The sequence below is a fragment of the Brassica napus genome, chromosome A2 (genome assembly GCF_020379485.1).
Source record: "Brassica napus cultivar Da-Ae chromosome A2, Da-Ae, whole genome shotgun sequence".
In the NCBI taxonomy this organism is placed as follows: domain Eukaryota; kingdom Viridiplantae; phylum Streptophyta; class Magnoliopsida; order Brassicales; family Brassicaceae; genus Brassica; species Brassica napus.
This window is the reverse complement of record NC_063435.1, coordinates 6,147,757-6,267,916: the sequence shown is the minus strand read 5'-3', so window position 1 is coordinate 6,267,916 and position 120,160 is coordinate 6,147,757. Positions and strand designations below refer to the sequence as shown.

Genomic DNA, 120,160 nt, shown 5'->3' with positions numbered 1-120,160 from the left:
GTGCTTCTTACCTCTTAACATGTGGTTGTGCTTCTAGTGTTTTATGCATGTGTCTTTCTGTTTCGTGGTCTTTTGGTGATTATTGTTCTTATGATCCATTTTTTTGGTTCTTTATGTTGGTGCTTGATCGCGTTCCTTTGGATTCAACATCTGAAACTTCTGCTTCTGAGTTAAAACTGAAAAACGTTTTACTCGTCTCTCTTGCTCTGTCATTCCGATTCATTTTCGTCATCCTTGTTCTCCGTAAACTGGTGGAGTGTTGTGCGCCATTGTTTTCTGATGCCTCAATTCATTCAATCCGTAATCATCGAGTACAGACTTTGCGAATTCTTCATGTTTTGTTTTTTTCATCTAAATGCAAAACTCTACACCTTCTATTGTCGGCGTTGAATACATATATGTTTTTCTTAATCCAGTTACCAGAAACAATAATTACTGGATCCATAAGATCTCTGAGAAAGATGAAGAATAAGATGAAGAAGATAGATAGATAGATAAAGAAGATGAACAGACAGACAAACCTAGTTGTAAAGTAGTTTGTTAGCAGTGACATGGCAATTCCGAGTTGATGACATGGCGGATGACATGAAAAATCGGTTAATCAGCCAACAAACGAATATATAACTCAGCCTACGTAAATCAGCCCTCATGTACAATGTAAGTTAGCCGAACAGTGGATATTATTTCAGTAATTAATCTTTTGATCCAAAAGCAGCCGTAATTAGGATGAAAAACCATAAATCAGCCGTATCGTCACATAAATCAGCCGTCAAACAAATGCTTTCTAGTAATTAATTTTTCGCTAATAAGTCAACTGTAAATAAGCTGAGTTACCGTTAATCCATCATATTACAGTTTATTAAATATAAACTCAGCTGTAACAACGTCTCATTAGTCAGCTGTAAATTAAATAACTCAGCCAGTTGATATTCATTAACTCAGCCGGGCAAACATAACTCAGCCGTGTCTTAACTACAACTCAGCCGAATTTTATAGAAATCAAACCGCCGATGTATAAGTCAGCCGCAACTTGTGTTTGTAAGTCAGCCGTTTTCCCATAAATCAGCCACATTTCTCCAAAATCAGCTGCGTTTATTAATTCAGCCGATACGTAGCAATAAATCAACCGTAACGATGTATGTAGTGATTTACGGCTGACTTATTGAAAACACGAAACCGAATTCCTACGTAGCAGCGAAAAGTAATGGCATTCTTTTAACTATATTTTTTCTGATAATGTAAAAAAAATGGCATGCTTGATATTTAAAAAATGTCAGTAATAAAAAAAGATTTATATAGTTCTAGTCAATTGTCCTAAAATCAATTATGTTTAAGTAAACTTCCCTTGTTTATGTTTGTGTGTATCAAACAAACAGTTGGTCGTAACTTGTGTTTGGCCCCACTGTATATCTTATATATATATATATATATATATATATATATATATATATATATATATATTATAAGTAAACTTCCCTTGTTTATATATATATATATATATTTAAGTCAGCCGTAACTTGTGTCTGGCCTCACTGTATATCTTATATATATATATATATATATTTATTTTATTTTTTTGGTGTGTATCAAACAAAATATTAACTGAAACTAATTGGTCGAGGAATCATATATGTATGTAAGTCCTTTTGAATGAACATGAACTATTTAAACTAGGACACGTACTTTTGATAACCTTGGACTATGAATTGAAATACTATGTGCTTGTTTCATGGTATTGTGACATATATACAAAAATAAAATGTATATATACTACCTAAGGAATTTAAATATACTGTAGAATATACAAAATGAGAAACAGATAATTATATCTCCAAAAGCAATTAACAAAATAACCAATAAATCTTTGTACAACTAGTAATATTGAAAAAATAAACTAGAAACATATCTTTTATTTTCTAAAATAGGATATTTATTTCCAATATATAGATATATGTACTTACATGCTTATATTCTAGATTGCATAGAAGCTTCATCAGACGTTCGCTTCCCGCTTCGGAACCATAATCGGAATCAGAACTTTGTGGAAGCTTACGGAATCTCGCTTCCAAAACGTTTCCAAAATATTTTCAGTAAAAGCATGTTGGAAGTTTACGATTTCGTTTTGGAATCATGCTTCTATTTCTTTAAGACACAAATGCCATAAATAAATAAATATAGAAAATTATATATAGTTTTTGATTTACATAAAATCCAAATTTTAATAGTAAAGAAATAGAAATATTCAAATATTAAAACTAATACTATAAATTGTCGTTATTCATTGACATTTTTATTAAAGATATAACATATATTCAAATATACTGTGTCAATTATTTATGAAGTACTAAAAATAATTAATATAATAATTTCTTTTAAACTTAGTTTATGTGTATTTTCACATTTTTAATATGAACTCATTTCAAAATTGTTATAAATAAATAAATATTTTATTTTAAATTTAAATCATATAATTATTTTTCCTAATTTTTTTTTAATTTTTTTCTTATATTTTAGTATGTATATGTATATATATATACGTATATATAGATATACGTTTCGAACACATACATGCTTCCTAATTTTTTAGAAAATTTCACTTGTGCGCTTCCATACGTTTCTGATTCCACGTACCCGGTTCCTTTTCAACATACCGCTGCTTATATTACTGTAAAAGAATTGTTATATTTGTTAACTAATCATCTCTAATATAGTAAAATAGAAATGTTGGAAACTACAAATGTTGGAAATGTTGGAAACCACAAACAAAAGCTTTCGCAATTCATCTGATTAGCCAGATGATTTTTTTGTTCCAAAAAAAAAAAGCCAGATCATTTTTTCATTGATTGAGAAAAAAATCATTCATTTTTTCATTGATTCAGAAAAAAATCATTCTTAATTCATGAGACAGCACATATAACTTGTACACTTGTCTTCTTATGTGTGACATTTTCATTTATATATAAAACATTCTCGATGTTTTTCCATCGCTGATCTTATTAATATAGAAAAATCACATATGTACTACTCTTAATGTTTAGTATTAAAACTTATCAGATATCATATCTAACTATTTTCAATTGTTATACTTTATTTTATAGCTTCTTTCTCGGTACATACTTGTTTTTAAAGATTTTTTTCACTATTTAAGTTTTCTGTAGATTTTTTGCTATTATTTGATATATATATATATATATATATATGTATATATGTGAAGATCACAATGAGTTGGAACCTGGAAGAGTTTGGAGTTGCTTCTTGGACAACAATGTCTCTTCTTTTCAATCAATTCGTAGAACTCTTTGTAAGCTTTTTACTAGTCACTATCAACAGAATCCAAAGTGTTTTGCTATGTTTCCTTGTGATAATTCTCTAATTTCAGGTTGATGAAGAAGGAGAAGAAGATCACAAGGCTCGCTTCGTCTTCGCTTCATCTCCACAGAAGCAAACCCCTTATATGATACTTGAAGGTGACAAAGTAGGAGAGTCTTCTTCAGAAGCGGAAAAAATTGTTATGAACTTCAAGTTACTTGATCTGAGAAAGGAAGAGATCATCGAAGTTACACACAAGACATTTCCAAAGTTGTTGTATGAAGGGTCACGAGTAATTGGAAGCTCACGTGGCTGGACAGCTTTTATGAGCAAACATGATGGAACTGTCTATCTAAGCAACGTGTTCAATCTAGCGTTTTCTAGAGTCATTGCTCTGCCTTCACTTTCTGATCCTTTGCGTCTTCGATCCACTGCAATCGTAAATGTCTCTATATCTTCTCCTCCTGACCAAGATGATGGTTATGTAGTGTTCGTCAAGTTCTTAGGCAGTAACCTCTATTACTGTAGGCCTGATCGGGTCTCACAATGGACACAAATGGATATTGAAGGATCCCATGTAAACTTATGTGACGTCATTTATTCCCCAAGAAACCAAATGTTGTTCCTTGTTATAATAGGAGCAAGTTACTTGCTTTCTTTTGATGTCAACATGGAGAGAAGGTATACGATTTTGAACTTGAGAAATTTGCCAAAGATGCCACAATCCGAGTGGGAGTTGTTGGCTTTGTGTTGCAAGAGTGAGCACATGGTTGAGGCGCCTTGTGGCAAATGTTTCATAGTGAGACGGTACTACTTATAACTTGAATAACTAAATTAACTAATTAAAGACAATAACTAACAACATTTCGTGCAGGTATGTGGAGACATATGACAACAACGGGATTATATTCAAGAAAACCAAGCGATTCATGGTGTTTCTGCTAGATAAAAAAGTGAAAGATGGAGAAATTACTGCTAGATACACTAAAGACATTGGAGATCTCTGCATATTTTTTGGTACTAATGAAACGTTTTGTGTGGAGGCAAGCAAGTATCATGGACTTAACCCTAACTCAATATATTACATAGGATATGGCCTTGGTGTTTACGATATCGGTTCGGGAATATTCTATCATTTTCCTTCATATATGCCTCTCAATTCGCCTCTTTGTCTCTTACCCATCTTATCTAATCCTCATGTTTGATAAGATTGTGATAGTTTTTTCTCTTCATATATTCTATCATTTTCCTTCATATATTCTATCATTTTCCTTCATTTTTTTTGTACACCCTTTTTCGATGTTTGATAAGATTGTGATAGTTTAATGGTAACCTTTTGGACTTGGCGTATACTACGTCAAGTGGTTAACAAAGTAGACTGTAACAAATGATCGATCCACATTCTGGTATTAATCGGAAGATTTTTAAATTAGGTTAGGTAAAGTGATACATTTTTAGAATATCCACTCTGAGATATTATTTATATTTTTCTTGTAACCGACGAGATAGTATATATAGTTTATAATAAAAATATGTTTTCAAAAATAAAAATAAAACTTGGCCAATGCCGTACCGGTTCTTTAAGGTTTTATAAACAAGAAAACATGTTTTGTTCATTTACCTCAAAGTTCAAACGACATGAAAAGACAAAAGTTGGAGGAGTTACAAACTCATATTACGAGTACCACGCCATCTTTTATATTTAACATGTTTTTTGCTTACATAAAAAATCTAAGTGGAACTAATAAATTTTTACTGTTCACCAACTTTTTTTTAACATACGTTTATCAGGTTCTTCAGAAATAACAAATTTAGGAGATAAACAATTTAATCTCTAAAATGCTCAAATTAGAAGAAATAAAAAAAAACAATTTTTTTTTGCTGCAACTGATCATCCAAAAAGGAATATGCTGAATAAACAAAATATGCTGAATAAGGAATATTTATTATGGAATAATAAATAGAATATTGAATGAAATATGATACAATTTTTGAAAATAGTAATGGGATAGTGAATTTCATTCATTTTATTCATTCGTTTATAATGTGGAACAGGGGGGGGGGGATTTTACAAAAGACTTTTCGAATATGTATGATTGTTTTAATTTTTTATAGGAAATGAACAACTAAACTATACTGTCTCCTTAGAACAAAATCAAATTTTGTCATTTTAGATCTTTACTACCCTTCTTGTATATAAAAAATCATATCAATATTTTTACAATGCAAAAAAATAAAGGAAAAAAAATAAAAAGTGATGTAAACACGTATGTGCATGTAAAAAAATTATTTTTGGATTCAAAAGATGTTTGGAATAATAAGTTTAAAAATGGTCTAAACGTAATTTATCATCTATGGTGATTTAGAATTTGCAATCAGCAGAAAACACAATCATCTAATGGACATAGAATACGAAATATACCAGTCCAACTAGTACTCCAGCTTTAAGCTTATCAATCTACAACAACACCCACCACAAGTAATGTGTTAAATCCATCAGAGAGAAATCAAGTTCATGTTTAAAGATTAAAGGTGTTTAAAGATTAAACCTGTATACTCAATAATCTTCAAATAAATCATAAGGTTTTGAACTTCATCAATCTGATATAGAACCGTTTTAAGCTTATCACCACCAAGATTAGCACTTACGTTCATTCTTATCATTGATGTAACCTTCGGAGCTAAACCCATGGATCTGGCCACCGAATCAAGTGGGAAATTTGGACGCATCGAATCGATTCCACTCTAACCGTAAAGCAGTTTCTCGCAATAAGCATCAACTTGGTATCAAAGAAAGATCAACTTGGTGATTACGACATGTTTCTTTGGATCTGTTTCACGTTGAGGGGCGGAAACGGTGGCTGATGCAGAGACGAATGATCGTCTCCTCGTGGGTTTCGCATTGGTGATCTGATGAGACTGTCGATTCGAAGGTTGATGAGTAGGTTTGGTGGAGAAGCACGGAGAGAGATGATGATTGAAGCGCTCTTTTAGTAATAAAAATTAATAATAAAATCTGTTTCTAATTAGTTTATTTAAAATATAAATATTGTATAATTAGAGAGTTAAAATGGAATTAACATTAATATTAATTCTAAGTAGACAATAATCCATAAAATGATTCTAAAGGGATAATAGATAAGTTCTTTTGTTCTTTTTTGACAAAATTCTTTTTGTTATTGTAACTAGTAAAATTTAATGGAATTCTATGGAATCAGAGCCGGACCTACATTGAAGATAGGGGTGTCATTCGACACATGTAAAATTATAAAAATTAAATCTGTAAGTCTAAGACAAGGAGTTACTCTAGTTGTTTTGGTTAAAGTTTCTAGGTTTGACATACATTAAACTAGATTCAAGACTCCAATATGTTCATTTATATATTTTATTACTATTTTCTCATAAGTGAGTAATTATAATTTTGATAACTTTACATATATTTTGACACCCATAAAATAAAACTGGATGGAATGATGCACTTCACACAAATTTATCACATTCCAGTTGTAGAATTTTGTTTTATTAAAACCTTTTAATCGTCAATTTTTGTTGATTAGCAAATGAATCAATTCAATGAGAAAATGCACCCTAAAATTATATAAAATATGATTTTGAAAGAAACTCAAACCATTGAGAGGCGATCGGTAATCATCTTCCTCTACATGTACAATCCCATCAATTCTATCAAGATTGGTGATTGGGTTTGCTGGGAAAACTTTTGGACCAGCAAGATCCCGGTGTTGCAGGAAGTGCATGGTTTAGCAGACTTACATCCAAGATATCACTTTCTAATTCCAGCTTCATAACTCTTGTGTTACATTCCACCTGATGTTCAATATCTTTGCAGGGAAAGAGTTATTAGAGTATCATATTGAAGTTTTCGGATTTTTCTCAACCAGATTTCACGATTTTGGAGTCAGCTTTGATTTGTGGACTTTCTATATTTTTATGTTTTATAATAGTTGTACCATTATAGTAACATAGAGCATCTGCATTGTTGCGTTTCTTCAAGAACGTCTCTGATCGTTATTATACTTTACATTTTAAGATAATTTGATTATGCATTAAAATTAAATGATGTATAAAAAGTTATGCCAATAAAACAAAGACAAGTGTAGACAAAATCTCTCAGCTCCCTTTGGTAATCTCTAATGATCGATTCTGACTTTTTTCAATGCCTCTCTCCTACCTTTCAGTTTTTAATTAATATTTTCTATGAGAGATTTTTGCATGTACCCACCAATGCGGATGGACGCATAACGGAACTAAAGAGACCTTAATGCTAACCACACATGGATTCATTTTACCATAGTCAATAGAAAGTTGGGACTAAAACGTTAGTGAAGACATCCACGTGAGGTCAGCATTAAAATCTTTCCTAATAATTTAAAGATTGTATATACAGTATACGTAGCGGCCGAGAATGTGTCACAAACGAGCAAGAAAAACGTGAACTGCATAAGACAAGATGGTCTTATCGGTGGCAGTATTATATAGAAAACACGTTTAAATTTTAATACTGCCACTAAAAGCGACAAGAGTTGACCCCTTTTGCAATTTTAACCAAAATATCAGTCACACAAATATTCATATATACTTTAAGACGTTGATCATATCGTGACTTTTGAGTTTCGACCAATATTATGGATCATGAGAACGTATGTAATATCATATAAATATTTCAGTAATGTACCTTTTATAAAATTAATTCATGACCCAATAGTATAAACATATGATGGCCTTTGGCTTGTTGATAGGTGTGATCCAACAACTAGTTGATAGGTGGACCTTTTTATCTGTTTTTATAAGTTAGATCACACCTATCAATAATTAAACATTGGGGACGTTTGTCCTCATATATGCTCAATGAACTAGTTTGGAAAACATACGAGAGTTCTTCTTATTGATCTTTAAATGTCTCGCATATTTAAGTTATCTAAAACTGAACCTAAGGGAAAATGTAACATTCAAAATAACTTGATAATGTAAGCTTTGTTAAGTTGATGAGTGGCCTGAGGACTAATCAATCCTCTCATGTCGGTTCGAATATACATATTTAGGAATTTCGAACTCCGACGAGACGGTTTCTTTTCCCCACATAGATAAAGGCTAGGTTGTCGATGTAGAATGGTTTATTTCATCAAATTCCATGAAAAATATAAATTTTTGTTGATTTTTAATGGTCATTCTATTTCTTAAAACTATCACTGATATGGACACATATATGGCAGAGCCTACCGTGGCTAAAGCTGGTAAAGCTAAAACTTTAGGCACCAGAAAATATTACATATTCTTAGAGCATCTCCATTGGGTTTTCTACCCATTAGAGTTCTAAACATTTATATGTGTGTATGTATATATTATATAAGTGTATGTAAATATGGGAACTATTTTTTGGGGAAGAACCTCATGCAAAAGTTCTAAGAATCAGATTTTTAAAACCTTTGCATGAGGTTCTTCCCCAAAAAATGGTCCCCACATTTACATACACTTATATAATATATACATATACACATATAAATGTTTAGAACTCCAATGGATGGAATCCTCCAATGAAAATGCCCTTAGGGAATCAGTGACGCAATGTGTATTTGGTGCGGGGGTAAAAGTGCTCTTAAAAGCTTTATTTTGCTTTAGGTGCCATCACACATTGGTCCGAGCCATTGGCATGGTCGTGGTTTCTTCTTGGAAAGACAAGACTGTTTCCCCAAATGAATGGTAGTGATGCGTCCGGTTGAATTCACGTTGTTTCTTTTATCAAAAAATTGTAGACGTGTGCTATATAACTTAACTAGATGATACTCCGCAATGAACGGTAATATGAAAAGAAACATATTAAGGAAAAGCATGGAATAGGGTGTACATATATAATTTTTGTTGAAATTTATCAAATAAAGTTAATATGATCAATTTAAATATTAAATAATTACTTTACATGATTCGTGGTTCAGGTGGATATAATGTTTTAAATCGATTTTTGTGTACATTACGTGAAAACCGGAATCCAAATAATTGCAAACCAACTTTGCGATTTGAATAGTGCTTTGACGTCTATGCTAACGATGTATTATCGGTACAGCTTTGACACTAAAAACATATATATTAAAGTTGGTGATGTAGCGGAAGCTTTTAGAAACAAAACTATAATTTGAGAATACTTTTTCATTGCTTAATCAAAAGCTCTTTAGAGTTTTAGAATACTTTTCTCAATAGTTTATTGAAACATTTTTTTAAAAACTCGTTTTATTAATAATCAATCAACTGATATAGCAAAAACTTTTAGGGATAAAATTAAATCTGTTGATTCTAAGAGTATTTGGAAACTAGGGTTTGAGAATACTCTTCTCAATGCTTAATGAAAAGTTTTTTAAGATTTGAGAATACATTTTTTAGTGGTTTTTATACAAATATCTTTATGAAAACTTCTTTTATTAATCAAATTAAAATTTGTCTACAACTCTAGGCATACGAAGCTATTTATATGAAAATCAGATAACCTTACAACTATTTAAAAATCCTTAAGATAATTTTAACTAATTAAGATAAATACCAAAATAAATTATAAACTATATAATTAATATATTTGGAATATATTTAAATATATTTCTGCATCAGATGGCACAAATATGTTACTTGAAACGGTCCAATTAATTTACCTAGCAAGTTATCTGTATTATTAAAGAGAAGTACCAATTAAAAAATACCCCTAAGTTTTCTAACTTATTTACACTTCGATGCCACTGAGAATTAAATTAAACTATATATTTTAATGCTTGTCTTTTCCAGTTAAATTAATGAGTTTTCCTTAATCAAATTTAAATTTAATGTCATTAAATGAACCTACCTATTTTAATGCTTGTCTTTTTCAGTTAAATTAATGATTTTTCCTTAATCAAATTTAAATTTAATGTCATTAAATGAACTTAAAAATATATCATATTTAATGTAACTTATTACGGACGAGTACAGCTCAATAATGAACTAAAATTTTATTTTTACGAAAATGTGAATCACTTGACGTATATAATATTTAAAATATATTAACTACAATATAAAAAAATGCATATAACCTACCTATAGTTTAGTTTGAAATGATCATGCTCAAATTTTATATAGTCAACTTACATCATGCACCGATCGATGTACAATATTCAAACCACCTATTGATTTTTTAAGCTTTATAAAAAACAAATCAATAAATACAAACTCAAAATCTAATATCGTCTATTAATCAAAACATAATATCTTTAGTGTCTATCTTTAATGTATTTATTAAATATAGAAATTGTAACCATAATTACACTTATTATAAGAATAGATTTGATTTCAATCAATTGATTTATTAATTCGGTAATTGATTTGCTTGCAGAAGAGGAAACAATAAATTTAAAATTTGTAAGAATATAAAGATATAGAGATTCCAACCAATTGTCTATATTTGCGTATGATTTTCGCATAATAAGCTTCAAATTGAACATTGAAAAAGATAGAGATATTTTTTATCTTTTACCGACACAGAGCTTAAACAAAACAAAGAGTTAAATACAATTTGTTTGTTACACTTCCCGGAAAAAAACGGTTATAACATGGATTTTCATAATATGGTCTTTTAACATATCATTTAATAATTATCTTGACATAAAACAAAGACTATAAATAATTTAATATTAATAAAATTATGAAATTATTTACAATTTGATGACTAATTCATCGCCCTTTTTATATGTTAAATTTTTCATAGAAATTTTAAAATCATTGTATTTTCTTTAAACATGTATAACTAATTTATAATCTTTTATGCCATACTAAGTCATAATATAATATTTTTTTCATATTTTACATTAATAACCATTATTTTTGTATATCGTCTACAATTCTCTAATTACGTCTATTTGTTCAATTTTTATATGATATTGAATATTCGTCACAAATAGATGATTTAAGACGCCAAAAAAAATATTTACTTGGTGAATATAATACATCAAATATTTCAAATATATCATTTAGTTAAATAAATAACCGAAAACCAAAAATTTATACACGACCAGGTCAGGATCTAGTTGTATTTATTACATTGTCTGTAAGGTGAGTTGTCGTGATGACACGTCCCCATAAAAAACAATGTTACAACTTAAATAATGATCTTCGATTGATTAATATATAGATGATATATGTCTAACCGCATTGAATATGAAAGATATTGTTTTACTAATTGTAAATGATTTAATTGAAATGAACAACTATATATACAAGTACTAGGGTCGGCCCGCCCTACGGGCGGGATTTACTTTACTTATGATATATGTAACTATGTAATTGTATATTTTCATTGTGTGTGTTTTTGATAAGTTTTTGCAAGAGAATTGTATAATAACGTATGTAGTTTTTAATAATATTAAGGTGTGCAAGGATTAGAGATTATGTATGTTAAGATTAATTATGTTTGATTTCGATGTTTGTGTTTATATTAATAAATTGCTGCCTATAACTTATCATATTGGGTGGATTAGGTGTAGGTGTTCTTGTTTTTTTTTTATAATAATTATGAATTCATAGTTTGTTGGATAATTGTGAATTGCTATATTTTTGGTTTTCAAGAATAGGTTAGTGGTTCTCATAATTATCAATTTGTACGAATGCATTCGTTACGTTTTATATTAGGCTGAATATGATATTTAAAACTGTATAAAATATTAAAAATATAAATATATTGTTTATATTATAAATCAACACTTAAATGTATAGTTATAATATCATTTCAAATATTTTAATTCGTCTAAGGTCATTACCTAGTTGTAAAGAAGATAAGAAAGTTACAAATTTTGAAGTTGAGATATAGTATTTGTTTACTATTTTGTAAATAGTTTGATTTTTTGTTAGTTTCTTATATTTTACAGTTTTAATTTAATATTTTGTAGTTTTCTATAAATGAATACTATAATTTTTAATGTGTTTTTGATGTAGTTAATTTTTATATTTAACTATTTAAAATAAGGTTATATTTTATGGAACCAAAGATAGCGAGTAATAGTAAAGAAGATGAAGATAGATATAAATTATTTTTTTTACGTTGTTGAACTCTGTTTATTTTAGGTTGGGATGATGTAATTTTTTGTTTTTCTAATACTTTCTTTAATTTATTTTTTAAAACTTTTGATAATCTTTATAAATTTTGTTTTTTGCATGTATGAAAATATTAAAAATTACAATAAGTATATGTATTTTGTATTTTATTATATGAATTTTGAATAAGATTATATGTTGGGATGATGTAATTTTTTGTTTATTCTAATACTTTTTTAATTTTTTTTTACTTTTGATAATTTCTGTAAATTTAGATTTTGTATGTAAATATGATGTCACGATAATATTAAAAATTGCAATAAATTTATGTATTTTATATTTTATTATATGAATTTTGAAAAAGATTATATGTTAACATATTTATGCCAATAAATTAATTTAATTGAAAATGAACCCATTCTTAAAAATATTTAAAAAACATTCACTTCCTGCAACATTGATACTGAGAATTAGGTTATTTTCCCGTGAAAACTTAGAAACAAAATAACTTATCTAAAATATATATAAAAAGTGAAATAGATTAATTGTTTTTCTGTTCATTCGATAATGAGAATATATTTTTAATATGATAAACAATACAATCTGTGTTATTTACAGAATCATAACACACCGTACACAATGAAGCCACTTTTATATTACTAATTCTTTATTTTGTCCTTGACGACAATGACAATTCTTAGTGTTAAAAATAATCATTAATTTTGGTCATTCTTTTCTTTTTTTTTGAACAAATAATTTTGGTCATTCTTCTTCACTTATTTGTAGGGTAGAACGTGAAGCTTTTATCTACCATCTACACAGTTCAGCTTCGTCTTGAGCATAGTACTAAGAGAATATAGCTGAAGTGTTAAAACTCATCACACAGAAAATGATACAAATATGCGTAAATCGCTAGAACATATTGCTTTTCTGAGCTTCACTTAGCGATCTTTTAAGAAGCCGTAGGAAAATCAAAAACTCCATACCAGTTTTCTTAAGTAGCTTTTCCGGCACCTCTTTCTTCTCCTTGATTATATCCGTAGGGCCTAAAAACTGAGCTGATTCGTCTAAAACATTAGCCTTGTCCACATCCTATCCGTAACCACCATATTGTTCTGTTTCTATGTTATACTCTGCAACCACAACAAAAAAAACAGGTCAGGGCGATTCCAAGACCACAGCTCTGTTATGTCGAACCAGATTATCCCATTGAAACATCCATAATCACAACTCGGCTTCTTCCTGGATTGAAAGCGAAAAACCCATTTGATATGTGTCAGTAACTTACGCTTTAAAGAATGTATGTTTGTCTTCCATTTGATAAGACTACTGATGTAGCTAGTGTAACCTGCCATTGCACCATGAACAACGCTATGGGCAAGAAGTATACAGTCAACATTGTTTGATGCATTTCTTGAACAGTTCGAATCATGTATGTACGATCTAAAAGCAAGAAACGAATAAATGAGTTTGAAAGGAGTACCTTCGGAGGGAGTAATACGATCTTCTCGGTTTCGACATAAAGCTCTAACTATCGGATCCACGCTAGTTAAAATATAATAATACGATCTTCTTGGTTTCGTCTTGGTTTGTAATAGCCTTAGTTAGAGCTTTTTTCTTCGTCAGCTTGATTTGAACCTCACAACTTCCACCTCCCATTCAACAGTTTTCAAACCCTCTCTTTCTTCCAGAGACTTCTCTTTTGGTTCCTGCTCATGATCATCAAGATCGAACCTCACCGGCACTTTTGCTCAGGCATCTTATTATTCTTTAACTGAAACCTCACAACCCTGAGTGGGTTTGACCTTCTTTCTAAGCCGGAGGGATTTGTCAATCTTCTTGGCATTGTGCAAGCAATGGGAACCACAGCCATGTAACTTCAAAGCTTAGCATCTCAACCAATGTAGCTACTATGCCGGCTATCATCTCTATGCCTTTGTTTCCCTGATCAATGCAGAGATTGAACAATGCTGACACAGCTGCTCTCGGGTCCCGTTCAAGAGAAGATTCAATAAAGCAGGCATTGTACTGCCTATTATGATCTTGTTCTCACTCACGGAACTCTAAACAGTGTCGCTGCTATGTCTACGCGATTAGTTCTCATATGATCGATTGCTCTTCCGCTGATGGATCATAAGCATTTCAAAAACAGAGCAGCCATCATCTCTCCATAATCAAGTAGAATTTTAACGTAAGGTTGAAGAGAAATGGTACCGTTAAGAAGACGTGTGAAAATGCGGTTAGATTCAGTTCGACTCCAGGTTTCAGAGACAGAAGCAGAACCTGATACATCATATAATCATAAATATATTTAGCTTTATGCTCGATTCAAAAAAAGTTTTTATCAGAAACTTATCCATTTACTTACTGTTTTGTGATGGTTTCATTGAATCCTTCAGCACCTTCTCTTCGGACTTCTGACCCAATTTCCCATCGAACCAAAAGAACTCTATTCCTCTTCTTCTCAAAGGAATCTCCAGATGATGCAAAAACAAAGTATATTTGGGATTGCTGTGAAACCGTGAAAACTCTTCCTATTTCTTTACAATATCAACACTGAATAACCACTCCGTTGGGCATGGATAAGATTTTTTTTCTTCAGTAATATCCTGCAAATTGTTTAAAACTATCATACAATAATCTACTTTTTAAAACAAAAACATTGTTGAAAACTAAAATCTACTGAAGCAAAAATCTTACATATGAGATTTAACTCAAATGATAAGATTTGTAAATCTTAAAGGAAAAAGTTGGGTTTGTTCTTTTAAATCCCCGGAGCTACCTTGGCATCAAGGAGAGCATATCGACGCCCATAAAGATCTAAGAAGAAATCCAAAAGAATCGGTTGAATGTAGCCCGTAACAGTTCCGGTTTCCCTTTGTCAGCGAGAAGAAATCCCCACCGCGCCTGACGTCTCTCGCCTCCCATAACCGCAGCAACTACCAGATTTCAAATCAGAAAGAAGAACTTTCGAGTTAGCCATTTCCCCATGAATCAACAGATCAAGAATATGATTTTGAGAGGGGAAAGGCTTACCTTTTTATACGCTCAGTGACACCGCCTTGCCGAAGGGAAATTCGCATTCAAGGCTAGATATGGTTGATGGAGTTAAGAAGATGTTTAATGCGACGAATCTGTAACTGAGAGCGTTTCGGTTGATGAGAAATAAGATCAGACGACGTGATCGAAACGCTACGAACAGATTCATCAACTCGAACTCAGCAACTTGATGTCTTCAATGGCGGAGATGAACCCTAATTTTCCTTTGGACATGTTAGAAGATAATTAGGGATGAGTTTATTCAGCCATGCCAAAAACCCACAAAATTAACAGTAGCCCAAAAGAAACGTTGATTCCTTTTAATGAAACGCAGCGTTGGACACGTGGAAGACTGTGGGAGCTTGACTTAGTGACGTGGCTCTCTCAGGAGAGAGGCACATTTTTATATATATATATATAGATCTTCTATAATATTCTTCATCTACAAAATATAAAACAGTAGCATTTAACTATATATAAGTCATTTTAAGCCAAAAAAAAAACTATATATGTCACTATTCGACGTCTACGATAATATACTCTCTCATCCACGGTAGTGGTACAAAGTAGTCACCTACTCACCTGCTAGCTAAAAAGGTCGACGTCAATTTAATCCTGGTTCTGAACTGTCACGTTGATGTGTTTACTTATCCCCATATAATCTTGAATTTTGTTTTCATAAATTATTATGTTATCAGTAAATAAACACTCTTTAACCTTTTGGTCATCAACTTAAATTTCGAAATAAAAATATATACTACAAACCTCAATTTTTTCAACCCCTTTTTTTTCTTTTTAGTTTTGTAACTTTTCTGTTTCTTTTGTAAATAAGGGTACAAGTAACTGTTTCTTAGTAGTATTTTTTTTTTACCTAGAGTTGTTTCTTAGTATTATATTTCATTATTTCATTATATTTCATTTGACTTTATACAATGTAGAAGAATGAATAGAAATATAAAGACTATTGGATATATAATGCCTATTTATCATTTATTTCCATATATTTTGTATTTGTTTATTTCTCACCATTTATAAGATCTGAATTTCTATTCAAAACCTAAGTTTGGAATAAAATTCTATTCAATTTTTCATTTTATAATATAAAATAAAAATGATTTACTCTAAAAATAGAGTAAATAATTGTTTTTATTCCTCACTCTGCAAAACGAAGTATGGTTGAAGTAAAACTCAACTTCAAAATAGAATTATTCAGTTTTGAAATTAAAGAAAAAAATGGAGTAATGGTCGAATCTAGTGAATTTTGTAATTCTTTTACGTAAAACAAGACATAAAAATATAGCAACTGTCGTTGAGTAAGAGATTGATATAAATTTTACCAATTAGCCTTTACACAGAGTTGTTCTGCATGTTACTTACATCGTACCCATGTTCCTGTTTCTTATAAATACAAACTCTTTTCTCTCTTTCTCCTTCGCACTTGCAAAACCAAGTTTTCATTCTTTCTCGTAATTCTTCTTGCATGGCAATAACCCTTTTGTCTCACGAGGTATCGGACCTCTGTATCGGCAAACCGCCACTACGTTGTCTCTCAGCTGTCACAGCCACCGTCGCTGACGCCATCGCTGCTCTCAAATCCTCCGACGATCCTTTCCTCAGCCTCTGGAGCTGTAATCACGACGAAACCAATGATGATGACGACAACAAGAAGTGCGACTGCGAGTGTTTGGGTAAGATCTGCATGGCGGATGTGATCTGTTACCTGTCTAAATTCGACAACAAGGTTTTGTCTCTTTACTCCGCTTTCAATGCATCTGTCTCTGTTCTTCTCCCTAAATGTCGTTCCATCGTCGTCCATGTCCAATCTTCATGCAAGTATGTGTGACAATACATCAAGATCCAGGCATTGCAATGGGTTTCTTGTTTCTGTTTTTTTTTCTCTAGTTCACGAAATTCAAAATTTGATTTTGGTTTTGATGTTTCAGGTTAGCTAAAGCCATTGATCTGATAACCGGAGGAGCACAAAATCTGATTGTTCCGATTCAGACAAAGAGAGGACAGCACAAGGTTCCGACCCGAAACGCTGTCGTTTCGCTCACCACCACAACAACAACACACAAGAACAGCCGCCAGTTCTGCTGGATCACCCAAGAAGACATCATTAGATTCTTTCTTGGTTCCATCAGCGTCTTCTCTCCTTTAACGTCGATGTCTATCTCCGAACTCGGCGTGATAAACAGTACACGCGCTTTCCTCGCCGTGGATTACTACTCCTCAGCCGCCTCTGCCATCACCGCCATTTCTCTCGCCATTGCCAATAATATATCCGTCTTGGTTGTTGATGGTGGATGCGATGTAGTAGAATATCCACGTATAGCTCTAATCGGCGAGATTCTGCCGATGACACTCGCGTGCTGCGATGAAACCGCCGCGGCAGCGGTTGCTACACTCTCCGCCGGCGAACTGGTGACGTACATTGAGGGTAGTGGTCCGCTGGAGAGTCACGTAAGGGTCGTCAGGAATCGTCTTGAAGAGAAAGGGATGGTGGGTTTGATCTCACTCGTCGATTCCTTGTCGGGGTCTTCTTTGTCGGATGAAGAATCTCCCACGGGGAGAACGAAGTCATATGGTCGGTCAGTGAGTAGAGCGGCGAGGATGGCTAGGAAGTCGGTGGCCATAGTGTGTAATCGGGAAAGCTCGTTAATGGCGGTGATGATACAAGCGATTGCTCACAGGGTAAGCTATGTGTGGGTGGTTGATGAAGATGGTTGTTTTATTGGTATGGTTACTTTTGTTGATATTTTGAAACTTTTCAGAGTATTTTTGGATGATTAAAACTAATCACCATCATCATCAGTTTTACTACTTTTTTTTGTTAGGTTTTGCATAAACAAATCCATAACAAAACGTTGTATGATTTTTTTTTTGTGTGAAAGATATGTCAAAAGTTCTTGAAGAATATTTCGGTTTGTGTGTTCTTAAATCTGGTTTTCAGATCTCCGTGACAGTCCTAAATCTTGATTTTCAGTTCATAGTCTCTCTTACCACATGGACCATCGTTTGATTATAGAATTAGAGAACAAAATAAATATAGCTAACCAAGTGATCTTTAACATGATCATATGTGTTTTGATTATGTGTACATATTTGTTTTGAATCAGTAATAATGTTTGTAGACCACGTGCATCAGCTGCAATTTGTGTCTCACGCTAATCCTAAACCTAAAGAATGCAAAAGTTGATGAGTCTCTGTCTAAAAGCTTTGTGAGAGTGACATTATTGAATCTAAATGAAAAAAATAGAAACAGAAAAAGCCATCAAGTATGCGTGAATCGTGATGTTGATTTTTAGTAAATGAAAGATTGATTCTCTTTAGTTAATTAGTACACACTTGACTTTACATTTGTTTTTTTATGAACACACACTTAACTATTAAGATCCAGCTACATATGTCCAAAATTTTGGTATTTGATTTGTACGGCTTGGTGCTAAGTGATACATGTTTGGTCAAATGCCACATGATATTAAAATCATCCATTGCGTTTGGTACTATGTTTTAATATGTGATCTCGTGCGTTTTTGTCTCGTTTAGTCGTTTTGATTGTGAAAGTTGACGGTTTAAAAAAAGTTGAAAGTTGGTTGAGTAATGAAACACTACTATTAGGCGGAAAACATATTTTTAAGATTTGGTGAAAAATGCAATTTTACGATTTCGGTGGATAAAACACAATTTTGTGGGTTTTAAAGGAAACCATTTTTATTTTGACGAGAAAATGAGATTTTCTGTTCTCGTTGTAAAAATGTTTTTTTTTTCCGATTGAGAATAGCATATAATAATTATAATAACTAATTTGATTAATTTTATATTTTTATTAAAGGTATGTAAGTTCTTTTTAGATTTTGAAATTTAAATATTGCATTTAAACTCTAAATTTCTTTTGCATTTCATATATCTAAATATTATAGATGTCGTATCTAGATGCTAATGCAATAGTGTTCAAACTAGCAACATTTTAATACTAGTATCCAAATGTAGCTTTTGGATACGTAAACGAAAATGGACTTAATCTATACATGCACACGTATGGATTCAAATTTGTACTTGTTAAAGTTGTGACTGCGAAGTAAGCCTTATGTGGATCCCTCCTCAAATCCATTCGGCTTTTGCTTTTTTACTTTCCTTTTTCTGTCAGCGGCTTTTTAATTTCTATTTTTAATGGATTTGCAACGTTCCCCCAATATAACTACAAAAATCATAATTGTATAACGAATTAGCAGATTAAATAAAATAAAGGGAAATTTCAAGACCTCATATTTCAATGCAGTTGATGCCTTTAGGTAGCTTCAGTGTTTTGAAACCGATATGGACCCGCGGTTGAACCGGAAAATCTAGTGTTCCATAAAAAAATCAATTTGAATTTTGTGAAAAGCCCAATATTTAGAAACCCGCAAAAACCACTAAAATCCAGAATCCGAGACCGATTGAATCAATAAATAACTTTTACTTTTTGTTTTAGTTTTAGTTTTTATTTAGATTATGTTTTATATTATATTCCAATTAAAAAGTTAGGTGCTGACAAAAAAAAAGGTTAGGTTTTCCTATCATCCTAAAAATTCAAAATTTAAGATTTCAAAATTATAATTTTATTAAAATTACTTTTTGGTCAATAACAATTTGAAATCTTTCTAAGTTATGGGTGCTTGGAGAATGAAACACATACTCTCTCCAAAAATCTAAAGTACCAAATAGACTTCTAGAGAAATTTTCTAGTCAACGCATATGTTAATTTTGTAATGACTAATTGTAAGTTTTTCATAGAAGATTTCTAAAGACGTTTGCTAACTTTTCTTTGAGAGAAAACTTTCCGAAAATTTTTCATAGAAATGAGGTTAGTTTTACAATTGATCAAAACTGTGCAGAAATTCAACTTTCTTATAGAAAATTTCTGGATAAGTCTATTGTGAATAGGCTTCTAGAGAAGTCTACTTCGCCCAAAAGTCTACTTTCAGAAAATTTGAGTAAACTGGTGGAGATATCGTTTTATTGTTACGGTAAGTCTTTGAAATGTCGCAAGGAGTTTACTAAAGTCAATATTGCAATTTTCAATGAGATTATAGAGGGTTAGAGAGTTATGAAGAGAAATACATATTACATTTATTTTGTAGCCATCCAGAAAAAATAAACAATGTGTAAATTTTTCAAATTTTCAATTAGGTTAAAAAATTGGTGTAGAAAACTTCTAACAAAATCTGCTACTGTATTACAATTTAATAGAATTCTCCACAAATCTACTAATGTATTATTTACATTTAGTATACTTCTGAAGAATCCTCACAATCCTAAAGTTATAATACGTTTAAAAAAAAGATAGTATTTTAGTGCATAACTTCTTAGCAGATTTCTTAAGAAATCTCTTACCCTAAAAAATAATATTAAATAATTTAATTAGATAACAAAAACACTGCAATAAACATCAAATAAACATCTAAAGTGTTTAATATATGCAAACTAAACACTTATATGTCATATTTTAATTTAAAAAAAATGATTCAAAATTCTAAAGCCTAAACCTAAAAATATACATTCTTGAACATATTTTACCAAACTCTAACTAATGGACAATCATGACTTAAAATCTATATTCATTAATCCACATGAAACACAATTTTAAATTGACATGATTAAAATTGTTTATATTTACATGATTTCAATTTATTTTTCATCAAAATATTTCTCAATCTTTTATAAATTAATATTAAAATTAAATACATGAGTAGATTTTCTGAGAATTCATTGTCTCGAAAAGAATTCCCAAAACTAAAAATGTTTATATTTTTTTGTTTGATCATAAGAAATAAAAAGTAGTTATAATTTCATTATCATTTTAGGTTATTTTTCCATATGATTGAATATGAAGTAAATATTTACCATATAAATTTAAGTTTTAGGTTATTTTGACAAATTGCCAAATAATTATATTCCCTTCCTTTACTTTCTAATTACATTTATTAGTTTTTCACACACATTTAAATAAAGTAATACTGTTTTAAGATACATATAATAAAATAAAATTTTATAAAAAGATAATATAATTGTGTAATTTCACTAAATATTATGAATTGATAATTAGTTTCTCTAAAATTTGTATAAAATAAATATAATATTATGTTATTAATTTTCAAATTTAAATTCATATATTAATTTTATTATAACTGTGTTTTGTAGAATTAAGTTTTAAAATACATTTACATTAAATAATACTCCCTCCGTTTTTTAATATAAGTCGTTTTACAGCTATGCACGTAGATTAAGAAAACCATTAATTTCTTATATTTTCTAAACAAAAAAATCATTAATTATTTACTTAACCACAATTCAACCAATTGAAAAATAGAAGATATATTACCATTGGTCATACAACATTAATTATTAATAAATTTTACATAAAAAACCGAAAACGACATATAATTTGGAACAAAATTTTTTTTCTAAAACGACATATATATTAAAAACGGAGGGAGTATATATCTAATACCTTAAAAAACTAAATAATTTATGGGAAACAGTTACATTAACAATGTTTAAATTAAAAAAATATTTTAAACTAATGAAATATCGTATTTATATTATTATTAAGATATAGAGGCTTTATTGTAAATAATAAGAACCGAACAAATGACCAGAAAAAGAGTAGTCAAAAGCGGGACCCATAGGAGTGAAAAGTGGAGAGTATCATGTGGGGAGAAGCTTGTCTTCGGGTATCTGTCTGAATCTTCCCTCTCCCTTTCCTTTGCTGTTTCTTTTTCTATTGTCAACATTTATTCATTATTTCCATCTGGTCGGTTTATGTTTGTTCTGCTTTCTACACTGAACAAATTAATAATTTTAGCTATTCAAATTCATACTCACCTTAGCAAAACACTCTCTCTCAGTCTAAGCGACCTGTATCGGCGTTTCACTGTGTTCCTCTACCGCTGATTAATTGGGACTCACCACTAACTTTTCAGTTGCTCCGGTGATCGCTTTAGAGACACTTACACCGGAGGCGTTACGGGACTGCGGGTTCCGACTTTATTGGAGTCCACAAAAGGAATGTGAAGAAGTTGCAAAAATCAATCCTGAGTGTGAGAAATCAGATTTAAGAAAATGGGAGAAGGAGACGACAATGAAGCAGAGTCAAATGAGAGATCGTTGGCCTTATCACCTACTTGGTCTGTTGCTATAGTCTTGTCTGTCTTCGTTCTTGTTTCTTTGATCGTTGAGCGCTCCATTCACCGCCTCAGCACTGTGAGTAGTACTACCCTTCTCCATTTCAAATCACTTCCTCATGATCTTGAACCTTATTTCTTGACTTTTTGTTACTGTTCATAGTGGTTAAGGAAGACAAAGAGGAAACCTATGTTTGCTTCTTTGGAGAAGATGAAACAAGGTTCTCTTCTGATTCACCAAAAATGAAACCTTTATGTGTTTGGTTTTCTGAATAAATTTTTTTTTTCTTTTTTTTCAGAGTTGATGCTGCTTGGCTTCATCTCACTTCTTCTGACAGCTACCTCTAGCACAATAGCCAACATCTGTCTCCCTTCAAGTTTCTACAACGACAGATTTGTTCCTTGTACACGTTCTGAGATTAAAGAGGAAGAGCTTGGAAACGAATCATCTGTCAAGAGGAATCTCTTAACCAAATCCTTCTTCTTCAGCATCTTTAAGAGAAGAAGGTTGGAAGGCATTCACCATCCTACTTGCAGCGAGGTTGTTCCATTAATCAATACTTAAATGACTCTAATCTTTAGACATTTTAGAGTCTGCTGTTCATTTCTTAGAGATTTTGTATATTCAAAATCTGGCAGGGGCATGAGCCGTTTGTTTCATACGAAGGACTTGAGCAGTTGCATCGCTTCATCTTTATAATGGCGGTTACACATGTTACTTACAGCTGCTTGACCATGCTCCTTGCTATCGTTAAGGTAGTATCTCTTTCTTCAGCTCAAGTTCTAGCTCATTTGCTATTAATAATTGTTGATTGGCCTGCTTTTCTTATCCAGATTCATAGTTGGAGGATCTGGGAGGATGTAGCTCGCATGGATCGTCATGATTGCTTAACTGGTGAGACCAAATTTTCTGTCTTCATGATCACAGTATTTTTTTAGCATTGATGCTGAGTTTGTTCAGTGATGTGGTTCAAGGACTTTATTGTTCATGTCTCAAGTGAGATAAGATCTTTTTTTTTTTTTGGGTGGCAGCGGTGACAAGGGAAAAAGTATTAAGAAGGCAAACAACGTTTGTTCAGTATCATACATCTGCTCCTCTGGCCAAGAATAGATTGCTTATATGGGTGGTTCGTTTTTGGATCTCATGGAGATATTGTTGGTTCAGACAGACTGAGATGTCTTTGTTCTTGTGCTTGCAGACATGTTTCTTCAGGCAATTCGGACATTCTGTTGTTCGTTCTGACTACCTTACTCTCCGGAAGGGATTCATTGTGGTGGGTGATAACTCTGTTCCATATGAATGTTTCAGTCTCAGTTTCAACAGTATATGAACTTTTTGTCTCTTTAATGAGCAGAATCACCACCTCACATTGAAGTACGATTTTCACAGCTACATGATTCGTTCTATGGAGGAAGAGTTCCAAAGGATCGTTGGTGTAAGGTCAGCTCTCCTACTATTTTAGCAAAATCATATCAAATAAAATGACTGAATAATATTTGCTTCAATGATCCTCTTCAGTGGGCCGCTTTGGGGGTTTGTAGTTGCTTTCATGCTCTTTAACATAAAAGGTATGACTAAACAAATGTGAGCAATCTTCATATTGTATTAGATTTAGTTTTAAATATTTGCCTCTTGATACTGCAGGATCAAATCTCTATTTCTGGATAGCAATCATACCTGTTACTGTAAGAACTACATTTTCATATCAAGCATTGCCTCTTTCTGTTTCTGAAACATCATAGCTTCCCACTTTTTTTTGTCAGCTTGTTCTTCTGGTTGGTACCAAGCTGCAACATGTAATAGCAACTTTGGCATTAGAGAATGCTGGTTTAACAGAATATCCTTCTGGAGTTAAGCTGAGACCTAGGGATGAACTTTTCTGGTTCAATAAACCAGAACTACTCTTGTCCCTTATCCACTTCATCCTATTCCAGGTTTGACATAACTCATCATCAAACCACTTTTGTATTTGTAAAACTTGCAGCTTATTTGCTTTCCATCTTCCACAGAACTCTTTTGAACTGGCTTCATTCTTCTGGTTCTGGGTATGACAAATGAACCATACATTGAATTGATTTGAGCTTATAAGTTTGTTTCTTCAACTTAACAATACATTTTTTTTTTCATTCAGTGGCAGTTTGGTTACAACTCTTGCTTCCTGAAGAATCATCTCCTTGTTTACTTCCGACTTATTTTAGGGTAATAAAACCCTTTTTTTTCCTTCACAAAGTAGTCTCAAGACTGTTTACCAATTGATTTTCTCTTTGTAGGTTTGCTGGACAGTTTCTATGCAGCTACAGCACACTCCCACTATATGCATTGGTTGCTCAGGTAATTGAGAAAGCTTCTTGACTATAGATAATATCTGAAAACTCCCTAGAGGATATAATGGATAGTTTAATCTGTTTGATTCCTAGATGGGAACGAACTATAAAGCGGCTCTGATACCTCAGAGGATAAGAGATACGATTCAAGGTTGGGGGAAAGCGACCAGAAAGAAAAGAAGACATGGTTATTACGGCGATGATTCGACTGTTAGGACAGAAACAAGCACGGTTGCATCTATTGAAGAATATGACCATCAAGTGCTTGATGTTGCTGAATCTTTTACACAACAATAGAAAAAAGGAATTGAGCTTGAGTTGCAGCCAATCCAACCTCGTAATACTTCTGCTTCTGCAGCTAATGAATCTTCAAGTAGAGCTGGAACACCTCTTCTTCGACCTTGTGTCTCGATTTCTTCAGCAACGACCCCAGAGCTAATAGTAGAACCTATGGAACCACTCTCGAGATCATCTTCATTGCCAGTGAGAAGAGAATGATAAGATGAGTCACGGTTCTGAAGATTGGTTTAGAGGAGTACAAGTTTGTAGGAGTAATTTCAGTAGCAAAACATAAGGTCCTTCCTAGCTCCGAGCTGTCTGAATGAAAACATGTAGATTATAATTGAAAAGGTTCACATTCGCATTTGAACAAAAGAGAGTACTTTCAATTATTATGTATGTATTTAATGTACATGCAATCATTGTTCACGAAATTGTTGTCTCAATAAATTTAAAATTATTATGAAAGAAAAAGATACATAGAAGCTAGTTAAGCAATACATGTTTACTGCATAATCCTAGAGCTGAACATGTTTACTCGTGACTCGGCTTATACTCGTTTGCTCCGTACTGTCTTGAAAAATCAAGTATTTGGTAATTCAAATCGGATAACAAGTCAAAAAATCTTACTACTTGCAAAAAAAAAAGGCAAATAACAAGCGTGTTATATTTATGAATATTTGTCCCGTAACTTATTTTATTACTTGTTCAGTGTTCTGTTACATATTATTTGTTGCTCATTCTAAACAATATTTATTAACTGTTTAAAAGTACTTGTACCTACTAACATAGTACCTATTAATCCTTGAAAATACTTGTTACCAGTATAAAAAATATTTGTTACATATATTTTGATTTCAAGTACTTACATGTAATCAAATAATCTTGACAAATACTACATTTTGGCAAGTAACAAATCAAATCAAGTAATTTGGAATTACTAATTTTGGAATTTTATGTATAATAAATATTTATTTCAAGCAAGAAAATACAAGTATCAAATCAAATTTTTTGAATCTCTTTTCAAAATAACATGTTGTGCTTTGATATTTCCAATATAATAATAAAATTCCTCTATATGTAATGATCATAAATATTCCTTATAAGCTGATGTTAGAAATTTAAATTATATATTATTTACATTATTTCAAATCTAAAAATCAAACAAATAAGTGTAATACGTGTGTAATTGTTTTTCATATACTTTTAATTAAGAATAAACTACTAATCTTCGTGAAGTAAAATGTTTTTAGTTCAACAATGCAAAAAATAGTATGATGTATAAGCTTCAAACTGAAGGAACAAATTTGAGGAAACTAATTAGGTTATAAACAGAGAACAATAAAATTAATCTACAAAGAGAAAGAAAAACAGATAAAAACAACAAAAACACACAGAAATTCACTAAGATGAAGAGAACTTTTGAAAGTGGATGGAAATTTGCTAAAGACTAGGTTGTTAACAAAGCTGCAGTCAAAAAGTTGTTGGCCAAGGAAGTACTTACAAGTAATCAAATACTCTTAACTATTTGTGAAAGTTGTTACTTATATTGCTATTTTTTTTCTCAAGTTTATCTTTGATTTTGCTATAAATTTTCTTTAATTTTAACTAGAGTTTTTAACCGCGCTACGCGCGGATAAGATATTATATGTATTTTTCAATTCTAAAAAAATAATGTATAATATTGTATTATATTATTTAAAGAATATAAAATAAGACTACATAACATAAATTTTTTTTTTAATTTTCTTTGTGAAAATCATTATGTTGTTTGATTGTTGTACTTGATTCGCATATTTGCATAGATATATGTGATAGATGAATAATTATATTTTTATTATCAGTAAATAATATATATTTAATATATAATATAAAAAATAAAATTATTTACTTTTTAAACAAATTTGTCTCATGTTGGGGATTCGGTTATAGACATATCATATTCGAAGGAGACATTTTTACAGTTATCAATCTTCTTAACAATCAAGAAACAAATCTGAATATCAAAACAATATCTCATACGAACTATTTGTGGAATAACTGCTCTGAAGAAATTAAATTTAGACATCAAAAAGGACTGGAAATGGATGTGCAGATGTGTTATATAAGTGAGATTTACAAAGTACTATTCATAGTTCATATATCATTTATGTCCATCTTATTTTTTTGTCCATACTTTCTTAAACATCTTGAAATAACTAATGCTAATTAATAATAAACTTTTGGCAGACAAAAAAAAAATCAAATTTGTCTAATTATCACTTAATTTGTCTAACTGATTTATGTATTTCTCAATTCTAAAAAATAATATATAATATTGTATCATATTATTTAAAGAATAGAAAGTAAGACTACATAACATAAATATATTTTTAAATTTTCTTTGTGGAAATCATTAAGTTGTTTGATTGTTGTAATTGATTCACATATTTGCATAGATATTTGTGATAGATGAATAACTATATTTTTACTATCATTAAATAATATATATTTATTATATAATATAAGAAAAATAAAATTATTTTATTTTTAAACAACTTTGTCTCATGTTGGGGACTCGGTTATTGACATATCATATTCGTAGAAGACATTTTACAGTTATCAATCTTCTTAAAAGTCAAGAAACAAATATGGATATCACAACAATATCTCATACGATCTCTTTGTGAATAACTGCTCTAAGGTAATTGAATTTAGGCATCAAAAATGACTGGAAATAGATGTGCAGATGTGTTATCGAAGTCAGCTTTACAAAGTACTATTCATAGTTCATATATCATTTATGTCCATCATATTTTTTTGTTCATCATTTCTTAAACATTTTGAAATAATTGATGCTAATTAATAATAAACTTTTGACTGGCAAAAAAAATCAAATTTGTCTAATTATCGTTAAAATATTTTATTAATATTGTCTAAGAAGCTTTCAAGTGATATCATAGTTTAATTTTTGTTAGTTTTTTTTGTTAATTTTTAGAGTTTTTTGTATTTAAGATTTTTTCCATATTAAGCTTCTATTTCTTTCACTGAATTGATATATATATATATATATTATTTTGTTATTAATGAAAATACACTTTTAAGTAATTTAATTTAAAATAAAATTATATATTAATTTGTTGTATTCTAACAATTTGATTGATTTAATTAATTTTCTTTGGTGGATAACTTAAAAAGTTTTCATATGAATCAGGAAAATCAATCTTATGTTATTATATTATATTTATTTGTGTATATAGACTCTATATATAATGCTAGTGTAATAAAGAAATAACATTATTTTTTGTAACTTCAAAAAGATACATTATTACAATTTGAAATTAATCAAAATTGAATAAAATGGTAATTAAATATTTGTAAATCTAATTGTTTTTTTTATCTTGTTTAGTTGGATTCTCATGAAAAGAAATCGATAGGTTAAACAAATGTTTCAAAATTTGTTGTGTTATTTTTTTGTCTATAAATTACAAAATTTATTGAATTGATATATTTAATTATTGCACCCTTAAATAATATTTTAATAAGACATTAGAGAACTATGTTTTGAGTTGTTTTGTCAAAATTGTACAAAAATCTATGCTTTTTCATATTTGTCACGAAAATTTATATGTTAAATTTACTTTTACAAAATTCTTAACTTTGTCACGAAAACAAAAATGTTTGATTTTTCATATTTGTCAATGTTCTCACACTTTTAAAGAATATATTAGCTTAGTCACTTACTTATTTTTTTTTTACAAAACAAAGTATCGGAGTCTTGAAAGTTAAATTCATATTATTGTAATTGTATATAAGAGTTTGTGATTACATACTTAGTGATTCTTGTATATGTGTTCAAGAAAATTTCAATAGCTTAGTTGTAACTGCCCTATATTAAAGTCATAATAACCCGGGTTCGATCATTTCCTTCGTATTTTTTTTCATTTTTTACGAAAAAATAAATGAGATGACGTGGCAATTTCGGGCTCTCTGATTGGTTGATTTTTCTATCCTATGTGGACACCCTCTCCATGGCTTATATTTGCCTTTTAGTATAGTATAGATATTTCATTAAGACAGAAAGAAAAAAAGACAGCAATTAATCACACTTACTTAATACGCATTATATTATTTCTTTAACTTAATTCTTGAAAGTAGTTTTTACTGAAGTTGAAGCTTCAACTTCATCCCTTCTTCTTTCCACCATCTTCTTTATTTCCTCTACTACCATTTATTCCTTCATATTTCTATACGCATGTTGACTCTCCACACAGATAGCTTCTTTGTTAGCACAAAAAACTTTTCTAACAGGCTCCCACAAGTTCATTCTCATGTTGACCTTTTTTTTATTTTTCTCTTTGCAGTTTATTTTTCTTTGAGTTATTTTCTATCTATTTATAACCTAAGAAATTTCCATTAATGTACTGCTTCAATTTAAAGTAATATACTTTTCATTTCGTATGTTTACACTAACCAAGTTAATTAGTCTCTTTTAACCTGTTTGAATTATAGTTGCTAAATTATAGTTGTTAACTAAAGAGTTTGAACCTGTTTTTTTTTATAACTGCATTTTTCCATTGTTAAATTTACAACAACAAAATTTAATGTTAGTTTTAATAAACCTATATATAAATTTTTTTAGCCAATCTATAAAACTCAGATTTTTTCTATGATAATATAAGTCAATAATTCTTATTTATTTAATATATATATATATATATCATAGACTTATCTATCTATTTATAACATAAGTAATTTCCATTAATGTATTGCTTCATTTTCAAGTAATAGACTTCATTTTTGTCTGGTTAATTATGTTAATACAAATTATGAGAAATATTACATAAATATATTACAGCCGACAATTCTATCTGCCTTATTAGGATTACACAGTGTTGTCTATATTTGTATTTGCTTTTAAATATAAATATAAATATATATATATATATATATGTTTTTGCTTTTAATTTTCTTAAGTTTTTTAAATTTTATATTTAACTCTTTTATTGATTTTATAGTAAATGGTAATGTAAAGATAGACGAACGGAAAATATTTTGAATCAAAATTCAAACAAAACACATGTAAGACATGTGTAATTGTATTCATATATTTTAAATTAAGAAACTAGTACGTAATTTATCATAAAGTAAACATTGTTAATTAAACCAAACAAAAGATGGTATGATGTATAACTTCAAAAATAAGCAATACATTTTGAGGAAACTAATTAGATTATAAATAGAGACAACATTGTGTAATTACAAGAAGAAAAAAATCACGAAAACACATAGATAATTGAAAAAAAAAATATCAATATAACAAAGAAGGAATGTTGAGATTTTGTTAGAGACATTTGCTAACAAAGCAATATTTATAGAGTCGGGCAAAGAAATCTACAGCGAGATAGCGACATATTATTTCAACAAAGGTAAGTAACTTAGAGTTATATTAAACTTAGAGTTAACTTTTTAAAAAGTTTTTAATAAATGACTACACCATGAATTGATCGTATTCTAATTTATTTGCTTTTGGTATAATTTTGATCCATGGTATTTTGCTTTCTTGGAAGCTCTATCGAGGGTTAAATCCAGGGACTTTGCCTGGTACTTCTTCTCCGACAGAGGCAATCAGTACCGCAACACTAATAAGCAGAGCCGGACAACTAGTTCTGGTTACTGGAAGATAACTAGTAAATCATCGTGAAGTAAAGTGTTTTAAGTTCAACAATGCAAAAATAGTTATGCATAAGCTTCAAAGTGAAGCAACGCATTTGGAGAAACCAAGAAGGTTATAAATAGAGACATAACACAGTGAAATTAATCTGTACGGAGAATTTAAAAAAAAAAAGAGAAAACAACACAAAATCACTCAAAGATGAAGAAAATTTTGGAAAATGGATGGAAAATTGATAAAGATCAGATTGTTAACAAAGGTGCAATTAGGCAAAGATGGCTACAGTAAAGCCTGTAAATCAGTCATAGGTGAAAGTAAAAGTAAGTAAATTTATTATAATACGATATATAGTTAGATTATCAATTAATCATATATAACTAACAGTACATACAAGCTAGGCATTGCATGTTTACTACATAATGCTATTATACATCTCTTAAAAATAACCATAGTTGTGCTTTGATATTCTCAATGTTATCATTGAAATATTTTACTATGATTTCAGATCAACCCACAATTCTTTGTTATTATTTTATTTGGAGTGCAGTTCTTCTTCTACAACTATCTAATTTTGTTTATAATATTTTTTTGTTTTACATTTTTTTTATTTTCTCAAGTTTATCTTTGAATCTGTTTATATTTTGCTTATATTTTGATTTTTGCACTTACCGGTTTCATTGATTTCGTGTTTAATAGTGATGCTAGGCATAGACTAATTGATGTTTTGTTTTTATTTAATAATTAACTCAGAAAGATGGACAAGAAACTGAAGGAAAGCATGCAGTAAAGTTGGATATACTCCCTATGTATCATTTTAAGAGGTGTTTAAGGTTTTTGCACATATATTAAGAAAATACAAACTTTTATGTATTTGGTTTTGGTTAAATAAAATAACATTAAATAAAACTAATTCAACCAATAAGAAAAAGATATAGTATTTTTATAATTGGTCAAAATTTTTAAATGACATTAAATTTCACCTAGAATTGTGAAAACATCACTTATTTTGAAACAAAATCAAAATCCTTAAACACTAGTTAAACTGATACAGAGGGAGTATGTAGTATTCTTTAAATATTGTTTCATAAGTTAAATTGTTAAGAATACAACTCCCAATAACACTAATTTTAATAGATTTGTAGAATCTTTAAAATATAAACTTTTTAAATAACAAAAGATTTGTATAGGATTATAGAATCATCATACCAATAGCAATAAATTTTAGAAAGAATATGAAAATATTTAAGCCAATAACACTATATTATTTATATATATATATATATATATATTCTTAAAATCATTAAAAATCTATTTTTTACTAATACTTTCTAAATAACAAGTTTTTCACAAGGGGGGCGGATCCACAAAGAAAAGAAAAGTGTCAAATGGCACCTAAAAATTTAATAAAATGTGTTTTGTGCTTATATTGCTTATAGAAGTAGTAGCTCAGATGGTAACTTCTACCAAACAAACCCCAAAAATTCTAGGTTCCAATCCATCTTGACCATTTTTACATGTATTTTTCACTTAAACAGTATATTGACCGCATTTAGAATTAAGGCTAGGTCCGCCACTGCTTTCCACCATCATGCTTCGAGAGGACCTCTTCATGTGCTTCCTCCATTGAAGAACATGCAAACAAACTTCACCATTCTACCTACTCAAGAGATAACATGCAGAAGTCCAAACTGAAAAACCATGGTGACTGATTCTGAATTGGAATGAATAAAAGATCCACCGAACGAAGCCGACTGAAAATTAATTTATTTTGTGCGGACAATCTGCGGACCCGTCATGGACTCTATCCACCCACCCGCAAGCAGCATAGGTTTCACCCGCGAGACCCGCAAATTTATGGACATGAATTTGCTTGTTCATACCTGCCCGTCGTGGGTCTTCAATAACTGTCATTCCTCAGATGTAACACGAACATCATCAGCACTCCTTCTACTCCATGTTATGTCAAGCACGAACAAGCTCTTTTTTCATGAGCTTATATTCAGAACGTGAAAACCTGATGCATACTAAACTTTCAATCTCTGATGCATACTAAACCTGAAATCAAAGAATTTGAAAACAATAATTCTTCTAAAAAGATAAGAGTGAGTTTTTTTTTTTGCAAATGAAGAGCAAGTTATTTTGAGCTTTTTTCATTCCAGTGATAACTGATTCTAGAGTTTTGTTGATATTCTTTATGTATGGTCTAGGTTGCACGGGTACGTCACTTAGCGGCCGTCTCACGTACTTTTTTTTAGCAAAACCAGTATCTAAACAAATAATTTTGTTTTAAAGTTTTGAAGTAGCGTTCCCACCGTATCTATACTACATACAGTAGAACTTTTATAAACTAAAACTCGATAAATTAATAATTTCAATTTCGCTGGTCCCAACTTAGATCTGTTCAAAATTTGACACAAATTGATAAAATAATATTTTTTTTAGAAAATTTTATTTAAATATATGATCCTACTAAAATTATAAATTAATAATTTATATGTATACATATTTTATATATGTAAGAACCTATTATTATATTATTTGATGAGATTTAGTAATATTATATCTTAAACCACATTTAAGTTCTATGCAATATATATTATATACACCAAATAATACAATTAAATTAATATAAGTGTCAAATTTTTAAAAATAACAGTTAATGTCTATATAGTAAAATCAAATATTTTTCTTTTCTTAAAATAAAAAATCTACAGAATTTTTTTGTAAATTAATATCTTTATAAATTAATAAAATTTCAAAGTCCTAACATTATTAATTTATAGAATTTTTACTGCTTGTGTTCAAAAAAAAAAATAGAGGTTTTACATTATTTACTATTGGTTTACTATATTTAAAAATTGGATTAACAGACTGTGTATGAACTTAGTCAAGTAGTTTAAATAAACTTTTCATATATATACATATGTACATATTGATCGGATTCACAAATATAAACCACCACTAATAATAAAATGGTTCCATAGTTATAACAATGTTGAATATGATCTATTATATTCATGATTGAATAGGGTTTATAAGGTTTCATAATCATAACAAGTTAAATTTTATATAATATATATTCATATATAATAAAGTAAACTGAAATTAATATGGTTTTAAAAATATAAGCCAAAAATTTGCATATGGGGAAGATTATAAAGATTGGATTTTTGGTTGTTGATTATTTCAACGAAATTTTTTTTTGGTAGAATGTAGTAGATGGTAATTAGTGAAGCTCTAAATTTTAATTATTATGATAACTAATGATAAACCCATTTAAAATCATGACTTTCTAAAGATGATCCAAAAAATCATATATGAAATAAATCACGAATTTTGTTTCAATAAGATATATTTCCTAAATATGAATTTTGAAGTTTTTAATTTCTAAAAATTATTAATATAATGATTAAAGTCTAACCGAAATAATATTCTAACGCTTTTACTATATTTTATAGTTATCAACATTTTAATCCACAATTCTTGGTTATTTTACCATTATACAAGTTTTTATTTTCCTATTATCCAAATTCGTTTTAACATATCTATTTTATTTTACTTTTGTTTTGTTTTACTACCTCTTCAATTTTTTTTCTTTTATTTTTTTAATATTTAATTATTTTATTGATTTTATATTTAATCTATACTATTATTTACGAAGTAAATTTTTGGAATCGAGCTCTCACGTTAAAAGCTAGAGCGGTTAATATCGTTTATACCCTTAATGAATCAATTATATAAATTAGTCAAAAATAAAAACAAATTTTAATCCTATCTGATTAAATAAATGATTAAAATTAATAATAATCAAAATTATCTAAAATATAAATAATTAAAAATGAATTTCAATAAAACATAAGATAATTCTTAAATATATATCTAAAATAATATTCTTTTATTATAAAGTATAAATTTTAATGATTGATCTATTTTTTAAAACATAATTAATAATTTATTATACTGGTTTTTGATTTAATAATTATAAACTAATAAATATCTTTAAAAACACTATGCCCGCATGTGCGGACATAATACCTAGTAGTAATGATAAACATAGATGAACTGAAAATACTTTAAACGTAAAATTCAAACAAACACATGTAAGATATGTGTAATTCTATTCATCTATTTTATTTGCACAAATAATAGTGAAACCAAAATTTGTCCCATCCCTCATTATGCACCCACTAAACCACCGATCAAATCCCCGTCAAAACGTTTTACCCGATTTTATTATTTTTTCTAATTTTCCTTTTTGATTACTTATTACTAGGTGTTTTACCCGTACATGCGGGCATAATCATCTTACGAATATTTATTATTTTATTTCTTTGTTTCTCAAAATTTATACCAGTTATGTTGAAATTTTAGTCAAATTATTGAAAAGTAGATCCCACTTTTTTCTTTTAAATTCTCCATGGAGGAAAAATTTATAAGAAAAAATTTCTCTAAGCAATTTTGATAAGGAAAAAGTTGAACAAAAATTCATATTTTTTTATTGTTTCAATTCCTCAAATGAAATTTTATTTTTTATTTTATTCATTCTCTAGTGGACACCAACTAAAGCTATATTATTTTACGGATTAAACTTAAACTGGTTTAAAGTAAAAGCAAGAAAATTTGTTTTGAACTCAGTCACAAGTTAAATTATTATTTATAATTTTAAATAGTTAAATCAAACATGAAATTATTTATATATATCAAAAAAACATTCATCAAACTATGTACTTATCATTGTGTTAAAAGTTTTAAACACTCATATATTAGAAATAGTTTATAAAATATATTTATATAAATATTTTTGTTTGACTAATATTTAATTATAAATTATTTTATATCTTAATTTTTTAAATTTATAATAAAAATATTGTTTTCAAATAGCAACACAATATATATAAGAATTCTCTTAACTTTTAAATATATTTTCACAATTTTATTATATTAGTTTATAGTTAATTATTTAATATAACATATAAATTTAATATTATTAAAATAAAATACTTGTTTTATTATATATAAAATTAATTACGGGTTTTGTGAAAATTAATAAATACTCTGTTAAAAAGTAATAATAATTTAGTGATCTATATAAAGGCTTAAAATCTAATAAAATATGACAAATAAGAAAATAAGAATTTTAATATAACATATAGATTTAAATATTATTAAATCAAAATTTATTTTTTAATTATATATAAAATTCATTACGGATATTGTTTTAATTAATAAATTAGTGATTAAGCTAAAAATTATTGATAAATCAATGACTAAGCTAAAACCTAATAAAAACATGAAAAATAACAAAATTGACTAAAATCATGGAAAACATGACAAATAAGCAAAATCAAAATAATTATATATTTAATTACATATTTTATAGTTATATTATTTAAATTAATAAATTATGGACTCAATTAAAACTATTAATAAATTAATGACTCAGCTTAAACATAATTAAAACATGACAAATAAGCAAAATTACTTAAAATCATGGAAATAATGACAAATAAGTTAAATCACTTCATAAATAATAATATAGATAGATTAATAAATTAATTAGAAATTTCGAAATAGTTATATTATTTCAGTTAATCAATTAAATATTTAATTTTAAAATAATAAGAATATGACAAATAAGCAAAAATTATCTAAATCATGGATAATGTGACAAATCAGGAAAATCACTTCATAAAGCTTAAGAATAATAAGAAACTTTTGAAAGTTAAAATTTTATAATTACAGTTCCAGTTAGAAATTTTGAAATAGTTATATTATTTAAATTAATAAATTAATTAGAAATTTTGAAAATAGTTATATTATTTAAATTAATAAATTAATTAATTAAACTAAAACTAATAAGAATATGACAAATAAACAAAATTAGATAAAATCATGGAGAATGTGACAAATCAGAAAAATCATAGTTATATTATTTAAATTAATAAATTAATTAGAAATTTCGAAATAGTTATATTATTTCAGTTAATAAATTAAATATTTAAGTTAAAAATAATAAGAATATGACAAATAAGCAAAAATTATCTAAAATCATGAAGAATGTGACAAATCAGCAAAATCACTTCATAAATAATAGTATATATATTCTCTTTTTCCTCACCTTGCTTTCTTTTAGTTTTTTTGTTCATCGGTTTTACTGTTTTTAATTTATTTTTTTGATTCTTTGGGCCAGCTATCATATTATTATTAATTTTTCTTACGTTGCATTCTTATAGTTTTTTTTTAATTCATTGGTTCTTTGGTTCTTTTCAATTCAAAATCAATTTTGTATTTAGTAATTTTTTTACCAAATAGTTTTGGTAGCTTGATAAATCATTTCTCTTCCTTTAATATATTTTTTTGGTATCATTTTATTAGTTTCTTTTCTTCTTTTGAAATATATAAAATTTATATAACATTATCAAATATAAAAAATATATACATATATATTTTATTAAAAATATATTAATTAATTTATTATTTTTTGTCTCCACTCAAAATATTTTCTAGATCCGCCACTGAATTGCTAGGTAACCTTAGTTTTCAAGAACACGAATCTTTACAGATTATTGGGTATTTAATCCAAGAAGTGAAAAATTCATCAATATTACTGGCAAGAAATTCCCAAAAGTATTGTTGGACGGATGCAAACTGCTTGGAACCTCACGTTGCTGGGCAGTTTTCATGAGACACCCTGATTTCACCATACATCTCACCCAAGTCCTTAATCCTTGGTCTTCAGAGTCATCTCCCAAAACCATTACCCTGCCTCCATTTACTGGTCACCTTGTTCTGCATGCCGAAATAGTCGGAAATGTTTCCTTGTCCACTTATCTTCCCAACCAAGACGATGATTATATAGTGAGTTTCACCTTTTTTGGATCCAAACTTTGTTACTGTATGCCTAATCGAGATTCAAACTGGACGATTATCAACATTTATTTCTCCTGCGAAATCAACTCTAGCATCATTTATCCTCGGAAAGACCAGTTTTCTACCTCCTCACTACAGGATGTGCCTACATACATGGCTGCCTTGGATCTCAAAAAGAATAAGAAGAATCCCAAATTTATGAGGTTTCAGTTTGGGGACTTCCCTTTGATACCACAATATATTTCTAAAATTTCAATCTTACCAACACAATATCAATTGATTCTACCTTTTGTGAAGATTTTTTAAGACAAATTATATATCAAAAAGAAAAAAATTGTTCGAAGTTTTGAAGTTATGATGTAGAGTTCCAACCATATCTATACTACATATTTACTATATTTTAAAAATTGGATTAGTAGACTGTGTATAAACTTAGTCAAGTAGTTTAAATAAATTTGTCGTATATATATATATTGATCGGATTCACAAATATAAAACGCCACTGAAAATAAACTGGTTCCATTGTTATATCAATGTTGAATATGATCTATATTATTCGTGATTGAATAGGGTTTATAATGGTTTCATAATCATAAACAGGTTGAATTTGATATAATATAGATTCATGTATAATAAATTAAACTGAAAGTTATATGGTTTTAAAAATATAAGCCGGAAAATCAGAAAGATTGATTTTTTGGTCGTGGATTAGAGCAACGAAAAATATTTTGGTCGAATGTAATAGATGTTTAGTTAATGAAGCTCTTAAGTTTAATTATTATGAAAATTAATGATAACCCCATTTAAAATCATGACTTTCAAAAATATGGTCTAAAAATCATACATTGAATAAATCACGACTTTTGTTTTAATAAGAAATATTTTCCTTAAACTCCAGATAAATGAATTTTGGAGTTTCTAATTTCTAAAAATCGTTTTTAATATAATGGTTAAAAGTATAATTGTAATAACATTCTGATGCTTCGATGATATTTTATAGTTATCAACATTTTGACTCATAATTCTTTGTTATTTTACCATTATATTAGTTTTTATATTCAAGTTATCCAAATTCATTTTAACATATCTATTTTATTTTCCTTTTGTTTTGTTTTATTTTTCAAGATTATATATATTTTTTGCTTTTAGTTTTCTTATAGTTTTAAAATTTTTATATTTAACTCTTTTATTGATTTTATATTAAATAGGAATGATGAACATAGAAGAAGTGAAAAAAATTCAAACCTAAAATTCAAACAAACACATCAAAGACATGTGTAATTATATTCATCTATTTTAAATTAAAAAAATAGTACGTAATTTATCATAAAGTAAACATTGTTAATTCAAGTATTCAACCATGCAAAAGATGGTATGATATATAACTTCAAAAAGAAGCAATACAATTTGAGGAGAGTAATTAATCAGATTATAAATAAAGCGATGCTCTGTTTTCTTGCCCTTTTAGAATCGGGCAGTCATTGTCAAATCGGTCTTAAGAAGACTTTGGTTTTCTTGACAGGGAAGAGTCCACATGGGGAGTGAACCGAGTGGATCATGCATAAGTTCTCCGACCTCTCCTTTCCGGAAGAAATGGTGCGCTCCTCTCTTTTCTTGTCCGTTAAAAAAAAATTAAAAATCATATTTTTGTAACTTTGTTTTGTCATTTGTGGATTGATTTTGCAGAGGAGTTACGTCGTTTGCAAGGTTGAATACACTAGCCCGGCGGACTCATTCTGTAATCTGCAAAGTGCTAGCGATGGGGGAGCAAGTACTAGTATGGGCCTGGTGGACTCATATGACTCCTCCGATTCATTTTGGGAAAGTCTTACAAAAAAAGACTGGGTGAGGAGGTAGTTGTAGACCAGATTTTCTACCTCCTCATAAACAAAATTAGATAGTTGTAGAGGAAAAACTGCATTCCTCAACGTTATCATTAGAATATTTTACTATGATTTCAGATCAACCCACAATTCTTAGTTATTTTATCAGGAATGCAGTTTTTCCTCTACAACTATTTAATTTTGTTTATAATATTTTTTTGTTTTATATTTTGTTTTATTTTCTCAAGTTTATCTCTGAATTTGGTTAAATTTTGCTTATATTTTGAATTTTGCGCTTGATTTCGTGTTTAATAGTGATGATAGGCATATACTAATTGATGTTTTGTTTTTATTTAATAATTAACTTAGAAAGATGGACAAGGAACTGTGAAGGAAAGCATGCGGTAAAGTTGGATATATGTAGTATTCTTCAAATATTGTTACATAAGTTAAATGGTTAAGAATAAAAACTTTCAATAACACTAACTTTAATAGATTTATAAATTATTAAAATCTAAACTTTTTAAATAACAAAATTTTGTATAGAATTATAGAATCTATCATAATAACAATAGATTTTAGCGAGAATGTGAAAATCTATAAACCAATAACACAAGACTGCATAAAATTAAATCATTAAAAATCTATTTTCCACTAACACCTTCCAAACAAACCCAAAAAATCCAGGTTTGAATCCATCTTGACCCCTTTTACATTTTTTTTTTACTTAAACAGTATATTGACCGCATTTAAAATTAGGGCTGGGTACGCTTCAACAGGGCCTTCGGTCGTGGCAGCCTCACTGCAACCAGCGATGAGAGCGAGAAGAGGCAATAATCTCTGCGGAAGCAATGACCTCTACATCTGCATCCTCCATTGAAGAACATGCAAACACTTCACCCTTCTACCTACTCAAGAGATAACATGCAGAAGTTCAAATTGAAAAAAAAACATGGTGACTGGTTCCGAATTGAAATAAATAAGATCCGCTGAATGAAGCCGACTGAAAATTGATTTATTTTATGCGGACAATCGGCTGACCTGCGGACCGATCACGGACTCTATCCACCCACCCGCAAGCCGCATGGTCTCACCCGCGAGACCCGCAAATTTATGGACATGAATTTGCTTGTTCACACCCGTCGTGGGTCTTCAATACTGTCATTCCTCAGATATAACACGAACATCTTCAGCACTCCTTCTACTCCATGTTATGTCAAGCACGAACAAGCTTCTTTTTCATGAGCTTACATTCAGAACGTGAAAACCTGATGCTTTTCCAATCTTTGGATGAGATAATATTTACCATCTACTGGTATAAGTAGACTATCTCAAAGGTACTTAGCATCTTTTGTTGTTGTATACATGAGTTCTTAGCTTTAACGAATAAATGAAGGATAATATCTATTTTGGTATTATTTTCTCAAAGTTTTGAATCTTCTTTAGTGTTGAGGCAGACCATTGATGGAGTATTGGTTATATCTATTATACAATCGTTTATGTGTCCCTTTAATATGTAACTAGATTTTGACCCGCACAACCGTGCGGGTGATTATTTTATTTTTACACACATAATTATTTGTTTTACATGATTAATTGTAATATTTACCATATTATTAATTGTTTAATATAATATTTTAAAACACGATAATTTTATAGTTCACATACAATAATTAAATTTATTTGTTTTAAATTTTCATATTTTAAATCATTTGATACAAAATTCCAAATTGAAATCAAAGATTTATTGAAAAATATTATATTAAATTACTATCGCAGATTAATACAAAACTATACATCTTATATATTAAAACAGAAGTCATGACTTCTTTTCATGTGTAATTTTTTTAGTTTGGACGATTCCTAGAAAATATCATATTTTACATAAGTTCATTATTATATATTTTTAATATCTTTATCATTTTATTTGAAATACAAATGAATATATTTAAAATGTTCTAACAAAATCTTTTTAAAATCTTCTTAGAATCTTTTTAAATTTACTTTCAAAAATTAGTTAGTTTTAATTTAAATTATCATAAAATATAACTAGAAATTAAAATTGAATATAGTTTTGGTTTATAAAAGAAAATTTAAATAAAATGAAATTAATTAATTTCAAAAATACATTTACTAATAATTTTTAAAGATTTTGTTAGAAATAAATATTTATTTTAATTTTAATTTTTTAAATTTGTTTTTTCTAATAAAATAAAAATCATGATTTTTTGATGAGTGATATTTTTATTTGAACCATCATTTAAATCAATACTATTAAAAGGGAATGAGTCTAAAAAATCTACCTATAAAAATTGTTTGGATCCTTTTTTTTTTTTTTTTTGACAACTGGATCCTTTCATTTAACTCATTATTTTTTGGTATTACCTTAAATTTATAATAACAATATGTTACCATATATTTCTCTAACAATAATTTAGTCAATTCTTTTATTTATTTAAATCTCACTCCTAAATCCTAATCATTACTATTACTATATTTATCATTTTGATTTTTAATCATAAAAGCATTGAAACTAATGTTTTATATTATCACTTTTATCATATAATATATGATTTAAAGCAAGATAAATTACAAGACATTTATGTGTACATTCTAACTTCCTCTTTCGTTTATAATAAAGTAATCATATCATATATAAACTTTCTCACTAAAATCTTATATCATATACTAAACTTTCAACTGTCTATAGTTTGATAATATTTTCATATTTAAAAATAATTTTTCTGAATATTCATGTTACCTTCACAAAAATGAAGAAATTCATTGGTTCTATTAAAGCTAACCTGACTTCGCGATATCAATATTGATTATTCAAGATTTTGAAAATTATTTGTTTAGATATTATACTTTTATATACTTTTCACTTAAAACGAATCAATACTATTAAAAAGGAAAGAGTTTTAAAAAAAAATCTAATATAAAAAAGTTGTTGGCGTTTTGTATAACTATTTATTATTTTTCTGATAATACATTAATCATTCTAAACATTCAATATTTTAAATATTTTTAACAGATCATAATATTATTTCTTATGATACATTTACTCAGAAAAATATTTCATCAACCATGTTTTTATACAATAACGTTAAAAATCTATATCAAAAGGTTGTTGGACCTGATATGGACGTAATGGGTCCACATCTGTTCGGGTATTTAAGATCCTAAAAGAATTTGAAATATATGAAAAATCTGAAAAATATCCGAAACACGAAAAGTATTTGAAACTTCAAACAAATACCAAAAAAATTCAAATACCTAAAAATTTAAAATCTTATTCAAAATCTGACACAATGAACTGAAAAATACCCAATATTTTATCCAAATACCCAATTTTTTTTAATTTGAAAAATTTACCTGAAATCAAAACTCTAATCGTAAACCAAAAACTTAAAAACAATATCCATAATACCAGAAACATACTCGGAATATCCAAATATACCTAATAAACACATATTTATGATCTGGTCTAGGGTAGGACCCGGACTCAAACAAAGACATGCGGGTCAAAAAAACCCAATAGGTTATCTTCTCTGGACCTGAACTAAACTTATAATTTTGGGTCGGTTCGGTTTTTTTTTTTATCCGGATATAATTCTCATGTCGAAAAGAAACTTACGTAAAAGTGTAATATAAAATCTCAAATAAACTAATTTGTAGATTATATAGCTGTTAAAAATTATGTTTTTCGATATAATAAAACTTTGTATTATAATATAATCCAACAATCCTGCGCTTTCCAAGCGCAGGTCAAAATCTAGTTTTATATTAAATGTATATCACTAATGCTAACATACATAATATTTTAACTACTTTAATCATAATATCTTTTATATCTTTTAATTTTTTTAAAAAAAAATTAAAATTCTAACAAATCTCTTGAAAAATATTATATTAAGATCTTAATTTTCATAAATTGAATATAAATATTTTCAACTAATTTTGTAATTAGTAATGAAATGTTACTTACAGAATAAAATTATATCCTATTTTATCAATTTTGTAATAATATCTATCATTTTAAAATAAAAATGTTATATTGAAGAAAATATGATAAAATTATTTGAAATTGATAAGTTAACATATTTTATTTTCATAAATATAAAATATTTATGCTAAAAATATAATATGTTGGTAGAACGGGTTAATATTAGTAAACTATATAATACATGTATAAAAATGTAACTTATCTTAAACTTTTTAATATACAGTAAGTTATTATATAAAATTAATAAACATTAAAAAATTACTAAAAAAATCTAGCGATTTGAATTACGGATCATGATTATAATAAATTAAATACAAAATTGTTTTCATATATGTTGTTTCATGCATTAAAAATATAGTTTAGTAATCAAACGCAAATTCAATAAGACAAATATATAATAAGCAACATATATATATGATGATTTTAATTTACAGCATGAAAACTATAAAATTATTATATTTGGCATAATTATACAAATATTTATATATGTGAGTAACATTAAAAATATATAATAATTACGTAAAACAAATATCTATATATATAAATGTGAAAATATATACCCGCACGGTTGTGCGGGTGGAAATCTAGTGTGTTTAGTTATAATTGAAAAATTAGTTAGATATTTTAAAAATTCGTTTTAGTTAAAATGAAATATAAATTTAATTTTAAAATAAACACGACATTAACTAAATATTTAAAATTTTTGTTTAAGTGAAAAATGAATATACATTTATGTTAAATAAACACGAAATTATTTAATTCTTTAAAAAGTTTATTTTAATAAAAAATAAAATATATATACATATATTGTAAATAAAAAGATATGAAAAGATTTTATTAAAATATTTTAGAGTAAATATAGGAATATCTATTTGATTTGTTTGTCTTAGAATAATTGAAATAATTTAAATATTTATACAAAAGTTAATTTTAATAACTTTCTAAGGAGTGGTCCAAATTAAAAAATCACACATGAACTAAGTCATGACTTCTCTTTTAATAGAATAGATACAAAAATAAAATGATAATGCACTACACAAAAAGGGTTATAAACAGAACTATATTAGACTATATTAAGTACACTGGAATTTGGAACAAGTCTATAACAGATTTGCTTGTCTCGTGGTCAACACCTCCCTCCCCCCAATCCGACCGGAGAGTACTAAGCTTAAAAGCCACGTGTTAAAGACTACACAGACTTCCAATAACAAAAATCCACGTGGAGGTAACGACAGGAGGACCCCACATGTATATAAACCTCTATGCGTAATGCTCTTTCTCAGAAGTCACAAGTTTCCCTAGCAAATTATAATTTCGTTTTTTAAGCGGAGATAAGAAAATGTCTAACAACAGTCAGAACCTGAGCTTCAACGCTGGCCAAGCTAAAGGCCAAACCCAGGTTTTGTCTATACAACACCGTTTATCTAGCTTAAACAAATATTGCTTTTAGATTTTTAATTAATATTAATTAGAAGTAACTAAAAATTGTTGTAGGAGAAGGCAAGCAACCTGATGGACAAGGCCTCCAATGCTGCCCAATCCGCCAAGGAATCTTTGTCAGAGGTCCATTTTCTTTTCTTATGCTTAAATATATTTTTATGAAACGATCACGTATTTATGAGAATTCGAGCACAGGGTGGACAGCAGCTGAAGCAGAAAGCACAGGGTGCCACTGAGGCCATTAAGGAAAAGACGGGATTGAACAAATGAGAAAGCACGTTCCTAATAATAATTTACTTTTTTATTCCTACCATACTACTACTACTACTACTACTAATAATTAGATAGGTTTATCTATCTAAAGCCTAAGGATTTCAAACGAAGCCATTTAGGCAAAATCTTTTCTGGATTTTCTAAGTATATACAATATCTATCCAAGGGTTGTTGACTCTTATCTTTTGATTAATATGTAGCCTTGCAGTTATTTGATATTTATATATGTAATAAAAATATGTGATGAACGTATATTGAACACATGGAGTTTAGCTTATTTATTTTTTATTTAAACTTCTAAGTATTGCGACTCAGTTTTATTTTCTTTGTGGTGGAATTCATCATCTTAAATTTTCAGTGAAAAAAAAACAGAAGAAGAAATTAGCTTTGTTATATTCCGTTATACATACACACTACACCTGTATGTACATTACATATAAGTAATTAGGGTCAAAAATTATATCTTCTAATCAGTGCTAGCAATAGCATAAAGTAAACGACTGATTAGAACGTATAAAATTATGTTAAAATGTCCATTATATGTTTTCATTGGTTATATATTTTGCTACATTGATTTAGAGCCATAAAGAAATTTCGGAATGTTTGGGCCGACCCTAGTTTTTGTGCACTCTGATCATTGATTCATTGTGGTATTTATCTACCAACAATAGAGTTCAAGAAGACTTCGAATTCCTTTTGACCGAAAAAAAAAGAAAACTTCGAATTCCTTGATGTTTTAAATAATAAGATCGATATATGCTTCGCTTTGCCCATTTGTGTGCAATTAAGGAAATCTTTAATCACTGGATTCTGGAGAACACTAATGATTTGAAGTTTGAAAGAATTTGATTCTTCATGGAGGGACAACAATTTTCACCAATGGAAATTCGAGTCCCCACAATTCTTACTCTTATCTCTTTTTTTCCTCTATTTTCTGTCTTCTTAATATTTGTTGACAACAAAGTAATCAAAAATAAAAAGAATTTGATACGATCACCGTTTTTAACTTGTTTCCTCATGTGTTCACACTAATTTGTGTAAATGTTGTTGGAATTCATAAAACGAGAACATATTCAAGCTCATAAAGGTTATATTTCAATTTAATTCCTTTTGTAAAATATCTATTTACATGTTGTTAGAGAATATAATACAAGCGGAAATATAAAAAAACATTAATCCTCAATATAATAGAAACTACAAAACGTAAATTAAAAAGCTTGCAATCTAATACGTAATGTAATTACATCCGGGCCAGTAACTTTATCCGGGTACATCATAAACAAAGCGTGTTTTATTTCTTCATCCGTCGCCAATTTAATTTTCATTTGCTGAATAATAGAAGATGGGATCTTTTTCAAAAAACTTTCAAAATCTGAAAGTGAAGTAGTACCAAATAAGTCCTTAAAATAATCAATTGTTACTTTTTAATTATCCACTAATTTATTATTAATTATAACTTATAAAATGTTAAAACTCTACTTTTATTTTTTTGTAACATAAGATACTACTATCATAATATCATTAAAAGACAACACCATTTGAAGATGCAAAATAAATATTATACATTGAAAGAGTTCAACGAATAAAATCCAACTAGATTTTGACCCGCGCTTAGAAAGCGCGGGTTTATTTTTGAAATTAAATAAATTCTTCTTATATAAGAGATAATGTATAGGTTTGAGTACATTTATCCGAGTACACTGAACCGTACCAAACTGAGAAAAAAAACTCAAAATTAAGCTGAATTTCATAAATAATCGAGCATAGAAAAAATATAAACCAAAGTAAAGACCAAATGAGTACTTAAAAATTAAAATTTTAAAATACAAATTATATACCTATTAAACATAACTAAACCATTAAAAGTTTATACTATTAATAGAATTATATGTGGTAATGATCACATTTGAATAATCTATCATATATTCATATGGATTTATTGTTAGAGCAATTATATAATAGATTATGAGAAAATAATAAATGAATTCATTTAAATTATGTAAAGTATTTATATAGTTAGAGAAATATAAGTTAAGACCAAATAAATAGTTAAGTCTAATGAAATGGTCCAACAACCTTGTTTAAGTAGATATTTTAGGAGTGATTCCCTTTTAATAGTATAGATGTTACTTCAAAACCTAAATTTCATAGAAAACCAAACACCAAACATCTGAACATTTAAGAGAAACAAATTCAAATCTTTAAGAAAATAATGAATCAAGAAGTTCTTTTTCATATAATTCATTTGGATAATATTTTAATAATTTTGATGAATCTGGAAACAATCTATCAGAATATGAGATCATAATTATGTGTTATAATAAGTTTTTTAGTTACAAGATTATTATTTTGAATTTGACTATGTATTTTTAGTTTATATAAAATTATCTTGTTTTTGTATTTTTAGTTTATATAAGTTATTACTATTAATATATAACACTAATTTTTATTTTTTGTTTAGGTAAACACACACAAAAATAACAATGCCAATTGAACTAAAATCAGGTCCACTTGTAATATTTTACCGAAAAACAAAAGGAAACCCCCCCCCCCCATTATATAGAATGCCATGCTCTAAAAGAAATTTTTTTTTTGATCAAAAAAGAAAATTTAATTTCACAGAAAGAAATACGGAAAGTTTTAAGAGAGAGAGAGAGAGAGAGAGAGAGAGAGAGAGAGAGAGAGAGAGAGAGAGAGAGAGAGAGAGAGAGAGAGAGATGGGTCCATGACACCTCACCTTAAAGTCTTTTTAATTGTCGTCGCACGACAAAACCAAACAACATTACACATTATTCACATCGGCAACTTCCACTCTTCTTCTTATTGTCTTTCAATCAATCAATCTTCTCTCCTCTCCCCACCCCCTCATATACACACAAAGGGTTAACATTAAGGGTGAATTGGTTTAAAACCCTAAAAAAATGAAAATACCAATGATGTGACTAGTTTGTGTCTATGAAAAAAGGTATAACATTGTGGGATTTAGGGTATTTGGTTAATTAGGGTAAAAGTTTAGTGTATGGGGTGCAATTTCTCTAACATTAATGGAGGTCTCATCAACATCATCCATCTGTTCAAAACCAGAACAAATCATGCAAAACTACCCTCCCATAATCACATCTCCTAGGTTTCAGCCTCAGACAAGATCTCCTCCTCATCATCATCATGACCAACATCAACATCTCTCAAACCCTTACCCAACAACATTTGTTCAAGCAGACACTTCCACTTTCAAACAAGTTGTGCAGATGCTGACCGGCTCCTCCACCGATACCAAAACTGAAAACCACCACAAAGCTCCTTCTCCGGTGAACAACAACAAAGTAGGTTTCTCAATCCCACCCATCAAGAAAAGCAACACTTTTAAACTCTACGAAAGAAGACAAAACAATAACAACATGTTTGGTAAGAATAATTTAATGATCAATACTTTAAGGCTTCAAAACTCCCAGAGGTTGATGTTCTCAAGCGGACACAATGGTCAAAGCCCAAGATTCTCTCCAAGGAACAGCTCATCAGAGAATGTTCTTCTGTCTCCAAGCATGCTAGATTTCCCAAAGCTAGGGCTAAACAGTCCCGTTACGCCACTGAGAAGCAACGATGACCCCTTCAACAAGTCATCGCCTTTGTCTTTAGGGAGTTCATCTGAAGAAGACAAAGCCATTGCTGAAAAAGGATTTTATCTTCACCCTTCTCCAGTTTCAACTCCTAGAGACTCTCAGCCACTGCTTCTTCCTCTTTTTCCGGTTACTTCTCCCAGGAATCCATAAATCTTGACGATGACCAACGTGTGTTCACATTCTATAATAAATTAATATATTATCGGATTTTGTTTACCTATATATAACTAAGATGTAAGTTATTAGTAATGGAGCGACTGTAAAGTTTTATGCGGTTATATGCTCACTATTAATCTCAGTAACTCGGTGCAATTTGTGATTGGAAGGTAAGATATATTCATGAATCATGATACTGATTTAAGACTTGTTCTTTTTTTAAAACAAAAGATCCTTTATATATTGTGATCATACTGATATATGATAGTGTAATTCAACGTGTGTCACTCAGTATCGAGATCGAATATAGAGAATAGATTCATGTTTATGCTCAACTTTATGATATAGACAATAATATTCTTACAAAACTGTTTTGTCAAAATTTCAGCAACAAAAAAAAAAACAATATCAAAGTTTAGATGGTTACGATTAGAAAACATGAGTAGAATGAATGGTCTTTGTCTATATAAGTAAATATCCATCGGAAGTTTGGCGAGTAATATGAAAATATTGTAATATCTAATAATATATAGTAGAAAGTTTCGGAGAGACAATATGAAATAAAGACTTCTATGATCAGGTTAGTATAGAAGACCATTTTGGTGGTGATGACTTTGAATTTGATGGAGTAATCATGGAGGCACGTTTGGTCTTTTACTACATATTCTTTGGACTTTCTCCTCTTCTGTCTATAGTTTTTTCAATTTTTTCTTGAATAAAAAAATAGCTATATGTTAATACTGTTCTTCTATTGCTTTGTCTTTTGTCTTGGAAGGAAAATAATTTTTTGAATGTAAATAAATTTAAATTAAATAAAAGGTGGAGAAAAAGAGTAAAAGAAAGTAAAAGACAAAATAAGTAGTCCGTTATGATTAGAGTTGAAAACCAAGCAAAAGGCGAATGAATCATCTTTGCTTCACGTTACAAGCAACTCCACTTTGAATGTGCTACCCTTTTCAACTTACATTATCTGAAAATTACGATATTTGGATATACAACTTTAGATATGCGACCAAACAACTTAAATCTTAATTTTAATATTATCACCGCAAATTAAAACCAAGTTGTTATCAAAGTTCTACATAACTAATCCCTCATATAACAGTTTATCTCTTCTTTTAATGTATAACCAAACAACGCTAATATATACTTTTTGGCTTATAGTTTCTTTATCCAGTTTTATATATCCACTAGAATAAGACCCGCGCCTTGCGCGGGATTAAATTATTATTTTTATTATATTTTAGAGAATGAAACAATAGTTTGGCTTCATTTGGATTACGGGTGTTCAACCCGGATATCGGGTTGGTTTCGGTTCAGTTCAGTTTTTTCGGTATTTGGTTAGTAAAATATAACTACTATTATAAATCCATATTTACTTTGACTTTAGTCTTTCACATACTTTTGAAAGATTTCAACTGGATGACTAAATTGATCAGCCAATCTTGTTGCTTTAAATCATTAGTGTATATATATATATATATATTATTATTTTTAAATGATATTTTTTACTCATATGGTTTTAAAATAATGTGTATCTTCTTATAATATTAAATAAAAGTTCATATTAATATAATTTTATGATCATTTGTAACTTATTATGACAAAAAAAATAATCTATTGATCACAAAATTTTCAGAGTGGGGATCTTCAAATTTCTAATAATTTATAGAAAATTCAAAATATAACATATAAGAAAAATTATAAATGTTTTTATTATATATTTAATGTGATTTTTAAATATATTTTAATAATATAAAATTAAAAAAAGAACTAAGATACAAAAATTGTTATCAAATATTTATTATTCATTATAATTAATTTTCACATATACGTTAATCTTTTTTTTTTTTTTTTTTGACAGCACATATACGTTAATCATATTAGGTAATTTCGTAGCTTTTATTTAAGGAAAGTGCAAAACATTTTTTGGTACGTTATTTATCAATTCGATAGTTAGTTTAATAAAAAGTGTAATATAAGTTAAGATGGACCAACCTATTTTTCTAGGAATAGTATATTTTGTATAGTTATTTATTAAATCAGAATTTATAATCATACGGTTCTATGATCGTTCATATCGTTTTATAACAAAATATTTAAATCATCGATAACAAAATTTTCAATGTGAAATCTTTAATAAGTTTATAATTTATAAATGTTCTTGAAAATTCATTGAAAGTTTTAATATTAAAATATTTATGTAATCTTATGGTATATAGTGTTTAATATATATATATATATATATATATATATATATTTATTTATTTATTTTATTATTAAATGATATTTTTTACTCATATGGTTTTAAAATCATGTGTATCTTCTTATAATAAAAATGTTAAACCATTGATCATTAATTTTTAACATAATAATTTTAATAGTTTTAGTCATTTATTATCGTTTTTAAAAATTCAAAATATAACATATACGAAAAAAAACTAAATTTTATTTTTATAGCTAATTTGATTGTTTAATTTATTTTAATAATATAAAATTAAACAAAAAATGATGGAGGAGATATTCATTGTTATCAAATCGTTATTATTAAACTCATTAATTGTCATATATATATTAGTCATTTATGGTAATTCCGTAGGTTTTATTTAAGGCAAGAAAATATCATATCATTATATCATATAGTTTGACCAACTTATGTATCTAACAACATATAAAAATCGAATGTGGACCTACTTATTTTTCAATTGAATGTAATTGACTACCTAATTGAGTGACACCTATGCATTGGGGCCTCTTTTAATTAATACAAAATTGAGGTTACATCTTTTCAAATGTTCCTCAATTAATATATAAGGGATATAAAAATACTAGTCAACTATTACTCATTACATTTGTTTTTCTTTTGTCAAAGTCTTTATTAACAACAAAAAAATGTTAGACAAAGGAAAGACATTGCAAAAGACCGTTATGAAGTTAGTGTCCCTTTTGATTTTAAAAACTATCTACTTAAACAAATTGGCAAGATATAGTTCCACCTCAAGAATGTGGCACTTGCCCCCATGAAATTTTTATTTCTTTTTGGCATCTCCCCTACTAAAGCTTGTGTTCTGGCCTTTTTTCATATTTATCTATAAATTTCCACCTCTCAAATTTCTTTCTACATCCGCCCATGTATAGTCCACCAGTTTTGTAATGAGTCTTGTTATATGTTCTCTGTGAGATTATAATGTGTATGCCCTTTGGAGAAATTTTTGCTATAGCCTATACTTCCTCATAAGTCTCAAGAGCTATATTTTTTTTGAACTATATCTAATTGTTACCCGCGACAATTTTGAACTTTGTTTTAACTTATGAATCTTGTGATAACGGTTGCATTAGCTAAAGCATCTCTGCAGAATCTGTGAGTTTTGTCACTCAGTTCCTCGCGTGTGATGTGTGGGGTAGTGATTGATTCCCAAATAATCAAATGGCCGTTTAATGGTTTTATGGTTTTAGAGATCTCTTATACTTTTTTCTAGTCTCTCTCTCTGATTAGCTTCTTTCACTGAAGTTGGATAGTGGCAACCAGTTGCAGCAGGTATACTAAGGTATTTCACTCAAATCATCTCCGCTAAACATAAACTGACACACTCAGTTTTTGAAAACATAAATTTTAAGAGTATAACTTGTAATTAGGATAAGACTTGCGCTTTGTACAGAATGAGTTTATTTGTATATATTATTGACAATTTAATTTATATATTTGATCATTTTATTTATACATATACAATGTTTTTGTTGTTATTATATATATTTTTCGATGGACCGGATCAATTTTTATTAAAAATTATAGAACTAAGCTATAATTAATATATCATGGATTGATCGGATTGGACATTAAACAAATTATGACACAAAAACCTTATTTTTTCCACCAAACACATTTTTGAAAAAGTGAATAGTATTGTTTCCATAGTTGAATTATTTTGAAATTTATCTTTCATTTGGTTTTGAAAAGTTTCAGATCAATCATCGAATTGATACATGTCATTTTAATGCTTTTAGTCGTATGCTTAAAGAAAACTTACATTTTTTGTAATTTGAAGTCGTTTTAAAAAATTCAAAATATAACATATAAAAAAATATAACATATAAGGTTTTCTCATTTTTGTAATTTAAAGTCATTTTAAAAAATTCAAAATAAAACATATAAAAAACATCTAATTTTTTATTATATGGTTAATGTGATTGTTCAATTTTTTTTAATAGTATAAAATTAAACAAAAATGAAGAAAGATGCAAAAATTGTTATCAAATATGTATTATTCATAGTTATTCATTGTCATATATATGTTAATCATATTAGGTAATTTTGCAGCTTTTATTTAAGAAAAGAATATACGCTTCTTATATTTTAGGTTAATATAATGTTCCATAGTAATTAGATTTGGACCAACATTTTTTTTAATTGATTCTTAAGATGCCACGTAAGCTAAATTGTCATTCTAATTAAGCGACACCTAAACATGATCTCTTTTTAATTGGTACAAATTTAAGGTTACAACTTTTAATGATCCTCAATTAATGTATTCTATTTGGATATGCTAGTAATGTTCTAATGTACTAACACATAAAATATAGCCATTTTTTGAAAATGATATGTATTATATACCTAATAATATGCACATTCTATCATAATTTAAAATGTAAATTAATAGTTTTGTTTATCCTAAATGGACCTTCCAGAATTATATTCTTGTTATCCCAAATGTTATGTATAGATTTGTTCTATCTTTTCTATTATTTGAAAATATATAATATATTTTAGTAATAGATTTGGCCCCAGTAGTTACGTTTTGCCCACTTCATAACTCACATGCAAGAACCAAACTTTACTGAATTCACTGATAAATCAGAGTCGAGCTTTGTCAAGCTCTCTACATATAGATTTATTATCAAGTCCATTTATTTGGTAAGTGTGATCATATCAAGTACAACACCAATAGGAAACAACACATAGAGGAATCTCTAAATTTGTGAGAATGATGTGACAGTCTTGAACCCGTGATTCTCTGGTAGGGAAGCGTTTCCAGGTCGAATAGATATAATCGCCTCCAGACCTTTTCACAACCGCAAAAGGTCATCAGAATCTCTATAACCTTTCACAGGTAAAATAGTATCTAGAGATAAGAGTTTTGTGCATGTGTTTATTACCTGCGGCTTTTGCAGCAGTAGCTTCTTGATAAACATCTGTCACAAAAAGAATCTCTGAAGGATCATCCACTCCAAGAGTTTCTGTAATTTCCTTGTAACTCCTGCTCTCTTTCTTGTTTCTGCAGCCAAGAAACGTATGAGACTTTGGATCATCATCTTCTATTGAAAATGGAAGTGATGGACTCTTTTTATATACCCGATTGTAGTGTCGAAAAAGCCAGATAAATACTTCCTCAGATCTCCATAGGCTGTGTTCCCAAAGAGAAGCCTTTGCGCTAATCTACTACCACTAGAATATATGTAAACCTATTCACAACACCACGTTAGACCTGTGAACAAAAATAAATAAAAACGACATTTCTCCTAAAAGCTTTACATGAACATACCTTAGTTCCTGAAGAATGCCATTTCTCTAAAGCGTCTGCTATATCTTCGAAAACGACAGACTTCAGTTCATTACATTTGAAACCTGTTCGCCATATGTGACCCTTCAATACAGAAACTCCATATCAGACATTACAAAAATCAACAGAACAGAACATAAAAAGTTGGAATCTTGTTTTTGTTTCCTCACTTGTAATTCCTTTAAAGCAGTGATCTTTCTATCGGCTTTAATCATTGCCTCCACATTAGAGACGATAGCTGCAATGACCTCGTCTTTTCCTTCATCAGCATGAGGTACAGGAACAGCGCCGGTTACACCTTGTCTCAAGTCTTCCTCAACCTGCAACATATACCAGAGATGAACTTTGGTCACTTGTTTATTACAAGAGATGATGATAAGACAAAGAAATTCCGTTATCACCTGAGCCCGCAACAACTTAATATCCTCTTGAGTTTCTGCTGAGTCGTACGTCAAACTCAAATGCTTCCCAACGTTTTCACGAGCATAGGGAAAGAGAACATCCGTGACGAATGTTATGGGTGTTGTTGTCCCTTCAATGTCTAGGACAATGCATCTCTGTGCAACCAAAAAAAAGAATATAACTATGCAACCAAAAAAAGAATATAACTAAAACTAGATTTTTGTGAATCCTTGACTATTGGATGTAACATGTAAGACGATAGAAACCATAGGCTTTATACCCGAGTTGATTCTGTTTGGTTTTGTGAGTGTATGGGTCTTTGGATAGGCCCGTGTTCTGGAGTAGCAGCATCCAGACCCAGCTGATGAAGCTTGATGGCAGCATCAAACAAATAATGGTAACATTCAGCCTGGAAACAAGCAAGCATACAAGTTTTTATATAGCACATGGTATGTGAGTGTAACATAAGTTTTTCAACGAAAATAACAGAAGTGAATTGCAGAAACCTGAGTCTTAGCATGGATCCAGGAATCACCCCAAATGTAAACTCCATGATTGCGTACCAACACTGCTGTTGCTTTAGGATAGGCTATTATCTGAAAATGTGAAAAAATCATTCTTGTGTTTCATATTAAAGCTTCCTCAGTATATATAGACGTACAGCTTTGGTGAGGGAATCTGTTAGCTCATTCTCATAAGCTGTGTTCTCTATGATTGGGACAACGAGCTCGTCATAGTATCCGTGACCTTGAATCCCTTTGATCATCTCCATGTGAGTTATCTGCGTATGGTATGAAGAAACATTAAGATCCAAAGTTTTAAATGATGTTTAGGAACTTTTTGATCAGGCTTACGCGAAATTCTTTGGCTTGTGGATTAAGCATTGTCACAAGACAAGATTCCATGCCATGGCTGTGAATAACAGCTCCAGCATTTCGCATCTCATATGCCTGCACGCAACAGTACCTCATAAGAGCTGTTCACCAGGCGTTAGAAACTATAACAAAGTCAATGCTATGCACCTTTTTAATAGAGTCAAACTATCTCACTATTCCTAGAGATTAGACATAAAAAAATGAAATGTAAAATCATAAAACAGAACAAACAAAAAACATTTGGTAGGGGCAAAAGAATGGAATTTTCACTTGCTTGAAAACTGCAAATAGCTTTAAAACAAACCAAATACACCTTGTTGAAACATACATACAAATCATAGGTAAGTTTACACTACAAGAAGTAAACTCAAAAAAATTTACAAAAATGCACATTCAACAAAGAGACTACCTCAAGATTAAGTACCATTACCATTCTCCAACATACCAAGCTAATTACACAGAAAAAAAAAGAAATACCTTCATGAAAAGAGGAGCACAATCAGTACACTTGGGAAGCTTATTAGGGTAAGGCTTAGGAGAGGGTGCAGATATAACAGATCCATTAGGAGATAAGATGTACATATCCTCAGGCTCCATCCTCTCCTTTTGAACACCTTCACCACATCACAAACTCGAATCAGCACCCGCCACAACAAGTTTAAACCTTTTTTTTTTCATTTCAATCAAATGTACAAAACAAAGAACACTACTAAACACAGACACGGGGAGAGAGAGAAACCTGAAGGAGACATGACGATGAGCTGGTCGGGTTTAGGGATAGAAGCATCGTGGACCTTGATGGTGATGCTGCCTCCTGTTCCGGACACCCAACCCTGTGTGTAAAAGTGACGGCAGAGTTCAGTTACTAGCGAGCTTGTCTCCTTCACCTCTCTACTCTCCAGATACGCCTGCGGAAAGCCGATCATCGCCTCCGCCGCAGCCATTTGATTCTCGGAGAGATTGAAAACCGATTCTCTTGGCTGCTTTCCCAACAGTGTGATTGATTCCTTTTTTCTCTCTTCTTCGTTTCTTTTAGATTTTTAAAATGTTTTTTTTTTTAAAGCACAGCGTTTTTCTTGCTTTTTTTTTGTGTGGGCTATTTCATTAAAAGCCCATAGTTTTTGAACTTCTGTATTGACTTTGTTCATATATTGTGAATACACTGGTATATGGAATGTTTCAATAGTTTTAAAAAAGTTATCGAGGTACATGTCCCCTAGTTTGGTTTTGGTTCGGTTTAGTTTTTAGGTTCGGTTTATTTGGGTTTAAAAAACTATAACCAAAGTCAACACAAATTAGTTTGGTTCAGTTTGATTTTAGTTCGGTTTAGTTTGTGTTTAATTCAGTTTAATATGGTTTTGTTTGTGTTTGTTTAGTTGCGAGTTCATTTTTAAATTTTGTTTTCGTTCAGTTACAAAATATAACTATTCTTGTTACTGAAAATTAATTTCTTCAAATAAAATGAAATAAAAAGTAAAAAAAGAAGGGGGGGGGGGTTTCACATTATCATAACGAAAAAAAATATTTTCTACAATTATGCATATGCAACAAAAATGAAATTGATGGGTTTTGCATATGAAGAAAATAGTGATTTAGTGTCCAAATTTATTTATGTAATCCAATAATTTTATATTATTATTTTCAAACCTAATATACATGGTAATTTTTCAATTTTGATGTTAATCTATACAATTTATATTCTTTATTTTATTTGTAGTTGTATTTATCTTATTCATTTAAAAGTAAAATGGATAAAATTATGTTTACTAGTTTAAATTAAATGTTAAATATATTAAATTTCAGTATTATTAATATATTTAACTAATCTACTTAGAAAAAAAAAACAATTCGGTTTGGTTTGGTTTAAAGCCAAACCATACTGAACCATTTAGTTTATAAAATCTCAAACCAAATGATGTAGATGTATATTTTGGTTTGGATTTAGTAGGGTCGGTTTGGTTTAGTTTGGTTCATTTTTTTTTTGCCCACTCCTACATCTAAATGTCGAATGAAATGCTTTTAGAACAAACACGGCGATATTAATAACAGAAGTAATAATTCATAATGCAAACACAAGGACACACTCAGAACAAATAATAAAAACCCAGCAACAACAGAATAAAGAAATGTAAATCAAACACACATAACCATTCTTAAAAGAAAAAACTTAAGCAAACATCGAAACGGTAAAAGCCACAGTGAAGAGGGTAGACATAACCGAAGTAACGGTCACAATAGTTGCTGCACTGGGACTTGGCGCCGGCGCCATGTTGTCGTCAGAAGGAGTTGGGGACGAAGGTGGAGTCTTCTCAGGCGCTGGAGAAGCTGGAGTAGACTTGGGAGGTTTCTCTGGGGTAGATGGTGAGGCCTTTGGAGGAGTAGCAGGGGATGATCTTGGAGAGTTCGTGGGGGACGGCGAAGGAGAATGTTTAGCTGGGGACGTTGCTGGAGCCTTGGACGGAGACACAGCCGGTGAGTGAGCAACAGGGTGCGGGGATGGGGAAACAGAGGACTTAGGCGAATGAGCCATTGTTGGAGCTTTCGCCGGTGCAGTTGGAGAAACTGGGGAATGTGCTTTTGGAGGTTGAACAGTCCATGGAGTCTTCGCCGGAGAAATATGAGAAGCAGGGGAGTGAGCTGTCGGAGATTTGGCCGGTGCAACCGGAGAGATCGGGGAATGAGATTTAGGCGAATGAGCGGTTGAGGGAGCCTTCGCCGGAGCAACTACCGGGGAATGAGACTTCGGGGGTTGAGCAGTCGACGGAGCTTTGGCCGGGGAAATGGGTACCTTCGGTTGATTTCTGATGGCGAGGACAAAGACTATCAACTTCTGTCCCTTAGCACAGTGCTCTTTATTACCACTGATGAAATAAAAAGGACCAGATCGGTTTAGAGCAATCTCGGTTTCTCCATTATCAAACTTCTCTATCGGATTGTTAACGTTGCATGCGTCGTAATCTGCTTTCGCGACTACTTGCACCGAGTCTGATCCCTTGGCATACTTAAAGTCTACAAAATATTTTAATATTTTTTTGTCACAAACAATCACACATATATAAATAAAACTCGTAATATAAACTCGTAGCAATAGAAAGGATCTTACGGATTGTGTCATGGACTTTGAAACGTTTACTTTCAGCCCAAGAATTGTAACCCTCATGTGGTTTTTCGACCCAATCGCCTTTACCACCGACCTGAAACTTATGTGCATCCGCAACTGAGAAGAGGGTCACAATAGAAGCTAAGACGACGAAAGAAAAACAGAGACTTTTCATGAGGGCCACCATGGTTAAAGAGAAGCGGCGAGATCTGAGATTAGGTTTTAGTGCGTCTTTGGTTCCTGGGGAATGAGTATTGATATATAGTGCTAGAAGTTTAGAAGACTTGGAGGCGAATCTTACGAAAATGGGAAATGAAAATGTGACAGATTACTTCTTGCTTTAATAGTAAGGAATATTTTTGTTTAAGGTAATAAATAATAATTGGATTTGAACGTTGACAGAATGGATTGAAATGCATTTATGTGTGAGAATTGACTAACGTATATAAACTCATTTACCATAATTTTTATTATTTACTTCTGATTAAAGACATCCATTAGCGTGTGACTAGATAAGTTGAACTTGAATTCCGAAGTGGGTTTCGACTTTTAAATCTGAAGAATCCGAACTGGAGGCTACTTTTAACATTTGATTATCTTGGAAAGCCCAAGTTAACTTTCGAACAAAAAAAACCCAATAGCGTTTTTTTTCTTTTGTGCGCGTAGCAACAATAACAAAACAGTTAGGCAAAATATTTATGAAGAAATTGTAAACAATTATATAGCTATAAATTATATGAAGATGCAATCAATGGAAAGATGCAATTAGTAAAGAAAAGAATGAAGACCAACTAAGAGCAATTGTGAGCAGGCCCAAGCCTACAATTCAAACGGAGGGGCCTCATGAAGCTTCTTACTACTGTCTGGTGACGCGTCATGGAAATCATCGAGAGATCTCATAGGGATTGGTTGGTCCTTCTTTAGTAAAGAAGGAAACCGTCTCCTCCAAGGGTCTTCCTCTCTGAAGACAGTAAACACAGTGGGAGAAGCAGAGGCTGCAGCTTTACTGAATTACTGTCAGCAGTGCAACAGTTACGAAGACTCAGTTATAAGCAAGTTGCATTTTATGGCTGATTGCAAGAATATGATTGAAGAGTTAAATCAGTTGAGGACTGAACAAAGTACAAACTCTCAAAATGAACCGCATCAAGGAATGCGCATATACTTTTCATTATGTATCCAGAGAATCTCCAAGTCATGTGGATGCCTTAGCAAAACAGGCTAGAGTTACTCATAAAAACTATGTATAATAACCTTGGATCTTTTAATGCAATGCAATTTGGTTGACAAAAAAAAAAATATAGCTATCTATTGGTTTTGATTTAGCTCTTGCTAAATTGGACTATTTTTCTATTTTCTTTTTTTTTCAGATTTAATGAAAAAAACTCTGTTTGCAATATTTTGATCAGCTATATCTCATCACTGGTTTGATTTATCTTTAATAAAAAACTAGGTTAAGATATGCGCTTTGCGCGGAATGAACATTTTATATATATATTATTTTATATATTATATATTTCTAACATATTATGAAATAATAAATATATATTAAATAATTAAAAAATCAGTAACTATTACTTACATAATTAAATTGGTGCAGACATATAAATAAATTTTATTAATCTAAAAAATATTTTTTCTATTTGATATGGTATATAATTAAATTTAAATGATAGTAATATATATGTAGTATATTTTAATATTAATATTTATTAAATGATGCTTTTTGCTCATATTTTTTTATCATTTGTATATGTTATAGCAAAAAATTTAAATTAGTGATAACAAAATTTTCACCGTGGGATTAATATATATATATATATATATATATATATATATATTCATATATCTTTTATTTTACTACTTATTAAATGAGACTTTCAACTTATATGATTTTTTAATTATTTGTATCATGACATAACAAAAATTTTAAACCATGGATCACAAAATTTGAATGTGAAACTTTTAACAGTTTTAGTAATTTATACTCGTTTTTAAAAATTCAAAATATAACATATAAAGAAAATTTTAATTTTTATTATATGGTTACTATGGTTGTTTAATTTATTTTAATAGTTTAAAATTAAAAAAATATAATATAAGACATACTTATTTTTATCAAATCTTAATTATTCAAAATAATTAATTGTCATATATATACTTTAGCCACATTAAACAATTCTGTAATTTTATTTAAGGAAGTAATGCATCACATTAATAATGTATTTATGGTTAATTTAATAAAAATCTTATTATATATTTAGATAGACCAACCTATTTTTCGAAGGATTCTAAGAATCATTCTAGTGATGATATGTGTTTACAAAAAAAAATGTTGTAATGTTTCTCAAATAATATATACTAGGTAATAACCCGCGCCTTGCGCGGAATGTGATTATTAGTTTCGTTATTTTTAATAAAAAAGACAATAAATCTGTTTAATCTGGATATTGGTTAGGTTTTACGTTTTTTTTGTTTTTAATCTTCTAAAATATAACTATTATTTTAAATTAATATTCATTTTAGTTTATTCGGTTAAAACATTTGATTTTTTGGTTTTTTTGGATAAAAACCTAAAATTAATATTATATGTTTATTTTCATATTATGAAGTTTAGATAGTTGTCATGTCGAACCAATAGTTTCATATTATAGTTTTTAAACAGATAATAGTTTAAGAAAAAGAAAAGAAAATTATTAAGACAAATCATTTCACTACAATTTGGTCGGTAGTGAAAGAAACATTAAGAAAAAATATTTCAACTTTCAAAAAAATTAGATACTTCAGCTGTGGTGAATACTTAGTTATAAGATGCTCACATCAAGGTGCACATGTATGTTTATGTAAAAAGTATATAAAAATAGTTGAAAAATATATAAAGATATTGTTAATTAATATTAAATGACATTTTTGTTCAGAATAATACATGAAAGATAAAATTAAAATTTATTTAAAATAAAAAAGACCTTGACATTAGTCATTTTTTCATCAAAAGAAAATAAAATTATATTCGTAAATAGGGGTGGACACATATCAAGTATCTGGATATTTGGAAGCATTCTTGTCAATTCGATCTTTAGCCACCTAGATATTTGGTGACTCCGATATCCGAAATATTTTAGAATTTTAAAGAATATCCGATTTGATTCGTAAATAAAATAAAATTTTAAAAATAATTTAATAATAACATTTTATTACAAAAATAAAACATTATATAACCTTTTAATTCTAGTACCTAATATAATAAATTTATATTGTAAAACTGATATAAAGTATAATATATATAATTCTTTTCATATATGTATATATATGCATATAACATATCGAATTAGATATATGTTCCTAAAAATATTGGTATTAGTGTTTTGCTTCTTTTTTGGATATTGTATTTTAGTATTTGATTTGTTTCGTAAAGTTTCAAATATCAAGATTTTTTTGTTCAAATCAAAACGGATAACAAATCGAATCAAAATTTATGAATATTTTGCTCAATTTTATCTGTAAACAATAAAAATAATATATATAGTTTAGCTTTTGATTCGTTATCTATTTTTATTCGAACCGAAAAATCCTGAGTTTTATTGGAACTATGTATGTGAGTTTTATATTAAAAAAATCACAAAGTACATAGTGTGAACACATTTATGACTATAGTGTGAACGCGTTAGCATATTTATTATCAAATTATTGTGAAGCTGCCACATGTCTATTATAATGTGAATGCATTTATTACAATGCTTCTCTTTTAATATATAAGGGATGAGATTACATATGCAATATATATGCTAAGTCTTATTATGATTACATGCTTATATCTCTTTGCACGATTATTTTTAGTGCATAGAGTCAAATCAACATATTTTGAGTCAGTACTCACGATCCAAATATGGAGTGATTAAATGATGAGAGATATGAGAGCAACTCTAATATGATATACTTGCATGAAACGAAAATTATGATGGTTTCGAGCTTTGATGAATTGGGAGGTAAACATCAATGAGGCCAAAGGAATCTGGTTAGAAAATTCACTTTGATAATGAAAAATACAAAAACATTTGTCTTTTAAGAAAGACCATCATTTTCGGTGATAAGGTAATTGATAAAATATATAACTTGGAATTTTCTGTATAAGGAGTAGGGAAACAAATACATGGATCGCTTTCCAACACCATATTAGTTATGAATCGAAACACATATGTAGATAAGAAGTGAATTATGTAAGCAAGTCGTTAGCAAGATTGATTGAACTTATAACAGCTTTATTAGTTCACCAAGCTTTATTTAAATGCAAAGAAAAAAAAACAAGAAAGAAAGAAGCTCTGGATGTCCTTTCCTTTGAGAACTAAACATTTTTATATTCCATGCTATTTTGCTAAGGAAATTAGTTTACATGAGCTTGAGTTTGATTTCATTGAAATGGGCTTCTGTTCTAATCAATTATTGCATGCACCTATACGAGTTAGACTCAGATTTGATTTGGTTAATAGTTTTCATTCATATACTTGTTACAACAAAAAGAATCAAATCCGAAACTGGGAATAAGAAATCCAATATGAATCATCAATCGTATAAACTCAAACCGTCAATATCTAATCATAAGTGGGGTTTTATAAAACTAAAGGACAATCACGTCGAAACAATAATCATAGTTTTCTTTCACAAATTCAGAATAGTACATATTAAACAAGCAGCATTGATAAAATAGAGACAAACCATATTGGCAAAATAGAAAATTTTATTAATCAAGAAATGTTACAAGTTACTTAAGCATCCATAACACAGCATAGAAATAGAAACAGAAATAAAATGGGATAATTAATTGCGTTTTCTTGAAATAGAGCTCTCACTCGGCCTTCTCAGCTTTGGTTTCTTTCTTCTCTTCTTTCTTTTCTTCTTTCTTTTCTTCTTTCTTCTCAGGTTTCTTCTCCTCTTTTTTCTTCTCTTCCTTTGGTTTTGAATCTACAGCTTTTGGTTTGCCCTGCTTTGGTTTCATGAAGCAGAAGCAAGAGCAGCATGGACACTGGAACAAGAACTTCATTTCTCTCTCTCTCTCTCACTTATCACTTTCTCTCTACCTTACAATCTCACACACACATTCTACATTCCTTACCTAAAAACTAAAGCTTTAATGAAAGTAGAGCATTGATTGGGCCTTTTTTTGTTGTTTGTTACTGTACTTTTTTGACATTTCTCTAACAATTCTGTCTTTTTCTTCTCGTCTAATAATGATACTTCTTTCATTGGTCCCACTCCAACCAATTCTCTTTATATTTTCAATCATGTTTCCTAAGCTCAGCTGGAGTGATAGTGTCCTGAGTCATAACGGTGGCCAATTTCTTTTAGAAGTTAGTGACTACTAAATCAAATAACTCTTTAATAGCTTTCTCACTCATTCACATGCACGATCACTGATATTTACAATTTGAACTTTGGTTTTGGTGGAGATGAGCAAATCATATTTAGGACCAAGTGACCAACCATTAGATAACAAGTTGTTTTCTCAATAAACTCGATCTTTGTATAACACAGAATCGTTCATTTCGATTATAGTTTGTTGAAGGAAATAATAAAAGGAAGGGAATGACAATGTACCGTATAAATGTCTTGCGGAGTAAATTGTCGGTTCTTTTTCGTATAATCATGCACATGCATAAATAACTACTCTTAAGAATGATAATGAAGTGTTGAAGAAAATAGTATTGATCATTATCATAATTTGAAAAATAGTTCATATATTATCTTGGATCTTTGTGACATATGGTTGGATTCCACTACAGTCTCTTTCAAATCAAGTGGATGGCCGCCCTATTCTATATCTTTTTGTGGGACCTTGCAAAGGATTTCTCAGTAAAATCTAGTAATTAATTAATCAGTTGCATTACCTTATACTATGATACTCAAAATCGCATTTTATACTGGTAGGCTGGCGGTCGTTACTTGTTATTCGCCTTAAATCCGCCTTAAAAATTGAAGTATTCAATGTTTTCAAGGTAAGTAACAAGTCCTCAATTTTTATTACTTACCAAACTAAGTCAAATATCAAGTATCATTATTATTTTAATTACTTGACTCATTATGCCATGTTACTTGCCCTACTACTTACTATTTATATGATTTATTAAATATTTGTTTATATTTGTTTTTTCTTTTACTTGCATTTAGGATTGGACACAAATATTCATTACTCTTTTTATACTTACTACTTATTTTATTTTTTTTGATGAAATTTCAAATTTATTGATCAAGGCAAAATATATATATGTACAATCTAGTTATAAATATACTTATTTCGTATATGTCTTGATTTATAAATATTCGTCGTCATCTAGTTAAGTATTATATAGTAACAAGTATTAAAAATTTAACTATATGACTTGTTACTACTTGTTACTTGTTTAGAGAAAACATTTTTGTCATCATAAAAATTATACAATGTTTATATATCGATATATTCATATTTTTTGTGTGTTTTTTATAATATGAACAAATATTTCGCTTAAAGTAATTAAGATGTTATGTTAAGTAGAATAAATAAAACAAATTTTCAAGTCTATTCCTAATAATTATTATTTAGTAAGTAGTTTTTAAAAATTCTAAAAAACTCGTAAATAGTTTACAAGTACTCATAAATAGTAAGTAATAGCGGGTCAAGTAACTTGCAAATAATTCATTTTTGATCAAGTACTCGAAATAGCAAGTACTCGTTTTTAATAAGTTAAATGCAAATCGAAAATTTTATTACTCATACAAAGTAAGTCAAGTCGCAAGTACACACAAAATAACGAGTACTCGCTTCGTGCCAAGCCCTATACACCGTTTAGGTGTTTCGTGGATAGTTGAATTCTAATGGTATTGTACAGCAATATGGGCTGGGCTTAGCGCTGCAAGCATCATGGTATCGTTACGGTTTCATATGACAATCTTGGATTAACCCATCAGGCTACTCTCTTTATCCAAATTGTTATGATAAGAGAGATGTCAGACAGGACTATCATCTCATGATCTCAGTGGTTCACATCGTTAACTGTAATGGCGAGGTTGAATTCTATAGTATTATGTTTGTCAGGTTTATGGATTTACAATTCAAAGTTAATTAACAAAGACTGAAATAACAACACATGTTTTTTAGTCTTTATATATGATATTAATTTACAACTTCGATGTGAGAAGATTTCTAATAGAAACATCTAAACATGTCTTATTGTGGAGTCATCTTGGTTTCATATTCTGCACATGTCTTACTGTGGAGTCATCTTGGTTTCATATACTGCGGTTTATCTTATTACATGCTTATTGGTAGATTTATTTGTTGTAAACAGTGTAACATACTTCACATAAAAAAATATAGCATTAGTAGCTCTGCTGAGGTACTAGGAAACCTTTCAAGGGAACTACGTCTCAAGATCTCATATTCGAATCTCGCTGATGAGGAAGGGAGCACATTACTAACATGTTACCTCGAGGTTGTGAAGGGATTACAGACCTAAAATTCTATTTACTAACAAATAAATAAACGATATTGTAATAGAAACCCAATATTTATATTTGGCGATGAGAGGAAATAAGAAAAATTGTATTTACTTTTCCAAAAAAATGTTTGTGTAATGTTGGTTTCTCAGTAGTTGTTCAATTTGGAACTCCGTCAATTTAGACACAAGACGGGATCTAATTGAAACGTTGAAAAGACGGACAAGTTTGGTCATCTTTTTCTGCTTTCTTATTAATATGGGTCTGTTGTTCACTTGTTCTTGGTTGTTCCCCCCAAAAAAAAGGTCTGTTGTTCTTCTACGACACCAAATAGAAATCTCACAAGCAGTACCGTCTCAAATTATTAATGGGCTCTGTTCAAAAAAATTTAACAGTATTTAGTGATGCAATAGAGTAAGTTTAAAAGTTTATAGCTCTATTTATATATATTTGACCTCTCTTTTAAATTTATAAATTCTAAATTAATATTATATATAAAATTTTGAAGTTTTAAACCATAGTTTATATATTTATTTTTAAAAAAATTTAAATTTTGAACTTTGTTTAGATTCTACCTCTATTCTACTGCTCCACTTGCACATGCTATTATACGTTATGCTCACAAGCAGGTTCGGTTTAGGAGAGTGGGCAAAAGGACACTGGTCTAGGGCCCAAAAGATTTTTCGCATAAATAGTATTGAAAAGGGACTCAATATTTAAAAAAAAATTGAAGATAAGAGCCCGAAAATTTTAAGTTACCATATAATTACATAAAAAAAAATGTTTTTTAACTATTTTGCCAAGGATCTAAAATTCTTTTGAGCAGGGCCTGCTCACAAGATTATTTAGTTACACGAGTTTTATGGATACATCGTACATGTATGATGTACAGGTTGACTAGTTAAGTGCACCAGACAAATAGATGACAAAGAAGGGTGACTAAAACTAATTAAACATACACTAATTAAAAAAAAAATAGTGACTGAGGTGAGGTCCGATAGATTCGAGGTTCGATCGTAGAGATTAGAGAAGACTTGAAAAACAAACAAAGTAGGAGGCCGATAGGTGTACGATTCGAGGACTTCACGTGATTTGCGGTGTGTGAGCAGTTGACTATACAATCCATTATCAAAAGACACCACTCACTCTCGATTCTCCCAAACTTAACTCACATAATATTATATGAATATAAATTGAACGCTAAATAAATCTCTAAAATAATAATACATTTTTAGAATGTATATTCTACTTTCCCTTTATACAAATATAGAGTAAAACTCACTCCAATAATATGCTATATATTGCACTAAATATAGAGAGATGAACAGTAATACGCTAGATATAGAGTAATACTATTCTTTTACTCTATTTTTAGAGTGAAACTTTTCATTTACAAAATGATCATTTATGTTTATATGATTAATTTTTTACTAAAATAAAATTATATAGTATTTAAATACTATATTTAGTATATCATTTGTTTATAATGATGTGTTGTAATAAAATTTTAATTTTAAAAGAATCATTTAGTTATATAAATAGTGTAGTATATTTTATAAAATAAAATAAATGAGTGAAATTTTAATATTTTAAAAGTTAAAGATAGTATAATAAACTAATAAATAAATAGAAAATAATATACTTGGAATATTTTATTTTAGTATAAAATAGAAATAACCATTGGAGCAAAACCGTCTTCAATATTTAGAGTATTTTATTTTTGGAATAACAAATAGAAGTAACCCTTGTAGATGGTCTTAAAAGTAGCATTCAAAAAAAATTATAATAAAAATAGCTTTCAAAAAACAATCTTCAAAACAATACCTTTTTTAAAGAAAAATAACATAATTTATTTTATCAAAACTGAGTTACAAAATAATTTGTCCTTCAAATTATATATTAAAACTTCTGTCACTAACATAATAAATCATTTCAAAATCCATTATTTTTTTTTCATTTAAGCAAATATATAATATATCCATTTCATCATTCTAACACATTAATACCCATGTTCTAAAACTAGGCCGCTTGACCGATTCGGCGTCCAAAAATCGCTCGTCCCATACTAACAATCTCAAAGCCCATAATCAAATAGTGCCCAATCGTAATGTGCCCAATCTTGACGCGTTGAAGTGATTCAGTTGTGTTATGCGGCAACATGTAAACCCCTTAGTTTTGTGGGTTTTAAAGACTAAATCAAGTATTTCTTTTTAGATTTGTCAAAAGTCGTGAAAATAAATAAAAATTAACAATCGTGAAAAAGATAAAACAACAAAATTTGGATTTGAAGATCGACTATGGTTATGCAGAAGAAGACATGATTTTAGGTAATTTTGTGTCACTATTGATAGAGTGCAAAAACAAACAAAAATGTTCTCCTTCAAACCCTCAACCGATACGAGATTCAGCTTGCTAACAAATGACTAGACTAAGTAACAATTGATTCTTAGTTCTACATGTACAAATGTATATAAGAGATTTTAAAAAAAAATTTAAAACTAATTTCTGATTACTCTTCGATTAATTTCCGATTTTGTCATTTGGCGCTAGGCCTGGATGCAATTTCTAACATGGATTAATCCTAAGTGGTCCAGTTATAATAGTAACCTACGCATCAAATCAAAAGAGAACCTTATTGAAACCAAAACAAATTTAAATCACTTCATTACCAATTGCAATTTAAGCTAACGAATTCTCAACCCAAGAAGTTTAAGGAGCTCAAAACCAACCAGAGCACTCTCAAGGCAACCAACATCAAAAACAAAACTGCAGTAAAAAAATGAAAAAATCTAACAAGTATACTCTGATACCATGTCTGCAACATATGTTCACCACCATATCTACAACCAATCATTAAATATATATAAAAAAACTGAATCAACTATTTAAGAATGAAGTACAAGATTTTTATATTCATATCAGAGTATAAATTTCTAATAAGCATTTAAAGTATTAAAAAGTTATATGAAAAATATTGGAAATATATAAACCGAATATAAAGAATACTATAGTCCAAATCTAAATTTTTAAAATCTAATAATACATTCAAAACAAAACAAAAAAAAAATCTTAAAAATCATAAAAAAAATATTAACAAAAAATGTCTATAATTTGGTTATGTTTCCGAATAATACATTTTAATGTGTATGCAGTTTCCTAATATTCCATTTACTGAATGCAAAAACAAATAATCCATATGTTATTAGTTATACAAATATTTTCAAAACACTGATATTTTCATAATATTCTCATATAAAATACTGGAGAATCCTACAAATATTAATATTAAATAACCAAACATAAATTGTTTATGCAAAAACAAATAATCCATATGTTATTAGTTATAAAAATCTTTTCAAATCACTAATATTTTCATAATATTCTCATATAAAATATTGGAGAATCCTAAAAATATTGATATTAACTAACCAAACATAAATTGTTTGCTTCTATGTTTTAAATTCTGAAAGTCTTTTGTATATATATATATATCTATATAAATTCATCGCAATCTAATATATTCCTACAATCTAATCTCTAAAATGTTTTTAAATATATTTTTCCTTAAAAACTTAAAATCTTTTAAAACTGAATGGTGTATACATTTAAGTTGCTTCATTCATGGAAGCAACATGCAAATTATGGAAGGGATTTTCTAAAGTTGATTTTAATCGATGAAACTGTAAATAAATTTTCAGTATTATTTTATGTTCTGAAACTTTACAATAATATCAAATTTTCTGAAAAAGAAAGAAAAAAAACAGTAACCATTGCCATGTTGATTACAGTTGTTTTAAGTCATCCGCTATGATAGTTAGATTTCGGGTCCGGCGCAATTGATCTATTAAAAAATGGCGAATGATTGAAAACAACGACAATATATATAACCAACATTATATTGAAACATTTCAAAACAATAACCGATTTTATATTTTCATATATAAAAATTATATATAACCAACATTACATATGCACTTTAGTGAAGTCTAGTTAGAACTTGATTGTTTTTAGTTTTTGAAATGGTTTTTGGCTTTTATTTTTGAAAAACCACTTTTTTTTTGCCAATCAAGATTTTAGAAAAAATGATTCCATAAAAAGTAGGGAAACTAGTTTTTCAAATAATTACTTAATTCTTTCTACACAAAAACCAAAAACTATATTTTCTTAGAGTTTGGCCAACGATAGTTTTTTAATTTATTATTTCTTTTAAAATTTTATATTTTATATTTGTTCTATGTTTATCTTCTTTCTTCAACTCCTACATGTTTGTTTAACTACGCTACCAATTAAACTCTGAAATAAAGTATTAGAACTAAAAATAAACTATAAATAAAATTATAAATTATTCAGAATGACAAATGGTGGATGATTACATTCATATAGTTTTGATTTCCACAATAACAATCATTTTTTAAAATTTAAGTTATTGGAGTTTTGTTTAGCTAAATTAGTTTTATAATTATTTAATTAATACTTTATACTATAAAATCTATAATAAAATTTACTAAAACTATTGGTTTTATCTACTATGCATTTATTAAATGGTCATTTTACTTTTTATTTAAATTCTAGTTTTTTTGTCGAAAACCTTCTTTAAAAAAACTTACCATTTTGAAAAATATAATTTTTTTATAAAATATAATAATGTTTTTAAAGAATTAAATTTACTTTTTAGATTTTAGATATTGTGATATTTGAGTTGCATAAATTTTATTTAATTTACCATATTTAAAAAATATAACTAATTTCAGTTTGTTTTAAAATATCAGCTATTAATTGTGTATTGTTCTAGAGAGACAAAATTATTTTTTTAAAAAAATTAGCTATTATTTTTTATTTTATAATATTTATTTTTAAAAACTTTAAATATAAATTTATGTAAATTAGTGATAAAATAAAACATTATTATTTTTAATTGTTTCGAAAAAAATAATTTTATATTTATAAAATATTTTTGATTAGAAAGCAAAAACCAAAATTTAATGCCCCTATTCAAACTTTTTGAAAAACTAAAATCTACAGAAAAACTAAAAACTAAAACCAAATTCTAAGAACTAAAAACCAAAATCCAAAAACCAAAAACTAAAATCTAAAAACTATGTAAACAATCATCACCTTAATCTTATTCCTAAATGTTAATCCCACCTATTCTCCTAAATATTAAACTTTAATCATTAAATCCAAATTTAAATATTTTATAGTTTTAAAAAAACTTATAGTAAATGCTATTTTGATATATATATAGTGTTGTAGTAGAAAATTCGGTTGTACCACTAGAAGCACAGTGACAAAACTGTTAACCATAAATAATTATTAGTACTAAGTTCATAATTTACATGTAACTATTGGATTAATTACTTCGACATCTAATTACAATCAAGAGTCTCTTTCCAATTTTCTCATTATATATTATTCATATATTATTCTTACTGTTAGCACTTTGCATTGCATGGTTGTATCAATATCACTTTTTTCATCTTTTAAAATATCGAATTAAACACAGAAAGCATAACAGGGTTAGTGGGCACATCATCAATCAAGGACCTTTTGTATATAAATTACCCCCATTATGTATTCAGAAGGTACTTTTTCGAGACCAGAACGATTTGTTTATAGTTTTTATAACAATTGTTTGTAGGTTAAGCCTTTTGCAAAAAAAAAAAACATTGTTTGTAGGTTGTCAATAAAGAAAGATTTTAAAGAACAAAACAAAAAGAGAGTTCTTTTAAAATAAAAAGCCCAAAATGAAAAAACTATCATTAAGTCACATGGGACTCGTGATCTGGCCTTTTCTAAGAATCTCAACGGTTCCACCTCTTTCACGGCATCGAACCCGTGACGTCGGGACTGAAAGTCCAAACTGAACCCACAAGGTTCAAAGGAAGGTCACTCTCTTCGGGCCACGTGCACCGTAAATAGCCATGATGCGTCACGACTTTCACGGGAGGTTCGATTACTATTTATGTCAATGAAACATTTCTTATTTTTTTTTCCTGATTAAAAATTTGTGTAAATATTTTTATGACTAAGAGGTTCTACACTTGTGAATGTTTATATCTCCCAAAGAGAAACTCAAATCATGTCATTTAATTATTTTGAAAAAAAAAACTACATCTAACGTGAATCAAATCTTTGAGAGTTCTTTTTAGGCAAAAAGAGAGAGAAGAGAGAGAAGCGAGATCTACTTTGGAGTCCGGTGCTCGGCCGGCGCGTGAGCGTCCGTGTCGGCGCCGGAGTTTTTTCTTGTTCGTCGTAGTGGTTCCCCTCCGCCTTTTTTTCGCCGTCCTGTCAACAAGCGCCTTGTCCGACCTCTGTCACCGCCCTCATCTCTTACGGTGGTTCGGTTATGGAGTTACGACGCGCTCGTCGGGAGGTCCACGGTGGAGAAAATGGCCTGCATGTACAGTGGTGGTATTTTCCGGGAGGTGGAGGCTTCTGCAGATCCACCGCCGCCGGTTCGAGCTTCCGGGAAGAGAGTCTTCTTCAGATTCGTCTTCGCCGGCTTTCAACTATGGAGAGCGGAGGCTACCAAAGATCCGCGCTTCCATTTGGGATCCCGATGTTCTTTGGGAAAAAGGTTTACGAGGTTAGTTTTGGTTCATGGTCGGTGTGGTTGTCGTCATGGTGGGTTTGGGTCACGGCGGATGAGATCTCTGTGGAAGATGATGCTCTACGGCGAGGTGACGGTGGTCAAGAAAAGAAAAGAGATGGGTCTTGATCCGCGTGTCTAGGGTTTGAAGCACTCTAAAGTTGGAGGAGATCTCGAGTTTCGATGGATCTCTCAGGTGTGATGACAGTGGGGAAAAGAATGGTTTGCGTTCGTTGGAGGCTTGTCGGGTCTTGAGCTCCGACGAACGAGGTTCTTTGTCGGTGTTTGTTCCGGTGGCGTCAAGATGGAGGCGGTTAAGTCGAGACGGTGACGACGCGTTAAGCGCTAAGGGAGCAGATCTCCCCACGTGTCGAGCCAGCCTCCTTGACGCGCTTTCCATGTGGGGCGAGTGATGTTGAGATTGGGCTGAAGGCCCGTTTAGATTTTTTTGAGCCCGTTGTTGTTTTTTTGGGCTTCTAATCAGTCTTTATGTAATCGGGCTTCGGATCTTGTCTGGGCTTGGCCCAGTTATATAATATCAAAAAACTTTGACGGAAAAAAAAAAAACGTGAATCAAATCTTGTGAAAAGAAAGAAAAAAATTTAGTGACCACCGAAAATTTTACAAGAGCAATTCATCGTTATCAGATACTCTTTCCATTTTATTTTAATTATTTTAGATTTATGCATTCAGATTTTAAAAATATTTAGTTCTATATATTTTATAAATAAAAATATTATTACATAAAACTAATTACATTTTAACCAGTTTTACCATTTTTTTTACATTTTAACCTGTAAAATAAATTCGAAAATGTAAAAAAAAAATTATATAATATAAAATTAATAAATTTGATTAAAATTCTAAAACGATATTTATCTGTCAACGAAAATTACTTTACAAAGGAATACTCCCTCTGTTCCTAAATAATTTATGTTTTAGAATTTTCACACTTATTAAGAAAACACTTAAAATTTTGATAATAAATGTATGATTTTCTGTGTTTAGTTATTTCCTATGATTTTTAACCAATCAAAATTCAGTAAACACAATTAATGTTTTTGAAATTTACAATTTTCCATTATTACATACATTGAAAATGTAAAATATAGATCTTTTAGAAACAAAATATTTTTCTAAAACATGGATCATTTAAGAACGGAGGGAGTATGTTATTATGGATATCAATGCTTAATTTCTACTTTTAGAGAAATTCATGTTGGTATTGATTTTGGGGGCAACGCATTGACAAAATGAGTTATTACTACTTATTAGCTTCATCATTAGATAATCGGATTAACTCGGAACGATCCCTTAATCTTTTGTCAATTATTTTCCTTAATGCGACAAACTATAGAAGAAAACGAAAGCCTCTAAGAAAAGTTTTTGACCTAACTACATACTTTTGTTGACTTTGTTCCAACTAGAAATTTAGTTTGTTTCCCACTAAAATTTGTCATAAAAATATAGATTTGAAGCAAACGACAACATTTTGTCTGCATATGCCGATGATAATTTCGAGAAACTTAATGTTTTTAGTTTTTACTCAACGGAGGTAAGTTAAAATAACATTATCTCTGAACCATTTTAATAAGTAAAATATTAAAAGGAAAAAAAACAAATTACAGTCAAACTGTGTGAGCGATTATTATTTCTAAAATATAGTATAAACTTGTGAGCTGTAATAAATAGTTGTGCAGGATTTTGTCCACAGAAATTAAATAGTAAATTTAATTGACGTCCCATTATAATTTGTAAAATTAAAAAAAAAAAAAAAAGTTAAGGAGAAGTGCACACAAGACATTTGAGACAAGACCTGTCACGGACAAAAGCTAATAGCAACTCTCACTGTTCTTGAGAAAACGAAACAACTCTCCCTTTTCTTCTCAAAAATCTTTTTTCTATCGTCTTCTCCAATCAATTTCGAAATTAAAACATTGACAAAATTTGAAACCCCAACTACTCTCTGTTTCGCTTTTTAGACTGTTCCTGTCTCGCCTCGAAAAAGACCTGCACTTTTACTTCCACACACTATAAACCCTCCGAACAGAAGTCTTCGGCATCAATAGTTTCCCTGAAGAAGAAAAAGATCATTCACTATCTCAGTTGCGGTTGTGAACTCGAAAGCTCTAAGCTTTATCTTGGAAAGCTTTGCAATTTAGGGTTTTTGGTTAGCCAAATTGCTTAAACAGGTATTTACTTTACTCTTTTGACTTATTTAAAGTTTAAAAGTTTGTATCTTTGCTTAAGTTACAAGTCTTGGATAACACTTGGGATGTGAGCAGTCTTAGTTACTACAAGTCTTGTCTGTTTAGTTTCTTCTCATACTCTCTTTTCTTGGGATTCGGTTTCAGGAAGATAAGTTTTGCTGTTCTCAATTCGCTTTCACAATGTTGCTTCAATCCCAAGTTGTGGAAGCTCTACTCTTTTTGGGACATGAGCATGTGACTCTCTGAGTCTTCCTCTTCTTCAAGAGCCCTTAACTCTAGAGAAGACTCTTGTCTCTGTTGGTTTAAGTCATGTTGATCATTCTTCTATCGCTAGTCTTGTTTCTTGGTTCATCTCTGAGCCAACCAACGCTCACATGTCACCCCAGCGACTTATCTGCCCTCAGGGAGTTCGCAGGAGCGTTGAAGAACAGGTCCGTTACTGAATCTTGGTTAAACGATTCAAGCTGTTGTGAGTGGGGTGGTGTTGTTTGTGATGATGTTTCTAGTCGAGTTACAAAGCTGGTTCTGTCTGAAAAGGGGTTAGAAGGTGAAGTTTCAAGTTCTTTAAGCGAGCTGAGTGAGCTTCAGTTACTTGATCTCTCTCGTAACCACCTCAAAGGCGAATTGCCTTCAGAGATCTCCATGTTGCAGCAGCTTCAAGTTCTTGACTTGAGCCATAACTTCTTGACAGGGAATCTATCGAATCTTGGAGTGTTTACAAGTCTTGTGATGCTTAATGTAAGCAACAACTACTTATCCGGAGAGTTAAGCGAGAAGCTGAGTAACCTCACTGCTCTCAAGTCTTTCTTGTTATCCGGGAACAGGTTCTCCGGTGAGATACCAGATGTCTTTGGTAACCTCACTCACCTTGAACACCTCGACCTAAGCTCCAACAAGTTTTCTGGACATTTTCCTTCAAGCTTATCTCAATGCTCCAAACTCAAGGTTCTTGATCTTAGGAACAACTCGTTAACCGGCTCTATAGATCTCAACTTCACCGAGTTTCAAGATCTCTGCGTTCTTGATCTCGCTAGTAACCACTTCTCCGGACCTCTTCCTGATTCTCTCGGCCGTTGCTCCAAGATAAAGATCTTAAGCTTGGCGAAAAACGAGTTCACCGGGAAAATCCCCAACACGTTCAAGAATTTGAAGTCTCTTTTGTTCCTCTCCTTATCCAACAACAGCTTTATGAACTTGTCAGAAGCATTGAGAGTCCTGCAGCATTGCGGAAACCTCTCAACTCTCATCCTCTCAAAGAACTTTATCCGAGAGGAAGTGCCTAGAGATGTCACGGGATTCAACAACCTCACCATCTTAGCCCTCGGAAACTGCGGTCTCAGAGGTCACATTCCGAGGTGGCTGTTGAGCTGCAAGAAGCTCCAGGTTCTTGATCTATCCTGGAACCACTTCTACGGTGCCATCCCTCAGTGGATCGGTCAGATGGAGAGTCTCTTCTACATAGACTTCTCCAACAACACATTAACCGGAACAATCCCTGTGGCCTTAAAAAATCTCAAGAGCTTGATCCATCTAAACTGCACTGACTCTCAGATGATAGACTCTTCAGGGATCCCTCTCTACGTGAAGAGAAACAAAAGCTCTCACGGTCTTCCTTACAACCAAGTCTCGAGATTCCCTCCATCTCTCTACTTAAACAATAACAGACTCAACGGGACGATCTTACCCGAGATAGGTCGGTTGAAAGAGCTTCACATGCTGGATCTGAGCAGGAACAACTTCACCGGGGAGATACCTAACTCCATCTCACGTCTCGACAACCTGGAGCTTCTTGACTTCTCTTACAATCATCTCAACGGCTCCATTCCTCTCTCCTTTCAAAGCCTCACTTTCTTGTCTAGGTTCAGCGTTGCTTATAACCGTCTCACGGGAGCTATTCCTTCCGGTGGTCAGTTCTACAGTTTCCCTCACTCGAGCTTCGAAGGAAACTTGGGACTCTGCCGCGCCATTGACTCTCCTTGCGATGTTCTCATGAGTAATGTGTTGAAACCCAAAGGTGCTTCTTCGCGTGGTAATGGAAAGTTCGGTAGAAGTAGCATTGTTGTATTGACTATAAGCCTTGCCGTGGGGATCACTCTTCTTCTCGCTGCTATTCTCCTAAGACTCTCAAGAAAAGAGGCTGTTGATAATGATAGAGTCAACGACGTTGACGAGGAAGCTCCTAAAGCTCCCACGTCGTCGAAGATAGTTCTCTTCCATAGCTGTGGATGCAAAGACCTGACCGTAGCGGATCTTCTCAAGTCTACGAACAGTTTCAGCCAAGCAAACATCATCGGATGCGGTGGGTTTGGTCTTGTCTACAAGGCCAATCTACCCGACGGCTCGAAAGCAGCTGTCAAGAGGCTTTCAGGTGACTGTGGACAGATGGAACGTGAGTTCCAAGCGGAAGTCGAAGCGTTGTCGCGTGCGGAACACGAGAATCTGGTCTCTCTTCAAGGCTACTGCAAGCACGGGAGCGATAGGCTGCTTATCTACTCGTTTATGGAGAACGGGAGCTTGGACTATTGGCTGCACGAGCGTGTCGATGCAAACGCGTCTCTCAAGTGGGACGTGAGGTTGAAGATTGCTAGAGGAGCGGCGCGTGGGCTTGCTTACTTGCATAAAGACTGTGAACCTAACGTTATCCACAGGGACGTGAAGTCGTCTAATATTTTATTAGACGAGAGCTTCGAAGCTCATCTTGCTGATTTCGGGTTAGCCAGGCTGCTTAGGCCTTACGATACTCACGTGACGACTGATCTGGTGGGGACGTTGGGGTACATTCCTCCGGAGTATAGCCAGTCTTTGATTGCCACGTGTAGAGGAGATGTTTACAGTTTCGGTGTGGTGCTTTTGGAGCTTGTTACGGGGAGGAGGCCGGTGGAGGTGTGTAAAGGGAAGAGCTGTAGAGATTTGGTGTCTAGGGTGTTTCAGATGAAGGCTGAGAAGCGTGAAGCTGAGCTTATCGATGCGACGATGCGCGATGATGTGGAGGAGAATGAGGTTTTGGAGATGTTGGAGATTGCGTGCAGATGCATTGATCGTGACCCTAGAAGGAGACCGTTGATTGAAGAGGTTGTTGCTTGGCTTGAAGATGTTACAGTAGAGTCTGTTAAACAACAGTGTTAAATCCTTTTTAAGGATCTTTGTTAGTTCTTTAAATGTAGATCACTGGTTTTGGTTAGAGAAACTTGGGGTATACATGTAAAGCTATGAACTTTTGTTGATCCAACTAGACCTACACACATTTATGCAGAACCAAAAAACCGAACCGAAAAATGAGGTTCGGTTCGGGTTAGGATCCTATTAGCTATCCGAGTGAATTTTATATAACCGAAAAACTGAAATAGAACTAGAGTTGAATGGGTACCCTAAATTTCTATAATATAAAGTTATATGCGTATAAATATTAAATATATTTAATTTTAAAATAATCAATTTTTAAAAATATTAATTATAAATCGAAATACACAAATAACCTAATTACTATAATAACTTTTATTCGAAATATTTCAAATTATCCAATTATCCAATTTTTTATCCGAAAACCTAAAAGATTTTTTGATATTTAATTCATAAAATCGAAGTTTCTGACTTTTTATCTTAAACTAATCCAAAAACCAGAACCGAATGAAATTTAAAATTACCTCTAATATTAACCGATTCACAACTTTATTACCTAAACTGAACCAAAAACTGAAAAAAGAAAAACTAAAATCGGATCAAATTTTCTAAAAAATATCCGAACAGATCCTTAAACCGCTATAGCCTCTAGAACCAAACTGAGGACCGGATGCTCATGGGTAGATCCAACATACAAAGCATAAACACACCAAGAGAATCAGATTTTTCTCAAGTGACAATCCTTATGATACGTAACAAAGTATCTTAAAACGTTAAAAAGAGTTTTGACATAAAAGCAGATACAATCAGACATATATGTTACAACAGCAACAACAACAACGAGGGAGATGTAAGAAAGAAACAAAGGGACAGTCTTAAACAGATTAAGCTAAAAGCTTTTCGTTATCTTTTTTTAATCTGTCTTTAAACATGATTCTTGAACTTGTCAAATCACCTCAAGAACGTCTCCATAACATCAGAGTACATTCCTGCATTGCTTCCGGAGTTGTTCCTAAACTCTAGTGGCTGCTGATCGAGCGAGGTTGATGATGAGGAAGAGTCCATTCTTGCTGGTAATGTATAGCTTCTTCTAAACTTGTTAGGATGACTTTCAAGGCTCAAGAACTCGTTCTGGTTTTCGATATTCATCGGGTTCTGCTCCTGGTTAAACAGAAGTCTACTAGCTTCGTCTGCACGACCAGTCAATGCATTGAACAAAGATAAACCGTTGGGCCATTTGATGTCTTCTTCATGTTCTTCCATTGGAGGAAGCATCTGAGGATGAGGAGCATTGGTTTCTTGAAGGAAACCATATCTTGTTGATGCAGGTAGTGTTTGGTTCTGATAACCAGGGGAAGGTAACAATGGAGCGTGTGATCCCCAAGCTAAAGGCTGAGACTGAGGTTGCTGGTTTGGAACCAAGGATGAGGATGGACTAGCACCGGTTCGGTTTGAAGAGAAGAGCTGGGAAAGGTAAAAACCGGATCGATAACCGATTGATTCAAACATTTGCCTCATCCTCAGCACAAAATGAAGATCTTCTGGAATCTGGAGTGAGTAAAACAATGATTGATCACACCGTATAGCCAAATCAAACAGCTAATACGAAAATGTAAAATAAAAAGGAAAAAAAACTCACAATCTTGCAAGAACCTAGCTGTAACAAACCATGTCCAGCTTGAATCACAGCAATTGTCTGTTCATTTAAACAAGTGTTACGGTAAGTTCAAGAGCAGTAAATCAAAGTTTGAAAAAAAAACAAAAAAAAAACATGTAAAAAGGATGTTTGACTGTTGACCTGTATGCCTGATTCAAATTGATCTGTCCATTCTGGAGGAAGCTGCAATAAATTTTTGAACAACCAAAAGGTGTTAACCATCTTAACCATAAGCTTCTCATCTAACCAAAATAACAAATATTTAAAGATCTGTGGAAGACTAAGAAAACATACAGCATCAAAAGAACTCTGCCAGTAATTAGCAAGATTGGGTTCAGATTCAGATGGTTCTTTGAATACCCACTTGTGACATTTATCAGAAGCAACTTTACCCATCAATCTGCATATATCATGTTAAAGATTCACAATATAATATATATCTTAATGAAAGGTTTGCTAATTATGAAGTGATTAAGGGTGTGTTTATATAATCTAATTATCTTCTCCATAATTATTTTATATAACCACCTACCCAGCACCCACCCTTCTCCATAATTATATAACTGAATGGACATCTTGCTGAAAGCTTTTCTGACAAGATCTTCACTTTCAATGTCTGGTTCCAGACAAAGATCTTCATTTCTCCCTCCTCCACAAAACCCATCTTCCCACATCAACATCCTTGAAAATTAAAATCACAAACTGTTTCAGAAAGAGATCTTGAGTTGAAACAGAGCAGCCTCTGTTTCTACCAAAAGCAGAGGAAAGATAGAAAGAGACAAAACTCACAAGCTGCCACTTTCATCACCAATCTTGCATCCATTACCACCACGGACCCTCCTGTAACCAGAAAGAGGAACAACAAAAGATAAAGAAACATACATAGAGAAAGATTAATGAACAGAGAGACAGAGAGAGATGAGTGTACGGTCGGGGACGAATGGTCCAGAAAACAGAGTAAATCCAGTCTGAGTTAAGACATACGCTCCTAAGTGCTTCGTGAAGTGCCATCATCCCTACAGCATCTTTGCTTCTATCTCCTCCTGAGCCCACCATGTCTCTAACCTCTCTCTTCTCTTTTTTTTCTTTTCTTTCTATTTATCTCTCTCTCACTTCATAACCCTTCAGGATTCTCCAAAGACATAAACCATTACAACTCTTTAAGGTCTTTAAACTCTTTAGCTTTCTTCAGACAAACTCCCTTTTGTCCAAATATTATAAAACTACCCACTGAAAAGTAAAGAAAAAAAAAAGAAAAGAAAAGAAAATAAGTTATCTTTCTATGTGAGAGCAAAAGAGTTTGTCAACCACAGAGTCTCATCTCTCTCATACTTTCTCTCACTACTGTTCTTTTGCTTCAAGTCTTTTAGTGAACATAATTATATTAAACGAAATCCCGGCGACAAGTTAGGGTTTAGCTGTTTAAGGGAATATATGATAAGAAAATTATTTATTTTTTTTGAATATCCGTAAATATTATTTCTTTTAAGGTTATCACGATGGTCATCCATAATTATGTCATCTCCACTTATTGAGTTGCATTCATAAATATTTGGTCCACCTATATTTATTGAAGTTTTAGTTTTAAGAATTTCTAACACGTTTTTCAGTTTTTATAATCTTTATTTTATGACAACTAATCATTTTTGAAAGTTTTATGTATGAGAATTCCAATTTTTTCAATAACTTTTATTTAATAAAACCCATAGTGGTCCATTGTCTTAGACTAAAAATTAGTCTACTACCTTCACCAAGAAAAAAATATGGTTTTCCTATAATTCCATTATAGTTGATCGTTAAAAACGTTATTACTTTATCTTTGTATGAAAACCCAGAATAGTATACATACCTTAGGCTACATATTACACACATAATCTTTTGGAAGATGTAAAAGATTTCACCTTTTAACAAATTCTAAAGATTAGTTTGGACTTGGCTCTGAAATTTTACTTTTATTTAAATTTTTCTTATATTTTGACTTAAAAATATTCTTATTTTCTTATTTAAGACATGAATTAAAATTTTCAAAATTGCATATTTGTCAATGGAAATAATTAGAAAATAGAAAATAGAAAGATTGAGAGGGTGGGGACAAGTATTATCTTCTTTCTGGCTAGCAAGACAAATGTAGGTGTTGAGGGATGACAAAAGTGGTTCTGTTTTTGTTTTCCCCTCTCATCACTCACTACCATCTCTTTTTAAAGTTTCGTTTTACCCTTCTTCCTCCACATAAATTACGACCCAGGACAGATTTGATGTTTTATCGTATTGAAAACGAAGCTGGACCATTTCACCTCCAACTCACATTCTAGCTCTAGTGGTAAAGGATTTACAGCTGTGAGTAACGCCACCTGAGTTCGAATCCTGGCTACTGGGAAATTAACATTTTGGCATTACCAGGGATAGAAAACCGACACGTGGCAACACGTGACTAGTTTGGATCACTTTTGTGAGACCATGATACCTCTGTATAATTCAAGAAAAAAAAACATAATATTTTAAAAAACTAGATTTGTGTCATGTTATACTTCAGAGTTCAGTCAAGTAGCAGACTGGACCGCAAGTTGTGTTCATTCCTGGCCAAACCTAGCATCATCTCTTTATCTCGTTAATATTCTAACCAATAATGTGGTCTTACTCGTAGTTTTTTTTTTTGTTTGAACATTTCTTAACTTAAACGTCAAAAGAAAATTTTAAGATGACATTTTCATATTTTTCTGTTCACGTCAAATCCTATATATTGATGATTAAAAATGCGAACGGATTTTTTCAAAGAAGAAGTTTGTTTGGTACAAACATGAAAAATAACAATCTCGTGTTATAGCACTATATATAAGAAAATCGTCAGACATTACAATGAAAAATCTATAAATATGTTCTATATCCGCTATTAACCCTAGAATATATGAAATACATACGATATTTATTCCACAAGCATATCTAATATTGTGTGCCTAAGCATACATTATCTATCCATGTCGACAGAAGAAGAAGACTTCCCCACATTAGTTTTGGCTGTCAACAAGAGATATCGAGGGTTATTGTTGTACATCCAATAGGCTAAAGATGATCATGGAATTGACCATATCCCAATTTCTCCATCTTCAAGCTTGTTAATCGAAAGCTGTAGGGTTCCATCAATAAAACGTGGCTTTTGTTTAGCGAGCAAATTCAGCATTAATTTCACCTACTGTTCATAGTTTGTTCTATTCCAGAAATGGATGTATGCACTTATCCAATATTACCAGAAGGATGAAGATAATATAAAGATATAATTAATGCGTTCTTATCAGCACCACTTGATTTAACCATGGCTATCGTTTGTTTACCAATCATATTGCTAACAGAAAAAGCATTGCGAAAAAGATATAAAAGTATACTATGCTTTCTATATCGACTATCAACCCTAGAATATATATGATGCTTATTCTCTGAGCATATATAATATTTCGTCCCAAGTATATCTTAAGTACATCATTACTCCTAGTCCTAATGGAATCAACAAAATAGAAAATAGAAAGAAAGAAATTAAAGAAGTTCTAAAGCATGAAAACTCCTCCAGTATATATGAAAACGTTGACCAATATTCTTAATCATATAGCATTTGCAATAAATCAGAACAAACAGTCTCAAGCACCACCAATCTACAATTAATTACTCTCAAAGTCTCAAGTATGCACTTCATATACCACAATAAAACCTTACCTTAACTTCCAAGTTTCAGAGTGTAAAAGAGAGATACACCGGGATACACCTCAAAAATATGAGTTATAAAAAAAACACTTACCTTTTCATCATACATAGCCCATCAATATCTTCTTAAACGTCTGTTATAATTCGCGTTTACATCGTAATTTTGGGAACAACACTATTATGTTTCCTTAACACAGCATTGTTAGTTTTCACAGTCTTTTAATTTTTTAGATATTAACTTCAGAAATTTCCGTATATTAAAAGGTTAGCACTTGCACAACTGTCTATATTAATATAACAAACTAGTAATCTATTATGTATAGTAATTTTAGGGATATGCATGTTTGTTAATTTCATTTTTATGGTTTCTTACACGTCATTATTTGGTTATCATGGATCAAAACATAGGATCCGATTCTTACACGAGAAAAAGTCCAAAAAAAAAAATCAGAAGTTTCCAAAACACAAATGCAGTATTTACATGGTTATTTTTTTGACTAAAAGTATTTTACATGGTTATTGACAAAAAAAAGTTAAGGATACAATATTAGCAAATGAAATGATGGAAAATTCTTGGTTTAAAGATCAAAGGTGTAAAGGTTTTTACATTAAGTAAATAATAGAGAAAAAAGAGAGTAAATAATAGAGAAGTAGATAGATCATAATATAATCATGGCAAAAAATTAAAACGAAAGACTGTTTTATAATCATTAAAATTTTCTTTCAGGACTACCGTACCAATATTGTTTGAATAGTTAAAGTCCTAAATCCATTAGAGAAACATCCCTTACTTATTAATTAAGAAGCATTTTTAAAATCTAACCTTTACTTTGTAAATTATTTACAAACATGCCATTTTGCTTAGGTGTCACCACCATAGACTCTCTCACAATACTTAACTATCAAACCATCAATCACTAGACTAATTACAAGAAATACCTTTAGTCATACCAATTATTAACAATAACTATATGAATCATTTATTTTCATAAAAAGACCATATAACTATACGTATCATTCATTTTTGTTTATAGTCATATGCTTGATATTTAACAATACGATATATATGAATAACAAACATGTTTCATCGATTATTTGTATCCTAAATATACTATTATAATCCATATTAACATTTCTAAAAAACAATATTTTTAATGTTACTATAACGTATTTATTCATAAACTTCATTTAGAAAAAAATTATGTGCAGTATATGAAATGATTATATAGATTAAGTTTTAGAGATCAAATGAAGCGCGTATGAGGAGACCCACATGATTCTATGAATATGTCATGTAAATTGACAGATTTACATGAAAAAAAATTCAAAATGCCTACGGTTCATCTTATTTACTTAACTGATCAAAAAAATAATTGTGTGGTAAGAACATTTAGTTGACCGTAATCAATATCCATTAGCGAGAGTGTACATTACAAACATGATTTGGAAAGCCAAATTATAATCATTCGTAGATATGGAAATTTCTAATAAATTACAATTATTAGTAATTGGGATGTTAGTAACGTTCCTAAATGGAAATGATACATTACTTTCATTTACATCTATAAGATTATACAAGACCTTAATTATTGGTCAAAATTTGTTTGTTTATATAGTTTTACCCATATTTGGTAATAATAATATAATAATTATCATGCTTCAAAGGATACGTGAATTTAGGATGAAAAAATCATATGGAGAACTGATTTACAAAATATTCATAGTGGTGATATCTAAACTCTTAGTCACTCACACTATATATTAGCCTTTATAATAATTTGTAAATACCAACCTAATAACACTAGATGAGATTATAAATGCAGGTGTGAGTGCATGTTTGGTTTATTGATAAACTAATGATAATGAACTATTTTTTTTAAGATAATATGAGTTTTATTTATATTTTTTTAATCATGCGCAAGGCGCAGGTCTCCACCTAATACATTAAATATAAACAAAACAAGAAAAAAACACAAATGCAAATTTAACATAAAATTTTTATATGATTTACTACAAAATTTGAGACTGATCTTGATTCCAAACTAAAGAGAGAAGAATGAAAATTTAATATTATAAGATCGACCTAAAAACAAAATTATTAGTGTCCTAGGCTGTACGAAAATATAAACGTGTTCCATAAAGGAAAAAAACAAAGCAAATACCATATGCAAATAACTAATGTTGTTACAAAAAGAAATAAATATAAATTTTAATTTTTAACCAAACAAAGAGGTAGGTGCATTATTTGACTATGTACACAAGAAACGAATGTTATAAACTTATAATTAATGTAAGGACCATCACATGGCTAGCCATGCAAACTAAAAAAAATGACCATCACATGGCTAGCCATGCAAACTAAATTAATGTATACTAGACTACACGAAGTATATGTTATGCATGGCAACATCCCTCAACTTAATGATGTTATGTGGTTAACATCACGATTTTAATTTCATTAATCCAAAAAGTGATATAGATGTCAAAGACCGTTTAAGTGTCCCATTTTTTCAATTAAAATATGGCGTACCTGATGGTAATTAAACAAAAATTAGATTTTGATCCGCTTTTTAAAAGCGTGAGAATATTTTTAACAAAATATAATTTATTAAATCAGTATGTTTTATAAAATTTTGATAAGTAGTGTTTTGAAATTTTTATTTTTTAGTGTATTTGAAAACTATATAATTGTATTAGTTTATTTATATTAGATATAAAATTTATACATGATATTATTTAATTTTTATTTTTATTACTTAATCTGTTTTGTTATTAATTTTTAACAAAATATGTGTAATTCTTTTGAATAATTGTGTGATATATATTTATTTGATCAATTTTTATTATAAAAGTTGTTTGATATCAATTTACTTACTCCAACATCTTATTTGTTTGATATACAATTAATTAAATTCATCCATAATTAAATTAATGCATTATTTTGTTTATATTAAATTGCATTCATTTAAACTTAGTAAAACTTTCATATTATATACTTATTCTTAGATTATTTTATTATTAAAAGTACATATATAATAATCATATATGTGAGATTATATTTGATTTAAATTGACATCAAATAAGTTTTGAGAAAATAAAATGTTAGAGTCAATAAATTGACGTCAAATATATTTTATAATTAAAATTTAAAAAATAAATATATATCACACAATTTATCAAACGAATTACATAAATTTTATGAAAAGTTCATAAGAAAACATATTAAAATAATTAAAAAAAAACAAAATTACATAATATCTTATATAACTTACATATTTAATATAAATAAAAATAATATAATTATATAGTTTTCAAATACACCAGAATAAAAATGTTAAAACACTACATATCAAAAAATGTTAAAAGATATTGATTTTGTACATTAGATATTTATAAAAAAATTGTTACGCTCTTAAAACGTGGGTTAAAATATAATTTCAGTTAAATTACAGTCGGATCGGTCATATTTTAATTGATGAAACGAGGTATTTAACGGTCTCTGACATCTATATCACTTTTTGGATGAATGAAATTAAACTTGTGATGTTAATTACATAACATCATTAAGTTGAGGAATGTTATCATGCATAACATATACTTCGTGTAGTTAAGTATACATTAGTATACTTTGTATGGTTAGCCATGTGATGATCAATACTTCATGTAGTTAGCAATCATTTTTCCTTAATGTAACTAAAGTTTACGGTCATGTGACATAAAAAAAGTATACACAGCACACCTAATCAACTGAGAATATTAGTTATAAAATTTAGAGATAAAGTTATCAAAATAAAAAAAATAGTACCTAATCACTGAGATCTGTCTAGATGAAGAAGATAATTAATATCAGAATGTACTAATCTAATCTGATTAATTCAGCAAAGAAAATATCAAAAAGCAGGGGTCACGTGCGCACGTGCCGTCAGCAGTGAGTCGGTGCGTCACTTATCGTGAGGAAAGCGAACCGCACGAATCGCGGGACCGTGCTTTCTCTGCTTGCAACACCTCTTCACGTCCTCTTTCAGAGACCACGCGCCATCTCACGCACATCCAGTAGATTTTAGGATTGAAAGCACACGGATCTTAAAATGGTTATACCAATTGGCTAGAAAATACGCAAATAAGACTATGCCCATGTTCGTTTACATGCCACGTCGATGTACGGCTGCGATTTGTAACTAAACTGTTGTTTTTTTCGTTGTGGTTTTGTGATCTACAACTTACAACCAATGTTGTTCGTTTTGTTTTCATAAGTATCTGAAATTTTACTTTTAATTTATTAAATTTTCAGCGATTTTCAAAATCATATTTACGATTAGTCGCGCAATACGTGTCATAATTGCGCAATCAGTCATGTGATACCAAAACAAACAACAGCATATGACCTACGATTTGCGACTGATCACAAGTCATGTGCAAACAACAAAATCTATTTCTTTAAGTGATAATTGTATTTAAGTTTTTCAACGCTATTTTTATGCACGTCTATTACTATGAAAACTCTAATCTAGAATATATCAAATAATTTTGTAGTATGTATAACTTATCTATTCTAAACAGATTGTTATGAGCTAATTAAAGTTACAAATTGTTTCTAATCAAATTTAGTAATTTTATGTCAAGTACTGCATGTTCTACAATTATAAAATAGGTCAACGTACTACCTATTATAATTCTTTCTCACGCTATTTAACTTGTAAGACGAATAACTAAGTTGTCTAGTTAAGTTGAATTTGTTGAATTTTGTATCAATTTTGTTTAGTCACATAACATCAATGAAAAATCAACGTTTTCAGAAAAAAAAAGTTATTGAATTTTCCTAATGTAGTTTTCCCTTCGATTGTAGTTTTAGTCAAAAACATTTTATTAAAATTTGACTGTGAATTTTGACAAAAAACTATCTTGTACATTTAGTATGATCCAAAACGGCAAAATTATACATCTAAATCATCTATTTGCCAACAACATATTTTATATTCTAGTGCTCGTATATCGAATAATTTTCTTTACGGATTCCAATAACAAAATTGTTTAGGACATAAAATATTAGGGGAGACATAAACAATGAAAAGAAATCTGAAAATAAGTTTTTTCTGATTCAGACAGGCAAACACATTGCGCGTGGAGAACTTAGAGCGCGTCATGTGAGGAAGAACGAAAAACAACAGATGTGTGAGCATTCAACTAGGCTCCGCATTGACCGGCACGGGCCGATCTAACTCCTCCCACGACCGTATCTATGGTGGGTCCTTCATCGTATCTTATTGTGTTTTATGAACATAGTATATATAGTATTCGTTTATGTAGTTTAGTTTCACAATTAAGAAAAGAAAAGCAAGACTCATTCTCAGACGGTCAGAGACGTCCTCACTCGTAAAAAAAAAGAATTCTTAGGACCTAAATATATATTAGTAGTGAGATGACCCATTGTGAACTAATCCATTGTATCTTATCGTCGAACACCTATTATTGTTTTTATTTAAAAAGCCGCAATAATCGTACATATCACTTTTGAATTTAATAATTGTCCTTAGATTTTATGAATCATGCTTTTTCTTGATTACATGTACACTTTAATTTGTTCTGATTTTAATTATATAAAGGGATAAAACAAGAAATAAGTAATAGTTAACTAGAGAGGTAAATGTTGACCCAAAAAAAACTAGAGAGGTAAATTAATGGACAAAAATGAAAATAACTGACGTCAAAAAAAAAAACTAAATGGGCTGCATTTCCCCTTTGAAAATGAATCTGAATCTTTTATAGATTTGGGATATTCTAAGTTAATAAAAAAACTAAAACTAAAGAGGTAATTAAATAGAAACCAAGTCACTTTTTAACTACCTATTAATAAACGCAAAACAGTATATATTATAGGCTTTGTGAAGTTTTTTTTGTAAATATCAGATGAATATTTATGCTGTAAGAGCATTCAGAGAGTTATTAGAGATTTCAATATTTATTTTCTTCTTCTTAGGTTAGGGTCTTGTCGAAAGGAATCAGCTGTTCTCTCTGTTATAATACGAGCTAAATAATATAGTCACTTTTGTAAAAGCGAGGAAAGATTCAATATTGGAAATTTGGAAGTTCGAACAAAATGGGGTGACGTGTAAAATTTAATACGTAAACAGTAAGAAGTGTCATGCTCAGATGCTCTTATGAGATGCTTTGTTTTATAACCAACAATGCAACAATGCAACTTTCTTACGTGTGAGTGTGTGATGTGAGTTCTTTTAGCTATTTTTGCAACAATTTATAAAGCAACCAATCTGTTAGTTTCTTTCCAAATTGAAAAAAAAACAGTTTTTCATTTTTTTCCATAGAAAAACAAGATCTTTAACTCCTCTCAGCCTATAATCTCTCATGCTTTTCGATAAGATTCTAAATAAGATTTTCATTTACTAATCTTTTAGATTATCATGAATGTTCTCTCTCAATCGTTACACATTGCGTTGATATGTATATGTACATATGCACGCACGTACACATATATACAAAATTAGTGGTAGCTGGCCAAAAAATGGGGGTAGAGTCACTGTCACGTGCGGTCTTTGCGGTGGTTAAGAGTAGAGCGTGCATATTATCTCTGGTGGGAACCAAAAACTTACAAAAAGTACATGCAAAGACCACTTCCAACCAAGTTCCACCACATTCTAATTTGTTCTCCAGACCAAAAAGAAACAAGGGATATAAAGAACAAATTTCCCGAGTTTTTTTCATTTTTGTAACAATATATATATATATATATATTCTCCCCCCGTTTTATAAAATAAGTAGTTTTGGCTAAAAACAACGATTAAGAAAATTATTATGTTTTAAAAAGTATTGTATAATAAATAGGTTAGATATAATTTAACCAATAAAAAAATAAGTTTATTTAATTTGATTGGTCACACTGTATTCAATAAATGTAAAAGTTACCTAGATATATGAAAATTATTTACATTTTGAAACAAAATTTTTTTCCTAAAACTACAAGCGGAGGTATATATATATATATATTTGTAGTTATTTTATTTTCGTAATTTAGTTTTGTATTTCAAAATGTAGACTACTAATTTCAAAGTTGATATTTCAGGCCTGTTTATTGATAAAAAAAATAGTCATGTGTTTTCTTTGTTATTGTTTTCACTATTCATCTGAGATTTCAGATATCACTAGTCTTTGATATTGACGTGGCTGAGAGGAAATGTAGAGTAAGAAATTAAGGGATGGGCTTTTAGCCCATATACGTTTTCTTACTTGACGCGGATCACTATTTCCTAACATCGCTAGTTTGGTGAAAAACCTTGTAGTATTTATAAAAAAATAGCCATTAGGAAGCTTAGAAACATACCTCTTCTCGGTCTTTCAACTAGATCAAATGTAGTATCTTGATGTTATCTTTATAATGGTGATACGTGGGACATTGTCTCGCAATGGTATTAACTCTATTTCGCCGGGAGCTTCTAGGACAGGTGGTCTGCGTACCACGTCAATCTCCCAGGCATCTCCGGTTCGACCCACGCCTCCTGCGGTGAGGCTGATGGACCAACTGGCCGGCCTGTTGTGGTCTAGTAATAAGTTAACAAAAAAAAAACTCTATTTCCCTAGGGGAAAAACCATTCCCGTCAGTTGGTACCCACCCCGCTACCACTCGTAAACATAGTTTTGAGATCGATAGCGGTTATCGCTATTTTGCAATAATCATTAAAAAAACTTCGTAAATCGTTTTAAACTGTTCCAAAATTTTTTAAATTAAATGTTTGTTCCCGCAACTGTTTACGGTTGCAGACGTAAATAAATATATAAATATTTTCTATAAATATTTTAAATTTTAAATTATTATTTTTAGAATTGAAATGTTATAAATAAAGATAAATATACACTTTCTATTTTTATTTAAATTCACTAACAATATCATATTTTTTTCTTATAAAATTTTAAACCAAAAATATTCGCTATAGTTTAAACATTAATATATATATATATATACATATATAAAGATATATACATATATAAACGAAACAAAATATTCTTGTAAGAATTCTAATATAAATCTCCAAAATAAATTTTATTGAAATTATAACTTTCATCTAAATAAAATAAATGTAATATTGTTATTAATTATATTATTATTAATTATTATATTTTATTGCGTAATATATTTTTGATGTGGAGCTACCAGTATAGTTTAAAGAGTAGTTAAGTCTGTCTGTTTCAGTTGCCGATAAAAAAAGGTATAATGTGTTAATATTGATATTTTATTATTAAACCGTTGTAATATCTTATAATCAACTAGTCATAAATATTTTCCAAACGCACCAATTTCTAACCAATATACCAGTCATATAAATCACTTAATAACGCTAGAAACCGCAACTATATCCACGTCCCCTAACTCCGTCAACCGCACCAGACAACATAGTTCACTTTCACCGCACATACAAAGATATGTCTCCTCACTCGTACAAGCATTATATCAAGAGCTGATAAGATTACAAAACAAGCTACATAAATTTCCAAGATTGTGGAGGTTACTGAACCAGACAATATGTCCAAAGTTAGCGACCAGCTTTACAACTTGAGAACGTTACTGAACCCCTACTTGAGCTGACTGAGAGAGAAGTAGGGGAGATGTGATACGTAGGAACTGGCATCTTGTGGGGAAGGTTTGGCAATGGCGACTCCAAGTTCAGGACTTGGATCGCTTGTCTTACAGAGGGCCTCGAGTTTCTATCAGGATGACCACACCATAACCCCACAATAATAAGACACTCAGCTTGTTCCATATTAAACTCTTCACCGAGTTTCTCGTCCATAGCTGACATAAGTTGTTGTCTTCCATATAAATCCCACACTCTTTCAACAAGACTCTTGGCCTCAATGTTTTCTTCTGAATGATCAACGGACTTTCTTCCAGCGACAATTTCTAGTATACTAACGCCAAAGCTATATATGTCAGACTCCTTGCTGGCCCTTCCAGTCATTACATACTCGGGAGCCATGTAGCCAAAAGTTCCGGCTAATCCTGTTGTATGGGAACGTAGGTCATGGTCCATTAATCGAGCCAGCCCAAAGTCACCTAGCTTAACGTTGAAATTAGTGTCCAGCATTATATTGCTTGCCTTGATGTCCCTGTGCAATACGCATTGATCCCATTCTTCGTGAAGATAAAGTAGCGCATAGGCTAGACCGAGAGCTATTTTGTACCTTACGTCCCAACAGAGATGGGGTCTTTTCCCAAAGAGGTGAGTGTCCAAGCTACCATTTGGCATGAACTCATATATCAGCAAATACTCTTCTTTTTCATTACACCAACCGATGAGTTGCACCAGGTTTCGATGTCTTAATTTGCTGATGATCTTTACTTCGGTCAAAAACTCTCTCTTTCCTTGCCTGGAACGACCAGATAATTTCTTAACGGCAACCAACGAATCTATTTCGTTCAAGAATCCTCTATAAACTGCTCCAAACCCTCCTTCACCCAGCTTCCTCTGAGCTGAGAATCTGTTGGTTGCTAACACAAGATCTTTATAAGCGAACCTCCGTGGTCCTGCTTCCTTGTCGAGATCTTCGTTTATAGATATCAAGTCAGTGATCTCTTTTGCCTTCCTTTTTCTTTTCTTGTGCAACCAAACCAACACAAATATGGCCAAAGAGATCAGAAAAACAAACCCAGAGATCGAGAAGCCAACTATTAGTCCTGTCCTGATAGAGGCTTTCTCACTATCCAAGCTTGAGCTGAACTCCCATGATAAAAGTCTATGTCCCTCTGTAACCGCTCCAGTAGTAGCTGAGAATCCGATCGTAACTTGTGGTGGCAGAACCGTTGCCAGATCAATGATGTAAGAAAGGCTTGAATTCTCTCGAGGATCAGAGGTTAGCTTATAAGCCCAATACACGCTCAAGTTTTTAGTAACGGAATCATAGGAGATATGTGCATTACATATAGCTTGGTTGTGTTTGGTTGCATTCCAAGAAGTGTAGTTAGAAGAAACAAGCGAGTTATTATTGATTCCCACATGAGATTCAGTTTCCAGAGGATCCCATTCTACGTTTTGGAATGTGTCAAATTCGACATGAACCAGTGGAAACGAAGATGTAATATTTTCGACTTGGTTAAAAAGACCCAAGAAACCACCAGCTGAGTTCGCAAGAAGTTGGATTCCCACAGGAGCAAGGAAGAAGCATAACCCATGTCCGAAATTTCCAGAACTTGCGTTCCGGGTATTGATGATGAAAGAAAAACTGGTATTAAAATTTGTAAGCTTACCAGTTCTAGAATTCCAAATAGGCACTTTCTCAGCATAAGTGACCCAGCCGACGCGGCTTGTATAGCCAGTGTTACCAAGCACCACCGCTCCATCGAGGCTTGCATCACCGTGGTATATAACATTCCCAGGATCACCTCGTTGGAAGCTAGTAAAGTTAAAGGAAACAGAATCAACAAAGCAAGGGAGAACGAGCAACAAGTAAAATAACAAGATAGAAGTGGCCATTGATAAGGATGAATACACAAACATTTCAAGAAGGCAATTCATGATAAACTCACAAATCATTCAAAGGCTGCTATGGAATCAACAACTGAAAATAAGAGAGGTCCATTCAACGGAATATTGTTAAAATATATATCAGTCTTCTTACAAGAGATTTTTTTAAAACTTACTTTAATCTGCGAGTCAGCTGAATCCTATAAAACAATCTTTAAACAAAGTGACCTGGCGTTTAATAAAATGAAACGTGCAAGACACTTCAGCGCTCATATGTAAACTTTGCTTTCATGAACCACACAAAAAAAACTAGAGAAAAGGTCATCATACAACACGACCAAATTAGCTTACATTTTGTATACCGGTCGATGTACTGGCACTTTTTATAGCCTAGCTAGATTTTTCCTTGTAAAAGGATAAAGATGAGTAAAGAGAAAAAAAGATTAGCTGATTAGGAGATTACTTCTTTTGCACAAAATAAAGAAAAATGGAACTGGAACTACATTTAGAAGCTCATGGATCAAAATATTTTTTACTTTTTCTAACAATTTTAAAAGATGTTTTTTGGTTGGTTTATTAAGTTATTACAGAAATTTACCTTTTTAATAAAACTTTCTTAAATAAAATGGATGATTAGTTAGAGTATTTGCTCAGGTTTGGTTCTGGTATTTCAAAATTTCGGGTGTTCTAGTTAGGAGTATGCAATCTATTTGAGTATTTTACATATTTGTATCCTCTTGGGTTTGGATACCTTTTCAATTTATTTTGAATATTATATTTTTGGGTTTCAAAATTTTTCATATAATTCTATTCTAAATATGATCCAAAATTTATCTAAATGTTATAAAAGAAGATGATGATGAATTTTTCGTTCCTCTAGTTTTATGTCAATCATAAATTTTATATCAATACTATTAAAAGGGAAGGAGTCCCAAAAAATCTACATATGAAAGTTGTTTGGACCCTTTCTTTTTATTATATTTTGGTATTTCCCTATATATTATAACAACATGTGACCATCATTAAAATTTTAAAATAAAAAACAAACACATCTCGATAAAGAATATATGGAGAATATGCTAATGACTATTATCTTACCAAATACAGGAGAAGTTAGATGTTTAAGATTTTAATGCTCTTCCGTCATATAGCCAAAGGGAATAAAAAGCCCATTAAATTTTATTGATAATTGTATTTGTACCTCTCAAACCAATTAAACCAATAAAACATGTTTCATCATTTGGCAACATTACCAATCTCTGCATAATTGGGTTCATATAAAAATGTCAACCAAGAATGTAAAATCAAGGAAATTCAATTTTGTGGAATATCAGGAAATTCAATTTGTTCGAATAAAAACATTAAATGATTTGGATAATTTTAAATAAAAAATATCTGATATTTTGGGTATTTCAGTTTTGGGTAATATCGAATAAAAATATCTGATATTTTGAATAAAAAATATTAGGGTATTTCAATTTTGGGTAATTTGGTTTATAAATAGTAGTTTTTAGATATTTTGTTATTTAGAAATCAAATATAATTATTATTTATTGGTTTATAATTTGTATTTTAAAACTCAGGTACCTATTTGGTTCTATGTTCGGTTTCAATTTTCGGCTGCAGAGATATCATATCTGTTGGGTTATTTATGAAATTAATTTTAATTTTGGTTTTGTGTTTTTCTGTTTGATATGGTTCGGTTCATGGTTCTATGTAAATGTACGTAGAACTATAGACTATTTTTTTTATTAAAATTCATTTTTTAAAAAATATTTAATTTCGAAAACAAACCCGCGCTTAAAAAGCACGGGTCAAAATCTAGTTACTTTTATTACATATGGATTCCATTCAATTCTTCTTTATTCCTCATATTTAGATGAATTAATGAAGAACTTTTTTATTAGAAATTTTGATGAGGAACTAATGGATTTTGTACAAAAATAATATTCAGCGCCATTTATATTTATTCATTTTCAAATGGATATTTTTCCATTTATTTTTATCGAGTGTCACCAATTGGAGCTTTAATATACAACATATGAACTTGAACAATGAATGCCAAAACCAAAAATAAAATTGATTACTTGAATTATAATTTAAGTTTTAAATACTTTTACTTGATATATGCCTTTTGAGAATTTCTGGAAGAGTTCCCTTTGGACCACAAATGCTAGATTCTACTCTATAAACTTTCAATAGAGATTCAGAAGACGTTTTCAAATTTTTGTTCTAATTGTTTCAACCAAACATTAGTTGTTGTCTCAACGGTAGCTCTGTTTTTTTAATGATGATTTAAATAAAGCTAAGAATGCCACAGAATTTCTAAATCGACAATTTCAAAGTAATTAAAATCGAAAAGTAATAATATAATTTCTCCAGCCATCGCAATGTGTTGTTGTTAGTCTTCCTACTTATGTATGGTTCTATGACTTCTATCTTGCCTCAAGATTGCTTCTCGGAAAGGGAGAGATTCCTGAACCCGCCGTGCAATATTACAACTACAAAGAAGAGTGCAAACAATCATATCATCAATTCGTTAGAGGTTTGTTAAAAAGATAACCGAGATACCAATATACGATTAGTTACCTGCATAACTTATCGCAAGAGCATAGAAAACAGCAATTTGAACATTCAGAAACGCCAAAAAGCTCACGGTTGCCGCAAAACGAAAGCGAGGAACTTTGTTAAACGATCCAGAATTACATCAAATTAAGAGAATATCTCAACTAAGTAAAAATATCATCTTAGGGTCCATATCAACAAGGTTAACTATGCAAAACCAAAGAACCAAGAAAGAAACATCTACTGGATACTTACCACATAGTGCTACACGGATTAAGATTTTTCTGATCAAGGGATGCCGATTGGATTCCCATCTGTCGACGCAGAATTTGAACAGCTCCCAAAAGGCATAGCTTGTTACAAATCCTAGCAACGCTAGTGGCATCTCAAACCTACAAAAACTCAATGTCAGGACAATCAACACAATAGTGTTTCAAATCCAGTTTGGCTAAAAAAAGGCTTAAACTTAAAAAGATTTTAAAGTAAATTCTAAATACAATTTAGCTAAAAAAGGCTGAAACTTTATAGATAGATAGATGCATACAGTTCGTAAGTGAAGAAGAGGATGAAGAGTGTTGCGTAGTTCCTAGCGAATCTCTTGACATTCTCATGGACTCTGTTTCTAGCTTCATGAGAAGTCGACGGGAACGAATAAGAGTCAGAGTCGCAGAAGAAACTGGTTGTCCATGTCCGCGTATCTCCGGAGAAATCATCGGCTGCGAGGTCCGAGAAAGGGTTGATTGTTAGAAGAGAGAAGACAGCGACGAGCTGAGCCGACAGAGCCGTAGGACGTTTAGCTTCAGTGGTTAGCGAGAGAGGATTAGCAGAGAAACTCATTCTTCTTGTCGCTTCCATTACCATTTTTTTTTCTTCCTCTGTTCTTTACTATTTATAGAGGAAACTTTCTATTTTTGTCGTTTATAAAGCGTTTAAATTCCACAATTAGGAAAAGGGAAAGATAAAAAAAAATGTCAGCTTGGCAATTCATCAAACACTTTCCGTGCACGAATCTCTCCCGCCATATCCTCAGAGTCAAACCTCGCCGCTGCTTCACTTCCTCTACTCCTCCTCCCTCCTCCTTTTCAGTCACCGCGTGTCTCTCTACATCTTCCTCATCTGAGTCCTTCGCTGATGCACCTTACCTCTCAGTTCGTATCCACTGTCCTAAACATGTCGTCGTATGTAGTAACCCTCCCACTCTCTCTTTCTCTCATACGCACCTTAATTGGATAAGGAGATCGAAAGTTTCAATTTTTTCATCTGGGTTTCGTTAGGATCCTTTCTCGGAGGCGTTGTTGTGTTTTGGAGCGAGCTCAGTAGCTGTAGATGAAGACGACGAAGAAGATGAAGATGTGACTTCTGGGTCTTCTCTTGCTTCCAAAGAGGTGAAAAAAGCACCAATCTTTTGTATCATTGAACAATGTTTCAATAGATAGGAACGTAAAGCTTTGTTCTTTGGTCTTTAATCTTTGAGGTTTATTTGCAGATATGTATAGAATCAATATTTCCTGTGAACGAGGAAGTGAAAATGTGCATTTCACAGGCTGCAAACTCCATTGGCTTGAAGGAGATACCGAAATTCAAAGTTGAACTGGGGGATGAACAGGACTGGGTTACCAAGAACCAGGTGAGCCTTTGAATTTTAACAGAGGAGGGAGAGGGTTTACACTAAATGCTTTACGTTCTGTTTCGTTTAAGAGAGCTTGCATAACTCTTTTGGTTCATGTGTTGCAGGAATCGTTTCAGCCTGTTGAAATCGCCGAGAGGCTTTGGATCGTACCTGAGTGGATATCCCCTCCTGTATGTATAAAACCGCTTCAACACTCTTTTAAAAGTTTCATTGTACTGAGAGAACCGTTTCATCCAGTTGGATTCTCCTTATTGTCTTGCCTTAGCTGATATGACAACGAGCGGTCCTAGCTACTGAATGTTGCAGAATATGAATCAGAGAGATATATATAAAGTTATGTGTGTGTAAAAGTAGTCTTTCACTGTTCTTTGCAAGGTCGCTGAAGGAGTAAACATAATTCTGAATCCTGGACTTGCGTTTGGGACTGGAGAACATCCCACGACTAAGCTGTGTCTATTGCTTCTACAAAGTTTGATAAAAGGCGGAGAGGCTTTCCTAGACTATGGTACTGGTTCAGGAATACTTGCAATCGCAGCCCTCAAGGTCAAAACTCTCACCCTTTATCTCAGTCTTTCACAAGCCAATCATTACAACATAATCATCTTATTTCAAAAAAATCTTTATGTTTCCTACTTTTTTGTGTATGGCTCTCGTTTGAAATTTGCAGTTTGGTGCTGCATCATCTGCTGGTGTTGATATTGATCCACTGGCAATTAAATCTGCTAGTCACAATGCAGCTCTGAACAACATTCCACCGGAGAAACTGGAGCTGCACCTTGCACCAAGTGATAATAGAGAGATGCAATTGGGAAAAGAACAGTTTGATGTGATCATTGCAAACATACTCCTGAACCCGGTTATGGAACTGGCGGATCATATCCTTTCATTTGCGAAACCCGGGGCAGCCATTGGCATTTCTGGTATCCTCTCTGAACAGGTACATAAACAGTCATCTCTCTTTACAATAGTTATGCATTATTACAGCAAGCAAGTTACCTGCAATTTATTGGAACCGGGACTTATTCAATACTAAATTTGCAGCTTCCAAATGTAAAAGAACGGTACTCTCCGTTATTGGAGGACATATCTGTGGCCACAATAGGTGATTGGGTTTGCATGAGCGGTACCAAGAAAAGGAGTTGATTGATAACTAAATCATTTCTTCAGTGTTATATCAGAAAAGAGGCTATAACATAAAGCATTAGCAAAGAAATTGTGATAACAAAAGAAATGCCTAATGATCAGAGAGCCTTGTGGAGTTGTGTAAGAGGCTACAGCTACATTTGACATTGAGACTTAATGTACTCTTCATTGTTGGATTCAAAAGATTCAAGTCTATGATAATTTAAAATTGGTGTTGTCACAAGTCTATTAGAAGAAAAAAAATAGAAATATGTCGATATAGAGTAGTATCTTCTTGTCATCGCTTCACCTCCTCAGTTGTCTCTTCTTAGGAATGTAGACCTTGTAACTCACCTAAACAAAAAAATAATTCAAAAGAAGAAAATAGTTTTGTATCAACATACATTTGAGGGCATATATAGACTTACCTAACAAATACAATGAAATCAATATTCTAAGCATGGCAGGAACTTTACCTGAACCATTTCTCCACCCCTCATCACAGTCATTGTTTTCTTTTCGTACTGTGACTCATCATTTGTCCTCTGTTCAGACTGAGACTCTCCTTTGTTTTCATCTAATGCCTCAGTATCATCATGAGGAGGAGACGTAGAGGTAACTTTTGTTGGTTCTATGCTTTCCCCTACATTCTTTGTTGCCAGAGCTAAAGAACTTTCTAGACAACTCTTGCCACTGATGCTCTCTGCTTCAGCATCTTGACATGCAGCGGCTTCTTTCCTGCTAGCCAGGTTCACACTTTCTTGTCCCAATACGGGTCTAATCAACTTCCGTTTGGTTGCTGTACAAGAGCTAATTCCAGGACCAGCTTTAACCTTGACAGTATCACCAGACTGTTGAGAGGGAAGATCAGCCAACCCTGTTCCAGATTCCTTCACATTAACAACTTGTGAAGCCACAAGATCTTTGTCTCCCTCAAGGCGCTCTTGTGACTCTTCAAATTTTTCAGATTCGGTTTGCAGAGTTTCTCCTTCGGAAACAGAAGACACCTCTTTACTAACTGTTCCATTCCTCTGGGTCTCTCCACGGAACCTTTTTAAATTCTCCAAGGCTCTTTCCTTTAGAATAGCTTCCAAGTCATCACCTTTCAAGCAATTGTCTGGATAAGAAGCTTTGCTAGTTTCAGAATTAGTAAACTCCTCGAAATCATCATACCCAATACGTCTGTTGTCATGAGCAGGAGAAGAGAGAGCAGTAGCTTCACCGTCTCTCTGGTCATCCACAATCACATTCTCATCAGATTCCACCATGTCCTCCTTTCTCTCATCACCATCATCGTGATTATACGTCACCACAACAATCGATTTAAGCTTTTTGGAGTTCTTCTTCTCATCCTCCACTTGCCAGCATTCATCAGGTTCCTCTGAAGCATCCTTAACTCTTCTTCCTTTTTCTCTAGTGATTCTCATTCCATCACTCTCACTACCGTCATCACTACTAGTGGAGCTTGAACTAGAATCTCTCCTACTTCTCTTCTTCTTCTTCTTGGTCACTATACGTTGGTCCTTCCTCTTAGACCTTTTCTTTTTCTTTATATCATCATCCTCTTCATCATCACTCTCGCTACCACTAGAATACCTCTTACGTGACCTCTTCTTCCTTTTGCTGACTTTAGACCTACGCTTCTTCTCTCTCCTGTAATCATCTTCAGAGCTCGAAGAGTAGAAAGAAGAATCTGAATCACTCTCATCAGAAGAAGAGTCTTTAATCCGACGAATCTTCTTCGATTTGCTTCTCTTCGTCTTCGTCTTCTTCTTCACCGATCGCAACTGCACAATACAATTCATCAACCAACAAAACCCTAATTCGAAAGTAACTAAAGGTCGACACTTTACATAAACTCAAATCGAAAGTTTCGATCTTTGCAGTATACATGGGAGATATAATCAATGAATCGAGAGTACCTTAGAGGGATCTTCTTTAGAGGAGCGTTTAAGTTTCTTAGAGGAAGATGAAGATTTGCCCATCGTGCTCTCTCCCTCAATGAATCGCTGTCTCTTGTTCAAAAGGGGATCGAAATCAAAATATGGTTTAGGTTTTATCTCTTTTATTGCGAATGCTAATGGGCTTTCCACTTGTTTATCGATTCAATTTAAGGAGAGTGGAAAGCGGATGAGGATGTTTCCTTTTTTTGCAAATTTTTTTAACTTTAAAAATTCTTTTTTTTTATCATCAACTTTTAAAAATTCACAAGAGGAAAAATTAAATTAAATCATTTGTATGAGTCATTTTCAACAAGAATAACGTTTCAATCAGATTCAATATACGGTAAAAATTCTATCAATTAATAATGGGCAAATCTCCAAAATAGCACATTTCTAAGTTTATATCACAAAATTAGCACTCAAAAACTAAAATGACCAAAATAGCATTTTATCTTTTGAAAAATTTAAATTTTTTATTTTCTAAAATTTGAAATCTTATCCCCAAAACCTCACTTCTCAACTCTAAACCCTAAAACCTAAACTCTAAACCCTAAACCCTAAATTCTAAACTCTAAACCCCACCCCTTGAGTGCTATTTTTGTGACTTTTAGCATTGAGTGCTAGTTTGGGAACAAAAACTTGATTTAGTGCTATTTTGGTCTTTTTCTCATTAATAATGTTGGAACTTTAATAATTTATTAATTTATTAATTTATATAGTTATTAATTTAGAGAAATTTTTTATTTTTTTGTATATTTATATATTTTAAAGTATATTTATATGCAAAAACAAGAAAATACTTGATTTTACAATATATGTATTGATTAAATTTTATATATATGTGTAAAATGACAAAATAACTCAATGCATTTAGAAAAATTAAAGAGACTTCATAAATGCATTGTTTATATTTATACAAACTGTATATACATTAATTATTAATTTATGTTTATATTAAGATCATATATTTACATAAGATTTTTGAAAAAAATAGTGTTTTATTATCTTATCAAATTGTGTCATATTTTACACATGTCCGATTCGGGACTGCTAATAAATATCGTGTTTATTAATTTATCGATTGTTAATCTATAGAGTTTATATATAGAGTTTCTATTATATAAATTTTTTTTTGTCAACAGTTTAATATATGATCATTGTAGTTGCAAGAGAAGGCTTTTGTACAGTTTTATCTTTTATGTTGACAAAAATATAGGAAAGTGTTTGATATTTGATGTTTCTGTACCTCTCGAGATTGATTTGGTTTAAATTTGGATACTACTAGAAAAACAACTACAATTTAATTGAACTGATGAAAACACTTATACAAGATGTTGGATATGTTTTCTCTACGCAAGTAAAAACCAAGAGACCATGAAGTTGAGATATTACACAATACAGAAAGCTCCATGACATGTATCTTCTACAAAACTCATGTTACAGATATCTACACAAGTAACAAGCTCTGATCTTAACAAACACACTATTCCACACAACAAAAAAAAAGGAGGGCGAGGGAAGAATCTAAAGCTGACATTTTAAGAATCTTCTGTGTCGCTTCGAGTATCGATGCAAACCTCTGTTGATGTTTCATCCATGATCCTTCCTCTGAAAAGGATTGCAACAAAACCCCAAGTTTATGACTGAAACTATGGACAGTTGGACAAAGAGAAACTTTTCAGAGGAGAAGCTGGTTACCTTTCCAGAACAAATTTGCCTTCTTTATATTTCTGATCTTTCTCATGCGCTGATTCCTACCAAACAAAGAAAGAAACAATGTGAGAAACAAGAAACCGCTCCCAAAAAAAAAACGGGGAAATGAGACTTACATATTTCCAGCCAACATTCTGTCCGCAGCAACAGCAGAAAATATCAGCAACGGTATGCATACCCGAAAGCATCATCCTTTCCTCTAAAGGACCCATACTTATGTTCACTCTAGAAAAATTAAAACTTAGCATTAGAGAAATATGAAAAGGGTAACGATGCATTAGATGAAACAGTAATTTAAGTAATCAGAAAGATTCAGAAAATGTAAAAGCTCAAAGTCAGTTTATCTTTAAGTTTGATGCCTTGATGGCAACAAGATAGCATTGCCACGTAGACAATCAGAAATCTACACTGCTTGACATTGAAGAAACAGGGCAAGTCTTATAAACACATGGAGGAAGTTTATACGTACGAACGATTGAAGAGGTAAGCCTTTTCTCTCCGGCAATGGAAAGACTGCCAAAAATAAAATTAGTCAAATACTCAATGGTTAGATTCAAAGCAAGACAAAAACTATACCATAATATTAGAGCTTGAGCTCAAGAAGATGATACAGAGTTTGTTACGATCCAAAAGAGTAAAAATGTATATTATCTTGTACCGTATACATTGTATCTACGTGTATTTATACTACCCGGTTTATATCACATAACCACCGGTTCAATCTAATTGACTCTTAACCAACTTTATACTCTAATACCCTCCCCTCAAGATGGAAGGCACAAGCTGTGGATGCCAATCTTGCTGACCAAACTTCGAAACAGAGCAGGCTGAACAGCCTTTGTGAATATATCTGCCAGTTGAAGTTCAGACTTGACATGAAGAGTCTTCATAAACCCACTTTGCAATCTCTCGCGCACTACGTGACAGTCGATCTCGACGTGCTTGGTCCTTTCGTGATACACCGGATTCGAAGCTATATAGAGAGCCGACTGATTGTCACAAAAGAGTGTAGCAGGAGCAATGACATCACAATGCATCTCGTGAAGTATAGTGGTAAGCCAGATAAGCTCACAAGTGGCGTCAGCCATAGAACGATATTCCGCTTCAGAGCTGCTGCGAGAGATTGTGGGCTGTTTCTTGGAACGCCAGGAGATCAAAGAGTTTCCGAGAAAGACGCAATAGCCTGTGACTGATTGTCTGGAATCAGGACAAGCCGCCCAATCAGCATCAGAATAAGCAGTCAACCTCAACGAGGCAGAAGCAGAATAGAATAAGCCATGACCGGGATCGTTCTTCAGATAACGAAGAACTCTATGAGCTGCTTGAAGGTGAACATCAGTAGGTGCCGACATGTATTGACTCAACTTATGAACCGCATAAGTGATGTCAGGGCGCGTATGAGTTAGATAAAGCATACGGCCAACAAGCCGACGATATACTGATGCATCAGGAAGTGCTGTACCTGAAGAAGCAGACATCTTGAGATTGGGCTCCATAGGAACAGACAATGGTTTGCATCCCAAGTAACCAGCTTCCTCCAGAAGTTCTAAAGTGTACTTCCGCTGGTTCAAGGAGATACCAGTGTGATTACGCGCAATCTCAAAGCCAAGGAAATATTTTGCAGGGCCAAGATCACGAAGCTTAAAAGCAGACTTCAGCACATCCTTAAAAGCAGTAATCGCACTCTCACTGTTACCAACAATCAATATGTCATCAACATATACAAGAACCGCCAAGTAGACATTCCCAATGTGACGGATGAATAATGAATGATCTGAGTGAGTTTGTGAGAACCCATCACCGAGAATTACTTGAGAAAGCTTTAGATTCCACTGCCGTGATGCCTGTTTAAGTCCATAAATGGACTTGTGGAGCTTGCAGACAGAATTAGGAGCTACTTTCTTGCCAGTAATAACCTCATAGCCCTCAGGTAAACGCATGTATATCTCTTCATCGAGATCTCCATTGAGGAAAGCGTTACTCACATCAAGTTGCGAGATGGTCCAGTTCTTGGCAGCAGCAACACTCAGCAACAAACGGAGAGTACCAATCTTTGCAACCGGAGAAAATGTGTCCAAGTAGTCCAATCCCTCCAACTGCGTATAACCTTTGGCTACAACACGCGATTTACTTCTCTCAATGGTGCCATCTGGATTGTATTTGTAAGTGTGAATCAATTTACAACCAACTGGATGTTTATCAGGAGGAAGTTGACATACAGACCAAGTCCCAGCTTCTTCAAGAGAACACATCTCAGACGTCATGGATCTCTTAAAATCCTCAGATTGAACAGCCTCAGAAAAGGTTTTGGGAAGTTTGTGAGAGGATATGGAAAGGATGAATTTCTTGTGACCAGGGTCAAACTTATCATATGACAAGAATGCAGAAATAGGATAAGAGGTAGTGTGTTTAGGGTGAAGGGGAGGTTCAGATGAATGGTTCAAGAGGTAACAATGATACTTGTCAAGATACGATGGAGCCTTTGTCTGTCGTTTTGACCTTGTCTCAGAAATATTTGGTCCTATAGTTGTATCTGTTACAGACGTTTCTGATGGTACTAGAGGAACAGATTGATTAGGAGAACTAGACAAAGAAACACCATCATCAGAAGAATCAGTATTATCAACAAAAACCGAAGAAGGAACGTCAGATCCTAAGTCAAAGAAAGCAAGAAAAGAAGAGTCTGGAACAGGAAGTGGAAGAACATCTTGATCAAAGAAAGATTGCTCACGAGATAAAGAACTTGCGTCTGTAACAAAAGGAAACTTATTTTCATGAAAAACAACGTTTCGAGAAATAGAAATGGTATTAGTCTCCAAATCTAAAACCTTGTAACCTTTATGACCGTGAGGATAACCCAAAAACACGCATGGAACAGCTCGTGGAGAAAACTTATTTCTATCTTTCTGGAGAGTAGAAGTGTAACATAAACACCCAAAAACACGAAGATGTTCATAGGAAGGTTGTTGTTTAACTAGAAGCTCATAAGGTGACTTGTTATCAAGCAGCGGAGAAGGAGTCCTATTAATCAGATAAATGGCAGTTTGAATACACTCACCCCAATATAACAAAGGAACCTTAGATTGAAAAAGAAGAGCTCTAGCTACATTTAAAATGTGTTGATGTTTCCTTTCTACTACAGAATTTTGTTGAGGTGTGTAAGGACATGAAAAGTAATGCGCAATGCCATGTTCTTTAAGTATAGATGTAAAAGCCAATTCTGGAGCATTATCAGATCTGATTGCCTTAACACGAAAATTGTATTGAGTATGAACAAATTGCAAGAACTCAGGAAACAATGTAGAAACAGAACTTTTATTTTTAAAGAGATATATCCATGTCACTCTTGTACAATCATCTACTATTGTAAAGAAATATTTGTATCCATCATGAGTAGGAATCTGAAAAGGACCCCAAACATCAAGATGAATCAAATCAAAAGGTAACTTTGACATATGTGGATTTGAAGGAAAGGAAATACGTTTTTGTTTAGCTAAAGGACAAACATGACACACACGAGAGTGATCTACATTGCCTTGAGAAATGCGAAGAATCTTTGAAAGAACTTGAAGTTTATGAAAAGAAGGATGACCGAGCCTTTTATGCCAGACTTCAGATGAAATTTGCAAAACAGGAGTATCTTCAGGCACAGAACGAGTTGTAGACGAAGCAATGAAATCAGCAGCAGAAGCAGACGGACCCTCCAGGACATACAGATTGCTCAGGAGATTACCCTTCCCAATCATGAAGCCCGGAGTAAGCCCCTGAAGTTTAAAAGGATTATCAGGAAATATGTAGCAAGAATTAGATGAAAACAGAACCGAGATTGTACTATTCCTAGTCAATGCACTTATACTAAGAAGGTTAAACTTGAATTGAGGAATGTACATAACATCAGTGAGAGTTAGTCTACTAGAGATTACTATCGTGCCAGAGGTTGTCACAGGAATTCTAGTACCATCAGGAAGCGTAACAAATGTATCACTAATGGACTGAGTCGCAAGAAACAAGGTCAAATCAGCACAGACATGGCAACTCGCACCAGTATCAATAATCCAAGCCGGGTTTAGTAAAGTAAGGCCATTCTTCATTCCCGCAGAAATAAAATGAGAAGAAGAATCAGTACCTGGAAAAGGAATGTCAGATGGGGTATGTGGGAGTAGATGAGGTTGAGGTTTGAAAGATGAAGCTGTTCCATCTGAGAGACGAATATTACTTCCAGATATCTGAGAAAGGCCATCCTGATATGAAGGTTGATGCACATTCAGGACGCTTAGAAGCTGAGAAACTTGTTCCGACGTAACTGATCCAAGACAAACCCCTTGCTGATTATGCATGGAGATACCACCATTATCTTGTACAACCATATTGGCAACGTTCTCTTTGCGAGGAGGCCACTGTTGAGTAGACTTGTTAGAGTCTGTAGAAGGAGTAGCTGACAGTGACTTCGAGTTGTTCTGATTCTTGAATCCTTGAGGATAGCCATGCAACTTATAACACTTCTGAATAGTGTGACCCGCAACACCACAATGAGAGCAAATGGGACGGTTCTTCTGACGATTATACCCATTCGCATAAGCAGCAACATACGCTGTTTCAGCATCTGAATCTTTTGTAACCTGAAAAGCAACAGTACTCGTGCTCTTTAGTGATCGCTGTCGTTCTTCCTGTGATATCAAGTTGAAGACTTTGGATATATTTGGCTTTGGTTCCATCATAAGAATATGTCCTCGTGTTGTAGTGAAAGAATCATTCAACCCTGTGAGAAACTTGAGCACTCTATCTTGTTCCTCTCTCTGAATGATCCGCTTCATGCTTGAACAATCTGGACGACTACAACATGTATAAGGACTCTCATGATTCTTTAGCTCCTCCCACAGCTGCTTCAATCTTGTATAATAATCACTCACGCTCTGAGAGCCTTGAACTTCAGCAAAGATCTGTTGCTTTATCTCAGCATTACGCGGGCCATCACTCTGTTTAAACTGATCATGTATGTCAAGCCACATCTGCCGAGCCGTATCTAGATACATTATACTCTTAGCAATCGACTTCTCCACAGCATTGACAATCCAGGTGCAAACAATATTGTTGCATCTTGACCAAGAAGCGAAATCTGGATGAGTCGGAGGTAATTCCGAATACGTTCCGTCAACAAACACAGCCTTATTACGAGCACCTAAGGCCATAAGCATGGATCTACGCCAAGTGTTGAAGTTACCTAAACCAGCAAGTTTCTCAGAGACAAGAGATATACCAGCATGATCGGCACTATGAACGTAGAGTGGATTTGAGTTCGGATCTTGAAGTGAAGCCGTTGCATCCGTACGAGCCGGCGATGGATTTTGAGGTAACGGCGACGAGTTGTTGACAGCATTCACATACGAGATCGGCATCATGAAGGATCAAGAATGATGAACTGGTTCGAACAAAGAAAGCGATCGCAATATAGAAATCACGAATCGAAGGTCAATGAAATGAAGAAAAAAAAAGAAGAATGGCAATCACCACTGAAACAAAGTGATAGATCGCGAAAAGCTCAAGAGCTAACGATTCACAGAAACTGATGAAGGAAATCGAAAGACTCATGAAGAAGATGAAGTCGAGCTCGATCAAAACGGAATCGCAACAGAATCACGGAAAGAAACGAAGATTTTCCGAGAAAGAGACGCAGGAAACGCGAGTTTCATGGCTCTGATACCATATTAGAGCTTGAGCTCAAGAAGATGATACAGAGTTTGTTACGATCCAAAAGAGTAAAAATGTATATTATCTTGTACCGTATACATTGTATCTACGTGTATTTATACTACCCGGTTTATATCACATAACCACCGGTTCAATCTAATTGACTCTTAACCAACTTTATACTCTAATACATAAGCTAAAATACTCTCTTTTCCAATACTCCAATGATAACCTTTCATCTAATTATTATTACACAATAGTTTTAACTAGAAGTAACTCTAAGTGCTTCAAATATAAACTTCTCAGTTCTCTCAAACCGTTTCTTCAGCTACTTTATATCAGTAATTAAACTATCCTATCTCTTCACAAAATAATTTTAAGGAGCTACGCTGCAAATAGATGGTTTATAACTATCCGGAAGGTGAGAACTTGTAAATATCATATCTATTACTTAAGCTTTGAATAAGGAGAGATGTACCTTGGAAATAAGATCATTGGGAAGAGCAAGATGGGTTCTGCAAAACCTGCATCTGTAAGATCTTCCCTCAAGTTCCACCGTAAATATCCTTCCCATTCTCCTCTTCTTCTTCACGTCTCTTTTTTCTCTGTCACTTACAAAATAAATGGCCCTATAAGTGAAATTTGGGTCTTAATTGGGCCCATTAAATTTTTGGCCGCCTAAAAAAAGTTTTAAGGTGCTTTTATTGTCATGTACCGGATAAGGAAGACCCTCGACATCTTTGATAAACTTTTTTGTTTGGGGTGTAAATCTTTGATAAACTTTGCATGTGACTAATCTGCAAAGTTCCTTCTATACAAAGCGTTTATTTACTTTACATGTGTACATAAATACAACTTTATATATATATATATACCTTTTTTGTTGTCGCTAAATTATAAATTTCATTATTTGGTCATGTGGATCTATACTATTATTTGCGAAGTAAATTTTTAGAATCGAGCTCTCACATTAAAAATTAGAGCGGTTAATATCGTTTATACCCTTAATGAATGAAATCTATAACTAACTAAAAAATAAAAACGAAATTTAATTTAATTTATTTGATTAGATAATTGATTAAAATTAATAATAGTAAGAATTATCCAAAATCTGAAAATATAATTTTAAAAAGTCTTTTAGTAAAAATTAAAAAACATGAATTATATAAGCAAATACTAATCAAATAAAATTCTTAATTATATAATTAAAAATAGAATATTAAATTATCCAAAATCTAAAAATATAATTAAAAAAAGATAATTTATATATATATATATATATATTGTATTGTTATCTGAAAAAATATTTTAGTAAAACGTTAAAACATAAATTATATAATTAAATATTAATCAAATAATATTTTTAATTATATAATTAAAAATATAATATTAAGTTATTTTAAGATTTATTTTAGTATAATAAATATAGTGTACAAAGTACTTTTCAAAAATTATGAAAATGTTTAAACCTGCATCGCGGGCAAAATACATAGTTTGGTACAGGAAAACTTGGTTCTCATTTTTCTGAAAAGCTTTTCTTATCCTAAGAACCCTAAAATGAACCTAAACTTCAAGGCTAACTTTTAGGCTTTCCAACAATGGACAAAGTTTGAGTTCAGTGAATCAAAGAACAACTGACAACAAAAATTAAACGTCAAAGATAAAACACTTCTACTTCAAAAACAAAACACTTTCACATGTTTGGCAAAGTCTCTTCCAAAAGTGGTTCCAACATAGGGGTTGGTAATTCTGCCCCCGAATACTAATTGAAGAGAGTTCTGACAAACAATCAAATAGCTAAACACTGGAGAGTGCTTAAGTGCAACCACCGCTAATGGTGAACAACATGAGATACTCCACCAACGTCGAGTTGGTCCCGTGGTAAAGAGGTTGCGGTTGTAACTTTCGTAACTCGAGTTCGATTAGTGCTGGAAAAAACTATTTACAATGTTTGGGTTTCCGGCAAAGAGGTGAAAACACATTTTTTAGACCCAAAAAAACATGAGATACTCCAATAAAGAGTAGATGAAAAAAATAAAACTCTCCAGATCCGACTACGCAACACGAATGTGATCTCAGAGGATACAACAAAGACATCAAAAGAACACACAAGCTTTTGCCGGATCTTTGTACTGGAGCGATGAAATGCATGGGAAGGCTGACAACTCCACAAAAATAGGTGACACATCTGATGAGCAAAAGGTCCATCAGAGGAGGAAGCGACGCTTCAACGTTCCAGCGAAGTCTTGTATCTCAAACTGATCCAGATATATGAGTTCAATCAGTACTATCAAATGGCAGATTCAAAGACCCTTTAGTCTAACTAGCTTATCTTTCGTCACTGTACTTCCACATAAACCAAAGACGTCTTTGGATTTAGGAAGACACTAAAAGGGAGAGTTGACTGGAAAAGGTGACTGAGATGAATAGCTCGCTACAAAAAAAAATAGGTTGAGAAAAAATAGGAGAGAGAAATGATTTATCATAGAAACTAGATTGTTTCATTTGCAAAATGGGACACAGCCTTTAATTTAGTTTCCTTTTATGAAAATTATATGGCTTCCTTGAACTTAATTCCCCGTTACTATAGGTTGTTAGTTCAACATGAAAAAATATTGGCCATTGTGGCAGAGATTCTCGGTTCCAATGACCGATGAGAGGAGACGAAACTAATATTACATGATATGTTCTTGGGTCTAGAGAAATTACAAATTTCAGCCTCAAACTTCGTGGTATTAAAAAAAGGGATACAATCTTAACAACGCAGAACATGAAGGACTCCAGCGATCAGTACTATTTTGGCTCTCTTGGTCTTAATCATCTCTCTCATAGAATAGACGCCTAATACAACTTTTATTTTGGCAAGGGTCAACTATAGTCTCATGGCTGGTTAACCTCATGCATTTTTGAAATCCATTCAAACTCTCTCCTTTCTTTTAATGAAATCAACATACATATAAAATGGTATAAAATATAAAATGGTTTATAATATGACCATAATTTTATTGATAAACCTAGTTCTAAAAGCAATAACCTAATTCTAAAAGCAGTAAAACTTAAAAATTAGTGATACAGTATTTACTTTTTTGAGAAAATTGCACCAGTATTACTGCAATCATCCAAGTACTACATGAAACAAGTATATGCATAAATATACATGATCAGGCCGCATTCATCAAGACCCATATCCCTATGCCCATACACAGCTGTCTTTCTTCCCGAAAGCGTCCAAACCCTAGCTTTTTTTAACTATAACAATGTCGATTTGTTTTCTTTGTTAAAATAATTTGATTTATTTCTCTTCCAACTTTAAATTTCTCTCGATTCATTTTCTTTCTTTTCTCATTTTTACCCTGAAACTTTAAATACGTGAATGCTATATCGTCCAAGACCAAGTTCCGATCGCGTAGAAGCGTGGATTGCCATTTCCATGCACCACGTTCACTCTCTCCACTCATTAGTACGTATACACACACTGCATGAATGCTCGTATCACGTGACCCCGTTACTTCGCCGGCCAAATCAATCAGCGGGTATGCATCCGCCACTTGGCACATGGAGCATCCGATTTTTTGGGACCACGACCACATAAGGACCCATCATCACCGTCGGAGTTTGATGTTGTTTTTTGATATTTGTCCCCTCACAGGTTTTGTCATTTGCTGCAAAACATGCATATTGGCATGTACTTATATTTGATAACTAGGGTTCTTGTAATTATTTCTCGATATAAATAGAAATTTGGAGAATATTCTTGGTGGGAAGATTACAAATACTTAAAACTAGTTTTAGTCCGACAAAATAACCCTTATATTTACCTCTTTATCTAGCTAAAGCAGTATTTCTGTATATGTATGCAGATACCATATATATCATTGCACTAAAACAAACATGATCATATTGATAATATTAAAAAAAACATGACTTTGATACATATCTATGAGAGATTCGTTGTTTATCGGTGCAAAATGGCAATTCAATATACTTATATATTTATTGGCTTTTTGTAGTCACTTCAAAGCGTATATTACATAACACCAAGGCTTTAAATACATTAAGATTATAAGTATCTGATGGGTTTTTCCAAATTATTGAGTTAGAATGTGAACGATTGCATCGAATGGGATCAACTAATTAACTTGCAGAGAATACCATTTTCACTAGTTATAATTTTGGTTTGTAATCGTACGTACAAAAAACAAGAAGAAGCAACTGGTTTGTCCGCTGCAAACTCTTTTAATATTGTTATCCGTCCTTCAAATACAACGGTATGGTTCAAAATTGGATTAGTTGGCTTCCACTGCAACGACTAAAATTCCCAGAGACTGAAATATTATGTTGACATGTATTAAATCGTACGGATTGATTTATTTTACAAATTTTGGTGAAAATTTTGGGATTATAAGTCAATTGCCATAAAGGCTTGTGTGTGTGTGTGTGTTTTTTTTGTTCTTCTCGAAAAAAACTCAGCATTTGATCTCATAGTAACTACTCAATTGTAATTGGTGTGGGCGATATGAGAACAAAGTCAGATGTCTTTTAAAAAAAGCAAAGTTAAAATTAAAATTAATAGCCATGTTCAGAATAAAAAGATTAACTGTATCGTTTAACAGTGAAAATAGTCGGGCAGTTGAATTTCTGGACTCTTTAAAATTATAGTACATTATGTAGTTACGAGATAAAATTAGTAAACTAGCTGATTTTCATCTTACATTATTTTGGTCAATTTTATCCAGCCAAGATCAGTTTCCTTTATTCTTTTATTTTTATGGAGACGTATTGACAAATATTCTGCCAGAAATTATTTTTTCTATCAAACAACTTTTTTTTTACAAATGTAACCAAAGGAAGCTCAAAATAATAAGCATGCGTATGTATACCTATTGGCATCATGAAAATTTGCCATTTAGCGAGACGTAAATGTGAGTATGTGACCACGAATTTGTCTTAGGACTAGGTAGCATAGGTTGGTGATGCAACAAGAGCAATAATTGACGATGGTAATCATGATGGTGGTGGTGCTACGGTGTTAAACACATACATATACAATATATGTTTATACGACACACACGTGAAATGGAAACGCATAATGGTAATAAACAGAGAGAGGTTATTAATTATGTCTCTTTCTAAAAATAGAAACATGAAAGCCATCCTTCTGAAAGTGAGGTGGACTGTTGTACAAGACCTGAACTTGAGAGTGGTCCGTTCGTCAGCATGCGCATCAAAGTCATCATCTCCGTTTCAAAATTCTTGATAGCAAATTAACAACTTGTTCTTCTCTGTGATTATTTAATAAACTAATGGCTAAACAATGCATGGGAGTGTTCCAACTTAAGTTTTACATTATTGAAAGAAGTTAACATGTGCATGCATGTTATATTAAACAAGTCGATCCCCAAATTGTTGTCCTCAGTCCTTAGAGCATCTCCAACCTAACTTCAAATCTTTAAATTTCAAGGTTTTGCTCAGTTTCAACGCAACCTCAAAACTATTTTTATTTCATTTTTGTCCTTGTATTTTTTTCTTTTCACAAATATATATACTAAGCTTAATTTATAATAACTTAAGTACATCAAAATAAAAAATAATATGATAAATATTACATAACATTAAAATAAAGTTCACACAATAGAAAATACATTAAATAAAACTCACATAAAATAAAATACATTCTATATGTAAATAAAATACAAAATAAAAATAAAAATACGGAAATATGCTTGAGTAGTAGGTATTTTATATGCATATAACTTTCTAAAAAAAATATGCATGTGTGTTGTTTTATTATATATGTAATTTATATTATATTTTATTATATAATATTTTAATAGTGTGTGTTGTATAAAATATGAAATGTATATTTTATATGTATTTGTGAAATTTATCATTATTAACAAATTTTGTTAATATCCTTAAAGACTATAACGTAAAGAACTAAAATTTTAAGAATTTTTTTTTGAGGATTCGTGGTTGAAGTAATCAATCCTTAAATCTTTATTTTGAGGGTTTGTTCTTCTTAAAACAAGTATTGAGTTGGAAATACTCTTAGAAAGAAAGAAAAAAGCCAATTGAAACTGATTTCAGTTTTGATTGATAGACTGATTGAACCACTGGATTTACAAGTACATAAGTACTTATGCACTTAGTTTAAAAATTTGAAACATTGTTTAAGAGAGATCATCAACCGACACAAAGTCATATTTATATGTTTAGCAGCGCGCCTTCCTTATAACGTTTTTTTTCCTTCCTTATATAAGTTAACATTAGCTAGAACGAACAAGTCTACGTGCACGTGTCACATTCGAGCATCTTTAATTGCACAAATTACTAGCCACATACGTTAGCTAATTATAGCAATCATCTAATTTGGCGACTATTATTCTTCGTATTAAGATTCGGAAATTTTTATCTGAAAACCTATGCATAACCGCCCATAACAAATCTGCCATAGCACTTCATGACGAAAACTAATGTACAGAAAGGGGACTGATAAAATAAATCCATTATGTCGGGTTATATACGAGTGACACAACGCATTCACTGTCAAATTTCAACGGAAATAGCAAATTTGTGAAAACTCAAAATTAATCAACATAACCATAAACATTAATACATAACGACGATAAACACACGTTAAATAGTCCACAAAACACTTTCTTGAGCACCTTAAACTAACACGGTCGGATACACAAAACTACATAATTAAACAAACACAACAAGCTAGGGGAGTTATTAAGCTCCTCGACACACTTAGAAATATCATAACCATCCTAGAAATTTAAACATAAGAAACCCTAACGGGAACACAATTATTAGTGAACGCCTCTTTCCGTGACTAGTAATTCCATACGCAATCAAGTCCACCGTTAAGCAGACCGGCCTTTGTCTCGTTCTCTTCCGCCGTCGTCTGTAGCCAGTAGTTCATCCCGGTGCCACCGTGGGAAGAAGGCAGGTTAACGGGTGTGGTCATGGTGGATGCAGAAGACGACCCATAGTAAGGAAAGTGATTGAAGTTCTCTTGGAACGACCTAAAGTTAGATAGAGACGAGACGTTTCTCGAGACAAAGCGAGGAAAAGGGTCAAACCCCGGCGGCACAGGCGGTAGAAGATGGTTGAATGAGTCGACGTCAACATCTAAGCCCAAGGCAGTTGTAGTAGTGGCAGTGGAGAAACAGGACACGTGCTCGGTTATTGCGGTGGTTATGACGGGTGTGTTGGTGCTACGGCTGTCGTAGGACCAGCTGCTGTCGGTGTAGCCGAGGGTTGTGGTGGGGTCAAGGAGAGGAGGAAGTGAGACGGAGGAAGGAGAGCTTGGTTGTTCACGGTAGTTTGTGGAGATGTTCGAGGGTATTTTTGTCTTTTTAGATGTACCAGTACCATTGCTAACGCTAATACTTGCTTCTGCTGAGCCTCCGGTATTAGCTAACCCGGGTTTCTTGAAAACCCTAGAGATCACCCATTCGTCCTGAGGGAATAAAAAAGAATTTGTAAGAAAGTTAATTAGATATTTATATAATGGTGAGAAAGTCAATGTTAGATCTTGGAAATATAAGGAGTGGATATCAAAAATAACCATCGTGTAAACGCTTGCATAGAGGGAATGTTCATCGGTTATTGCAAATAGATATGGAAAATTAATTAAATTTACAGAAACTCCATTTAATATATCTATATATATGTCAGAAGATCCTGAAGATGGGTTTACATTGGATATGGGTTTTGCATTGATTTTTTCCAAAAGTAGGAAATATTAATAATTTCTGTCAAAAATATTCAAAATTTCTTGCTTTAGGAGATCACCATTATGATTGAACAATAAAAACATGATGCTCTCACTTTAACCCTAAAAAATAGCCGTGCTTTTTCAGCCATCAATATCAAATGCAGGAAAAAAGCAGAACAAAAACTCAACGTCACCGACTATGTCATACTCTTGAGAAAAGAAGCAAAAGATTATAACTAATTAAATAAAAGATAATAAAAGGTTCAAATTAATTGATACCTTCGAGCTTCTGGAGATGAAATGGTAAGAGAATTTGCCTTCAAGACGATATTCATGCATAACCCAACTGCTCTTCTCTCCTTTAGGAGCTCGTCCTTTGTAGAAGACAAGAGTCTTCTTCATCCCAACAAGTGCACAAGTCTTTGAACTATAAATCTCTCTATCTTTTCCGGTAGCTTTCCAGTAACCAGCCTCCGTTGCTCTATTCGTTCTCAGTCCCGTCGGATATTTCCGGTCACGGAGGCTAAAAAAATACCATTCTTTCTCTCCCATCTTAGCTTTCCCTAAAGAAAATGCGAGTGATTTAGTTAATTAAAAGATTTAAGAGAATACAAGATTTAACCCAGAAAGTTACAAGAACTATATAACTGAAGTAAAGAATTGGTTTGTTTTCTCTTACCGGGAAGTTGCCAAGGCTCGCTCTTGTTAAGATCAACCTCTGCGATGGCACGGCTTGAGAAACAGCCCTCGATGACCTTACGGAGGAGGTAATGAGTGATGAGCTCTTCATCTGTCGGATGAAACCTGAAACCCGGAGGAAGATATTGGCTGTCTCCTCCGTGGTCATAGTGGTAGTACGGAATGTCCATGAAGGAAAGATCTTACACTTTTAATGAAACCCTAAGGAGACTCCAAATGTTTCTGAAGAGATACACACATATAAATAGAATGGAGGGTTCTTGAGTAAGGGACTTTTGATATGGTAACGTGGATGGATATTTTATTTTCCTTTTATTTTGTATTATTATATTTATTTTGTATACATAGGGATTTGATAAATCAAAAACGGCGATATAGATGGAGTTTTTTTGTATTGAAAGTAAATAAAAGTCGTAGAGATAATAATTATAATAAACAGACAGGTACGTCTACTCTTTCATAGGAATCTGTGGTTTTTCCCTGCCTTGTCTTGTAGTACAGAGATTAAAGCCAAAGCAGATTATTACATCATATTTTTTAGTTTGCCGATATATTTTCTTTTATACACTCGAGATTTTTCTATCGACCGAATTAAAATACAAATTAATCATGCAGCATCCGTATTTCTGTCATTAAATTATTAAAGAAACAATGAATGGGCTCTTGTTGTTGTCTGAGTATGCGTGCGTGCATGAGAAAAAGTGCAGTGGTATTCTCTGTCAGTGATAAAAATATAAGAGAGGATGCAGATTGTATCTTTTTATTTAGCAGTCGTTTATTTTTGTCTACGATCTTGTTTATTCTGTTTAGTATATTACGCGTTTGGGTTACAATATTATTTATTGTACAACTAATCTAAACAATAGTATTATAGTAAGTGATACATTATTAGTACGTATACAGTACTTATTTGGAAAACGAAGAGTCCCCATTTTATCTTTTTAGAAAAAGTATCGATAAGGCTGTTTCAAATCTTGGAGTGTCAGCAGAGTATATGATTAATTTATCAAAAAAATTGACAGAGACTTTGTTACTACACGCCACCACCTTCTCTACCTTTCACCTCTCTCTCTATCTCTTTTCTTTTTCATCTTGGTTTTGTTTCATTTTCATTTTCTTTCGTCTTATTTTCTTTTTTTGTAACTGAAATTCATTTTCTTTTTTTTCTTCTGATGGGGTTTTTGTTATTTTATTGGCTTCAACTTTCAAGTTTTATGTTTGCAGCATAAATGTAATTTCCAAATAATTATTTTTCTATGAATTTTGTCATTGCTATTGATTTATGATTTAAGATTGAACAATAATTGAATCAAACAGTTACAGACTTATATACAAGGTTATACAAAATCAAATATTGCTGCGACCTGTTCTTTAAAAAAAAATATAATTCTTTTAAAATTTTGGTAGTAATCAATACATCACAATTTCAGTTGATTGTCATAACTAATACTCATATAGTTGTTTTTTCTTATATGCGAAACCTGTAATGACAGAAGTTTTGATCATTAAGAAAAAAAGAAGGGAAATTCCCAACACAAGATAAGGTTCTAAGAAAGTGGCAATGGTTTGTACATTTCCACGTTAAAGACAAGATTTGATAAAGAGAGTTGGGCTCAAACCAAATAGTGAGCCTATTCAAGCTTCACCATCGACCGGTACAAACGCGTGGATGCAAGACAAATGTTGAAACCTGGGACTGTATGAGATGTCGTGGCACTAAAGTAGATTGGGAATCTACTATCTGGTTCAGTGGACACATTCCCAAGCATGCCTTCAATATGTGGGTGGCGAACCATGATAGATTACCAACCCGATGTTGATTAGCTGCTTGGGATATAAACATTGTCAAAACTTGTTTGCTTTGTAATCTTTATGATGAAAACAGAGACCACCTCCTCCTTAGGTGCTCATTTAGCGAGTAGTACATCATCACTAGGCGCCTCGGATATAGACCCTTCTACTTCCATACCTGGTCCGATTTTATTGCTTGGCTCCACGCTAGAGACACAACGAGCCTTCTCACACTTAGACGCCTTGCAGCTCAGGCCACCATATACAGTATTTAGATCGAGCGCAACAACCGTCTTCATCAAGGCATCTCTTCCACTCCGGCCAGGCTCTGCAATGATATTGACAGACTCCTCAGGAATACAATTAATCCTAGCAAGGAAGAATCGCAGCAACTTCGGTGGGCTAATGCAAATATGGTTCAAGCATACTGTCTAGTGTGATGTAGATCTTAATCTACGACTGTTTCATTTTAATGATAATTAACATACTTATCAAAAAAAAAGACAAATGTTGAACAAACATTTTTATCAGACGTAAAAAAGTCAGCTAAACATGATAAAATTTCGTTTCTTTGACTATATTTATTTATTTTTTTACTACCATCTATTCGTGGTTTCGAGTTTGTGTAATAAAAGTAATAAGTATACTTCTTCTTTTTGAACTTTTATATTGTTTAATTTTGCTTCAAAAAATTGGTAAGATAGCATTTTAATATATTCTTAATAACTTTTCGTCGTATAAGTACATAGACCAACTCCTATAAAACACCAAAACACCAAATAAAGTGTGTAATAAGTATACTTTAAAATGATTATCAGAGACATGTTAATGTTAAGGCAGTGATTGTAATGAACCGTAGCTTTATGTTTTTGGATGTAGAATTTAAGCCATATATTTATTTGATGTAGATTATTTTATTGTAGTTTTGTAAAGCACTATCTTTTTGCTCTGGAAATAAAACTCTCTACAGCTATATTTTAATTTTGTAGAGATATTTTTGCTGTGAAATTTTTAAAGAAATAAAAACTTGATTAGTCGACATATATGGCTTTAGTGTCTAGAGCATCTACAGCCGTGACTAATCACTCCGTAAGACTGTTACAACTGCTACTACTGTT

The 120,160-nt window shown here is 31.4% G+C and overlaps 16 protein-coding genes, 2 long non-coding RNA genes and 1 pseudogene across 20 annotated transcripts; 9 read left to right on the top strand and 10 right to left on the bottom strand.

Annotated features, from left to right (window-relative positions):
• Window positions 1–3,220: 3,220 nt before the first annotated feature.
• Window positions 3,221–7,226, top strand: BNAA02G10100D. The gene is made up of 3 exons (XM_048761418.1): window positions 3,221–3,301; window positions 3,380–4,116; window positions 4,184–7,226. Exons 1-3 carry the CDS (start codon window positions 3,221–3,223, stop codon window positions 4,512–4,514), a joined length of 1,149 nt encoding a protein of 382 aa, XP_048617375.1. The 3' UTR covers window positions 4,515–7,226.
• A 5,183-nt stretch (window positions 7,227–12,409) lies between these two features.
• Window positions 12,410–14,943, bottom strand: LOC125584025. 2 transcript variants are annotated; one of them, XR_007321033.1, is made up of 5 exons: window positions 14,741–14,943; window positions 14,587–14,655; window positions 13,856–14,495; window positions 13,661–13,743; window positions 12,410–13,505 (listed from the first exon to the last, which is right to left on the bottom strand). It is a non-coding gene; the product is annotated as an uncharacterized LOC125584025 (long non-coding RNA). The 2 variants fall into 2 exon arrangements; XR_007321032.1 differs by having other exon boundaries at window positions 12,413–13,505; window positions 13,661–13,720.
• A 1,657-nt stretch (window positions 14,944–16,600) lies between these two features.
• LOC106418885 (CBS domain-containing protein CBSX5) lies at window positions 16,601–18,328 on the top strand. Its single transcript, XM_048751744.1, has 2 exons — window positions 16,601–17,244; window positions 17,355–18,328. The coding sequence occupies exons 1-2, from the start codon at window positions 16,892–16,894 to the stop codon at window positions 18,202–18,204; spliced, it is 1,203 nt and encodes a 400-aa protein (XP_048607701.1). The 5' UTR covers window positions 16,601–16,891; the 3' UTR covers window positions 18,205–18,328.
• A 3,593-nt stretch (window positions 18,329–21,921) lies between these two features.
• On the top strand, window positions 21,922–25,505 carry LOC106418904 (MLO-like protein 11). Its single transcript, XM_013859640.3, has 15 exons — window positions 21,922–22,656; window positions 22,741–22,798; window positions 22,877–23,118; window positions 23,217–23,333; window positions 23,412–23,472; window positions 23,610–23,704; window positions 23,777–23,851; window positions 23,933–24,018; window positions 24,097–24,146; window positions 24,223–24,263; window positions 24,342–24,512; window positions 24,588–24,623; window positions 24,710–24,777; window positions 24,849–24,909; window positions 24,996–25,505. Exons 1-15 carry the CDS (start codon window positions 22,516–22,518, stop codon window positions 25,197–25,199), a joined length of 1,506 nt encoding a protein of 501 aa, XP_013715094.1. The 5' UTR covers window positions 21,922–22,515; the 3' UTR covers window positions 25,200–25,505.
• An 11,221-nt stretch (window positions 25,506–36,726) lies between these two features.
• LOC125589126 lies at window positions 36,727–40,416 on the top strand (annotated as a pseudogene).
• A 4,379-nt stretch (window positions 40,417–44,795) lies between these two features.
• Window positions 44,796–45,507, top strand: LOC106379672 (stress-induced protein KIN2-like). Its single transcript, XM_013819570.3, has 3 exons — window positions 44,796–44,932; window positions 45,028–45,096; window positions 45,169–45,507. Exons 1-3 carry the CDS (start codon window positions 44,873–44,875, stop codon window positions 45,241–45,243), a joined length of 204 nt encoding a protein of 67 aa, XP_013675024.2. The 5' UTR covers window positions 44,796–44,872; the 3' UTR covers window positions 45,244–45,507.
• Window positions 45,508–47,923: 2,416 nt separating this feature from the next.
• Window positions 47,924–49,263, top strand: LOC106418925 (VQ motif-containing protein 33). Its single transcript, XM_048751737.1, has 2 exons — window positions 47,924–48,134; window positions 48,287–49,263. Exon 2 carries the CDS (start codon window positions 48,291–48,293, stop codon window positions 49,014–49,016), a length of 726 nt encoding a protein of 241 aa, XP_048607694.1. The 5' UTR covers window positions 47,924–48,134; window positions 48,287–48,290; the 3' UTR covers window positions 49,017–49,263.
• Window positions 49,264–53,839: 4,576 nt separating this feature from the next.
• LOC106390719 (probable bifunctional methylthioribulose-1-phosphate dehydratase/enolase-phosphatase E1) lies at window positions 53,840–56,901 on the bottom strand. Its single transcript, XM_048751729.1, has 12 exons — window positions 56,597–56,901; window positions 56,335–56,471; window positions 55,837–55,932; window positions 55,644–55,763; window positions 55,489–55,578; window positions 55,263–55,391; window positions 54,982–55,137; window positions 54,751–54,900; window positions 54,563–54,664; window positions 54,373–54,482; window positions 54,177–54,295; window positions 53,840–54,082 (listed from the first exon to the last, which is right to left on the bottom strand). Exons 1-12 carry the CDS (start codon window positions 56,799–56,801, stop codon window positions 53,991–53,993), a joined length of 1,506 nt encoding a protein of 501 aa, XP_048607686.1. The 5' UTR covers window positions 56,802–56,901; the 3' UTR covers window positions 53,840–53,990.
• On the top strand, window positions 54,016–54,559 carry LOC125584020. Its single transcript, XR_007321029.1, has 2 exons — window positions 54,016–54,130; window positions 54,302–54,559. It is a non-coding gene; the product is annotated as an uncharacterized LOC125584020 (long non-coding RNA).
• A 995-nt stretch (window positions 56,902–57,896) lies between the features above and the next one.
• LOC106418934 (early nodulin-like protein 2) lies at window positions 57,897–59,483 on the bottom strand. Its single transcript, XM_013859672.3, has 2 exons — window positions 58,961–59,483; window positions 57,897–58,866 (listed from the first exon to the last, which is right to left on the bottom strand). Exons 1-2 carry the CDS (start codon window positions 59,142–59,144, stop codon window positions 58,025–58,027), a joined length of 1,026 nt encoding a protein of 341 aa, XP_013715126.2. The 5' UTR covers window positions 59,145–59,483; the 3' UTR covers window positions 57,897–58,024.
• Window positions 59,484–63,674: 4,191 nt separating this feature from the next.
• On the bottom strand, window positions 63,675–64,149 carry LOC106379290 (UPF0329 protein ECU05_1680/ECU11_0050-like). The gene has a single exon (XM_013819290.3). The coding sequence runs from the start codon at window positions 63,993–63,995 to the stop codon at window positions 63,801–63,803; it is 195 nt and encodes a 64-aa protein (XP_013674744.1). The 5' UTR covers window positions 63,996–64,149; the 3' UTR covers window positions 63,675–63,800.
• A 10,512-nt stretch (window positions 64,150–74,661) lies between these two features.
• On the top strand, window positions 74,662–78,455 carry LOC106390327 (phytosulfokine receptor 2-like). The gene is made up of 2 exons (XM_013830771.3): window positions 74,662–75,205; window positions 75,368–78,455. The coding sequence occupies exon 2, from the start codon at window positions 75,533–75,535 to the stop codon at window positions 78,347–78,349; it is 2,817 nt and encodes a 938-aa protein (XP_013686225.2). The 5' UTR covers window positions 74,662–75,205; window positions 75,368–75,532; the 3' UTR covers window positions 78,350–78,455.
• A 653-nt stretch (window positions 78,456–79,108) lies between these two features.
• On the bottom strand, window positions 79,109–81,404 carry LOC106390314 (protein RICE SALT SENSITIVE 3-like). 2 transcript variants are annotated; one of them, XM_013830752.3, is made up of 7 exons: window positions 80,929–81,404; window positions 80,790–80,840; window positions 80,544–80,681; window positions 80,295–80,400; window positions 80,142–80,183; window positions 79,983–80,039; window positions 79,109–79,891 (listed from the first exon to the last, which is right to left on the bottom strand). In XM_013830752.3, the coding sequence occupies exons 1-7, from the start codon at window positions 81,054–81,056 to the stop codon at window positions 79,295–79,297; spliced, it is 1,119 nt and encodes a 372-aa protein (XP_013686206.2). In that variant the 5' UTR covers window positions 81,057–81,404; the 3' UTR covers window positions 79,109–79,294. The 2 variants fall into 2 exon arrangements, with proteins under 2 accessions (XP_013686206.2, XP_013686214.2); XM_013830760.3 differs by lacking the exon at window positions 80,929–81,404 and having other exon boundaries at window positions 80,533–80,681; window positions 80,790–80,846.
• Window positions 81,405–92,236: 10,832 nt separating this feature from the next.
• On the bottom strand, window positions 92,237–94,180 carry LOC125584015 (L-type lectin-domain containing receptor kinase IX.2-like). Its single transcript, XM_048751712.1, has one exon. It carries the CDS (start codon window positions 94,172–94,174, stop codon window positions 92,237–92,239), a length of 1,938 nt encoding a protein of 645 aa, XP_048607669.1. The 5' UTR covers window positions 94,175–94,180.
• A 2,644-nt stretch (window positions 94,181–96,824) lies between these two features.
• LOC106418632 (PRA1 family protein H-like) lies at window positions 96,825–97,591 on the bottom strand. The gene is made up of 2 exons (XM_048751707.1): window positions 97,275–97,591; window positions 96,825–97,122 (listed from the first exon to the last, which is right to left on the bottom strand). Exons 1-2 carry the CDS (start codon window positions 97,589–97,591, stop codon window positions 96,891–96,893), a joined length of 549 nt encoding a protein of 182 aa, XP_048607664.1. The 3' UTR covers window positions 96,825–96,890.
• Window positions 97,396–99,737, top strand: LOC106390303 (ribosomal protein L11 methyltransferase). Its single transcript, XM_013830739.3, has 7 exons — window positions 97,396–97,908; window positions 98,005–98,115; window positions 98,217–98,357; window positions 98,465–98,530; window positions 98,736–98,903; window positions 99,028–99,297; window positions 99,402–99,737. The coding sequence occupies exons 1-7, from the start codon at window positions 97,699–97,701 to the stop codon at window positions 99,501–99,503; spliced, it is 1,068 nt and encodes a 355-aa protein (XP_013686193.2). The 5' UTR covers window positions 97,396–97,698; the 3' UTR covers window positions 99,504–99,737.
• On the bottom strand, window positions 99,620–101,621 carry LOC106390293 (suppressor protein SRP40-like). The gene is made up of 3 exons (XM_013830728.3): window positions 101,405–101,621; window positions 99,959–101,269; window positions 99,620–99,836 (listed from the first exon to the last, which is right to left on the bottom strand). The coding sequence occupies exons 1-3, from the start codon at window positions 101,465–101,467 to the stop codon at window positions 99,789–99,791; spliced, it is 1,422 nt and encodes a 473-aa protein (XP_013686182.2). The 5' UTR covers window positions 101,468–101,621; the 3' UTR covers window positions 99,620–99,788.
• A 1,086-nt stretch (window positions 101,622–102,707) lies between these two features.
• LOC106390285 (protein yippee-like At5g53940) lies at window positions 102,708–109,441 on the bottom strand. Its single transcript, XM_013830717.3, has 5 exons — window positions 109,305–109,441; window positions 103,608–103,651; window positions 103,255–103,363; window positions 103,124–103,179; window positions 102,708–103,033 (listed from the first exon to the last, which is right to left on the bottom strand). The coding sequence occupies exons 1-5, from the start codon at window positions 109,398–109,400 to the stop codon at window positions 102,964–102,966; spliced, it is 375 nt and encodes a 124-aa protein (XP_013686171.2). The 5' UTR covers window positions 109,401–109,441; the 3' UTR covers window positions 102,708–102,963.
• A 5,994-nt stretch (window positions 109,442–115,435) lies between these two features.
• On the bottom strand, window positions 115,436–117,722 carry LOC106390278 (protein CUP-SHAPED COTYLEDON 2-like). The gene is made up of 3 exons (XM_013830708.3): window positions 117,232–117,722; window positions 116,832–117,115; window positions 115,436–116,294 (listed from the first exon to the last, which is right to left on the bottom strand). The coding sequence occupies exons 1-3, from the start codon at window positions 117,419–117,421 to the stop codon at window positions 115,665–115,667; spliced, it is 1,104 nt and encodes a 367-aa protein (XP_013686162.2). The 5' UTR covers window positions 117,422–117,722; the 3' UTR covers window positions 115,436–115,664.
• Between the last annotated feature and the right edge of the window lie 2,438 nt (window positions 117,723–120,160).

Excerpts from the sequence above, each read along its gene's own strand:
- BNAA02G10100D (XM_048761418.1), top strand. The coding sequence starts at position 3,221 with ATGAGTTGGAACCTGGAAGAGTTTGGAGTTGCTTCTTGGACAACAATG. Across the intron at positions 3,302-3,379 it reads ATCAATTCGTAGAACTCTTT|GTTGATGAAGAAGGAGAAGA; the intron begins GTAAGCTTTTTA and ends CTCTAATTTCAG. Across the intron at positions 4,117-4,183 it reads AAATGTTTCATAGTGAGACG|GTATGTGGAGACATATGACA; the intron begins GTACTACTTATA and ends CATTTCGTGCAG.
- LOC106418885 (XM_048751744.1), top strand. The coding sequence starts at position 16,892 with ATGGCAATAACCCTTTTGTCTCACGAGGTATCGGACCTCTGTATCGGC. Across the intron at positions 17,245-17,354 it reads CATGTCCAATCTTCATGCAA|GTTAGCTAAAGCCATTGATC; the intron begins GTATGTGTGACA and ends TTGATGTTTCAG.
- LOC106418904 (XM_013859640.3), top strand. The coding sequence starts at position 22,516 with ATGGGAGAAGGAGACGACAATGAAGCAGAGTCAAATGAGAGATCGTTG. Across the intron at positions 24,147-24,222 it reads CATGCTCTTTAACATAAAAG|GATCAAATCTCTATTTCTGG; the intron begins GTATGACTAAAC and ends TTGATACTGCAG. Across the intron at positions 24,264-24,341 it reads TAGCAATCATACCTGTTACT|CTTGTTCTTCTGGTTGGTAC; the intron begins GTAAGAACTACA and ends TTTTTTTGTCAG.
- LOC106379672 (XM_013819570.3), top strand. The coding sequence starts at position 44,873 with ATGTCTAACAACAGTCAGAACCTGAGCTTCAACGCTGGCCAAGCTAAA. Across the intron at positions 44,933-45,027 it reads AAGCTAAAGGCCAAACCCAG|GAGAAGGCAAGCAACCTGAT; the intron begins GTTTTGTCTATA and ends AAATTGTTGTAG. Across the intron at positions 45,097-45,168 it reads CCAAGGAATCTTTGTCAGAG|GGTGGACAGCAGCTGAAGCA; the intron begins GTCCATTTTCTT and ends ATTCGAGCACAG.
- LOC106418925 (XM_048751737.1), top strand. The coding sequence starts at position 48,291 with ATGGAGGTCTCATCAACATCATCCATCTGTTCAAAACCAGAACAAATC.
- LOC106390719 (XM_048751729.1), bottom strand. The coding sequence starts at position 56,801 with ATGGCTGCGGCGGAGGCGATGATCGGCTTTCCGCAGGCGTATCTGGAG. Across the intron at positions 55,579-55,643 it reads CAGATTCCCTCACCAAAGCT|ATAATAGCCTATCCTAAAGC; the intron begins GTACGTCTATAT and ends TCACATTTTCAG. Across the intron at positions 54,083-54,176 it reads TACTGCTGCAAAAGCCGCAG|GTCTGGAGGCGATTATATCT; the intron begins GTAATAAACACA and ends GGTTGTGAAAAG.
- LOC106418934 (XM_013859672.3), bottom strand. The coding sequence starts at position 59,144 with ATGGTGGCCCTCATGAAAAGTCTCTGTTTTTCTTTCGTCGTCTTAGCT. Across the intron at positions 58,867-58,960 it reads CAAAGTCCATGACACAATCC|ACTTTAAGTATGCCAAGGGA; the intron begins GTAAGATCCTTT and ends AATATTTTGTAG.
- LOC106379290 (XM_013819290.3), bottom strand. The coding sequence starts at position 63,995 with ATGAAGTTCTTGTTCCAGTGTCCATGCTGCTCTTGCTTCTGCTTCATG.
- LOC106390327 (XM_013830771.3), top strand. The coding sequence starts at position 75,533 with ATGTTGATCATTCTTCTATCGCTAGTCTTGTTTCTTGGTTCATCTCTG.
- LOC106390314 (XM_013830752.3), bottom strand. The coding sequence starts at position 81,056 with ATGGTGGGCTCAGGAGGAGATAGAAGCAAAGATGCTGTAGGGATGATG. Across the intron at positions 80,682-80,789 it reads GGTGATGAAAGTGGCAGCTT|GATGTTGATGTGGGAAGATG; the intron begins GTGAGTTTTGTC and ends TTAATTTTCAAG. Across the intron at positions 80,040-80,141 it reads AATTTGAATCAGGCATACAG|ACAATTGCTGTGATTCAAGC; the intron begins GTCAACAGTCAA and ends TTAAATGAACAG.
- LOC125584015 (XM_048751712.1), bottom strand. The coding sequence starts at position 94,174 with ATGGCCACTTCTATCTTGTTATTTTACTTGTTGCTCGTTCTCCCTTGC.
- LOC106418632 (XM_048751707.1), bottom strand. The coding sequence starts at position 97,591 with ATGGTAATGGAAGCGACAAGAAGAATGAGTTTCTCTGCTAATCCTCTC. Across the intron at positions 97,123-97,274 it reads CTCTTCTTCACTTACGAACT|GTTTGAGATGCCACTAGCGT; the intron begins GTATGCATCTAT and ends GAGTTTTTGTAG.
- LOC106390303 (XM_013830739.3), top strand. The coding sequence starts at position 97,699 with ATGTCAGCTTGGCAATTCATCAAACACTTTCCGTGCACGAATCTCTCC. Across the intron at positions 97,909-98,004 it reads ACTGTCCTAAACATGTCGTC|GATCCTTTCTCGGAGGCGTT; the intron begins GTATGTAGTAAC and ends GGGTTTCGTTAG. Across the intron at positions 98,904-99,027 it reads TTGCAATCGCAGCCCTCAAG|TTTGGTGCTGCATCATCTGC; the intron begins GTCAAAACTCTC and ends TGAAATTTGCAG.
- LOC106390293 (XM_013830728.3), bottom strand. The coding sequence starts at position 101,467 with ATGGGCAAATCTTCATCTTCCTCTAAGAAACTTAAACGCTCCTCTAAA. Across the intron at positions 101,270-101,404 it reads CTAAAGAAGATCCCTCTAAG|TTGCGATCGGTGAAGAAGAA; the intron begins GTACTCTCGATT and ends TGTATTGTGCAG. Across the intron at positions 99,837-99,958 it reads GGGGTGGAGAAATGGTTCAG|GTGAGTTACAAGGTCTACAT; the intron begins GTAAAGTTCCTG and ends TTTTTTGTTTAG.
- LOC106390285 (XM_013830717.3), bottom strand. The coding sequence starts at position 109,400 with ATGGGAAGGATATTTACGGTGGAACTTGAGGGAAGATCTTACAGATGC. Across the intron at positions 103,364-103,607 it reads GCTTACCTCTTCAATCGTTC|AGTGAACATAAGTATGGGTC; the intron begins GTACGTATAAAC and ends TAATTTTTCTAG. Across the intron at positions 103,034-103,123 it reads GGCAAATTTGTTCTGGAAAG|AGGAAGGATCATGGATGAAA; the intron begins GTAACCAGCTTC and ends AATCCTTTTCAG.
- LOC106390278 (XM_013830708.3), bottom strand. The coding sequence starts at position 117,421 with ATGGACATTCCGTACTACCACTATGACCACGGAGGAGACAGCCAATAT. Across the intron at positions 117,116-117,231 it reads CGAGCCTTGGCAACTTCCCG|GGAAAGCTAAGATGGGAGAG; the intron begins GTAAGAGAAAAC and ends CATTTTCTTTAG. Across the intron at positions 116,295-116,831 it reads TCATCTCCAGAAGCTCGAAG|GACGAATGGGTGATCTCTAG; the intron begins GTATCAATTAAT and ends TTATTCCCTCAG.